The 144179-nt window shown below is 42.4% G+C and overlaps 2 protein-coding genes, 1 long non-coding RNA gene and 1 pseudogene across 10 annotated transcripts; 2 read left to right on the top strand and 2 right to left on the bottom strand.

Moving 5' to 3' along the window:
- Positions 1 to 40263: 40263 nt before the first annotated feature.
- Nup42 (nucleoporin 42) lies at positions 40264 to 55253 on the bottom strand. Of its 2 annotated transcripts, XM_059257812.1 has the most exons (7): positions 55006 to 55253; positions 52661 to 52883; positions 51069 to 51163; positions 45503 to 45579; positions 44773 to 44859; positions 42027 to 42111; positions 40264 to 41148 (listed from the first exon to the last, which is right to left on the bottom strand). In XM_059257812.1, the coding sequence occupies exons 1-7, from the start codon at positions 55136 to 55138 to the stop codon at positions 40583 to 40585; spliced, it is 1266 nt and encodes a 421-aa protein (XP_059113795.1). In that variant the 5' UTR covers positions 55139 to 55253; the 3' UTR covers positions 40264 to 40582. The 2 variants fall into 2 exon arrangements, with proteins under 2 accessions (XP_059113795.1, XP_059113796.1); XM_059257813.1 differs by lacking the exons at positions 45503 to 45579; positions 52661 to 52883; positions 55006 to 55253.
- A 4451-nt stretch (positions 55254 to 59704) lies between these two features.
- Positions 59705 to 114023, bottom strand: Klhl7 (kelch like family member 7). Of its 6 annotated transcripts, none has more exons than XM_059257806.1 (12): positions 113358 to 113513; positions 109044 to 109112; positions 97315 to 97417; positions 96374 to 96467; positions 96037 to 96161; positions 88802 to 88977; positions 85205 to 85379; positions 83305 to 83447; positions 70315 to 70555; positions 66862 to 67063; positions 61821 to 61918; positions 59705 to 61055 (listed from the first exon to the last, which is right to left on the bottom strand). In XM_059257806.1, the coding sequence occupies exons 2-12, from the start codon at positions 109089 to 109091 to the stop codon at positions 60772 to 60774; spliced, it is 1689 nt and encodes a 562-aa protein (XP_059113789.1). In that variant the 5' UTR covers positions 109092 to 109112; positions 113358 to 113513; the 3' UTR covers positions 59705 to 60771. The 6 variants fall into 6 exon arrangements, with proteins under 6 accessions (XP_059113789.1, XP_059113791.1, XP_059113788.1 ...); XM_059257808.1 differs by lacking the exon at positions 109044 to 109112 and adding an exon at positions 104799 to 104948; XM_059257805.1 differs by lacking the exons at positions 109044 to 109112; positions 113358 to 113513 and adding an exon at positions 113673 to 114023.
- Positions 87711 to 120383, top strand: LOC131906935 (uncharacterized). Of its 2 annotated transcripts, none has more exons than XR_009378242.1 (4): positions 87711 to 87797; positions 118036 to 118129; positions 118836 to 118977; positions 120295 to 120383. It is a non-coding gene; the product is annotated as an uncharacterized LOC131906935 (long non-coding RNA). The 2 variants fall into 2 exon arrangements; XR_009378241.1 differs by lacking the exon at positions 87711 to 87797 and adding an exon at positions 113567 to 113939.
- On the top strand, positions 98291 to 99635 carry LOC131906934 (peptidyl-prolyl cis-trans isomerase FKBP3-like; annotated as a pseudogene).
- Positions 120384 to 144179: the final 23796 nt, after the last annotated feature.

Raw genomic sequence — 144179 nt, 5'->3', positions numbered from 1 at the left:
CCAGCAAGGGTTTTGCTAAGCTTGAGGGAACACAGGAGAGTCAGGCTCCTGGCCAGCAGGAAGCATCAGCCAGGTGAAGAAGTGTGTCGGATGCTCTGATTGAACATGTGAGGGTTCGAGAGGAAGCATGGCGGGAGGGGCTACAGGCCCATCTGCTTAACACAAATGAAGTGAAAGCCACAGAAATTAAAACTCCCCTAGCTACATTTTATTTTATTTTATTTTATTTTATTTTTTTTTTGGTTTTTCGAGACAGGGTTTCTCTGTGTAGCTTTGCTCCTCTCCTGGAACTCACTTGGTAGCCCAGGCTGGCCTCGAACTCACAGAGATCCACCTGGCTCTGCCTCCCGAGTGCTGGGATTAAAGGCGTGCGCCACCACCGCCCGGCATCCCTAGCTACATTTTAAAATGAAGCTGTCGGGGCTGGAGAGATGGCTCAGCAGTAAGAGCACTGGCTGCTCTTCCAAAGGACCCAGGTTCAATTCCCAGCACCTGCATGGCAGCTCATAGTTGTCTGTAACTCTAGTTCCAGGGGATCTGACACCCTCATACAGACACATGTGCAGGCAAAACATCAATGCACATAAAAATAAATGGAAACAAACAAACATGAAGCTGTTGCAATGGTTTCATTAATGAGATATTCTTTTAGTCCATGTGAAGCCTTTGCTAACTAACCAGTGTGTGTTTTACAGCATGCATCCATATAGACCTGCACACTGAGAACTCAAAAGCCGTGTGTTTCAGAGACCATTCTCTTGGACTGCAGTTCTGGAGGGACACAGGGGGCTTTCTGAGGTGTGGCGGCCTGAGATGCTCAGAGAAAGTTATGGGAAGCTGATCCCAGAGGTGTGTTAAGGACAGAGGGAGTGCAGTTGAGTGTGGCCTGCTCACAAGAGAAGCCAGCTAGGTTCCTGTGGAAAGAGAGTGTCCCCAATGGATGTTTTCGTGACATCTGGCGCTTTCTCCCCCTCTGACTTCTCAGGAGTGGATATTTAAAAAGAGGTAACAGAGGCCAAGTTCCCATCACACATAATTGACTTAATGACCACTCCCACACTCGACCGCCTGTCTCCAGCACTCTTCAAAGTGGAAATGAATCTTGCAAAACTCAGTTGTAAAGCTTTTGATCTTAACTAGTCATTAGTGTCTTGCTCAAGATAATGTTTCAGTGTCAGCTGGGAGGTAACAGTCTCTCAGGCAAGGGACTTTGGGGTGCAGAGCCCCTGCCTACAACTTTGTTCTGAAACAACCTCAAACACACACAAGAGTTACAAAGCTAACACAAGAACACATGTACCCTTCGCTCAGACTTACCAATTTTAATACTTCATCATATTTGCGTACCTAATTTACACACACACACACACACACACACTTTTTAATGAACTGTAAGTTGCAGACATTATTCTCCTTTGCCCTCATCTTCAGCTGATGTTTCTGAGGTGGAGGATGTTCTTGATGTTAGCACAGTTCAGTTGGCAAAATTGGGATTGTAACTTCAATACAGTAATCTGATATTTCTAATCATCTTAATAACATACTGAGCAATTTTGCCCTTCCCCTGTCTCAGTCGGGATCATATCCGGGGTCACGGATCGGATTTAGTTATGTCATGTTTATCCCTTGAACCTGGAATATTGACAGCTCAGTCCTTTGTTTCATGACGTCACCACTGGTAAGGACTAGCTTTTGCAGCGTGGCTCCTCACCTTGGAGGGGCCTGATGCTGGTATCAGGTACACTGGGGGCAGGGATACCACATGTGTGACTTCACTCCTTTGTAGTGCACGGCACATCTCAGTAGCCTTTGTATTCTTTTTGTTCAATCAATTAAAGATGATGGGATTTATTTATTCTTTAACTCAGGGTCTCATGTATCTCAGGCTGGTCTTGAACTCACTACATAGCTAGTAGTGAAGTGTTTGCTCCCTTTGCCAGGTTTTATTCAGTGCTGGAGATCACACCCAGGGCTTCCTGTAAGCGAAAAAATACATATGGCACAGGGCAAGACACAGGACCTGGGACATTCTTGTTATTGTTGACTGATAAAGTCTGGGAGACTAACTGTCAATAAGGAGGGACATCCTAACTCTTGTTCATACAATATATTCACGCTTTGTGACAATAAAAACTAGCAAGCTTGTTCTGATTTCAGCATATATAGGGGACTCTGAAAAATGTTTAAAGCGTGATTTTATGGGGGGATGCTTACAAAGTGTAATGAAACATACTTTAGTTCACATACAGAATAGCACACCCTTCCTTGTTATAGCAGGTCGGTTTCTATAAAAGACTACCACCTGGAAGTGTTCCACCCTACCCTCTACTGTCCACATTTTTTAGTTCACTAGGTTGGGACAATAACTGCCTTGTATACGTATTTACTTTCTTTTTTATAGTCTTGTGCACATAAAGATGACAGGCCTTTAGAACTAATTGGCATTTTCCCAGGAATCCTTTACAGGATGGAAATAGGATGGGAGTTTGCTCAAGGCTTTTTAGGTTTCAGCTGTATGTGGACATGGAGGTAAAGAAATCCACTTGGCTGGAGTGTGCTCAGCTGGGTGGACTGAACCCAGGTGGGGCTGCAGAGTGAAGGCTTCTGAGCAGAGTGGGAAGCTGGGTCTCGCCTCTGCACCTCGGATCCTGCCGGATTTTTGCCTGGAACCCATCCATGCTGCCTCACTTCTCTGCCTCTCCACCCCTTCTCCACAGATGGAAAGTCTAGTCAGATCCCTGTGCGAGGCCATGGGTGTGCTAGTACATGTGAGCATGAGAGCATGAGAATGAGTGTGTATGTGTATAGCTTCTTTTCCCCGACAGGTTCACCAACATCTAAGAAATGGCCTCTGGAGTGAATTCTGAGAGTGATCACAAACTTCCCCACTGAAGGAGACAGGACTGTCCACAGCAGAATCCCTGGCCTCCAAAGAGCCTCGATGGTTCTCTCGGGCTGTTAACTCTCTCCGGGAACTACTAAGTGAGTGTGATCACCACTTCCACATGGCTACGTTCTTAAAGGTAGAGCCACTGGTTCTTGGAGAGAAAAAACAAACAGAAAACCCCCTTTCACATCCCATAGCTCTAGAAGGGCTTCCTATGACAGCACTTATACTTATTTTTTTTTTTTTGACTTTTTGAGACAGGGTTTCTATGTGTAGTTTTGGTGCCTGTCCTGGATCTCATTCTATAGATTAAGCTGGCCTCAAATTCACAGAGATCCACATGGCTCTGCCTCCCAAGTGCTGGGATTAAAGGCGTTCGCCACTACCACCTGGCATATTTAATGTTTAGTATATTCTTAAAATAGTGATGTATTTCTTTTTAATTTTTAAAGGTTTGATCAGGGTCTACTATTATGCAAATAGGGTTTATAACAAAATAAGGGATTTATAAATTAAAAAAAAAATTACTCCAGCGTGAAAGGGGAGATTTTGAAAGCCAAGCAAAGGGTTTTAAGATTGCAGAGTGGCCAGAATTAGCACAGAAGCCTGTGCGGCCTCACAGTATCGGCTCAAAATACACTTAACTCTTAGATTGAGACTCTAGAAAAAGACACTGTAGTTGGCTGGTTGGTACAGGGGTGGACTGTGATTGGCACAGCACTGGACAGCTAGCACACATGCCTGCCGACCTGACTATTAACCCTTGGTTTTAAACCTGTAAGATTCCTTCCTAGAACACTACGGTCTTTTCCAAGCCTGTTGTTATGCCCATAGCCAGACCATATCTTACAAAGTCTGTAACTCAGATACTTCTGCACAGTCAGCATGGACTTTGCTCGCTCGGCAGAAATCGGCTCCTTCTTCGTCAGTCAGGTGTGGTCGAAAACACAGATTTATGAGCTTTCTGAAGCTTATCTTCCTATTTGCTGTTCATTTTAAAATATAGCCAGGCCATTGAACAAGAGTTTTACATCCTATCCCCATGTGGATGGTAAGTGCTCCTCTGAAACTGAAGGGTTTAGATCCTTCCCAGAAGGTGTGAGGGTTCTCCTCCCACCCAGCCTGGTGGAGCCCAGTGAGGGCTTGAGAGGCAGAGTGCACAGTGATAACGGCACACTCTGTAAGAGGACAGCTTCGGCCCACATCCTGCTTCTGCCTCACACTGACACTGTGATATTGGGCAAGGTAGACATTTCTGGGCCTCACTTTTCTCGATTGTGAGATGGGAGAACATGCATACATAGACATCAATATTGTGTTAGTTTGAATGTGATTGACCCCCATAATCTCATAGGGAGTGGCACAATTAGGAGGTGTGGCTTTGCTGGAGTGGGTATGGCCTTGTTGGAGGAAGTCTGTCACTGTGGGGGTGGGCTTTGAGGTTTACTATGCTCAGGATACTGCCAAGTGTCTCAGTCAACTTCCTGCTGCCTGTCCATCAAGATGTAAGGACTCTCAGTTTCAGCACCATGTCTGCCTGCACGCTGCCATGCTCCTCACCATGATGATAATGGACTGAACCTCTGAAACTGTAATCGAGTTCCCTCAATTAAATGTTTTCTTTGTAAGAGTTGCTGTAGTCATGGTGTCTCTTCACAGCAATAAAAACCCTAACTAAGATAGAAATTGGTACCGGGGACTGGGATATTATTGTGATAGGTCTGACCATGTGCTTGTTTGGAGGAATTTGGACTTTAGTGCCTTAGGTTTGGAAAGCAGTGGAATGCTTTAAGCACTGCTTAATGGGCCATCCTAGTAGCAGCACGGAAGACAGTGGTGTTAAGAGTTATTTGAGGCACTGGAGACATGGCTCAGAAGTTAAGAGCAGTGGCTGCTCTTCTAGAGGTCCTGAGTTCAATTCCTAGCAACCACATGGTGACTTACAACTATCTAAAATGAGATCTAGTGCCCTCTTTTGGCATGCAGACATAATGCAGACAGAACACTGTGTACACAATAAATAAATAAATCTTGAAAAAAGAAAGAGTTATTTGAACTATGGGAGGCTCACTCAAGAGGTTTCATAGGAGAAGAATTTTAGTATGTTGCCTAAAGATCATTCCTGTGATATTTTGGTGAAGTGAGTGGATGCCCTTTGCCCTTGCCCAAAGAGTCTGCCTGAAGCTAAAATGAAGAGGTTTGGATTAATTATGTTGACAGAGGAAATCTCAAAACAGTCTAGTACAGACTGTCATGTGGTTTTCAGTGGTAATTATAATGAAGATTTATAATGAAAAGGAGCAAGTTGAGCAGGGTAAATTACAAAATGAAAATTTGAGGAGAAAAAGAGCATCAGGAAGTAGAATGGATTTAAGTCCTGTGTTCAAGGAGATGAACAGATTAAGAAATGGAATAAAGGGAGTGGTGACCTCAGGGCAAGATCCCACCCAGCTAAATTTCTAACTTGTGGAAAGAAACTAAAGAAAAGCTTAGAGCCAGTGTGGTGGGGCACACCTTTAATCCCAGCAGTGGGAAGGCAGAGCCTAGCAGATCTCTGAGTTTGAGGCTAGCCTGGTCCACAGAGCAAGTTCCAGAACAGCCAAGCTTAGGCAGTGATGGAACCCATCAAAAACAGAAAGTTGGTGAAGATGTAACAGAATGAGGGGTCCATGTGCCAGCCCCGGTGAGCAGAAGAACTTGGCAGTTTCAGCCAAGTGGTTCTGGGTTTAGAGTTAAGGACAGAAGAAAGAAGAGCTGCTAACAGGGAGTGGAACCAGCCCAAGAGGGAGAAGTGTGTTGCAGTCAACAAAGCTGAAGAGTGTTTCGACATCAGACATGGAGATGCAGAGTTTGCAGAGTGCCCAGCTGGTTTTCAGTCTTGCTTTGGTCCAGTATTTCCTCCCTCTGCTCCCTTCCCTGTGTTTTGGAATGGTAATGTATATCCTGTGCCATTATATGTTGGAAGGATGTGATCTGCTTTTTGATTTTGATGTTTATAGGGGATTACAGTTAAGATATTGCATGAATCTCAGGAGAGACTTTGGACTTTTAAACATTGTTGAGACTGTGATAGACTGTGGAGACTTTTGAAGTCAGACTATATGCATTTTCAATCATGATATTGTTACAAGCTTATGGGGGCCAGGGAGTGGAATGTGGTAGTTTGAATGTAATTGGCCCCTATAATCTCATAGGGAGTGGCACAATTAGGAGGTGTGGCTTTGCTGGAGTGGGTATGGCCTTGTTGGAGGAAGTCTGTCACTGTGGGGGTGGGCCTTGAGGTTTGCTATGCTCAGGATATTGTCAAGTATCTCAGTCAACTTCCTGCTGCCAGTCCATCAAGATGTAGGGACTCTCAGCTCCAGCACCATGTCTGCCTGCACGCTGCCATGCTCCTCACCATGATGATAATGGACTGAACCTCTGAACTGTAAGCGAGCCTCCTCAATTAAATGTTTCCCTTAAAAGGGTTGCCATGGTCATGGTGTCTCTTCACAGCAATAAAAACCCTAACTAAGACAAATATGTTCTAGTGTTATCCTGATAACTACATGAGTTCAGCTGTGAAAAAAAAAATATCCAGGTAGTCTTTAATCAGAAAGGCCACATTCTCAAATCTGCTACTACAAGCATTTTCAAAGCTATTCCTATTGGCCCTGTGGTTTTATGTAGTGGATTTTGGAAACTGACTCTTGATGAAGAGTTCAACACATGTGAACTGTGTAGCTGCAGAATTGGTGGGGCATATTTCCCTTCTTTACGATTTACCAAATATGAGATTTAGCACACTGCTCGCAGGCATGTCTTAGGCAATTGTTTTACTTGTTTGAAGAGAAGCCTTTGTGAATGGCCTGGTGGAATCAGCTGGAGAGAACACAGGCCTGGGATGGCATTGTGCTAACCACATCATGTGACTGTTTTTGTGCAGCTTACTCATACTTTTCTATAATAAAGTTTATTGTCTGACTGAAGCGGAGCATGCCCATTCCAATATCTGAATTTCTGGGAGAAGTTTGTATAAACTAAGAGTTAATGGCAGAAACCAACGCTTAAACTTCAACAAATTGGACACATTTTGGTCACCCTTTTCTGATCAGGGAGCATGTACAAAGCCAGGGCTATATATTTGACTCGTCAAGACAATTTTCCTCTTTGAAAACTAATGTTTTATTTGCTTTCTGAATGTGCATCACTGCTCATGATGGCCCCCATTGCATCCAGGTTCATGTACAGGGGGGCTGTATGGGTTGAGTATTCACATCTAGGTCTGAAAAGTGGTGGAGGTGGGAGTGGGGTGTTGTGGGGACGTAGTCCACCAAAGTCATGGGTAGAAGTGTACTTAGCTAGAGCCCCAGCAATACAAATTTTGAGGGGTGTATGAACCATATTGAATCAAAACTCTGTCCTCACGAAGTGGGGATTCCGGGACTTCTAATGTTCACAGTCACACTGCTTGCCTCGCTAGCTTGAGTGCGTCTTCCTGGGCTCATCTACCGAGGCTGGCCTACACGGGTTCATACATAGGCCATGGAGCATGTGAGCGAGGAGCATCAAAGGAGCCATCTGTTGGTGCATCCCATGGGCTCTGACTCACCAGGGCCAGGGTCACATGCCCAGTTCTGGCTCTGGGACTCGCTGGAACCTGTGTGTTCACGCCCCCAGCTTTTTCTTTTATGTTCTCTGTGTACCTTGGCTATAAATCATTATGATACTTCAATTTGATTGCTTCTGTAATTCTGATGGTCCTGACAAGCCTATGTCTGTGGGAGCTTTGACCATGCAAGGTCCATGTGATGCTGTCCAACTCTGACCTTGCATCACCTGAGTCTGTCCATATGGAGTTCAGACCATGGAACACTAGTAGTCACCAGCAAAGGCCAAGCAGGGTTAACAGAAATCCACCCCCCCACCCCCACAGCTGGCTTGTGTGCTTCAGGGTTTGAAAATCACCTGAAATTATTTGGAAAAGTTGTTTTATTCTCTTTTAAAATGAAGTACTTATCTTAGGAAAAGCTGAAATTAATCTGTAGATTCCTTCTGTCTACAAGGCAATACAAATTGCTGGATTTTCTTTCTTTCTTTCTCTCTTTCTTTCTTTCTTTCTTTCTTTCTTTTTTTAAATTATTTGTTTTGTGTTTTTAAAGGCAAGATCTTGCTGTGTGCCTGGAACTCATTATGAGGTCCAGGCAGGACCTGAACTCATGGCAATCTACTTGCCTCAACCTCTTGGTGTTGGACTTACACCACCAGGCCCAGCTTGAGGTTGCTTTTTCTTTCTTTCTTTCTTTCTTTCTTTCTTTCTTTCTTTCTTTCTTTCTTTCTTTCTTTCTTTCTTTCTCTGTTTCTCTATTTCTTTCTTTCTTTTTTTTTCTTTGGGGCAGGGTCTTGAGGGCTGGAGAGATGGCTCAATGGTTAAGAGCACAGAGCACTGGCTGCTCTTCCAGAGGTCCTGAGTTCAATTCACAACAACTACATGGTGATTCACAACCATCCGTAATGAGATTTGGTGCCCTCTTCTGGCCTGCAGGGATACATGCAGACAGAACACTGTATACATAATAAATAAATAAATAAATAAATCTGTGAGAGAGAGAGAGAGAGAGAGAGAGAGAGAGAGAGAGAGAGAGAGAGAGAGAGAGAGAGAGTCTTCCCCATAGCCCAGCCTGGCCTTGAACTCATAGCAATCCATATGCCTTAGCTTTCTGAGTATTAGGATTACAGGCATGTGGCCTGACTCAACGGTTCTTTTCTAAGATGAAGACTTGGTCTGCATGGTGAGTTCCAGGCCAGCCAGGGCTAACGTGAGACTGCTTCAAATCAACAGTAACAAAATTGTGGGGAGCCAATGACGTTCTGAGTGAATGTGTATTGTTGACGTGGGTACAGCCATGCCAAGGACCCCAGTGCCTCAGCCATGAGAGTGGCCAAGCGCTGCCTGGGGGAGGCCCAGGTAGACAGGAAAGCCTTCCTCTGGTCTAAGTACAAGTGCTGAGGGTGGATGGACCTTTAGCTAACACCAGTGTATGCAGAAACTATCAACCACAGCATCCTCCTCTTTTCTGAGACTAGCCAACACCTTCTCCTTGTTCTGGACATCATGTGCTGAATTTCCTGGTGTCCTCCATCAGAGTGGGCACAGCCCACCCAACCCCAGCTTTTCTGTATGTGTGTCTGTTGTTCCTTCTGTGTCCATCATTCTTCATTCCTGCACTGCTTCGATCAGGTGTCCAGGACCAAGCCCTGCAGGACACGACAAGCAGTACACTGTATAGCACTGTAAATGTGTGAGCTGGTAAGCGGCCATCTATTATCAGTTATTATGTACTGTATGCAACTGACGGTACAGTTGGCACGTCCATGCCAGAATCAGTGACATGCTGTACTGTGATGTCATGTCAGCTATTGATCATCTTGAGCTCCGTTATAATACGTTTTTAAATTATGCCTTGTAGGGCTGGAGAGATGGCTCAGTGGTTAAGAGCACTGGCTGTTCTTCCAGAGGTCCTGAGTTCAATTCCCAGCAACCACATGATGGCTCACAACCATCTGTAATGAGATCTGGTGCCCTCTTGTGGCCTGCAGGTATATATGCAGATAGAACACTGTATACATAATAAATAAATAAATATTAAAAATAATTATGCCTTGTACATGCTAGCTCTACTACTTGGCTATATCCTCAGCTCAGCTCCATCATAACCTAATGGGATTACCTTCTATGTGTCTGTCCTTGACCCCAACGTCACTACGCAGCATGTGCCTGCATACTGTGTCAAGTTCTTTTCCCATGTTGCTGACAGCTTTCTGTCTTTGAAAGTACTCACATGAGGGAATGATTTAAGGAGCTGTGGCTGCCATCTTGAATGCATGAGGGCACAGGTAGTGCTGGGGTTGCAGTCAATGGTAGAACACTTGCCTAGAATGCATGTGGCCCTGGGTTCAACCACCTGTACTGAAAAAAGAAAAAGAAAAAGAGGTAACGACTGTGGTGAGGGGGCTTGTCTGACATTACTGACTAAAATCAATGCACAGACTTTCTTGTGAGAATTCAAAATTCTTGCCATAGGCATCCTATTACTTGAGACCCCAAAATAGAAATAAGTAATATGAACAGCATTGATAACATGAAAGATAGGTAACTACGCTCCATGGACATGCAGTTGAGTTCAGAGGTTGTAAGGGACATTCTTCCATACAATAGTGAAGACAGTGAATATTTTGGCCTTGTAGACAGTGTGGCCTCCATCCTGACCACTCACTGCACAGCCACCAAGAGCATGGACATGAGTGAATGTGCCTGGGTCCAGGAAAACCGTATGTACAGACACTGAAGTTGTACTTTATGAAATGTTCCTGTGTCACTAAGTATTTTTAATTGTTTGGGGGTTGCTCAATCAATTAATTAAGGAAAAGCTGTGCTAAAATATGCAGCAGGCTGGATTTAGCTCATGGCCGTAGTCTGCTGACTTGTCCTGTGCAAAGGAGGAGCCTAGAAAAGAAAAGAAAAAGAAATGAAACTCCCTCTCGCACACACAGGAAGGGAAGACTAGGGAACAGGCAGTTTTTAAAGTTTTTTCTTCATTTGTGTCCTTCTGAAAGACAAGCCTGAGGCAGTTGAAGAGGGCTGACCAGGAGAGGAGAGAGGCCTGGGAAACCGATTTGAATGGAAGAAACGTGAGTAATGGAATGTTTACGCTTCTTAAGTTCCGCCTAAGAACTTCTTCCCAGGTCACTCAGTAGCTGAGGCTGGCCTTGAACCCCTGATTTCCTGCCTCCACTTCCAAAGTGCTGGGATGACAGGAAGGCAGTACTAAGCATGGCTCACAGTTTGGCCTTTAACTGACCTAGACTTCCCTTTGTGTGTAGCGTTAGGTGGGTTTTTCATTTCATGAGAGGGTGTGTCCATTACCGGGGTCGGGGGTGATGGGACCTGAGACTGCACACCACAGGGATCCAGGCAGAAGGTAAAGGATGGATGCTCGGAAAAACCAGGCTGGAATTGAACCAGAAGAGTCTTCCACATTGGCTAGCCAAAAGGTGCTCTGCAGGTTCCTGGGGGAGAAAAGTCATCAAGGGTTCCCAACTGCGCACACCAGGTAAGACGGACCGCTGGTGCAATGGCGGAGAAAGTGTTTGCGGGTTACCAATGGCATCCCGGTTGAATTTGAGGTCCGCCTCACAGGAGGGAATGTATCCTGATGCTGTAAACCTGACCGGAAAACCTATGGCTGGGAGGTCACAGGGCCTTGGGGAGCGGGTACTACTGGTGTTTTGCTCAATGACTAGATAGGCAAGCACTCAGGACTGGGGTTTGAATCTCTGCTGTCTGCGTCCAGAACTTGCTTTTGGACCCTGCTACCATGCAGAGGGTTTGGGGAGGTGTTAGCTGTACCTGCTGAAGCTAGGGCACCTCCTGCAGTTTATGCCATTTGTATTTCAAATAGGAACCAAAGTCCAGTCTTCTTGTTGTTGTTGTTGTTGTTAAATATTCAGTTTTACTGGGGACAATACATGGGCTTGGGCCTTAAATTCTTGGATTTCAGTGCGGTCTCATGCACGCTAGGCAAGGCTAGCTCCAACTCTAGACCTTAAGTCTTTTTAAGGGAAACTGTCCTCGCAGTTCAACCACGCCAGTGGCTACTTTTAGTCAAAAGGAGGAGGCCATGTCCCTTGCTGGTGGCACTGAATGAGCTGTGAGTGGTTCCACAAACAAACAGCAAGAGTACCAGGAGCAAGCCCCCAAACACAGTGACAGGGGTCCATTTGGACAAAGGCGCAGGCACAAGTTAAAGGTCCCCGCAACTTTTCATCTCTAATTACACAATTTGTAGTTCAGTCAGTGGAAACGAGGCTGGCATGTCTTTCCGAGTCTTGAAAAGACTTGCACCAAGCTGATCCAACGGCGCCAGAGAGCGGACCGAAAGGAAGAGGAAGGCGAATGAGACATGCCAATGGACTGTTTCAAAAGGAAAGTTAAAGGTTTCCCCGTTCAGCCTCTCCAGTGTTAAACTGATCTTTCAGGCCAGCATTTTGGAGTCGGTTCAAGTTAAGGAAAAAGGGCCGCATTCTTTATTAGCTAGCAGTAACAAGCACATTCTTAGTAGGTCTGATGCTGGCTGGAGACCACAGCAAGCATCGGAATCGTGAACAGGGCTACACTCATTCAACTGATTTGTGCTGTTTACTGATGTTCAAAAATAAAGACCCCATTGATCCAAGTTCTCAGCCCCCGCGTCCTTTCATCAAGTATGTACCATTGGCATGGTACACAAGGTCTCAGAAAGGGAGGCCCTTTAAAAGGATCGTAAAGGAAGTGGACTTGGCTGTCAGGAACACACCGGAGCCTGTGAAAAGAACACTGGGTGTCTGTGGGGTTGGGCTGGGGCCCCAGCTGTCAGATGGGGCCTGGCTGAACACGTGGTGTGTGGCAAAAGAGCAGAGTTTCTGGGAAGGAATTAAGGGCTGACCGACATGGCAGAGGAGAGCTGAAATGGTGGAGAGCCAGCTAGGCCTGGCACCAGGAGGGTGCAGCAGGCACCTGAAAGGCATTCCTGCTCGAATGAGGGCCACTGTGCCGCAACATATCACCCCCACAACCCCTGAGGGCTCAGCCAGACCTGAGAGGAGGCTGCTGCTCTGTTGGCTCATGCCCATTGCTCAACACACAGATTGCCATTCAAAGGTTTACTCCAACTTTTAAGAGATTATAAAACTATGCTTAACAGGCACGTATTTCAGAAAGATGGCTGCCAGAAGAAATACTTGTAGATAAGATGAAGCAACAATCAGGAAGTAGCAGAGAGGATGTGAAGGAGACAGGTTTAAAGACTTGAGTCCTCTCTTCCTGCTGTGGAACAATCCTTTTCTACACTATGAATACATATTACTCTCTCATTGGTTAATAAAAAGCTGACAGGCCGGTAGCTGGTCAGGAAGTTAGGTGGGAAAGCCAAATGGAGAATGATGGGAAAGAGGGTGGAGTCATGAGAGACACCAGCCAGCTGCTGGAGGAAGCAAGACATGCTAGAGGACAGGTAAAGCCATGAGCCATGTGGCAATACATAGATTAATAGAAATGGATTAATTTAAATGTAAGAGCTAGTTAGTAACAAGCCTGAACTACTGGCTAAGCATTTATAACTCATATTTAGCCTTTGAGTCAGTTATTTGGGACCAGGAGGGACAGGAAACATCTGTCTACATCTTCCTTGCTGCTACTACACAGACACAGAGACACCACACACACACACACTCACACACCACACACACAGATACACACACAGACACAAAGACACCTCACACACACACACATGCACACACACAGACACACACTGATACACACATATATACAAACACACATATACACACACAATTTAATAATCACTACATCTTTTCTCTGCTTCTCCCCATTCAACTGACACTGCATATTCTCACAGAGCGCCAGATGAGCTGATGAGCCCTTGAGCCCTGATGGTGAAGGTCAGAGAGAATGAGTGTGGCCATACTGGACAATTTGTCACCAATGCTACTTTCAATTCTGACAGAGTAGACGTTTTTGGCATCAGCGACCCCTTAAATTGTAACTGGTATTACATTTCAATGAAGATATTCTAAAGAGACCCTTGCATCTCTCAATCTATCAGACTACTGAAATAGACTTCAGAAGAAAGGAGAACTTCCTTAAGAATCTCATGCTGGGAGGAGAGGACATCAGCCAGCAGGTGTGTGTGTGTGTGTGTGTGTGTGTGTGTGTGTGTGTGTGTGTGTGTGTGCTTATCTTCCAGGAAGAGATTTCACACAGTTCTAACAACCTTACAGGATAGGACTGAAGCCCAGACAATGGTGGGTGTGTGACCTCACTGTGACCAGGACAGCTCAGCTGTGGACATCCTCGACTTTCTAATTAAACGTCAGTCTCACTTCAGGACCCAAGATGACCTGAGGGGCTCGTTGGATCTCTGTCCTTCTTCCCAGTGGGGCCATATTGAATAAATCTCTGCATTATTTTTCTGCTTTCCACATTTACTTAGACTCTTTTTATTGGCTCATTGAAGATGGTTGGCTGGACCTGACGGGCACTGGTTGTGATAACACACTGACCTCTGTTTGAGTTCAGTCCACTGTGTCTGTTGTGGATCTGACCTACTACCTGGAGAAAGCTGCTGATTATGATGACATGAAGAAGGTAGTGAGGTGGGCACCAGAGGACCCATAAAAGATCATCCGGGTCTTCACTGAGGACCAGACTGTCTCCCGTGACTTTAGCAGTGACCTTGGGCTGCCATTGACCTCCACAACTACTTTGTCAAGCTCAGTTCCTGATACGACAGTGAATCTGGCTAGAGAAGCAGGTGGGGGTGGGGCAGCTCACGGTCCACAAGGGCCCAGGGAATAAGAAGTCCTGGACCATTCTGCCCAAAAAGAGCTTAGAGGAAGACAGGTCCTTGACCACTGGAAGCTCCTTGCCCAACTCAGCCCAAACTAAAAAAAAAAAAAAAAAAAAAAAAAAAAAAAAATCTAATAATTTCTTCACTATTATTTTAAAACAAACCCCTGATGCTTCTTGAATGCTTTAGTGTGAGTCACTAAGGAACACACTCATAACTCTAAATTGGAAGTTAAAAGTTAATACTTAGTGTGTTTCATACTCAGCCCACAGATCACTATCATGATCTCCACGATTGTATTCATTAATCTTGTATAGCTGTCCCCAAAATACCTGATAGAAACAACCCAGGGGAGGAATGGCTTATTTTGCTCACAGCTCCAGAGATGTCAGCCCACAGGCCTTGGCCTCATTGATTTTGGGTGCATCACAGCTGGGGGGGGGGCATGTGGAGGAGGCTGTTCACTTCATGGCAGACAGGAAGCAAAGAAGTAGGTAGGAGCCAGATATAGACTTCAGAATAGCATCTCCCATGACCCCCTTCCTCCCAGGAAGACCTCATCTGAGGTTTCCAGCATCTCCTAAGATAACACCATCAGTTGGAAACCAAGCATGCACCTGTGAGCCCACATTCAAACCATAACAGTGAGTGTGGGGGTAGCACAGCTTGAATTGACATAGTCTGTGGTAAGATGTCAGCTGGGTAGCATTCCTTTCTAGATCCCAGGCTTGTCTTCCAAGCTCATGTGGTTGTTAGCCGAACTCAGTTTCTTGCAGTCATGTGACAGGTTCCTCATTTCTTGGTGGCCAGCCACTTTGCAACCCCAGGCCTAGAGTATGCATGCTGGATATACCCTCTTCCCCATTTGCCTGTGAAAGCATTTTAATGAGGGTTTCTGCTCACCACTCCGTTTGACACCTCCTGTCAAGGCCACCATGACCTCACAGACCATTCTCAGCTTTTGCATGTTTCATGTGACAGGTGATAACAATAGAGATGTGTTACCTATCATCTTACGGCAGTCTTGGAGGCCAGAAGTCTGAGACCATGGCTCTGGCACAGCCATGTTCCCAAGGGCTATGGGAATAACTCTTCTTTTTCTTCCAGTTCCCCGTGGCTACTGGCAACCCTCAGTGTTTCTTGATCTGGAGCCCTGTGATCTCTGCCTTTGTCTTCACAGGGCCACCCTTCCTGTGTGTCTGTGACCAAATTTCCATATTCTTATAATGAATGACCCCTGTTCTGCACGGAGAATGATCTATGATAGCTGTACTTTTGATTTCAAATGAGTGAGTTGTTAGGCATATAGCAAGCAAAAAGTACAAGGAGAAATAACGAGCAACAGAGAGGGAAGTTCACAGAATCAGGCACTTAACTGAATAAAAAAAAAGAAGTAAGAAGGAAAGGAAGGGGCAGGACATGTCTGTTCCTAGGTCATGGAGGAGAAAGTTTATTGTAGATATGTGGGAGAGCATAGTCAGAGACAGGGACCTCTGGAAGAGTCCAGAGTGACAGGACCAGACTGAGCTGGGCCATGTGAGGAGGGGAAGGGGAAGGGATAGCAGAGAGCAGGGGAACCAGGTGTGGCCACCAGGAGGCCAAAGGTATGAAAGGGGTAGGTAACCAAAATGTCTGGGTTACATAGGGAAGGGCCTCTGGGGGAAGGGCAGCCCAGGCCCTGGGCTGGAGAACTCAGGGTAGAGGGCGGGCATGCCAGTCTACCTGGTAACAGGTAGGCACTGAGGGATGCTGGGAGAACCTGGTGGCCAGGCCCACTTTGATATGTTAAATAGGCACCTCAGCCATGTGTCCCAGGTTTGAAATTTAACAACCACAACCACAGGAACAGCTGTGGTAGGCTGACAGAGAGAATAAGCTAAAGCAAAGTACCAAGTAGCAAGCAGCAGCCAGAGGGCATCCTCAGGTCGGCATTTACATACCCCGCAGAGAGGACCAGGGGGGTCCTTTCCGACACAGTCACAAAGCTGCTGGAGTTCTTGATGGAGAGAATTCAGGACAGAGCATCCTCCCCGGAAGAGCTCCTGCCTTCTCACACTCTCCACACGCTTTTATACCACGGGATAGAAAGTTACCTCCGCTGGACATGGTTCACCTTCTAGCTGCTCCAAGGGCATAGTGGTTTTGGATGCCCTTAGCTGTTTACTCTCTCTCCTTTTCTCTTACAGAGCCAGGGGGCCAGCCTACACCAGGACAAGGAGTCTTGGGCAAACACTTGAAATACACATTTTAGAGTCTGAGACGAGAAGACTTTACTTGGTTTCAGAATCCATTCTGAATAAGCACAAATAGCACATGACAATTTACCAATATAATTTATATTACAACCCGAGTTATTAGATTCAGAGGCCACACTAGTCCAACGTGACCTCTTCCTCTTCGTCTCCTTCTCCTTCTTCCTTTTGAGATAAGGTCTCACTTTACAGTCCAAATTAGCCTGAAATTTTCTATGTGCCTGTAACTTGAGGCAATCCCGCCTAAGCATCCTGAGTTCTGAGATGACAGGTACAGGGCCACTATGCCCAGCTCAAAATCACTTCCTCTCGACTCACTTACTTCTGTACAGACCACATTACCAAAAAAGCCAAAGCTGCAGACTTCTGGTAAGCACGCATTTCTTGGGTCCCCATCAAACCCAGTCGAGATAGTGTGTTAATCACATTTATGTCACTGTGACAAAATTCATATGAAACCAGGTTTTATTTTAGCTCATAGTTTAAAACGTTTTAGTTGCTGGTCATCTGGCTCCTTGCCTTAAAGGTGTGTGGCAAAAACATCGTGGTGGAAGAACACAACAGACAAAGATTGTCCACCTCACAGAGAGCACAGACAGACAGACCGACAGATGGACCATGACCAGATAAATCCTTCAAAGATCAATTTACTCCTACCTGGCCCCACCATCCAAGTCTCCACCACTTCTCAATGATGCCATCAAGTTATGATTCCCCTGATGGAGTAAGAGCCCACATCTCTACATGACCAAATCTACAAGCTAGGGGGAAAGTCTTTTGAAGAATTGTAGCTGGAGAATTTTTCTCCAGCTCCCGCCACCAAGTCCCGCCAGTCCCAGAAGATACAGCGCCCCCCTCCAGCAGGAAGTAGTAAGAGAAACTACGCCCAAATTCCCAAATATACCAAGCTGGCTTTAAAGATGGAATTGGCTCACTCCCCCTCTAAACCCAGACATATTGCTCAAAAAAAAAAAAAAAAACGGTTAAGAGATTCTTGTGTCCCAAATCAGAAGAGCCCTCTGGTGTGGGACAGAGAAAAAACAATATTTTTATTTAAATCAGGTTGATTATAAATACAATCTCTTTCTAAAACAAAAAGGGGGATAGTTTAGATATGATAGGATGAAAGGGTAGATTAATGAACCTACTTTTAAAGAGTAACAACTTGTTTAAAATGTTTTACATTGCTATAGATTTTAGTTTATTGATACAAATTTAAACTTAATTTTGTTATACTGTATATATATTTCTATTCTTGTTTGAGGTATTATATTTATGTAACTCATTTAAAATTGTAATGGATAATTAAAAAATAGATTAATAATTAGTCATCTATGATAATATTTGTAGCCATGTTAGTTAAGTCTTCTAGGTATACATAGATATATTTCAGATAGATAGATAGTCTTCAAACACTTCAAAGACCTACAGAATATGGCATTTAAAATGTTTTAAAAGTTTAGACTTTTTGGACAATGAGACATGTCTGCTCCTGACAGCACCGATTTACTTCAGAGAGGAGGATGGGCATCGAAGATACTCCATATGGAGTTTATCTTCACCTTGACAAAAATAGCCATTTGGGCAAGAAACTGTTCTTGCCTGGACTGCTTGATCAACTGGACATGCAGGACCCATAGAAAGGTGACCACTGAACTTTGCTTGACAAAATGGTCCTTCAGGTTCCTGCTTTGCAGAGAAAACTGCCAGACATTCTACAAGACACAGAAAAAAGTGAATAAGAGACTCTAGGCCTGTGGGCTGAAGACAGATGCCCCAACTTTACAAGAGAACTTTGAATGACTGTCCAGGCTGCCAGCTGTCTCTGTCTACCCTACAAGACTCCTAAAAGTTGCTTATATCCTTCTCCATTTCTCAGGTAATAGTATATCCTTCTGAGGTCTTTGATATGGTTAAAGACTAGATACTTACAATTTTCCTTAGTTATAATAAAAGATAAGTTAGATATAAAACCTTAAACTTACAAATATAAGATAGATAGTATCTCTTCTTTAATATTGTAACTGTAATTCTTGCTTGATAATTGTTTTGTTATATGTAATTTTACTATGTTAAAGTTAAAACCTTCCTTTTTAAGAAAAGAAAAGGGGAAGTGCTGTGGGATGGTCTGTATGTCAAGTGTGTTGCTGATTGGTCAGTAAATAAATCACTGATTGGCCATTGGCTAGGCAGGAAGTATAGGCGGGACAAGGAGAAGAATTCTGGGAAGTGGAAGGCTGAGAGAGGGAGACACTGCCAGCCGCCATCAGGACAAGGAAGATGTAAGGTACCAGTAAGCCATGAGCCATGTGGCAAAGTAAAGATTAATAGAAATGGGCTAAATATAAGAGTAAGAGCTAGACAATAACAGGCCTGAGCTAATGGCCAAGCAGTTTAAATAATGTAAGAGTCTGTGTGTTTATTTTATAAATGGGCTCTGGGACTGGCGGGACTTGGTGGCGGGAGCTGGAGAGAAATTCTCCAGCTACAAAGAATACTTCATATTCAAACTATTAGTAACATCTGGTATCACCTAGAAAAGGGGATACCACCACACTTGCTTCTGCCGGTCTTGCTGGGCTTGGGAACACCAGCACAGCAGTGATGTTTCCTACCTCCCTGGACTCTACAACCTCTTTCCAAGCTACAGACACCAAACTCTACCCTCTCCTCTGGCTGACACATGCTTCTCTCCCTCTCAGCCCCAAGCAGTCACAGGGAAGAATCTCAGACTGGTCAAAAGTCCTGCCCAAGAATCAGCCACCGCCACAGACCTAACAGCATGTGTGCGTAACCAGTGACAAGGGAGCCCAAGTCTGCTTATGTGGGCTGCCGAGGGACCCCTTCTCGGTGTGAGGGGCTGGGAAGCTCATGCTCCTTGGGTATTTTTGACAGAGGAGATGGGAAGGTGGCATTTACTCCCACCCCTCAACAAATTATTTCGAAGGCCAGCATTTCCTAAGGGCCCCGAGATGCCCTGCAGCAAAAAGCAAACCCTGCACCTACTTGTGAGTTGTGGCAAGCTTTGAGAGAGCATCTCTGGGACTCACTCCCTCTCCTTCCCTGACTCACGTCTCCTGCTCCTCTTGCTTCCCTGGGACTGTCCATCTTGATAAGACTAGAATGTGTAAGCTTTTGCCTCAAGCCCTTGCTAGACAGGATGCAACTCCTCAGATAGTGTATCAGAATGTGTGTGGATGTACGGATATGAAAAAGGAAAAACCACCCTAAATTGGGCTAATTGAGAACCACTGCCCAGCTTAAAACAACCCTTTGGACCCCAAAGCAATACTGTTACCTGTGGGCCATTTGTCTACAGAAAAGAAGGGTTCCTGAGCTATACAGACAAGCTTTCCCTCCCACAGAAAGCTTGTCTGGGTAGCTCAGGAACTGATCCTTGTTTCTCTCGAAAATTTCACTGAAGACTATTTTACATACAATAAATATGATATATGTTAAATCCATCTGAAGTACACAAGTGGATGCATTCTGATAAGTGTATATACTCATCAAACTACAATCACAACAAAGAGTGCTTCCATCCTCTGAAAAATTCCCATGTCCTTTTGCAGGTCTACTTCTCTGACACTGAGTCCCAGGACCACTGATCTCTTCCTGTCTTTAGATTAGTTTGCATTTATACAAATGATCTCATGGCATGTGAACACGGCTGCATCTGTGCAAAGAACTCGTAGTGTGTGAACATGCTTGTGCCTGGCTTCTTGCATCCATCCTCTTGTCGTGTGTATTACTAGTTTGTTCTTTCATGTTGAGGGCATCAATAGAATTTTTATTTGCATGCTGATCTCCCAACTTTGGCTATTATAGTTAAATCTGTAGCAAACATTTGCAGATAGCCTCTGAAGGGACATGCATGGTCTTTTTTTTTCTTAATACCCAGCAGTATCCGGATGGTTGGATCTTATATTAAGTGCACATGTCACTTTAGAAGGAAGCAGCAAACTGTTTTCACAAAGCATTTGCATTTCTGAAAGCCATGCAGAGACTTTCAGTTACTTCCCATCTCTGTGGACACTCAGTGTTGTCAAGTTAAAATTTTAACCATTCTCATGGGTATAGGAATGATACAGCACTGTGGCTTTAAGTTTCATTTCCTGATAGGCAAGTGATACTGGAATATATTCCTGTACTTACTGGGCATTTTTGTATATCCTTTTGTGTCTGTTTAGAACATTTGGTCTTACACAGTTTATTGTGAGGAGTTAATAATGAGCTATGTTGAAAGTTTTCAACTCAAGTATTAGAATCCTTTATAGTTATGAATTATTAAAAACAATGATTTTTTTTCTTGAGACAGGGTCTTACGTATCCCAGACTGATCTTGAACTCTGTGTAGCTGAGGATGATCTTGAATTTTGAATCTTTCTGCCTTGAGCATTGGGATCATAGTTGTATACCACCAATTCTGTATTTGGTGCTGAGGACTGAATTCAGAACTTCGTGCATGCTGAGCAGACCCTCTAAAACTGAGTTATACCCCCAGCCTTGGGTTAAAACTGGGTTATTTGGGGCTCCTGAGATGGCTGAGAGGGTAAAGGTACATGCCTTGAAAGCCTGGAGACCTGACTTGATCCCTGGAAGCCACATACAGATGGAAGGGGAACCAGCTCTGAAAAACTCTCTCCAACCTCCTGGTGTGTGCCATGACATGGGGACATGTGAGTGCTCACACATGCATCACACACACACACACACACACACACACACACACACACACATGCACACACACACATACTTAAATTTAATCTTTTAGAAATTAGGTTATTTGGCCTTTTATTGACTTGCAAGGGTATTTTATGTGTTGTGATTATTTTCTTTCATTTTCTGACTTGACTTTTTATTTTTTTAAAAATATATTTCAAAGGATAAATATTAAAATGTTGATAAAGTAAAAAGTATCACCTTACCACAAAAAACCCATGCTTTCTGGCTATTGTTGTTCTACCTTGGAAATCTTTACCACTATCAAGTCAGAAAGATTTTCACCTATATTTTCTCCTAGGAATTTTAACAGCAATTTAGCTTTCGATTTGGGTCTGTGCAGGTCTATGGTTCATTCAGAGGCAACTTCTATGTAATGAAGGAAAACTTTACATATGGATGAACAACCCCATTATAACAAGTGTCTCAAACACAAAATGTCCCAAATGACAGTCATTCCAGTTCTCCAGACTTTAATCAGCCACATAATCCCTTGCTGAGTCCTATCCCATTTACCATTAACATGTGCAGAATGGTGTGTGCTATAGCATGGATGGGCTTTGAAACTATCATGGCTACATATCCCATGATCCAACACACATGAAGTGTCCAGAATACACAGAGCCATATAGATAGAAGTAGGATCATTGCTGGGGAGGTTGGGGTGATTGCTAATGGTTGTAGGATTTCTCTTCAGATTAACAATTGTGTTCTAAAACTGATCGTAGCAGTGGTTGTATAACTGTGAATGTAATTTTAAATAAGCAAAATTGAACAAGTTAGTGATTGTACTTTATATAAATTCTATACCAATAAAACTATTAGAAAATCCAGCCAGTTCTTAGCACCACACCCTCCTGTCACTCAGAGGCCAGTGGAGGAGTCCAGCTTTCTTCAACATACTCTGTTAGGTTGTGGGGACATGTGCCCCTTTTCCTGCAGGAAATTTCTGTGGGAATTCACCCTGAAAAACTCAAATAATCAAACTGTCTATTTCCAGTCCTCAGGAAGGACCACACTTGAAGGTCATTTCGGAGATCTGGCTTGTTTGTTCTTATAACAATAAGAACTAGATATTCTTATAGTTCTTATAAACTAGATAGCTTGTTTGTTCTTATAACAATAAGAACTAGATATAACAATAAGATATAGATAGGACTGGAATAAAAAAGTAACTTGGGGGGCTGGAGAGATGGCTCAGAGGTTAAGATCACCGACTGCTCTTCCAGAGGTCCTGAGTTCAATTCCCAGCAACCACATGGTGGCTCACAACCATCTGTAATGAGATCTGGTGCCCTCTTCTGGCCTGCAGACATATGTGCAGGCAGAATACTGTATACATAATAAATAAATAAATCTTTAAAAAAAAAAAGTAACTTGGGAAAAGACAGCAGCATCTAGTTTGTTCAACACTCACGTCCTCTATAGAGTGCGGGCATTCTCGGTTTCCAACTCTGGGGTCAGCATGAGCAGGTAGAAGTGGCCTTTTCCGCCTGGGTCCCCTTAGTTTTCATTTGTTGTTTTCATGACGTGTCGATTCTATGAAGGGTGAGAGCGTCTTTTGAAATGAGTGATTCGTGGGGTCCCACTCTTAAAAAGGATCAATGGTTGGCTTAAGGTTTGGATGTATGCAGCTCAGAATCCTCGGATTTTGAACAAGGGAGTTTCATTTTACATTGAACTTGACAAGCGAAGCAGCCAGTCCTGATCATGACTGCAGCTCAGCACCTTAAACCAGGGGCTGTGGGCAGGAAGTACCTGTTTTCCTGACCCCTTGCTGCTGAGGAGGGCAGAGCAGCTGACTGGTTACACCTATGGTGGTGTGGCTAACAGTGAGATTCACTGGAATCCACCTGGAGTTAAGATAAACAGCTGAGATGCGTCCCTGATGGGCAGAATCTTAGTTTCCTACAGAGTGATTGCTGATGTGCACCGTGGCCTGAAGTCTCCACCTTAGGAGATTGTATGACGTAGGTCGGGGAAGTCACTGCTACACCACAGGGAAATCGCTAAGGACTTCCTTAACATTATTATAGGTCCAAGAGAAACGTCTCAGCCGGACACGGTGGCATATGCCTGTAATCACAGCACTTAGGGGGCTGGAGGATTGTGTGTTCAAGGCCAGCCTGGGCTACACCTTGTCTTAAGACCTTGTTTCAAATAAAATAAGCAAGGGGCTTGGCGAGAAGGTTTGGTGTTTAGGAACACAAACTGCTTTTTCCCAGAGAACCGGAGTTCAGGTCCAGCATTCATAATGAGTAGCTCACACCATCCTAGATTTCCAGCTCCATGAGTTTATCTGCACTCATGTTCACATTGCCCTCTCTCCCACTTACACACTTAATTAAAAATGAAAACAAACAGAAACCTGAGGACCAACTCTGCCACCGCCAGCAACAAACATAAAGCGTACACAGAACACACTTTGGGGTATAATTCTCAGCCTCAGCTTCCTGGCATAGTTCCTGTTTCTCCTTTCCCTGTCTTCCGTCCTCTGCTCTAAATCCTCTAAATCTGTATCTTACTGTAATGCTTTGTTTTTTTGTTTATTTGAAATAGGGTCTCGCTATGTAGCTCTGGCTGTCCTGGAGCTCACTCTGTAGACCAGGCTGGCCTCGAACTCACAGAAATCCGCCTGCCTCTGCCTCCCAAGAGCTGAGATTAAAGATGTGTGCTGCTACACCCAGCCATATTGCAGTTTTGTAAGTCATTTCATGCCCCTTTTAGAAAATAATCATGTTAATAAATTGTAATGACTAAATAAAGCCCTGCAAGATTGAGCACGCTCTTCTAATAAAACAGAAAGATGGTTCAGAATCGACTCCCTTAATCAGTATTGCTGACACAAGAGTGACAGGGAAGCTCTGTGGAGTCATGGGACTTCTTTGTCTGTGCATGAGCCTGGTGTGGCAATGCCTCCAGGCCAGACGGCCCTGTGACACCACGTCAGCTTCCCAGGGCTCTGCACAGGAAACACTGCCATGCTCTTCCCCTTCTCAAAAGCATCTCAAATCCAAATCAGTTCACTAGCCACGGGTCAGATGAATTCCCAGTGACCTTTTCTGATACCCAAATGTGGCACTATGAGGCTCTCAGGTAAGTTCCTCCTGTTGCCTCAGCCTGGCCTCAGCTCAGCAAGAAACGGAGCCCAGAAAGCCTGCACTAAGTTACCACCTTGTTGTGCCACGGCTCATGCTTTAACATGGAGCAGGAGAGAGGATGGCCGAGGAACAAGAGCACGGAGCTTCACGTGGATGAAGACACGGTGTCGAGGCAGCAAGAGAAAGCAGGGCCTCTTCAAGTTCAGTTACCACCGTGTAGTTCCACCACATCTGTACAATTTATTAGAGTTTCTTACTCGATATTTATCTTTGTATCTACTAGCCACACTTAAAAAAATCCATTTACTCATTTTGTGTGTGTGTGTATGTGTGTGTGTGTAGGTCAGAGGACAACTTTCGGGAGTCAGTTCATTCTTCCCACCATGTGGGTCTTGAGGATCAAGCTCAGATTGTGGGGCTAGGCATCAGGGTCTTTACTTACTGAAGCATCCCACCAACCCCATTAGTTATATATATTTACATTTTTATTACTATTTTATGTATGTGGATGTTTTGCCTAATGTATGTTTGTGCACCATGTGTGTGCTCACTGCCCGAGGAAGCCAGAAAAGGGAATCAGATCCCTTGGAACTGGACTTATAGATGACTGTAAGCTGCCATGTGGGTGCTGAGACTTGAACCCAGGTCCAGTGCCTTTAACTGCTGAGCCGTCTCTCCAGCCCCCACTAGCTATACTTTAATTACATCCTAAGCAACATTATCCATGAAATCAGGAATTTGATACGCTAGTTGTGATTTTTCTAATCTAACATAAAATATCTTGTCTACTAGTATAAAAATGGGTCCCGAGGCTTCTGAGGTCTCCTCATGTATTGCTTGTGGTAGATGTGCTCACTCTAGACCACTGGGAAGAAGCGGGGGCCCTCGATCTTCAGCACTTCCTAGAGAGCTGTTGGCTAGAGCAGGATTCCAAGAGCCAGAGAAACAGTGCTTTTGAAAAGTCTGTTATAGACCAAGACATAATTGAATGCCATGAGTGTTAAGCGACAAAACACATAAATAATCCACAAATCCATGTATGTCAATTCCCTCTTCTTGACTAAGCAATGAGAGTGGGCCAGGCTGGTTTTTCTTCTGCTTCAAATATTAATAATTTACTTAGAAAATCCGCATTAAAGATTTTTAAAAAAGATTTATTGTAAACTCTGTGTGTGTGTGTGTGTGTGTGTGTGTGTGTGTGTGTGTGCGTGTCTGTGTGTCTGTGTGTTGGGGGGAATATGTGCACATGAGTGCAGGAGCCCTAGGAAGTCAGAGGTTGGATTGGAGCTAGAGTTACAGGTGGTTTGAGCCACTTGATGTTTGTGCTGGGTTCTCTGCAGGAGTGTGGGCTCTTAACTGCTGAGCCATTTCTCCAGGCTCAGCTATTTTCTTTTTCTTCCTTTTCTTTCTTTCTTTCTTTCTTTCTTTCTTTCTTTCTTTCTTTCTTTCTTTCCTTCCTTCCTTCCTTCCTTCCTTCCTTCCTTCCTTCCTTTCCTTCCTTCCTTCCTTCCTTCCTTCCTTCCTTCCTTCCTTCCTTTCTTTCTTTCTTTCTTTCTTTCTCTTTCTTTCTTTCTTCTCTCTCTCTCTCTCTCTCTCTCTCTCTCTCTCTCTCTCTCTCTCTCTCCAGTGTTTCTCTATGTATCTGCCCTGGCTGTCTTGGAACTCGGTTTGTAGACCAGGCTGGCCTCGAACTTACAGAGATCCATCTGCCTCTGCCTCCCCAGTGATGGGATTAAAGGTGCATGCCACCACCAGCTGGCCAGCAGTTTGTTTTTAAGTTGGAGTTTTTCCTTTAGAGCACCTCTCTTCTAAATGTCATGAGTAAATGGGAATCAGATCTCCATGCTGGGATAAAGCACTAGTTTCAGGACATAACAAATGTATGCAGATTAGTGTTCATACACATGGACACTAATCACAGACTTGGAACTTGGACACCATTTTCATTTCCCATGGTACCTCTCTTCAGCTAAAACAGCCTTTAAAAACAAGTATGTCTGAGAATGCTGGCGGCAGTGCAGGGCTTGTGAAGCTCACTGGAAACAACGCTGCTGGTTAAACTTGTTCATTATTGATGAGGAGCTCTCGTTCAGTCAGTTTGCGCTGTGGCAGTAAAAGAAGGTGTTCAAGCCGGGCGGTGGTGGCACACGCCTTTAATCCCAGCACTCGGGAGGCAGAGCCAGGCGGATCTCTGTGAGTTCGAGGCCAGCCTGGTCTACAGAGCGAGTCCCAGGAAAGGCGCAAAGCTACACGGAGAAACCCTGTCTCGGGGAAAAAAAAAAAAAAGAAGAAGGTGTTCAAAACAAAACCCGGCAAACATGGCCCGAGGGAAACTGCCTTCCACATGGCCCCAGAACTTTCCCTAGGAGCCAGAAGAGTTGAAAGTACAGTGGGTGAGTGTGGCAGGGTGGGGTGGGAGTGGGGGCTTGGTGGGAAGAGAGATGATGGGGGGGACTTCTCTTGTAGGAAATGGAGCTGGGAATTGGACATGATGGCATTTAGCAGGGCACAACGGGGGATATGAAGGCAAGAGAGACAGACAAATTGGAGTTTGTGCCCTCCCCACCCTCTGCCCCAATCCCCAGAACAAAACAAGCCTTTTAGCAGCAACTCAGCAGAGATGGGAAGTCCAGCCAAGGTTCAACATGCGGGATGATGTGAAAGGTCAGAAATGAACTGGCCTTGAGAGTTTTGTAAAATGATGATGATGATGATGATGATGATGATGATGGTGAAGAGGAGGAGGAGAAAAGAAGAAATCAGAAGGTATCTGAAGCAGAAAGACACATGGCATTTTTCTAAGATATACTCTGGTAAATCAGCTAAGTAGGAAGCCACGGTTTCAGTGTGTCTACAGATCATAACACAGGTACAGGGCACTATGGGACAATCAGGACCATTTGTCATAGAGTTGAGGCACTAGGACAAAGCTGAGAAGCCAGGGTCTGGACTGGGGACTAGATCTTGGCTCTTTGGGGGACAGACATTAGAAGGTTACAAAAGCCTTCCCCCACCCCCATCAAAGAAAGAGAGGCTAAATTACAAAAGGTTCATACGGCGGGGTGGGACACTCTGCAGCCGTTAAAAAGACCGAGGTAGATCATGAATTATATTGGATTTAGTCAGGTCAGCCGAAAGGCACCGGTCTGCACCGTGTGAGGGCTTCACTGAAGGGCTTCTTGCAAGGCCTGAGGTGGGGAAACGGTAAGGCAAGGCTATTCTAGCTTGGGTCATAGGCAGTCCTTAGGAAATAGCAAAGAAAGAAAATCAGACACTTCAAGTTTCCCTTCCTTCCTTTTTTTCTTTCTTTTTGCCACAGTATCTTGTGAAGGACTGAGTGCAGTGGCCCAAGCATAAAGTTTCAGCGCTTTAGAAACTGAGGCAGGCGACCCCGAGTTCCAGATCAGCCTGGTGGTGAGACCTTGGCTCACAAAACAAAAACCCATGATCACCACCAACGACAAACTTTGTGAACTGTCGTGGTGGAACTGTGGCTGAAGTAGAATTGACTAGGAGAGGGGGACCCTACCTCAGGTGACCAAGATGAATTACAAGGCCAGTGGAGCTTTCTGAGAAACGCGGAGTTTTGTGTTTTGATTTGGAGGACACATCAAGCTGCCTCCTGTGAACACGGGATTACATCTGCAGAGCAGAGGACAGTAAAGAGAAAGTCCGTCCAGAAGCTGCAGCCTCGGGCTCTCTCCCCCTCTGCACAGTGGTCACAGGAACCCAACAGTGTGACATGATGGAGGGCGGTGTGACACACAGTTCCTTAAAAATGCAAAAAATCACAACTCAGCAGTCATGCGCTTGATGAGGCCGGTGAAGAAAGAACTGAGTGTGTCTGAGTGTGTGGTCCAAAACGTGCACTCTGAAATTCTGTTTGTAAATTGGTACAAAGCCTCCCTACTATAAAAAAAAAAGGAGAGGTTAAATTATGCCGGGTTCATACAGTGGGATGGGACACTCTGCAGCCATAGATTATTATATTATATTATATCATATTATATTCTATCATTATATTATATCCCAGGTAGATCATTATGTTGGATTTAGTAAAGTCAGCAGAAAGGCACCGGCCTGTGCCGGGTGAGGGCTTCACTGAAGGGCTTCTTGCAAGGCCCAAGTGGAGATAGGTTGAGGGAAGCCCCTACAGATGCCATTCATTGGAAGAACCAGAGTGCTTCCTACGAGCTGGCAATGGCCTCTTTTTGAATGGCCCCACTTCAACTGAACTGTCTCCTGTCTTTGATGAGGTGTTTGTCTGCTCTCCCTCCAAGAATGAAGTGGGAAGCAATAAAAGAAAACCATGTGGGGGAGTGTCTTTGGCCATGGGGGAATAACCATTTAAACAGGGAAGTAAGGACTCAGACTCTCTGTGGCAACTGGATGCCAACTGAGAGAGGTTGGTCGTGTTCCCAGCTGAGAACAGTCCTTTGTAGAGTGTGCAGGTCACTGGCAAGGGAATGCAGGTCACTTCCAGTTAGATGGTTACTGATTGTGCTGGTAGCTGCCCAGGAGCCCAGGAGCCTGGGTCCTCATGACAGCTACCCTGCTCTTACCTATCTATTGCCTGGCCTCTCCCTTGCAACATACCCAAACTGAGAAGCTGTCCACACCCGAGACCCTGCCATGGTTCCCCACTACCTGCCCACACAACAGGACCCCACACCTCATGTTGGGGCATGCTTGCCCACCTGCCACTGTATGCTGATGCCACAGCAGCTCACTGGGCTACTCCTTGTGTGGGCAGGATGCCTTCTTACTAACCCAAACAAGTCCTTTGCTCTTCGTTCTCCCATCTTGGCTCTCAACAGTGTCTATGTGGAAAGAAAACCCCTCTGGTTTCTCTCTTGCTCAATGCTTGGTTCAAAGCTTACACATGCCCCAACGTAGTTCTGGGCACCCCAGGCTCCAAGTGAGCTGGCAGTTTCGAAGCATTCAAGATATTATTGCCATTGCTTTTGATCTTTAATAACATGCCTGTGATATCCTTCTATATTCTCACTGGAAAAGCACACTCTTGGAAAGCAGGTAGGAGCTTTTGGTCTCTGCACTTTGAGCGGATGAAGAGGCTTCTAAGGCTTCTCTGGAGAAGGACACCATTTCCTTCTGTTTCTTGTGCTCCAGGTCATTTTGAGGTGGATAGTGTCCAGTAAATGGCTTGTAATATGTTCATAAAGTTGTTGAACTACGACGCCAAGAGCTCTCCCTTTTAATTATGTACTTGTCTGTATTGTTTAAAATCATTATTGCATGGGCTGGAGAGGTATGTTAAAAAGCACTCACGCTCATGCAGATGACCTGGGTTTAGTTCCCAGCATTCACAAGGGGCAGCTCAGAACCTCCTGTAACTGAAGTTACAGGAGATCTGATGCTCTCTTCTGGCCTCCTTGGGCACTGCACACTCATGGTGCACATACAGACAAGTGCAGACATACACACACACACACACACACACACACACACACACAAATAAGAATAAAATAGAAACAAAAATAAGAATACAATCATTACTATAGACCTACATTATTAAATAAATATGCAGAGAGCTAGGTCCAATCAAACTTGATTTTGTTGGAACAATTAAAATATAATTGCCAGGGGAAAAATGCAGGGTAGGCAGTCAAAAGTGAATTTCAGATAAAAGACAAATACTTTGCTAGGTTAAAAGTGCCCTGAACATTGGACAGAACTAAAAACTGTCCATTGTTATCCTAGATGCACTTTGAACCCTGTCTTCTATTTGGCTAAATGATGTAACATGAGTGTGGGGTGCGAGAAATGGCTGGATTTGATGGGCTGCATGCTGCATGGAGACGTCCCAGTGATCCCCCATTATTTTGTACAGTTAATGTGTTTATTGAAAAGCGTCTCACGAACGGCCTTGGTGAGAATGGACTGGTCACAGTCACCCGACTTCTGAGAGTTTACTGGGGAGAAGAGGACACCTTCACAGCAGACCTACAGACAAATGTTCACAGAGGCCTGGGGAGATAGCTTGGTGGGGAGAAGTGTTTTCCTCGCAAGGACAAGGACTTTTAAGTTCAAGCTCCATAACTCATGGGAAAATGCCAGGCTTGCTGGAACCCCAGTGCTGAGGAGGTAGTGACAGGAGCCTCCCTGAGGCTCTTTGGGCTCTCCAGCCTACATACTGAGCTTCAGGCCAATGAGAGACTTTGTGTTGCCAAAATCCTTCCCTTGGCAAACAATACTTACCTCTCTCCCAAGGTTCCAACACTATAGTTCATGGAGAAAGGGGAACCACTGTTTATTAGGCTTACTAACAGCAATGGATGAGGGGTTGACACTCGGGAGAATGGGTGACTTTAGTCACCCTGGAAGGTCTACTGGGTGCAGACACGACGGCTTCCTCATGGCTGCATGAACGGAACCCCTTCCCCACCTCTAACATCTATCCCCTCCCAGAGAACCTGAGGCTACCTGCAATTAGGGAAGACTTGCATTCAACTGGTTGGGAGGAGTGGTTAGATACTCAGGTGAGGGTCCCACGACCCTCCCCACCAGGAGGAAAGGTCAAAGGTCAACAAGCCCAGCTGAAGCGATCTTTAGTGAGCAGGCTCAGCTGGACTTTGAAGATGGCTGCAGTTGTCCTTGGAGCACAGTCCTTTATTGGAGGACAATACCTTGTCTCAAAGGAGGTAGACAGGTTTACTGAGGACAACACTTGAGACGCTGGTCTCCACCCACACACCCAAGCACACATGTGCACTTACAACATACATGAACATGCACTCTCCCTCACACACTCAAAAAAGTAGGAAGAGTGTGTCAGCAAATGAATGAATGGGTGAAACTGTGCTATCCAAATATAGGAATACTACTCGACAACACAAACGCAGACTGACGGTACTTGTAATAGCGAGTTCGAATCCCGAGTGTACACTGAGGGAAAGAAGGTGGACAGGAAAAGAGGGCTTCTCCACAAGCAACAGATCAACAGCGTGAGGCAGGCCAGTTCCGCACGAACGCTGGGGGCTGCTGGCAAAGGGTGAGAGAGAGCTTTCTGAGGTGAAGGCACCGTTCTCTTTCTTGTGTGTGTTCACACAGGCCTGTGCAGTTGTCAGAATGCACAGAGCCCACTAGAAAGAGGCGCGTTTCATTGCATGAGGATTAAATACTGCAACAATAGCAATTCATGAGAAGCAACACTGTACACCAGCAGCGTGAATTCTCAGCATGTGTTTAGGGCTAGGGCGGCACGTTCTCAGTTTGGCAAAGAAGCTGACGATCACCAGACCAGGGCTGCGTAGTTTTGTTCTTATGGTGCTAGCATTTGGGTTATTTCTTCTAATAAAGACATGTCTCTTTCCCCATCTTTTAGATGCAGTCATATTTGTCTAGGGTTGATTGTTTTATTGTCTGAATCCCACACAGTCTATGTGACAGATGGTTATTCCTTAAGAACAAGGAAAAGCCACTTTCAATGGGAACTCTCCTTTCAGCCAACAAATTAATTATCTCCTTAGGCCAGGATTTTTGCCAGGTTGTGGTCAGATATAGTGGGGATGCCCAGGAGGCTGACCATTGAGCATTCAGGGGAGGGGATAGGTCAGACATTATATAAATGCTCAAACATACCAATATCATGAATGTAAAAGACACACACATGTGTAAAGAAACTTGGACTGCACTTGGACTGCCTCTCTTGGTGTGTGCTCCCCTCCCCCCCACCAAGGATGCTCTATGGTCACTCGGTTCTGGCCTCTTGACCAGGTGGAGTTTAAGGCAACTCCTAGCCACAGCCACAGCCAAATTCTAGGACTGGCACCATCTTAGCAAATGTTCCAGTGGCATTTTCCAAAGTCACATCCTATAAAGCTGCAAGACCACTGGTCCCCAGCCCCAGCACTGAGATCCACGTCTAAGTGGGAAGCAGTCAGAGGGGGTCATAGTGAGGGCAAAAGGAGAGAAGAACCAGGAGGGCACTGAAGGGACCGGGGAGAACACAGGAGCTGCCGTGAAGAGGGGGTTCCTTTTCACACTGATGTCTGTATCTGTGTATTAGAAAATGCTGAAACCCAGGGCTGGGCAGATGGCTTAGAGGCGGACAGCACTGGTTTCTCTTGCAGAGGATGGGTCCCCAGCACTCACATGGTGGCTCACAACCATCCACAACTCTAGTACCAAGGGATCTGATTCCCTCTTCTGACTTCTGAGGCCATGAGGCATGCACAAGGTGCACATCCATACATGCAGAAAGAACACTCATACACATAAGATAAAAAATAAAAAAACATGCATAAACTTGGAAACAATCCATTGTCTATCCAAAAATGAGTAGCTAAATAAAAGTGTAGTCAATCCATAAAATGTACAACCAATGGAAAAAGTAGCAAGCCGTTAACAGAGGAACATAGGTGACCTTTAAAACAGCTACTCCAGGGCCTGGAGCTATGGCTCAGCTCTTCCTGAGGACCCATGTCCAACCCCCAATAATCACATGGTAGCTCATTACTATCTGCACCTCCAGTCCTCTGGATCTGATGCCTTCTAGTCTCCAACAGCACTATATGCACATACTGCACGGCCATCACACAGGCAAAACACCCCCACACAAAAACTAATTTAAAAATGGAGGTTGAGTGATGGTGCGGCAGTTAAGAACACTTGTTGGCCTTGCAGGGGGTAAGGATCAATTCCCAGTCCTCATGTGGTGGCACTCCATCTGTAACTCCAGTTCCAGGGGTCCGTGATGCCCTCTTCTGACCTCCATGGGCACCAAGCACACGTCACACATACACATGTGGTGCAAAAATACAAATGTATGTACATATGTGAGACACATAAATACAGTTAGGTAAAACATACATAATAAAAAATTAAAAACACCAGTGACTCCATGTGAAGGCATGAAAAACATGCTGTGTCCTGACACTGGAGTTCTGGGAAAAGCAGCCCCATCTCTATGTCAGAAGTGGTCAGCAGCTGCCCAGGCTGCAGAAGGGATTGTTGGCTGCAGGGCTCCTGTGGACACGCTGGGGACGGAGCTATACTGGCTCTGGTGGTGGTTTCACTGTGTTTAAGAGAAGTGTAGCCCTGAAAGAAGCAGAATGAGGGTACGCTCTGGACAATGAGGTCTGCACTGGTCTCTTCCTGGAAGGAGATTCTGCAGCCTGAGTGAACACTTTGTGGAAGGCTTGGAAAGAGGGACTACTGCTGACCGGTGTTAGCAGCATGCAAGTTTGGATATGGGGATGTTTCTCAAAGAGGAGACGGTGGGGCCGGGTGAACACTGCATTTGGAACAGGAGGTGGGTGTCAAGACTGTGAGTGGAACTTTGTGTCAAGAGGGTTGCTAGTGTGGAGGAATCGGAGTCAAAGATAAAGTCTCAGAGGGGATAAAGAGCAGGTATTGACGGCTGTGGTCTCTACCCTGGACAAAGAAGTACATGAGGCCAGAGATAGCAGAATCCCTCTGGTGGCCTTTCTCCCCGTCCTGAGTTTCCCTCTCCCTGTGGCAGCTTATTTGGGTCTCAGCTTTGGACAGTCAGAAGCTCTGTGGCCACTTAGAAAGCTGGAGTTCTGGAAGTCAAGCCCTGCCGCTGTTTCCCTACCACTGAGCCGCCTGAGGTGGTATTTCTCCCTATGAAGTTTCCGCTCCCTGGCCTGTCTTGTGAAATCCATCTCCGGGCCAGTGCTGGGCTTGTAGGTCCAGTAGTATCAAACACTACAAAACTGGTCGCAGAACAGAGAGGCAACCTTAGGGCGCTGGCAATGCTTTCCACAGCGCTCTTCCGACTGCGCTTCTCTAGCTCTGATGCGCCCAGGGCAGCATCCGTGTAGGGCTGGCTGGCTGCAGTGGTCCTCATCCGGTGCCTTGGGGAGGTGTCAGCTTCAGCAGCTTAAGGAAAGGCAGACGGGAGGGAGAGAAGGGGAGAGGACAGAGGGGAAGAGAGAAAGAGAGACAGAGACATAGAACACAAGCACCCTTTTTCCCTTTCTCCTCACACCCTACCCCCATCCCCACCTTAGTTTATTCTCTGAAAATGCCCTTAAGTATACCCAGAGGGGCTTGCTCTTTCTCTCTCCTCTCTCTCTCTCTCTCTCTCTCTCTCTCTCTCTCTCTCTCTCTCTCTCTCCCCCCTCCCTCTCCCTCTCTTCCCCCTCCCTTTTTTTTTTTTTTTTTTTTTTTTTGAGACAGGGTTTCTCTGGCTGTCCTGGAACTCACTCTGTAGACCAGGCTGGCCTCGAACTCACAGAGACCTGCCTGCCTCTGCCTCCCGAGTACAGGGATTAAAGGCGTGTGCCACCACCACCAGGCTTCTAGGTGTCTTTCAGTAACATTAACCATCATACTGGGGACTCCTTGAAAGAGTCTAAAAAGAAACATGTGGGAGGCTTGGCGGCACACTCCTTTGAATCTAGCACACTTGGGAGACAGAGGCAAACAGATCTCTGAGTGTGAGGCCAGCCTCTACATAATGAGTTCCAGGGCAGCAAGAGCTACAGTGAGGCTTTGTGTCAAAAAATAAACAATTAACGAAAAATAAACACGGCGGATCACACCCTGTACCTTAAAAGAGACGTGGCGAATCAAGCCCTGCACTAGCTGCTTCCACCACAGCTGACTGGATACCCGAGAGAAACAATTTAGGGGGCTGTCTGGCTCCTGGTTTCAGCTCATGGCAGAAAGCACACCATAGAAAGCGCCATCCACACCATGGCAGTCAACAAGCTCAGGCCCTCCTCCACTGACTACTTCCTCCAGCTAGTCCTACTGCCTCAAGTTCCCACAACCTCCTACAACAACATCGCCATCTGGGACCTAGAATTCCAAGACAGGAGCCTATAGGGGACGTTCCTGCTGAGCCCGTAACAACCCCTCCACCCTTATGGTTCTTTTTGCTGAATATTAATTACAGCAAAGCCATCAGCACCTGCTCTGCTCTAGTAAAAGCAGCTTGCTTTTTCAAGACCTATATTGTGGGGAAGCAGGGGCACTTACTAAGATGTACTAAAACGTGTCACTCACAATTTCCTACTCAGCATTTTCAGTTATTCTCACAATGGTGTAAGGACCTATGCTCTAGAATCTGCTACTTTAGTATTGTCGACCCATAACTAGGGGTATGGCTAAATCAGTCAGCAATGGGCAATAGCCATATATATCTGTGTTACTAACATGAAACGTTCTTCAAGATGTTTGCAAATAAGAAGATACAAAAGAGTATGACACCATTGCTCACTATTATAGTTATTAGCTTGTGTGTATAAGAAGTAACATTGGAGTGATGTGTGTATGGTTGTTTGAATGAGACGGCCCTCAGTAGGCTCATGATGTTTTAATGCTTGGGTCCCAGTTAGTGGACCTGTTAGAAGGATTAGGAGGGGTGGCCTTGTCGGAGGAAGTGTTTCACTGTAGATGAACTCTGAGGTTTCAAAAGCCCAGGCCAACCTCAAGCTCATTACCTGCCCCCCCCCCCCGCCCCCGCCCCGCCTATGGGTCAGGATGCATGCAGCTCTCAGCTACTTCTCTAGCAGCACCCCTGCCTGTCGCCATGCTCTCCGGCATACTGATAATGGACTAATCCTCTGAAACTGCAAGCCAGCCCCAATTAAATGCTTTCTTATTGAGTTGCTGTGGCCATGGTGTCTCTTCACAGCAACAGAACAGTAACTAACACAGTGCCGCAGACGGGTCAGGCTGTCTGGGCATTGTGGCACCTGCTTCAGCCTCAACACTTGGGAGGTCCAAGGATTGCAGGTTCAAAGCCAGCATGAGACACAGTGAGATTTTATCTCAAAACAAAATGAAACATTGAAGACGTTAGCCAGGAGGGTAGGGGACTTCACTTTCCTGTGAGTTTCTGCCTGTCAGCTTCTCTATAAGGACCCAGTGTTATTTTCTTCAATAATGGAATTTGGAGCATAAATTTTTGTGCTGGACACCTTATATTAATGTTTCAAATTTAACCTTCCCATTAACCATGGGCATGGATGTTATTGCCTCTATGGATAAGACTTAGAAGATAGCTCACTCCATCTCACCCGGCTGGTTTAAGGACAAAATAAAGATGACTCACCTCAAACCCAGTCTTCACAGGCACACTGTCCCTTTGCTTAGGTGCACTGCTGAGATGTGGAGTAGTTAAGTGGTCCAGCACTGGCCTCCACCCAGCATCACAACAAACACACGCTCCAGCTGGCTGTGTGAGGTCCCTGCCCCCATGACTCCACGGAGTCTTTGGCACTCTCATGCTCTCTTTCAGTGTCTTTGTGTGGACAGGCAGGACTCCTCGGCCCTCATCTGAGAGCAAGAAAAGAGGACGGAGCTTTGGGAGGGGAGTGAAGAGTTCCGTACCTCCTGAGAGCACTTCCTTCACCTTGCATCTCAGGCCACTGGGCTTCACTAATCACAGTGTCCTGCTGACGTGAACACTCCTAAGGGAAAACTGCAGAAGCGCATCCCAAAGGCAATGCATGTGCAGAAAACACTGACAAAAAGAGGAAGTATTCATAACTCAGGAGCCACCACCGGGGTGGTGACAGGGAAGGTTCTAGGCCAGGTGTCAGATCCAGTCCAGCCTCTTGTTAGTTGGCATTTAACATCTCCAGATCTTGGTATTTGCATTTAGAAAACTCAGATCATGGTTTTCTAAATGCAAATACCAAGATCATAGGCAAGATGAAATTAGCCCATATATGTAATAGGACACTGAAGCTTGCGCCAGCATTAACTTCTAGTCCCGCCTCATATATATATATATATGAGATGGAGATATATATATCCTCCAAACTGGATCACACAGTACACGATAGTTAATAGAAAACCAATTATTTTGTTCTTATAGGTCACTTGAAAAGGTTAAATATATTCCATTACATGAACTACCACAATTAACCACTGATGTTTTAAACAGGACTGTCACTCTTGTGTGTAGTTAAATCATGTGCCTTTTAAAGAGTTTACTCTGAGGCCAGGCTGCCCTGGAACTACGACCTCAAGCTCAAGACAATCCTTTGCTTCCTGGGTGCCTTTTAAATTGGTATTTTTTTTTTTCTTTTTGGTGGCCAGCTGTCTTGTGTGCTAAGAACTACTGAGGTCCATCAGCCCTTATAGAGCTCACTGGAGGCCCTGCTCACCCTCTCCTAATCAGTTCTCCGGTCACAGCTGATCTGCAATTCCACCACCACTTGCTCTGGCCTGGGGGAGGAAATCTGGAAGCAGCTGTGAAGGCAGTGGGCTGTTTGGGGGACTTTAGTTGCTCCGATCCCTAGAACTGCTTCTGGCTGACAGATAACCACACGTGTGGCACAAGCCCTTGCTTGTGTCTCTCAAGGGGTCAGTTAGATCAGCTGCCTCTAGCCTGTCCATGACTTGAGTCTAGGACCGCTTAAGTCTTCTGCCTCCTGACACCAGTGCCCGTGCACATGTATACAGTTTGGTTCTACTCTGTGGGCTTCGCTGCTTTTAGTTTTAGTTGTTGTTGTTGTTGTTTTTTAATTTATTTATTTATTAGGTATACAGCATGTATGACTGCAGGCCAGAAGAGGGCACCAGATCTCATTACAGATGGTTGTGAGCCACCATGTGGTTGCTGGGAATTGAACTCAGGACCTCTGGAAGAGCAATCAGTGCTCTTAACCTCTGAGCCATCTCTCCAGCCCCTAGTTCTTGTTTTTTAAAGTAACTCATAGCCCCCCCCCCCTTTTTTTTTGACAGCTTTGCACTATTTGATAATTTGGAGTCCCATTAAAAATACATATTTTTGGTGTGTGCAGGAGCACAGAAACACACTGGCAATGAAAACAAACTCACAAGTCAAACATTTGAAGTAGCCAAAATGCAGCTTGAGAGGCTTGTTTCCCAAACTTGCCTAGGGGATCTCCTGGCATACTCAGTATATTCCCAATCCCAGGCCAATGGAAAGGCCCCATGGTCTGCATATATTATCCGGTCTGCATATACAGACCTAAAGTAACCCAGTGTTTTTCACGTTTATGTATGTGCACGTTGTTTTCATATGTGCAGGTGTGTATGCATGGGTATGCACATGCATGCGGAGACCAGAGGACCACTTCTGGTGCTGCTCCTCAGGAGTCACCTACCTTGTTTTCTAAATGGGGTAGCTTACTGGCCTGGAGTTCACCAGGTAGGCTGGGCTGGAGGACAGGAGCGTCTCCCTAGCTCTAGCATTACAAATGAGCACTACTATGCCCAGCAGGTATATATTATGATCTGACATGCTTGAGACGAATGGAGTCCTCTGTGTGTATCCTTAGAGCCTTGAAGACACTGAGTTACCTGGAACCTAAGGGAGCCAGTGGCCAACTGTTAGGTTTAGATGCACCCTCCCATTCCTATGTGACCGTACTAAGGTGGGCCCTTAGGTGACTAAGTCGTTAGGACAGACCCCGAATGGGTGGGTTGGGAACCCTTACAGAAGGCCTTGAGAGAACGGGTTCACTCTTGTGTAAGGACACAGCCTTCATCATTTTGCTGTTTTTCCCTCTGCCACCTTGGAAGGACAGACCAGGTGCTCAGCAGACACGTAAATTATACTTTGGATTTCCAGTATATGGAGCTCGTGAGGTATAAATTTCTGTTTTTTATAAATATTTCAGGCAACAGGAATGACTAAGCATTCATCTATAGTAGGTCTCATTTGAGGCCCTAAGGTTCATGGGGCAGAATTCTTAGATTCTATTTTGTTGGAAGACATAGATCAAAGGAGGAACAATTTATATTCTACTTACCAATTACCAAGGACAGTTCTAAACATCAAACATTAAAAACAAATCCTGAGTATGGATTTGGTTTCACATGCTAAGGCCCCTGAACAGTTAAGATGGGAATCACATTGTTTAAAGTGGATCAGAATTTGGATCCTCTGGGAACTGAATTCTTAGCATGTACGCATGAATATTTGGAGTGCTCATCTTTCATTAGGCAAGACATTTACTTTTGTTTCTTGGTCTGAGATATGGATGTGTATGTTTGTGCACAGATATGTGTGGTGGCCAAAGGTCGGGGTTGGGTGTCTTCCCTGTCATTCTCCACCCTTAGTTTTTTAAAGGATTTCTAGGAATCACTGATCCAACTAGAAAGGTTGGTCAGCAAGTTCTGGGCATCCACCTGTCTCTGCCCTTCCAGTGTTGGGGTGACAGACTCATGCACTGCCATCCCTAATTGCTGGGTATCCAAACTCAGGTCCTCACACACATGCAGCAATTCCTTTACCCATTCAGCTCTCTCCTCAGCACCTTCCTTGTTCTTTTTTTTTTTCCTCCCATGTTAAAAAGCAGGAGTTGGGACCAGAGAGATGGGCCAGAGGTTAGGAGCACTGACTGTTATTCCAGAGGACCAGGGTTCAATTCCTAGTACCTATATGGTGGCTCACAATCTGTAACTCCAGTTCCAGGGAATCTGACACCCTCCATGAGTATCAGGCATGCAAGTGGTACACAGACATACATGCAGGCAAAACACCCACACATAATTTAAAAAAGTCAGAGCTGGGGGATGTAGCTCAGTGACACGCACAAGACACTGTACCTGGGTTTGATCTCCAGCATCCACTCTCCACACCCCTATTAAAGGGATGGGTAATGAATTGGAACAGAATGAGAAAATTATTCAGTACCCTGTATTTTTTAGTTCCATTCATAATTACAGTATAAAAGATTTCCCTTGCTTATTAAGTTTTTGGGCTGTACTTTATTTAGCTAGGTTTTCAAAAAATGTTAACCTTTAAATCCCTCAAATTATTAAAACCTTACATTGCTCATATATATATGAGGAATAGAGTTTACTCTTGAATATGTGGCATGTTTTGCTGACTCAGAAAAGTATAATTCTGTAAGTTTTAATTTTACAAAGCCTGAACCACCATTTAAATAATTCTCACAAATTCCTCCATTATGGAGCCTCGAAGAACTTACTTCAACAAATGCTTGGGAAAGGCAGGTCAGGGAGGGTTGTATTATTATATCATTCAAGACAATCTTGAAAGCCGTATTTCGGGATGGAGTGTGGCTTAGGTAGAACCTGCCTGCATGTGTGAGGGTCCAGTAATCCCAAGCACTGCGAAAACATTCCTTGAAAAACCATTTAGATCTTTTCTTTGAGGGTCTCACACAGACCTGGCTGATCCATACTCTGTGCAGTCCAAGCTGGCCCTTCTCTCAACGGCATCCCTTCTCTCAACCTCCCAAACTACTGGCATACGCCACATGCCTGGGTAAGTCGTTCCGGATTGGACACCGCCCTTTATATAGTCAGAAGCTCCACGGGTGGTGGCTTCAGTGGGATTTTCCCCAGAGTAAATCTCTGGGACTGAAACTGTTCCAGCTCCTCTTTTGTCAGCTGATCCCTGGGGGTGAACAGTACATTGTTTGTGGCAGAGACCGGGAGGGAGGATGATAGGCTGCTACCTCCAAACGTGTCATTAGAAGGTTTGGCAAATACAGTCTGAGACTGTGAGCCAGGACTACCAAAACCAGCCACAGATCCGCCACTTCCGAAGGCAGGGGCCATTGCAGGGCCGAAAGGACTCACTGCCAAGGAAGATGGAAACCCTGAAAACCCAGGTGATCCAAAACTAGAAGTGTCAGGGCTCTTGAACGAAAACGAAGCAGCAGACGTGGCTTCAGGTTTCCCAAATCCAAAGGCTGGAGCAGAGGAAGTGATGGCAGAACCAGCAGAGGGCCCGGTCCCAAAGGCTGGGTGATTTCCAAACACGGGCGCGCTTCCAGAAGGGGCAGTGGCAAATCCAGAGCTTGTTTTAAAACTAAAGTTCTGAACACTATTGCTGCTACTGTTATCCACTGGGAAACCTACAAAAACAGATTACAGTCAGAAAATGTGGCCTCATTCCTCCTTTCTCTTATTTCAGACTCGTGTAGATACTGAAGAGTTTAGGGGCAAATGAGAACAAGGTTAGAGCAAACCCTCTGAACCCCACGGGCCTAACAGTTCTGCTACCGTGATTCACCCATGAGCCCTTTCGGCTTGCCATGCTTTCCACCAGAGCTGCTACACGACAGCTGTCTGATGACAAAGTCCCCAAAGGCACAGGGGTAGACTCCTACCAGATTCCGAGGCAGAGTCTTGTTAGGAAGGCCAGGCTGGCCCTGAACTTTGTTTTGTGAGACAGGGTTTCTCTGTGTAGTCCTGGCTGTCTTGGAACTCGCGTCTATAGAGCAGGCTAGCCTCGAACTCACAGAGATCTACCTGCCTCTGCCTCTTGAGCACTGGGATTAAAGATGGGTGCCACCAGCAACCACGGCCTTGAACTTTGATTTTTCACTTCAGCCTCTGAATGCTAGAACTATATGTATATCATCATGTCAGTTCCCTATGAAGCTGAGAAAATATTCCTAAAAAGTTCTTCTAGAGCTGGGCACAGTGGTTTACATCTGTAATCCCAGTTCTCAGGGGACAGAGACAGCCTGGTTTACATAGTGAGTTCCAGGCCAGGGCTACAGAGTGAGACCTTGTCTCAAAAACAGAAGTACTTCTTTCTACAAGCTGAGCCACAGTACAACCCCCTCTGACCTGCCTTTCCCAAGCATTTGTTGAAGTAAGTTCTTCAAGGCTCCATAATGGAGGAATTTGTGAGAATTATTTAAAAAGGTGATTCAGACTTTGTAAAGTTGAAACCTCTGAAATCTCACTTTTGTGAGTCACCAAAACATACCATACTCTCTCTTACCTGATGACGCAAATGTCCCTGCTTGCTTGCTTCCAAATCCAAATGCAGGCGCTGCTTGAGTGGCTCCATCCTTTACATCAGAGAGCTTTACAAAATACAAATAATACAGCACTTGATGAACAGTTCTCATGGACTGTTGGATACACTACATTTAAAACATGTACTACTCAAAAGTGCATTTAAATATCTAGCATACAAAATGCCCATAATGTGTTCATGAAAAGGAAAGGGTATAATACTCTATAGAACGCACAACCAACTAACATGGACTTTTATAGAAAAATGTATAGAAGTGAGCCATTATCATCTCTGGATGAGGAATGATTTTAATTTTGCACTTGTTAAATTGATAAAAACAATACATATTACCACCAGAAAAGCATTTTTAAAAATCAAGATACATTGTATCCATATGTAAAAATTTCAAGAATAAAATCACATTTTTAAAAAAGTACACTTCAGTGTTCATAAAGTTAAACCTCCATCTGTGAGGCACTCTAGATAGAGGTCAAAAGGCTGTCAAAAGCATGCCCAGTCTACTCAAATGCTTCAACTCAAGTGAGGTCACATGCTATAAAAAGCTCACTACTAAAACCCAGTCGATGCCCTTTAAGGAACCTTTCATTGACTCCTTCCCTTGAAGACTTTTTTTTTTTTGGTTTTTCAAGACAGGGTTTCTCTGTGTAGTTTTGGTGCCTGTCCTGGATCTCGCTTTGTACACTAGGCTGGCCTCGAACTCAGAGATCTGCCTGGCTCTGCCTCCCGAGTGCTGGGATTAAAGACGTGTGCCACTGATGCTAGACTTTTTTTGGAGACAGGGTCTCACTACATAGACCAGGCCTTGAGCTCATAGATATCCAGCTGTCTCTACCTAAGTGCTGGGACGAAAGCTGTATACCACCACACCTGGCCCCAAGACCTCTTAATCAAACCAAGCCGATTGAGCTTCTTTCCCTTGGCAGCATCTTACACTACCTTATCATGTTCACACAGAGCAGTGGTTCTCAGTCTTCCTAATGCTGTGACCCTTTAATATATGTTGTGGTGACCCCCAACCATGGAATTATTTCTGTTGTTATACTTCACAACTGTACTTTTGCTACTGTTATGAATTGTAATGTAAATATCTGATCTACAGAATATCTGATATGCAACCTCTGTGAAAGGGTCATTTGACTCCAAAGGGGACATGACCCACAGGTTGAGAACCACTGACATAGATGGTACATGTTTGACATATTTTAATGAATCCTGACACACTTATAACCAGCACAATCAAAATTCAGAACATTACTATTAACCTTAGGAGCTCCCTATACTCTTCCCAGGCAGATAACAACCCTTTCTCGACTTCTGGTCCCACACAATTGCTCATCTGCTTATCACTACAGACAAGCTGTGCTCTCTTCCATAGTTTCATAAGACAGATTCATACAGGTTTTTTTGTTCTTCCCTTGCTTCTCTTTCTTGGAGTAATAGTCACCAACAGGTAAAGAAGTAAATGGCTAGACAAACTGAAGTCTATCCATACTCATGATAAAAGAATGAACTATGATGATGTGTGCTCAGCCAGCCCAAGATGGGTTGCCTCAGATCAGCAGCAGAGGGACCCTTTCAACATTCATCCCAGAGGATCAAACAGTTCCTTAGACTCAGTTATTACTGTTCTATGAGCTCATCAACGGTGATGGGGTCACTTCTCAGCTGGGGTCAGAATACGCCTAAACAACCGCACTAAATTCAAATGGCATTATACAACAGCAAGGCAACATACACACATCTTTAAATACTTGAATTGGTACTATTTCCCAGTTTTTAAAGTTAGTCCTACCCCCGTTAAAAACCTTATGCTAAAATAGTTTTTACTTTTATTGATTTACTTTGAGACAAGTCCTCTATAAGCAGACCTAGCTGTCTTGGACTTCAGTGTGTAGATCAGGTTGTCATCGAACTCCCAGAGATCTGCCTGCCTCTGTCTCCCTAGTGCTGGAACTAAAAGAGTGTGCTACCATGTTTAACTAAAATTGTTTTTAAAAAGAATATTGTCCATACTTTTCTGAGAAACAAATAAGATCTAGGGCTTTAACTATAAATGATCACATGCAGAGTTAGTTCTCCACAGAGATTTTACCTTTCAAAATGAAGCTTCTCTGCAAAAAGCACTAGGGGAACTGGAGAGATGGCTCAGAGGTTAAGAGCACTGACTGTTCTTCAAGAGGACCTGGGTTTGATTCCCAGCACCTACATGACAGTTCTCAATGGTCTTTAACTCCAGTTCTGGGGATCTGACACCCTCTTCTGACCTCCATGGGACCAGGTACGTATGTAGTGCACAGATACACATGCAGGCAAAACATTCATATACATAAAATAATAAAAATTAAAAAGTAAATTAAAAATAAAAAAAGTAATAGAACCAGTGCACACCTCTAACCCAGCACTTGAGGTAGGGGGAGGGGAATCTCTAAGAGTTTGAGGCCAATGTGGTCTACACACTGAGATCATCCAGCCACATGAGACCCTGTCTCAAGAAATAAACAAAAGCAATAAAAAGCTAGGCATGGTGGAGAATGTCTATACTCTCAGCAAGGAGGAGGCTGAGACAGATGGTTCTGAGTTCAAGACCAGCCTGGACTACATGGCAAGTTGCAGGACATCCTGGTCTAATTAGTGAGCTCTTGTCTCACAAAACACCACAAAAGCAATAGATGAAATACTTCTTTGAAGAAAATTCTTCAACACTCACCAGAGTTCCTTTGGTTGACATATTTAGATTTTTCAGTTCATTTATCCTATTCCTCCATTGACTTACTAGCTGTTGAACAGAATTTAGCTGAAGAGAGAAGACAAAAAACAACTCAGTATTGAATACTTAGCCCTGCTCCTGTTTGCCAGAGTTACTCCAGCTCTAGCTGCCTCTCTCTGTTCACTAACTCCCTGGCTCTCATGGGTGCCCACCTGGCAGTGCAGGAATGATGCTGTCTGGACGGAGGGGAGTGATGTGTACTAGCATAGCTCTGGCTGTAGACAACAGAAACGATCATTTCCTTCAGATACCCAACTTATGCTCCTGTCCCACCCATTCAGACCTTTCTTTTGAATGTCTGGTATTCAAAAGTGTTAATCTATTTAGCAGAACTGCTATTTATGTCACTTTGTTTTTCTAGTAAAAATCATGGGATCTGCACCTAACAGAAGCAATAATATTTTTCAAAAGACAGATAGTTTGAGTTCTAGGACTGGTTGATGGGTAATTTATAATAAAAAATAATATCCCTAATTGCTATAGTACATCATTATCAGTTTAGATAACTAAACAATTTCAAAGAGTCTAAAAAAAATAAAAAAGGCATTGTTCTTCAAAAAATTAACAGCCCTCACCAAATGTGCCCAAACACAAGCAAGCCACCACAAACACAAAACCAGTAACTGACAGCCAAGTGCTACTGAGGTAGAGGAATAGGAAACAAACTTACATAGCTCTGTAAGTTATTGCTGGTTAAGAAGTTATGGTATTCAAGCCTCAACTCTTCTGGTGAAATGTCTGTGAAACCTGAAGTGAGGAATCAGTTGGAATTTAAACAGTAGGTATTGCTGATTCTGGTAGTAGGGCTGGCGTGTAGACAAGAAAATGTGCTAATGCTGGTTATCCGAAAAACTTCAAGGTCATATTCAAAGCCCAGATACTAATGCTTAAATTATTAAATTAGAAGAAAATACAGCTATTTCATCTTTGAATGAAGAAGAATTCTGTAAAGATAAACGGTGAAAGGAAAATGGAAGATCTGACTACATATACATTCAAACTCTAGTCTAAAAAATGCTGTTAAGTCTATAATAAACAGATTTAAAAGGAAAATGATAAATCAGGAAGACCACAATTGCATACACAAGAGTTAACGTCTTTAATACAGAAGTACTATTCATAAGTCAGTACAGAATATGGCAAAGACAGAAAGTACAAGCAGTTCACTAGAACTTCAAAAGGCTGGTAAATAAAATTTACAAATGTAACTTAGTGATATAATGCTCTCCTTACAGACTGACAAACATAAGAACCGATGATCATTACTGTTACTCTGTGTGTGGTAATGGATGCTGTTCTGAACATGCTAAGGAATGTTCTGGGGCAAACTGTCCATAAGCAATGTTCACAGACTCTGACCTACAATTCTAGGATTTAACTTCAGATACCTAAAGTTATGCATGTATGCAGACAAAGGACGCTACACAAAAGGATGCTTGTTCTCGTACTTTCATTGATAAATTAAATGTAGAATACCAGGGGTTAGGAAATAAAGCTCAGTGGCAGAATGTTTGCCTGGCATGTATGAGATCTTGGGGTCAGGCTGAAAAAAAGCAAGCACAAAGAAAACAAAACTGGATGATGATCACTTTATACAGATAGAGAGAAATATATAAATACATAAACAATGTGGAGTATGGATGTTTTGCCTGCATGAATATATGTGCACCACGTGTGTGCCCAGTGTCAGATCCTCTGGAACTGGAGTTACAGACAGTTGTGGGCCACCATTTGGATGCTAGAAATTGATCCCAGGTCCTCTGGAAGATCAGATACTGCTCTTAATATGCATATATTTTAAACAAAATACCAAAAAAGTTTCCGTTTCTCTATTATACTTAGCAATTTTTACTGTCCATAGCAATGACTGTACCTTTCAGCACTGAGAAGACTAAGAAAGGAAATGTTCCTATTTTCTACAGACTTCCTTGGAACCCAGCTACCTTTAGTTTACTCCAGTGGCACCAACAGTCCAGGGCAAAAAACATTTAGGAATCACACTAGATTTGTTTTTCTGTACCTAAAATATCAAAATTTGGTTCAAAACAGAACTCATATTTGACCAATTTTGTCTCCACTGCCAACAGCTCTAATTCATCACAGCAATCACTTCCTAACTTGCCTCCCTGCCTCTCAACCTGCTCCTGATCCCAATAGCTCATTTTCCCTCCTGTACCACTGAGTGAGCTTTTTTAAATCAGCCTACATCCTTCTGCTTAAGCGCTTCATATCTGTACACCCAATGTAATTAGACTCATACCATGCGGACCTTGGCTATTGCCCTGGCTTTATGCTATATCATTTCTGTGAGTTTCTTTCCTCAGTGATTTGAGCTCATGGCTCTGACCCCGAGGCCTTTGCACTAGCTATCGTAATTGCTAGGAATGGTTTCCCCAATCTTCTATAACAGATACCTTCTCTTTACTCAGGGCTTAGCTCTAACAGTGTTACATAGGAATGTACAACAACTCTCCTTCAAGAACACTGTCCATCTCAATTACTCTGTATTCTTTCAAGGTGTGATCAACCAGAGTTTCTTATCTGAATTACAGAACACAGAAAATTACTTGAATAACTATTTTCTCAGGTTTTGGAAGGGTGGTGTCAACTTGACACTCTTGGGAAGAGCCTCAATTGAGGATGGGCCTGTGAGAATGTCTGTGGGGCATTTTCTTAATTACTAATTGATTCATGAGGGCTGAGGGCCCAGCTCATATGGGTAATGCCATTGTAGATATAACCAACCTTATTAAATAAGAAACACAGAACCAATGCAAAGAAGAAAACCAAGAGGTCAGAGCTAAGAGCTAAACCTTACCCTTTCTCCTGCGGTGGTCCTACCTCTCCGAACCAGAGCTACCCCTGTGTTAAAGTCTTTATATAGAGTTCCTGTTCTGCCTTCTCATTGGTTGTAAACCCAACCACATGACCACCTCGTCACGGCCTGCCTGTAAAGGCCTCCAGGTTTTCTATGATTGGTATTGAAATTAAAGGCATGTGTATCCAATACTGGCTGTATCCCTGAACACACAGAGACTTACCTAGCTCTGCCTACCAAGTGCTGGGATTACAAGCGTACGCCACCACTGCCCGGCTTTCCTATGGCTTGCTAATAGCTCTGACCCCCAGGCAACTTTATTTATTAACATACAAATAACATTTTAATACAAATAAAATATCACCATATGCCAGCCCTAGGCAGTTAGACCTGGGCTGTGTGAAAAAGTTAGCTGAGCAAGCCTGGGGAAGCAAGCCAGTGAACAGTGTTTCTCCGTGGTTTCTGCTACAAGCTCTACTTGCCTTTAGTTCCTGTCCTGGCTTCCCTCAGTGATAGACTATTAACCTGTAAGCCAGACAAAACCTTTCTTCTCCAAGTTGCTTTAGGGTCATGGTGTTTATCACAACAACAGAAAAGCAAACAAGGACATGGTACAAAAGAAATATTCTAGCTACAGAGGCAAAATTAGCTCTTCATAATGAACCATGCATATATCCACATACATTTATTTTCCAAAACAAAAAAATAAGATTAGTGAGATGAACAGCAAATCTGTCTACAGATCTTATTAACATTTGGCTTAACAAACTGCTAGATTTTCTAAACAAAATATTATTTTTAATTATGCGTATGTATGTGCATCTGTTCTGGAGTAGTGACGTGTACGTGCAATGTCTGTAGAAGTCAGAATGCAGCACTGTATTCTGTCCTGGAGCCAGTTACAGGACAGTTGTGAGCCAGCCAACACAGGCGCTGGAAACTGAACTCACATGTTCCACGAGAGCAGTACACACTCTTAAATGCTGAATGGCATCTCGCCAGCCCGGACTACTGGATTCCTGCATGTGCTTCGGCATGTTTCTGCACTCACTCCACTGTAGTGTGGTTGTTGTGCAAGAACTGCATGCCACAGATACGTCACTGGGAAGAGAAGTCAATGGCCTTTCGAGAAAAATATGGATATTCTTAATGCACCAATACTGGAAAAGTGGAGTGGAGGGGTTTTTTGTTTGTTTGTTTTTTTTCGAGACAAGATTTCACTATGTAGCTCTAGCTGTCTTGGAACTCACTATGTAGACCAGGCTGGCCTTGAACTCACAGAGACTTGCTTGCCCCTGTCTCTCAAAGTTCTGGAATTTTTTTTTTTTTTTTTTTAACTTCAACCATTTGAAAAGCATACCAGATGTATTTTAGAAGCAACTGCATTTAGAAAATTCCACATTGAGAAAAGATGTCTGGATACAACAGAAACACACACGCACACATCTATCCAGTGATGCAGTATAGACATACTTGTCTGGTTCCTCATGCACACCTCACAGAACTGCACTCTTTCATGATACCATTGCCACTTGGTTAACATGAGATTTAAGGTTTCAACTGACCACACCTGGATTCATTCAATCGGAAACAAATAAAAAAATGGAGGAAAAAACAGGCAAAAAATCAAACTAGAAACACTTCCTAAGTGGGAGGTTTTTAAAGGTCAGTTAAAATGCAAACTCAAAAGCTAATCAACTTTTTGTGTTGTTGTGTTATAATTCATTAGTTTATCTTGGACTCAGAATAGATTTCAGTCAGCATGATTCTGTAACATAACACTTCAGTCTTGAAGAATATGAGTTAAGATGTCCTACAGAATTTCCATACATTGACACACAGCATTCTAGAACACCTAAAGAAAAATACCAAATCAACCCTAAAATCCTTACATATTAATGTGTCCTATTCTAGAAGAGACTTTGAGTATCGAGAAGCTACTGTGTCTGTGTGATAGAAAGGTTTTTCGTGACTCTAACTTTTCCTAGAAACTTTCAGTTTTATTATCAGCAGTAACCCTGCCACCCTCCCACCCCTCCCCTGCCCCTTGAGGTGATACAGGTTTATCTCATTCACTGTTCAGAAAACACCTGCCAGGGCTAAGTCTGAATAACCACAGCTGTTATTCTCTCTAATAAAGTCTGCCTGTGGCCAAGTCACACGATAACCCAAGTGCTCTCCCTCAAAGTCAACTTCACACGCGGGTACAGGGCAAAAGCACAGTTTATATGTACCTCCCATTTTGTCTGAGACAATATTTAAAATGCATATTCAACGGCTAAGAGTTTTCAAAAGTTAGTAATTTTATTTCATCAGATAGGGATAACTTTCCCCCCTCGTAAAGTTAGAATGACATCCCAGACTCTTCTGTACATGACTGCAATAGTCTACCAGCAGTTTGCTGCTTCTGCCTCAGCCGATGTTAAATCCGTCAGTTTTACTCAACAACGCTTTTGTACTGACAGTACAGATTTCAACACTGAAAGTGGACATCAGTATCTTAGTATTATTCGGAAAACTTTTATGAACATATATAGTTCCTACAGACATGTCAGGGACAGGATGCTAGATTTAGCTAACAAAAATCTGAGATGTCTAGGTAAACTGAAATATAAGGGGGGTAGGACAAATCAAACTCAGTAATTAATATTTAAATGAATAAAAAAGTAATTAGGTGAGAACGAGGCGAGGGGTGAGGTACAGTGGCATTCCTAGAATTCTGGGACACTAACCTCAAGGGCTCCTGCCTGTGCCATGTCTGCTGTTTCCTCAAGAGGATAAAGACTCAGCGTCTCCCAGAGCAGGCTTGGAAAAACTCAGCAGCCTAAGTTTCAGAGAGGCTGTAGGGATCACATTCTAAAGGAACACCACCCCTGTAGTTCCTCATCTTCAAACAGGAGAGTCTTATAGGCTTTATGAAAACTAAGTATTCTTGGAAGCGACTAAAGAATAATGGAACCAGGCCCCAAAGGCTGTAATGGCGGCAGCTTGTGACCCTGCTGGCTGCTGAGGTAGCTAGGAGCTTCTGCGGTTTTGATAGAGCAGAACGTCTTCCTCGACTGACTGAACTGGAATTGTGGTGGGTCCTGATTTTACTATTCTTTCTTGAAAATAACACAACTGAAAAGAACTACACTCTCCACTCTCAGTCTCTGAATGATGAAGTTCAGTTGGAATACTTGAAACAAAGACCAAATTCTAGCTATTCCTAAGTTTGGAGTAAATACATTTAGCATGGTCTTAGTTTTAGAAAGAACTTTAGAATCTATTTTATATACACATACATATGCAAGTACAGGCTGGGTCCATAGCCTAGTGGGAGGGCTTTGCCTAGCATGTATGAAGGCCTGGGTTCAGTCCTCAGCACTGAACAAAAACCAACCAACCAACAATCCAACCAAACATGTTCCCCAGTTACCTGAGATGTTAGGTTTCTTTTTCACTGGTGAGTAAACAGAAAACATCCACTGCCCTGATGATTCCCAAATCTCTACATCTTTAACAATTCCTTCCCTGGAAACAAAGAGAAAGAAAATGAAAATAAATAAAAATGGAAGAGTAATGGATATTTTCATTTGCTTGTTAAAATTTGTTATTTATGAAGTTGAATATTAAAAATTAAAATTCTAGTAAATAAATATATACATTAACATATTTTTCATTCTATTTTTTATACCAGAAGCTCACAGAAATACAAATTACAACCTGAGTGTGGTGGACACAGCTGTAATTCCAGCACCTGGATGGCTGAGGAGGCTTTGAGGCCTGGTAGGTAAGACAGCGAGTTTAAGGCCAATCTGGGCTGCAACATCAACAACTTGTTTCCAGAAACAGCAAACACCTTCTATTTTGTAGTTACAAATAATCTAGAATAATTAATAGTGTAGGCTTTCTAATTCACAGAAAGACTAATCAATATATTTAGGAATTATCTAAAATATAATATTTTTTTAAAGAACTAAATACAATACACAATATCAGAAATACAATATTTTTTAAAGAACTAAATACAATACCACAATTGTTAACTGGGAACAACAAAAAGTACTACTATCAGTTTTGGAGAAGCATTAAAACTTAAGAGTGGGTTATAGGACTTCAGAAATATTTTACTTATTTTTTCTACTTTGCAATACAGGAAACAGGTTCATGCACTTTAAAAATATATTTTTAAAAATAATTCATTTATTTTTAATTTTATGTGCTTCAGTGTTTTGCCTGCCATGTATGTCTGTGCGAAGGTGTCAGATCCCCTGGAACTAGAGTCACAGACAGTTGTGAGCTGCCATGTGGGTGCTGGGAATTGAACCCAGGTTCTCTGGAAGAGCAGCCAGTGCTCTTAACCTGTGAGCCACCCACCTCTCCAGTCTCCAGGTCCATGCATTTAACAATTAATCTGAAACAAAGCTGCGGATACAGTCGGCTCTAAATTAAAGTTTCTTTCCATCTACCCTGTGACCATTAGTAACCAATAGGTATCACAAAGAATAGATATTACACTCAGAATCACAATAAACAGAACTTTGCCTTCTTTACACACACACACACACACACACACACACACACACACACACACACACACTTAAAAATTTAGCTTCAATCGTCATTTCAAAAACCAACAGCTGGGCACACACCTTTAATCCTAGCACTCTGGAGGCAGATAATGAGATCTCTGTGAGTTCCAAGCCAGCCAAGGTGACGAAGGGAGACCCTGTCTTAAAATAAAACAACCCCTGCTCGCCACCAAAAAACCCCATAGAAATCCACTGTTTATGGAACTTCAAATAGGGTAACTGAAATAGAAGTTTTACAAAGAAAAATAAGTGTTCTTACCAGTAATCTTCAGGATCACAGCTGTTCTGACCTTGTAAACAGGACCAGCCTTTGAAATGTGCTAATACAGTTTTGCTTACTCTGGTTTTCAGTATTATTCTTTTTCAAAGAAAACACTAAGTGCTCCTGGAAAAACCAAGCAATTGGGTGGTGACTTTCTACAAAACTTTAACTTACAGAAGTTTCTTTTCATCCTTCTGCTCATCAGAGACAGGTGACGCAAAAGGGTTTTGAGATGACCCAAAGCCTCGGCTGGTGGAAGCGCCAGAGTCAAAGGAGCCGAATACTGGTTTGTCTTGATCTCTGCTGCCACCCCATGGTGTAGACTTGGAGAAGCTGGATGGCTGGATGAGGCTGGAGTACCTCTGGCTGGTGGCATTCCACCCGCGCCTGTTGCTTCCTAAAATAACCAAGAAAAAGAATCGTGAAATTGGTAACTTTTTCAAATCTTGGAAATCTCCATTACATTTTATCTTATTATTTCTAGAAATTATATAAACGCTAATAAAGTGCTATTTTCTACTGTTTTTAAATGAGAATCCCTTTACGATTTACAGCTTTTCACATGTTAAAACAAATCACATGTTCTAATTGCATTGAAAAAAATGAGGTCAAGGCCAGGTGTGTTGGTGTACGACTTTAATCACAGCACTGTGGAAGCAGAGACAGGCAGATCTCTGTGAGTTCTAGACCAGCCAGGACTACATAGTGAGGCCTTATCTCAAACAAACAAAACAAAATCCCCAAAACCAAACCAACCAGCCACCACCAACAACAAAAATGACATCAATGGACTGGAGAGATGGCTCAGCAGTTAAGAGCACTGGCTGCTTTTCCAGAGGACTTGGACTCATTTCCCAGCACCCACATGGCAGCTCACAGCTGTAACTCAAGTTCCAGGGGATCCAACATTCTCAGAGATATACATGTAGGCAAAATACCAATGCACATAAAATAAAAACTTTAAAAGATGAGATCAAGAGGATTAGAAGTCCATAGGAAAATAGAGATACATTGCTGAGTTCAGCTTTTATAAGCCTATTAACCTGCCTATGAACAGAAGATACAAGTCCCAAGCTTCTTTAGTGAAGAGCCTTTGCTTAGGATGCTCAAGGCCCCTGGTTTGTCCTAGCACTGGGTGTATGTTTGGGAAAAGCTGTGTTTCCATTAATTTGCTTCTTCACAGACAATGGATGAAAGAGAACAATGAATACACTGGTCAGTAAAAAGGACTAAACTTCACCATCTGTCCTTAACAGTTATTTAAGGACCATTTGTCTCAGTCTTCCCTCTGTGGATGCAATACTTACATACTTACCTTTCATATGGAGGTTACAGAGCTCACTAATATGTGGATAAAGTACAGGGCAGATTTCTAACACTTCATAAATATAAAAAATGAGTCAATAGGACTTCTTTCTGGATTTCATATTGTTTTTAATTTTATCACTTCGTAGTTGAGGCTAGGATGAAGGTAATTATCTTATGATTGATTTGGAAAATATGTCATTTAACATATACTAAAAACGTAACGATAGGTGTACCTGTATTCTAAACTACTTCATAAATCCAAAGAGAAATAGAAAATGGAAGAGACAGCTGAACCACGTTTCTGAAGTAGGAATTAATGGCATTTTGTTTTGAAGTTCCAAATCTTTTGTGTGTGTGTGTGTGTGTGTGTGTGTGTGTGTGTGTGTATGGGGGGGGGGAAATCACACAGCATAGAAATGAATTTCCTTTATGCTGCACTAGATGGCCCTAGTTTTGGCCTTGAAACTCCAAAGCATTCTTTTTCTTTCTTTTCATCCTAAAGTTTTATTTGTATTTTTCATCCAATTATCTATCTACCGAACGTTTACTTTCAAATTACTACACTTAAAGTAGGTTTCCAGAGACGACAAACATTACTCTCAGTAGTCCCTGGGAACACACCAGGATTTATCAGAATGTGAGTCCTAACTTTTGGAGTATTTCACTAATCAACTGTAGATGGATGACACACTCTGTCTCCTCCACGAAGGGAGTTGAAACATGAAGCCACCATGCAACACAGGGGATTGGATAAGCCTCAAAGACGAAGGAAAGAGAAGCAGCTAGTGATAAACGTCAAAAACTAAGATCCAAAACTAAGAAAATAAAATATATCACTCTGACTTTTAAAACCTTGTGTTGTACGGAAGGTTTAATGCCTGGCCCCTGAATACTCTTTCCTCAAAACCTGTAAGGTTCTTAGCCCAGCGTCCCACCCTACTAACTAAAGCCCAAATTTTAAGAGCATGCGATCAAGGACAAGGAAAAGTAGGGCAGTAAGTCTGGACGGACCCACGCGAATTCTCCCAACCACTGCCATTCACCAACAAAGTGGTTTTGATAAAATACACGAATTTAAAAACGCAGTGTTTGGTACGAGCACCCAGGTCCAAAGCCCTGTCCCTGCCTGATCGGCCGAAACGACTACCCTAACTGGGGTGGGGTGAGCGTCCGCATCTGGGGACCCTGGCTCGCGGCTCCGGGAGCGTCACCTGAGGGCGGCGGCGGCTGCTGCTGTGGTGGCGGCTGCCGGGCCACGCCCGCGCCCCGGGTGCCAGGGTGCTCGTTCCAGCAGCGGTCTCCGAAGCGGCACCGGCCTTGAAGGAAAAACTGGCAAATGGTCATCGTAGCGCCGTCCCAGCAACGCGGTCTTCAAGTCAGCAGGGACGGCCAGTTTTCAACCGAAGCCCCGTCGCCGATGTGACGTCATCCCCCGCGCCCAGAGGTTCTGTGACCCGTCCCCCATGCGGTGAGAGGCGTGGGCTTTAGCCAATAGGATTTGAGAAGAGCAGACCTGCCTACTCACGTGTAAAGAGGTCCTGAGAAAGCGAGGTGTTGAAAAGGGCCTCGGGCGTTGGACCTGGGGACCGGACCGAATCTAGAGGGTACCTGATATAGCAGATAACCACCAAGGCTCTAGTTGGGTGTAGTTTGCGAGGCTCAGTCGTTCGTTACATTTATTTAGCCAAAAAAAAAAGTAAAAACGGGCTCATAAAAAGAACGACTCAGAGAAAGCCAGCTGTAACCAGCAAATGGATGCACTGTACGCGAAAAGTATAATAGCTTCTTAGTTGATACTGTCTGTCTGCACACTGAGAAATCTTGTTCGTAAAATTTCACGTAAATATTGCCTTTTGAAATTTTATCAAGAATAATGAAAATTGTCTGGAAAACTGACACAGAAGCAGCCCACTTTTTTTTTTTTTCTTAGATGCACAGCTTCAAATAAGGGTTTTCTGAAAACAGTCCATTTCTCCTCTTCTACTATTATTCCTCCTCTTCTTCCTTTTCTTTTCTTTCTTTTTTTTCTTTTCTTTTCTTTCTTTCTTTCTTCTTCTTCTTCCTTTTCTTTTCTCTTTTTTCTTTTTCTTTTCTTTCTTTCTTTTTCTTCTTCTTCTTCTTCTTCTTCTTCTTCTTCTTCTTTTTTTTTTTTTTTTTTTTAGATACAATCATACTATGTAGCCCTGGCTGGCCTTGAACCCACAAAGACCTACCTATCTGCTCCCCAAGTGCTAGGATCAAATACACCTGGCACATTCCATATATTAACTTGCAGTTCTCAAACAAGACCCTGTATCAGTATAAAATAAGTATACTATATAAAAGCAAAATGAAAGTGCTCCTGGAAATCAAAATTGGATAGTGGGAACAATTTAGGAGTTGAAGACAGTTCAGGGTCTCCTAAGACTTAAAGCACATCTTCAGTCTCATTTTACATCTTGTCCGGGCAGTGGTGGCGCACGCCTTTAATCCCAGCACTTGGGAGGCAGAGACAGGCGGATCTCTGTGAGTTCAAGGCCAGCCTGGGCTACAGAGTGAGTCCAGGAAAGGCGCAAAGCTACACAGAGAAACCCTGTCTCGAAAAAGAAAAAACAAAAAAAACAAAAAACAAACAAAAACATCTTGGTTATGCCAGAGGATGGGAAGATGTCAAGCAAAATTCTAGTTAGTAAGTATAACACTTTTGATGGTTAATATTGTCAAGCTGATTACATTTAGAATCACCACAGACACGTCTCTCTGCATTTTGAGGTGTTAGATTTAGAATCCCCATAGATACACACCTCTGGACATGTCTGTGAGGATGCTTCCAGGAAGGTTTAACTGGACAGAAGACACCCTGAGTGTGGGCTGCACCATTTATGGAGAGGGGTCACACATCATATAAAAGGGCAAATTCGAGTTGAGCATCCATTGCTGCTTCCAGACTGCAATGCAATGTGAACAGCTGCCTTGTGTTCTTGCTGAAATCCCTTCCAGGCCACCATGGACCCTTAAACTGTGAGCCAGAAGCAACCCACTTCCTGAGGTTGCTTTTGCCAGGTTTTGTCTCAGTAATAGGAAGAGTATGAGCACATTCTACACAGCTCTCTATGTAGTTGTAACCCAGGCTGGTCTCAAAGTTAGTCATCCTCCTGCTTCAGCATGCCAAGGTGTGAGCTACCACACCTGCTTCAAACTACTTTTTTATCCCCCCCTCACTAAATTAGTTTGTTATGTTATAAAAAGGAGGAAAACTAGGAAGATCAAAGTGAAATTTTAAACATCTTTGGAGGAAACAAGGTATTCAAAAGGATCGATTAAGCGTTAGATGCTGCAACCAGTGAAATGCCCTTTCATATTCCCAGTTTCCTGAGGCTTAGTGAGAACTGGTTTGGTGTCAAATTGGATGGAGTAAATTGGATTTTTTTTAAGTCTTTGGTATAGGTTAAGATTCTCAGTCTTAAGTTTTTTTTTTCCCTAAATATCTCCTTTCCCTTGGTAAACACAGTAAGCTTTTTCCCCTAATGCACACAAGCAAAAAAACGAATATAGGATTAGTTGAATAACTGTTTATTAAGTGGCACATCTTATTTTGATATGGGCATATTAAAATAGTTAACGACTCAAAAGTTTTCATGACATTATAATGTCATTTAAAAACCTAGACCACAAAGCCACAATTCCTGTTTATAGTATGTAGTAATTTTTGGCTACTAAACATTCATACTCAAATTGTGATTTTCAAAATTTAATCTTGTATTATCAAAATAGGCCACTTCCAAGGACAGAACATCAACAGACCCAGTATCAACTGAAATGAAAGCAGAGCACATTACAGGAAAGGAATTTTGAAAAAAGTAATGAAATATACTTTTTATACAAAGTAATTTGTACACAACATAGTAAATTTTGAATCCAGTTTACTTTTACCCATTATCCTGGCTTTGAGAATTGTGTATAACAGTTCTGGTGGGGAGGCAATTCTTAATGGGATCATGACATAGACTACTAGGGGTAAAGCTGTGGTGATATTTTGTATAAGCTCTAACAAATAAAGCTTGCCTAAAGATCAGAGGGCAAAGCTAGGCACTAGTTAGCCATACAGGTCAGGCAGTGGTAGCACACACTTTTAATTCCAGAACTCAGGAGACAGAGACAGATGGATCTCTGTGAGTTCAAGGCCACCCTGGGCTACACAAAATTGATCCTGTCTAAAAGAGAAACAGAGCCAGGCAGTGGTGGCACACACCTTTGATCCCAGCACTTGGGATCTCATGCCTTTAATCCTAGCACTAGGGAGGTGGAGACAGGAAGTGATATGGCTGGGTGGAAAGAGGAATATAAGGTGGGAGGAGACAGGAGCTGAGAGCCCTTTCAGTCTGAGGATTCGGTAGAGGTAAGAACTCTTGTGGATGGCTGCTCTGCTTCTCTGATCTTTTTACCCCTTAATATCTGACTCTGGGTTTTTATTAATAAGACCTATTAGGATTCATGCTACATCAAACTTGATATAATGTGTTCTAGTTAACACAGCCCCAAAAGAACAGCTAGTATATTTAAAATATTTTAAGCAGTGCTCCATATTCTATATTTGTCATCAGAAAATTTAGCCACATTAAAAATGTTTTATGTTTACCTTGCATGTATGTACTCACGTGGTTCACTCTATGTGCCTGGTACTTGAGGCTAGACAGAGGACATCAGATCTCCTGGAACTAGAGTTATAGATGGTTGTGAGCCTCCGAGTGGATGCAAAGGACCACACCTGGGTCCTTCTGCAAGAGCATCAAGTGCCATCTCTCCAGCTCCAACTAGCCACATTTTTATATAGAGTGCAAAGTTAAAAATCCTACATAAAAATGTTCCAACAATCAAATCTGGAGGTGGAGGTTGCCTAAGGCTGGAGTTTCTAAGGGTGTACTGGGTGCTCCTCACAAAACTCATGTCTACCTAGAACTCTAGAATGTTTTCACTTTAGAAAGAGAATCTTTGCAGATGCAATGGTGTAAGATAAAGTATCAGAACCCATCTGATGTGTTGGTACATCTCCTTAAAGTCTTAGCAGTTGGGAAGCAGAGGCAGGTGGATATCTTGTTTCCAGGCCAGCTGGAGATGGCTCCAAGGTTAAGGGCACTGGCTGCTATTGTAGAGGACCTGCGTTCAATTCCCAGTACCCACATGGTAGCTCACAACTGTCTATAACTCCAGTTTCAGGGGATCTGACCCCCGTTTCTGACCTCTGTGGGCACTAGGCACACACACGGTGTAATATATACAGACAGACAAAACGTTCATACACGTAAGTAAAAAAAGTAACAGAGCCCAACTGATTGCTGTGTTTATAAAAGAACTATGTGAAGAAACTTACACAAGAGGAAAAAATGGCCATGAGAAGTCCAAGGTAGAAGACTGTGCAATGCAGTTATAGGCTAACAAGTACATGCCAGGGACTACTGGCAACCAGCAGCAGAGAGGAGAGGGTATGGTGGTTTTGCCCAATCCTCCAAAAGTCAGATTTGGAACACCTGGGCTCCTAAACAGTGACAATACATTTGTTTTCAGCCATTAAGTATGTGGTAGTTTGTAGCAGTCTAGAAAGCTAACACATGGGAAACAGAGGGAGTGATTACTAGTACATACAGAGTTTCTTTTGGAGGGGTGATGAAAACATTTCAAAACTCTGAGGATTGCACACACTGAATATAGTAGAAGCCACTAAAATGGTACAGTTTAAATAGATGAATTTTATGCCTATGGATTACATCTCAATAGAGCTGTCTGTACATAAAAACTCAACAGATAAATCTCATATTTTTCAACTTCATTTTTAATTTAAACATTTTAGTCTATTATAATCTCCATATAGAGAAAAATTAAAAATAGAAACACTTTCACAAATTTTAAAAACATTAACGAACACACTTAGAATGAATAAACAGAGAAAATCTATTTTAAGTTAAAAATATTTAATATCAGATAAAAACATTGATGATTGACAGTTTTACATGGCACATTTCATACACAGTCAAAGGGTAAAACACTGGGAAAAATTAATAAGTGGTTTGGTAATTTGTTGTCCACATAAAAGAAATAAACAGTGACATATATTTAACGCCAATTATAAAACTTTTAGAGAAAACTCAGTTATCTCTGACATGTTTTGCTAGGAGAAAGAAAAAACAGTATGTTTTAAAATCCACACAATACTGGGCTACAGTTTTCAATACTTTTCTAGTGATCTAGAATTTCTTAAACAGCTTTTCTTCTGTTGCAGGTTAACCACTCTTATTCTGATTGGCTCTCACAGTAAGGACTGAGGGTACAGAGCACTTTTTACATTGCTGAGTAAAACCATATAAATTAATGATGCGTGCTAAGCTTAATATTTTACATGAAAATATGAAATATTTCATTTATTCCACTGAATATATTTCATGAATAATTGGGTATGGTGTTCAATCTCCAAATCTGTGAAGTTTTGTGAGAAAATATGTATGCCTTGAGCTGCTCTTGCTTACTTTAAAATGGAATAGTTTGGCACTAAATGAGATAAATGAAGACAAGCAAAATACATAATACTAGATACAGTTACCTTCTCTGTAATTATAATCCATACTACCACTTAGTTCTTGACCAAACAAACAACAGACCTAACTACACAGCACTTACACAATATGAAAATAGAGTCTAAAGCTAAAGTCTGGGCTACTTCTCTGATGAGCATGCCCCACTCGGCCAGAATCAGTTATATATTTGAAATTCGTATTTTCAAGAATGCTTATAACTTTTCAAGTTTTCTGGCTGATAGGTTCTTGGTTATATGGCCAGCTAAAATATGGTCTGTGAATTAAGTAAGGAAATCCAGATAAAATAAACTTATTTTATTGGAATCTTACTTATCAAAATATCAGACCAGAACTTCATAACCAAACTACTGGAACAAACCATGGGTGGCCAAATTTCTGTCTCAGATGAGTGGGGAGTCTACTCATCATTCATGTTTCAAGGGTCTCCTCATTTGCTCCACAAGTATCAACAACACAAATTAGACAACTTGTGACTGGGAAAGCACGCACTTTGGAATTGGCAATCCATTTGTCTGTCTCAGTATTATACTCCAGGATGTGTCCTAATCTACCTACACCTTGAAAACCTGCCAGCACATAGATGATAGAGCCAACTGCTGCACATTTCACTGTTACACCCCTCCATGGCATGGGCGACACCATCTTCCATTCATTTGATTTTATATCGTAATATTCCACATTGTCCAGACCACCTTCAAAAGAAAATAGGAGAACTCTATCAATGATTCTTGTATCTCTTTATAGTTTTTTAAATTTTACATTTAATTTCAAAATAAAATTGTAAAACACATAGGATATAAGAGCTTTATAATCATTACCCACATATCCACTACCTAAATACTTATTCTTAAAATAAATTGATAATTTTTCAGAATCATTTTTTTCCTACAAAGTTAAAGGTTAAAAAAACAAAAACATTTCCTACAAATGTTCTATCCTGGAAAAGGAAACAAAAAAGTACCAGCAATTTACTTTGATTATAATTTATTCCAAATGTTCTTCTATCTTTTAGCAATTTATGGAGAGTACCAAAGAAATTATTTCTTTGCTTTACTTAACACGTAGATAAGCTAATAAAATGAAGTACCATCTTTAGATTTAGTTTTATTAGCATTACTTAAGAAAATGAAAAGGCCAAACAAAGAGTAAGGAGACTCTCATGCAGTGTTTAGAATGTTGAAAAGCTAGTAAATATTTTTTTTTTTTTTAAACATTCACATTTTTCAGCTGCTCAGTACTCCTTAGGCAGATGTGAAAGCATCCCTGTGGGCATATAGAAAGGCACAAGCCTGTCTGAGGTAGTCACAATGACAGCTTGACATTTCATAACATATGCTAATGTTAAGACATAGTGAGTGCTCTGTATTGCAAATGATTCAATTTCACGAAACGCTCCCATAATTTAAGAAATTATTAGTAAACCCAGGGGAGTTGAAGTGTAAGTTAACATCACATACCTAAACCATTCTGGCCACCGACAGCAAATATCTTGTCCTTTACAAACACCAGTCCATGATTCTTCCTGGGCTCAATCATTGAACACAGCTCAGTCCATCTGCGGGGAAAAAAGTTTTTAGTGTGCTTATTTACAAGAAATACAGCGATTCCAATGGGGCAGGCCTGTTATCCTAAACATGCTCATTGACTACCATATTTCATACATATATACTCCTAAGATGTCTCGAAGGCTAGAAAACACTCATGTGGTTTTGGATAATGTTTTTATAGGTGAGGTAAACTGGGGACTTTAAGCAGAAGGAAACAATTTATGTGTCTTTTGAAGAAATCCATTTCCCAATTTCCAATAATTTTTGAAATGGCAACAAGAGCAAAGAGGAAGAATATAAAGCTTCAATTATCTCCCTTTTTTTCTTTTTGAGACAGGGCCTCTCTCTGTAGCCAGACAACGAGAACCCGTACATAGGTAATGCTGGCTGTGAGTTTGTGATGCTCCTCCTGCCTCTGCCTCTCAGAGGCCAGGATTATAGGCCTGAGCCACCATGCTCAGCTACATGTGCTTCTAAATTAGTATTTCTGCTTAAGTAAAACAAAACCGCATAATAAACCTCATACAATGAATTAATTAGTATTTTGAGGGGTTTGAGATAGAGTTTTGCTATCTAGCCCTGGGTGACCTGAAACTTGCTCATGTAGCCCAGGCTGGACTTAAACTCTCAGTAATCTTCCTGCTCCAGTTGCCCCCAAAATTCAAATTATAGGCTTGTGTGTTTATTATTTACATGTCATTGTTGTTGTTATTTTACTATTTTATTTTAGAGACAAAGGCTCACTGTGCAGCTCAGGCTTGCCTCAAACTGAGATCTACCTACTTCATGCTCCCAGATTGCTGGATTATAGGTGTGTGTCACCACCATGCTGTCACATATAAATGTACAGTGAGAACTTTAGGTAGTCTGGTACACACACATACACACACAGACACACAGACACACAGACACACACACACACACACACACAGAGAGAGAGAGAGAGAGAGAGAGAGACAGAGAGAGAGAGACAGAGACAGAGACAGAGACAGAGAGACAGAGAGAGAGCGCAAGCGCACGCGCATGAGCGCCATTTGCCAGTCTGAGTAACTTAGTACCACATAACCACTACTCAGTGAAACTAAAAACACCAATGCAGACACTGTGTTGAAGTATACTAACATGGTAGCATTATTATACACATAACTAACACAGACCACGGAGGTGGCTACTTCTGATAGTTGTTTCTTCTGTGTACACTTGCATAGCTAACACTCGTGACTCTGAGGGTGCTAATGGTACATAGGCTTGTGGTCTTTTAACGGCTAACACCATAAGACTTCAAACAACAGAAAACTTGGCATAAATACTTTTTAAGATGGTTATTTTAAACTTTTAAAAAACTGAATTAATTTTATGACATATTCAAGGTCTATCATCAACTAAAATATTAACAATTTTTCTGTTGTCTTGCATTTATGTTTTTTGTTTTGCTTAAAAATGGTTTCTCAGCCGGGCGGTGGTGGCGCACGCCTTTAATCCCAGCACTCGGGAGGCAGAGCCAGGCGGATCTCTGTGAGTTCGAGGCCAGCCTGGGCTACCAAGTGAGTTCTAGGAAAGGCACAAAGCTACACAGAGAAACCCTGTCTCGAAAAACCAAAAAAAAAAAAAAAAAAAAAATGGTTTCTCAGCCATAAACCACTACGGAGGCCATAATGGCCCTGTTTTTCAAGAAACACACACACACACACACACACACACACACACACACACACACACACGTGTGTGTGTGTGCTTATCCAGGTGAAATGACAAGCTTGCAGCTTGGAAACAGAAACAGTAAGCACAGGTCCTTCACTGCCACTCCACATTGTAAGCTGCCACTGTGTATTATGAAAAGTATTTGGGCTGGAAAATTCAGATAGTGTACATGTAAAGTGTGCATTCTACTTTTCAGAGAGTGTAGAAGGTAGTGCAGATAGTGTACATGTAAAGTGTAGTGTACATGTAAAGTGTGCATTCTACTTTTCAGATAGTGTAGAAGGTAGTGCAGATAGTGTACATGTAAGTGTAGCGTACATGTAAAGTGTAGCGTACATGTAAAGTTTAGCATACATGTAAAGTGTAGTGTACATGTAAAGTGTGCACTTTACTTTTCAGTTTCCAACCTGGAGCTTCAGTGTTTAGTTTTTCTTTTTAGGTTTATTATTTTATTATATCTGTGTGTTTTGCCTGCATGTATGTCTGTACACCACATTTGTGCCTAGTGCCCAAGGTCAGAAGAGGGTACTGGATCCCTTGGATCTTGAGATACAGATGGCTGTGAGCCACCATGGGGGAGAGGGGAGGCTGGGGACTGAACCCGGATCCTCTGGAAGAGCACTTGGGTGTTCTTAAACACTGAGCCATCTTTGTTCACTAAACAAACCCAGATAATATTTTATTTATGAAAATTAAAGAATACTGAACAGAATGTTGAGAATACAAATTTAAAACACAAGTCCAATATAACAAAAGAGATGCTAAATCTTCCAAGTTTTTACATATTCTCAAAACTGAATATTCAATTAGTTTAAAAAAATACTGAGATTACAGATTTCCTTTTCTTTGTATTTATTTTTAAAACTTGTGTCTGGGTAGGGCCTGTGTGCATATAAATGCAGAGGCCAGAGCTGTCTTCCTTTATAACTCTTTGCCTTATCTGTCTTGAAAGAGGGTCTCTCACTGGTCAGTCAGTCAATCAGCTCTTGGGATCAACCTATGTGGTAGTTTGAAAGAAAATGGTTCCCTAAAGGGAGTAGCACTATTAGGAGGTGTGGCTTTGTGGAGTAGATGTGGTCTTGTTGGAGGAAGTGTGTCACTGTAGAGGTGGACTTTGAGGTCTCATATGTGTCCAAGATACCGTCCAGTGTCTCAGACCACTTCCTGTTACCTGTAAGATGTAGGACTCTCAACTACTTCTTCAGCACCACATCTGCCTGCATGCCTTCATGCTCCCCTTCATGATCATAATGGACTGAACCTCTGAACTGTAAGCGAGTCACCCCAATTAAATGTTTCCTTTATCAGAGTTGCTGTGGTCATGGTGTCTCTTCACAGCAATAGAAACCCTAACGAAGACAACCTGTCTCTGTAACCTCTACACTGTTGGGTTACAGGTACAGGAAGCCACACCTGGCTTTTTACCTGGATGCTGGGCCATCACCCCAGTCCCACAAATTCTTTCATTAATTGTTTCCTTCCTGCTGTAAATAAGAGTATAGTGGCTTAGCACTGATCTTGCTTGAATAAAGACCTGAATAAAGATTTAGAAGTCTAGAATATATACAATTATAGGTTGTGTTTTGTGGTGGCTTGAATGAAAATGGTCCCCATAGGCCCATAGAGACTATTAGGCACTATTAGGAGGTATGGCCTTGTTGGAGGAAATAGGTCACTGGCTTTGAGGTCTCAGATGCTCAAACCAAGCCCAGTGTCATTCTCTCTTTCTGCTGCCTGTTGATCCAAACGTAGAATTCTCAGCTACCTTTCCAGCATCATGTCCACCTGCACGCCGCTATGCTTCCTGTCATGATAATGGTCTAAACCTCTAAACTGTAAGCCAGCCCCAATTAAATGTTTCTTTATAAGAGTTGACATGCTCATGGTATCTCTTCACAGCAATAGAAACACTAACTAAGACACATTTTATAATTTTTTTTTTTCTTTTTCAGAGCTGAGAACCAAACCCAGGGCCTTGCGCTTCCTAGGCAAGTGTTCTACCACTGAGCTAAATCCCCAACCAAATGTCGTGTTTTGGAATTGAAAGCAATAGCACAAAAAGACCAGTTTCCCAATTAGAGTGCTATAACATATTTTGAGCACTGAACTTATAGGAGGTAAGGTAGTAGCCTGTAAAGGGGGGAGGACACCCCCTTGACTGTGGTTAGGACAAAGTGGAGTGGAGAGTCAGCTCAAGTGGTGGATGAGAGGACAAGGACACAGGACCCCAGCATGGCCTGGAACAAGTACAGGCTTGAAAAGCATCAGACTGCAATTCATTTGAGCCCAAGAGATTTCTTTAGTAAAAAATAAATTTCAAGACAAGTGGCTTTGGTGCTAGTTCTTGGTGAAGAGTTGAACAAAAAAATGAGAATAAAAAACTGCAACTGCCCTTTTATTTGGGAAAGTGGTATCATGTTTCTTTAAATCATTTAAAAATAAAAAGCACAAAAAGATCAATTACATTTTATAATGAAAAATTTCCCTCCTTTCCCGCCCCCCCCCCCAGACAAGGACTCTTGTTATACCCCAGTCTGGCTTCAAACTCATGGCCATTCTCCTGCCTCAGTCTTCTTAGTGCTAGATGTATAGGTATGCACTACCACACCCAGCTCAGCATTTTGCCTTTCAAAAAAGTTATTTGCTTCCTATATGATTTAATGTTAGTTTTATTAAGAAATACTAATTCAGATGTACTTTGAGAGCTATGAACCTCAAGTCACACCTAGGAGAATGCTTAATGCCAGGAACCAATTTGTAATATTGCTACTTAAGGACAAAATTATTTAATTCTAAGTTTTCTCTCCTTCTCCTCTACCTGTATGAGTCTGATGGACCAATCAGGTGTATCACATTCATATTTACTGAACAAGCAAGTCCAGAAAGAGAGGGGCTCCCATGTACAACAAAGTCAAGTTATTTCCTAAGGTCTCAGGCTATTCAAGTGTATGTATATTCTTTTTTTTTTTTTTTTGGTTTTTCAAGAAAGGGTTTCTTTGTGAAGCTTTGGAACCTGTCCTTGAGCTCACTCTATAGTCCAGGTTGGTGTCGAACTCACAGAGATCTGCCTGCCTCTGCCTCCCGAGTGCTGGGATTAAAGGCATTGCCACCATGCCCAGCTTCAAGTGTATATATATTCTTAAAACGAGAATTAAATTTCTGTTGGGTTCCTTCTACCTTTTGGCATCTTCATCCAGTGAGCTTATGGAATACAGTAACACTGACAGACTCATTTAAAATCGATACATACGTTTCTGTGGCAGGATCATAGACTTCACAGGAACTAAGCACTCTCCCAGAAACATTGTTTCCCAGGCTTCCACCACAGACATAGATGAGGCCATTGGCCTCCACCATCCCATGGCTGCAGCGCTGAGTCAGCATGCTGGGCTTCGTGTGCCAACTTTCAGTTCTTGTATCATAGCACTCAAATAAATATAGAGCTGAGTTTCCTGTAAAAGAAAAGGACTCAGAGTAAGAGGCTGAGGACTGTGAATGTGAGGCCAGCCTGGGGGACATAGTGGGACCCTGTTTCAACACCGTCCCTGGAAAAGAAAGGGTCCTACCACCATCTAGTCATACTTGGCTTGGTGTGGGGGGCCTGCAGTGAAATAACCATAGAGCTAAATGAAGAAAGGGAAGAACTTAGGTTTGTAGAGATCATTTTTCTACTTGCTACAATAATTTAAGAAGACTTCGTGATATTGTATAGACCTTGGAAAACATTAAAACAAAAGGATCTGTTGGACAGATTTATTAATTAAATTTTAGGAAAAGAAATTGATTTCAAAAGAACAAAAGAACCATTATATAAAAAGAACCATTATATAGTCTTCAAAGCCAGTTGTGCATGATTAGAATTATTAAGTTTCAAATGTAAAGTTTTTTAATTAATTTATTTTTATTTTTGTTCATTGGTGTTTTGCCTTAATGTATATCTGTGTGAGGGTGTTAGATCCCCTGAAATTAGAGTTATAGACAGGTGTGAGCAGCCATGTGGGTGCTGGGAATTGAACCCAGGTCCTCTGGAAGAGTAGCTAGTGCTCTTAACTGCTGAGCCATCTCTCCAGCCTTCAAATGTAAAGGTTTAAAACATAGCTACACTTCTTAAAATATGAAGATCTGGAAAACTAAGGTAAATCTAAACCTTAAAATATAAAAATTACTACATGACAATATTCTAAGACTTACTTAGTATTCTATAATTGCTACTGCCCTATTAACAAAACTATGTGCAGATGAGTACTGAAGTCATCCTGGTCCCTACTTGAGTACAGCATCAAGGTATCAAGGTGTATTTCTGTCTCCTACACTAATTATGCATTTTAAGAGCAAAACACATATTCACTGTTTTACAACCTTTACAAACTATAGGAGCTCAGTAAGAATTTTATAAATAATCCCATTAAAGAATAAGTGCCTTTTGTCCTTTCTAATAAAAATAAAAAGGACCTTGGAATTTTATTTCTTTTCTTTTTGAGACAGGGTCCCACTATGTAACCTTGGATGTCCTGGACCTTGATATGCAGGCCAGGCTGTTTCGAGTTTACAGAAATATGCCTGCCTCTGCCTCAGTGCTATGATTAAAGGTGTGAAGGAGGTAAAAACTTAGAGCAAAAAGACAAAAAACAAAAAAATTTATAACAGATAAGATGCTAACCCAAAGTAAAATATTTTCTGAGCTAATACAAAGGTCATCAAAGAAAAATAAAGAGCCTTTTAAAATGTACGCCTTAGGGGCTGGAGAGATGGCTCAGTGGTTAAGAGCTCTGACTGCTTTTTCGGAGGTCCTGAGTTCAGTTCCTAGCAACCACATGGTGGCTTACAACCATCCATAACAAGATCTGGTGCCCTCTTGTGGTTTGCAGGGACACATGCAGGCAGAATAATGTATACATAAATATGTTTAAAAAAAAGTATGCCTTATGTTTACTTGTCTTTACTTAGAAGTCCACTATGTAAGTAATTACTGGAAAAGAGAAAAGCATAAGAAATCTATTATATTCTAGTCTATTAATCGATAAAATCTATTAATCCTAGGCTATACCTAGAATATTTCACTTAGAAAAAATACTGACCCTAAAAAAACGATCAATTAGACAGGTATTTATACTTATACCCATACTTTACTCTGATCCATAAACACAAACATTTACAGCAGGTCTTGGGGATGTAACTTAGTTGGTAGAGAACTGTCCTACTAAGCACAAAGTCCTAGGTTTGATACTCTGCACTGCATACCAGTGGTTGTGGTGGTATTGTGTTCCCCAAAATATTGTGCACACTAATAAACTTATCTGGGGTCAGAGACAGAACAGCCACTAGATACAAAAGCTAAAAATGGTGGCACTCACACCTTTAATCCTAGCACCAGAGGTAGAAATCCCTCTGGATCTCTGTGAGTTCAAGGCCACATTGGAAATGGCCAGGCATGGTGACACATGCCTTTAATCCCAAGAAGTGAGCCTTTAATCCCAGAGAGTGGTGGTAGAAAGCAGAAAAGATATATAAGGCGTGAAGACCAGAAACAAGCAGCATTTGGCTGGTTAAGCTTTAAGGCTTCTAGCAGCACAGTTCAGCTGAGAGCCATTCGGATATGAGGACACAGAGGCTTCCAGTCTGAGAAAACAAGATCAGCTGAGAAGTTGGCCAGGTGAGGTTAGCTGTGGCTTGTTCTGTCTCTCTGACCATCCAGCATTTCATCCCAATAACTGGCCCCGGGTTTGATTTTATTAATAAGACTCTCTAAGATTCATGCTACATGTGGTCATGGTGGCACAAGCTTGTCATCACAGCATTTGGGAGGTGGAGTTGGAAGATCAGAAGTTCAAGATCATCCTCAGCTATATAGTAAGTGGGAAGGTAGCCTGGGTACATGAGACCCAATCTCCAAACCAACCAACCAACCAACCAACCAACCAACCAACCAGCTCCTTACATTTTTTTTTTTAAAGCAAATGAAAACAATTATTCTTGAGCTGAGGGTATAGTGGTTCATGTATGTGATCCCAGCACTCAGACAGCTGAGGCAGGCAGATGATGAGTTCAAGACCACCTGTGGCTATGAAGACTCTAACTCAAAAAGTAGAAAGGAGAAAAAAAGAGCATTCATTCTTATGATACAAAGGAAACAAAGATAATACAGATTACAAGTAACATATTCTTACTGGATCATTGATTAAGTCAAACTCTCAAAGCTTCAAAAGAAATAACATTACCCATCCCCAAATAACTAATCTACAAGTACAATTAAAATACTGTCAATTAGCATTTCATCATAATTAAAAGAGGGCAATTCATCTGGAAAGATGGGATTATAATGTTTTGTTAGTATGTGTGTCTGTGAATATGCATGCAGGTGCTTACAGAGACCAAAAGTATTGGATGCCCTTCAGAGCTGGAGTTACATGTGGTTGTAAGCCCAACTGATGTGGCTACCGGGCATTGAACTCATGTCCTCTGGAACAGCAGTATGTGCCTTTAATTATTGCACCATCTCTCAAGCCCCAGAATGCTGGCACTCCTGTCAATAATTTGAAGGATTAAGGTAAGCATACAAGGAAATAGACTCTAAAATGTTAATAGACATGTATTTAAATTACCAAAGTATCTGGACAAATCTTCCTAATTTTTGAAAAATACAAATGCCAAGATACTTGGATTAAAATACTTCCGTTAAACAAAAATATCAACAGGGTCTTACCTACTTCTGAACCTCCGGATGTATAAATTTTGCCTTCTGCAGCACAGGCAGCAAGGCTGTCTCGAGGTGTTGGAGGGCCCAGTTTGGAATACCAGCTATCCTTCACGACATTGTAGCAATCCATTCGCTTTATGGGGAAAAGCTGAGAACCACCCAAAATGTATACAACATTGTCCCAAAACACACAAGCTGCATCTCTTCGTTTTTCAAAGGGGCAGCGAATGTCTGTCCAGCTGTAATCCTGAAACAAGACAGGACAGGAAGCTTTCAGAAACAGAAACTGGAAACGACAAAGCACAGATAAAGATAACACAAAGAGCATGGGTGAGTTTACTTACTAGACTGCACATATACAATATCTGCCTTGAGACTATCACCCAGCTTAAACTGAGTGATTTCTTTAAAATGTTGATTAGCTGAGGCAGAGGGCAAGAGGAACGGACATAACTGGATGTTCCATGGGTTTGAAATAAACATATCTGGATAGATCACTACTACCCTGTCTCCTAGTCCCTTTCACTGAAGTTTGAAGATTATAACGCTAAAATATGAAAAAAATCATTATTTTTAAAAAATACTTATTTTTACTCTTTTTAATTATGTATATGTGTTTGTGTCTATACGTAGGTATGTGCATACTGAGTGCAGACTCTTTAGACAATTATTATGTGCTTCATGTAGCTGTTCTCTGCATGATTACAAGTACCAATCAGTTCCTTAAAGTCTGAGCACAGTGCCAATCTGCTTCCCATGTGCCTTTCTTCTTTTCTCTCTCCCCTCTCTCTCTTCTCTCCCTCCCTCCCTCTCTCTCCCTCTCTCTCCCTCCCTCTCCCTCTCCTCTCCTCTCCTCTCCTCTCCTCTCCTCCCCTCTCCTCCCCTCCCCTCCCCTCCCCTCCCCTCCCCTCCCCTCCCCTCCCCTTCTCTCTCTCTCTCTCTCTCTCTCTCTCTCTCTCTCTCTCTCTCTCTCTCTCTCTCTCTCTGAGACAGGGCTTCTCTGTACAGCCATGACTGTCCTGGAATTTGATCTGTAACCAGGCTGGCCTTGAACTCAAAGAGATCCAGAAGTCTCTGCCTCCTGCATGCTGGTATTAAAGATGTGCATGACCACTACCAGGTGAAAGATGCCTTTTTTGTTTTTGTTTTTCGTATGTGCTTTTTCTTTTAGTTTATTATTATTACTCTGGCTATAACAGAAGAATAATCAGCTTGAAATTTATTTAATTATTATATATAAAACAAACTTACCCACCAACAAGTAGATTTCAGATATGAGCAATAATTGTTGTATGAAAATTTACCTTACACTCAAGTTTCATGATTTCAAGAAACAACAGTGATGCAACTGATAACATAAGGAGAGACAGAAGACCGAAAGCGGGAGAAGCTAACACGTCACTTAGTATGAAGAGTACAGTATCCACTTCGGCAGACCCAGCAGAAGGGTAAACATGCATTGTAAGTTTCTATTCACATCAAAACTACTTTTTTCCCCAAGACAAGGTTTCTCTGTAGCTTTGCGCCTTTCCTAGAATTCACTCTGTAGACCAGGCTGACCTCGAACTCAGAATTCCACCTGTCTCTGCCTCCCAAGTGCTGGGATTAAAGGCGTGAGTTAAAGGCGTGTGCCATCACCACCTGGCCAAAACTATGTTTTTAAAGTGAAAGGAGATTGAAGGTGGTATCCTGAATAAAATTTTGGTATCATTTTTGACTCTAGATTCTCAATTTCACTGTAATAAAGTCTTACTGGAAGATGGCAACATGTTCCAGTGTGTACTGTCCACATCTGCTTTCATTCAACTGGCGGCTGCAACAGAAACTATATGGCCCACAATACCTGAAGTATCTACTGTTTGTCCCTTTAGCAGGTCTTCTCCTGATCCAGGTAACTATCTCTAGTCAGTATTCACCCTTTCCCACCTAGTGCTAACTTACAGGATGGTTTATTTTTCCTTTTTAGCATATATCAAATGTAGAAAACAATGGGTTTCATTGTGCTATCTTCACACATGCTTATCATGTTCTTGATTATATTTATGTCTTCATTACTCTGTCTTCTTTTCCCACATCCTTTGGGTCCTTCTTTTCTTCTAATTTTATATCATTAAAAAAAGAAAAGTCTACATATGAGAAAGCACACAATACTTATCCAAGCCTGGTTTATTGTTTCTGTTTTGTGGCATCCAAGGATGCTTCTACCCACCTACCATGTATGTGCATGGGGAATGTCCCCAAAGGTATATATAGCATATGGCACTTTGTTTCTGCTGCTTTCCAAAATAGCTGAAAATGATCAGGACCAGGCACAAATCCATTCAATTCCCAATGTCACTGAGCAAAGCACTGTGTGTGAATGTTACCGCTGAGGTCTCTATAAGAATATCAAACTGATATTTATATCTTATTAGCATCTGTTGTGCCAGATGTTCATTAGATTAGAACATACCCTAAGAATAGAAGGCTGATCTCCTAGGAAAGAAAGTGCATTTGCAGGTACTTTTAACTCTTAGTGATAAACATTGTTTTTTAAATAAGGAAAACAGAGCATTAATTACTCAGGTTTTTAATCCTTAAATTAGGATCTTTTTCTCCTTGGGTTACTTGGTGGCATATCTATTGGTAGGCAAACACAACTACAAGATAAACATAACATCATTTTGAATCTTTAGTCTTATCCAATGGACACAGAAAGCCTAGGGATAAATACTTTTACTTATTCATTAGAGAAAACTGTATACTGCAGAAGAAAAGTAATTACCATACATTCTATAGGGAGTAGTTCTTTAAAGGTAATCTAAATTATTCTCATATATTGTACAAATCCACTGAGCAGAAAAATACAACTTAATAAACTACATTAACTCAATCTCAGGTTTCACCATGACTCCACACAATTTACTGAAAGCTGTGTGGGAAATTCTCTGTAATTTACCTTTCTTTACCTTACTTTATCTTTCTATGATCTTCAATTAAATTTAGTCTGAAAAGACTGGCCAACTTACTCTTTTAAATTATCTCCAACACCTGGTGTTCTTCAAATTAAAATTAACTGCCCAGGGACTAGTGAGATTGGCCTAGTGGTTAAGAGCACATACTTCTCTTGCAAAGGACCCAAGTTAGTTTCCCAGCACCAATGTTGGGTGGATCACAGCTGCTTATAACTTCAGCTCCAGGGGATCTGTGATGACTATTCTTGGTTGTCAACTTGACCACATTTGGAATTAACTGAAACCCAAGTGGCTAGATATACCTGTGAGAAGCTTTCCTTTTTGTTTAAGACAGGGTTCTCTGTGCAACAGTCCTGGCACTCACCAGGCTGGCCTCGAACTCACTGAGATCTGCCTGGCTCTGCCTCCCAAATGCTGGGATTAAAGGCACGTGCCACCACCATCCAGCTGAGGAATTTTTCTTAAATAATTTGAAGTGGAAAGACCCACTTTTAATCCAAGTCTTTTGAGGTTGGAAGATCCACCTTTTATCTAGGCCACACCTTCTGCTGGCAGACTATATACCAGGCATGGACCAAGGAAACTTGCTCTCTTTGTCTGCTTGCTCTTGCTGGCTCCTTTGTTCCTTCACTGGTAGTAGAGCCCACTTCTTCAGGATTCTGGCATATACTGAAGACTAGCTGAGACATCCAGCCTCACGGACTGAACAAGTACTGGATTCTGTTGGACTCGCTGGACCACAGCATGAAAGCCATTCTAGTAGATTCCCCCCCCCCACACACACACACTCGTTCTCAGTTCTGTGCCTCTAGAGCAGTGGTTTTCAACCTGTGGGGCGCGACTTCTTTGGGAGCTGAACAACCCTTTCACAGGGGTCTCCTAAGACCACCAGAAAACACAGACATTTACATTACAATTCACAACAGTAGCAAAATTACAGTTATGAAGGAGCAACAAAAATAATTTGAGTTGGGGGGTCACCACAACATGAGGAACTGTATATTAAAGGGTTGCAGCATTAGGAAGGTTGAGAACCACTGCTCTAGAAAACCCTGACTAACACAGATTTTGGTACCAGAAGTGGGGTAACCCTAATACAGTATCTGACACCCTCTTTTGACCTCTGTGGGGACTCATGTGAACCCTTATGCCCACCCACCCACATGCTCATACTCCTAATTAAAACTAAATCTTAACATGTGTCTCAGGGTCTTCCTACATTCCAAATTTAAGAATGAAAATAACTTCAGAGGTAGCAAGATAATTCAGAGGGTAAAGATGCCTGTCAAAGTTGAATTCAATTCAATTGAACCTGAGTTCAATCCTGGAGACCTATAATTTATGCTGTTTCTTAAAAAACCTCAAGTTTTCTTAGTTTTTGAACCAAGACCTTGCTATGTTGTAGAGTTACATCTCAAACTCTTGGTCTCAAGTAGGACTACAGGCACATAATACCTTGTCTGGCTCTTGTTCTCTTTAACATACTTAATGATAGTTAATTTTAAACTCAATTATTACTGCATATGTCAGACACTATGTTTAATAACCATTAGCTATATACAATACTGTAATGGTTACCATCTTTTAGGAGGGTAGCCAAAATGTCCTTTGTAAACATTTCTACTAAGAATGCAAAATCCGCCGGGCGGTGGTGGCGCACGCCTTTAATCCCAGCACTCGGGAGGCAGAGCCAGGCGGATCTCTGTGAGTTCGAGGCCAGCCTGGACTACCAAGTGAGTCCCAGGAAAGGCGCAAAGCTACACAGAGAAACCCTGTCTCAAAAAAACAAAAAACAAAAAACAAAAAACAAAACAAAAAAAAAAAAAGAATGCAAAATCCTCATTTCAGCTACCATTTAGTGCCTTACAGTTCAGCTTATTTAAAAAGGCCTGATTGAAGCCTGTGCTGGTGGAGGTGGTGCATGCCTTTAATGCAGGGAAAGGGGCCAGCTAAAGAAGCCCACCCTGACCCTGGAGCCCAAAACCAGTGAAAGAAACACAGCCAGATCTGGGACCCGAGCCAGAGAAAGAAACACTCTATCCCTGAACCCAGAACCAAAGAAACATTTCCTGACTCTGAAACCACTGCCAAAGAAACACTCTGTCCCTAGAATCAGAGCCAGTGAAAGAAATATGCCCTGGCCTTAGAATTAGAGCCAAAAAGCTAAGAAAGGCCAGTGAAAGAAACACAATTTGGCTCTGAAATCAGGGCCATCTCTGCTCCTAACCCACGAAACTAACCAATCTCTGAGCAGAAAAAAATAACCAATCCCTGGACAGAAAATCTTCCCCTGGAAAATCTCCATCCCTAAGAAATCCTATATAAACCACCTTCCTGTTCAATTGTCAGCTGTTCTTTCCCACCCGGTAGAGGCAGCCACTCTCCTGGACTTCTCCTTGTGGTGATATTGTGTTCCCCAAATTTTGTGCACCCTAATAAAATTATCTGGGGTCAGAGAACAGAACAGCTACTAGAGACAGAGGCCAGAAAATGGTGGCACACACACCTTTAATCCTAGCATTCTGAGTTCAAAGCCACACTGGAAACAGCCAGGCGTGGCGACTCACACCTTTAATCCCTGGAAGTGATGGCAGAAAGCAGAAAGGTATATAAGGCGTGAAAACCAGGAACTAGAGCTGGTTAAGCTTTCAGGCTTTCGAGAAGCAGTTCAGCTGAGATCCATTTGGATAAGGACTCAGAGGCTTCCAGTCTGAGAAAACAGGATCAGCTGAGGAACTGGAAAGGTGAGGTAGCTGTGGCTTGTTCTGCTTCTCTGATCTTCCAGCATTCACCCCAATAACTGGCCTCAGGTTTGATTTTATTAATAAGACCTTCTAACAATTCATTCTACACCTCCTTCCCAAATAAATCTTTCTCAAAAGAGTCTTGGGTGTAAAGATCTTCATTCACCAGCGCAGAGAGGAAGACCCTTGCTCAGACGTCACTGATTCCCTTCTTCTGGATCCTGACCATGCAGAAGTCCAGACGGAGAGCTAAGCACTCCATTCCCACCCTCTCCAGCCACTCCAGATGGCTACAGCCCCTAAGGCACCACCACACAGATCCATTCTTATTCTTTAGTTCTTCCCACTTACAGCCTTTATCACATTCCTGAAGTTTTGACTTTCTCCAACTCTCTGTATGATCTATCAATTTACCATAATTAAATGTTGGCCATGACAGACAATGAATTTGTATCCTAATTTTGTCACTGGACATAGCCTTGAGGGAACACTCAGATCAGATCAGGCTTGTCTATGAGGAATGTCTTGATGGAGGCTGGCCTAGCCTCCTGTGGGTGTCGTCATTCCCTGGGCATGTCGTGTCCCAGGCGGAATGAAGAGCTGAAGTACAAGTCAGCAGTTTCCTTCCATGGTTTCGAGTTCCTGCTTGAATGCCTGCCTTGACTTTCCTCACTGATAGACTCATCTGTAAGCAGAAACACTTTCCTTCCCTAAATTCTTCTTGGTCATAGTCTCTTACCACAGCAACAGAAAAGAAACTAGACCATCAGGTTAGTCACATTTTCACTGACAAGTTTCTTAAAGGTGCAGTTACAACACAAAGCAATTCATTTCTGAAGGAAAGAATTTTAGGTACTAGACCAAGGTGGGATGGAGGATATGAGCTAAAGTCCATGACGCTACAATCAGTGTGTTAGAAAGATAACTAAAGGAAACAGAGGAGGACTGGCAAGATGGCTCAGCTGGTTAAGGTGCTTGTTGCTGAATTTAATGACCTGAATTTAGTTCCTGCATAAACTCACATGATGAGTTTATGTGAGTTCATGTTGGAACACACATAATGGAAAGAGAACCAAATCCCCGTAAGTTGTTCTCGGATCTCCCCATGCACATTATGGCATGTTCATGATCCCACCTCCACCTCACAAAATAAACAAAGACTCAAACTAATATAGCTAATTTTGTAAGGTCTTTAAGGCAGTGTTCCAATATCGTCTAAGAACATAAAGGTAATCAGTCTACTGAAAAGACTCAGGGAGAACATTTACGGTGAACAAGCCAAAGAGAATAGCTCATGACTGTGAGCTTCATACTGATAGCCGAGGAAGCCCATAGGTGCCATGATGATTCCTGTCACATTCCAGCAATGTCAGCTGTTGGGGCTCATAGCAAGAGTCTGGATCTATGTGGTCTTATGAAAGTCAGTTGTGGTGATATAGTGTACCCTAACAAAATTTGCCTGAAGATCAGAAAACAGGACAAGCCACTAGATTAAATATAGAAGCCAGGCCGTGGTGGCACACACCTTTAATCCTAGCACTTGGGAGGCAGAGATCCATCTGGATCCCTGTGAGTTCAAAGCCACCCTGGACTATATGAGATTGATTCAGTCTAGGAGAGAAACAGAGGCAGGCAGTGGTGGCACACACCTTTAATCCCAGTACTTGGGAATCACACACCTTTAATTCCAGCACTTGAGAATTTATGCCTCTGCTACTAGTATTTGGGAAGTACACACATCTTTAATCCCGGCACTAGGAAGGAAGTAATATGGCTGGGTGGAGAAAGGTATATAAGGCGTGGGGAGACAGGAACTAAAGCCTTTTTAGCTAGAGGCCCTTTTTGGCTGGAGCCTTTTGGCTGAGAACTCAGGGCCACTCATTCAGTCAGAGGACTTGTGGAGAGAGGATTCATGGAGTTGGTGAGGTGAGACGTGGCAGTGGCTTGTTCCTTTGTCTCTCTGATCCTTCAGCATTTACCCCAATATTTGGCTCTGGGATTTTTATTACAAGATATCTACTATTTGAGCAACAATCAGACTGTCTCTCATTTTGAGACACAGTTTCATTGTGTACCCTGGCTGGCCTGAAACTCAGAGCCCCACCTGCCTCTGCCTCTGCCTGCAGAGTGCTGGGATGAAAGACCTGCACCACCATGCCCGGCTCAAAAGTCTTAGTTTTAAAAAGGCAATGCCACTTTCCTTGAAGGTCTATTCTTTCAAAATCATACACAATATATAACTGTCAAGATTCCACTCTCACCATAGGGTAGAACTGTCTCCTTGCCTTCTTCAAGAGAAAAGGTGGCTATCATACTGTGAGATAAAAGTAGTGTGATAATCTTTAGTAAATAGTATTTCTAATGAGGAAATGTGCTCTGGGTTGAAGGTGAAACTTTTTAAAGGGCATGGGGGTGAGTTCATATTTAGATTTGACCCCATAAAACCAAGTACTCAAATTCCCTGTGAAAAGTCATACAGTGTTGTATTGGTTCATTCTTCCTCATACACTTGAGTCCTTACAACAGACCAGATACGAACCTCATACTCGGTCTGAGTGAGACTTTGTAATTCCAGCACTTGGGAAGTGGAGGCAGCTGGATCAAGGAGTTCAAGGTCAGTCTGGTCTATACAAGGTGCAGGGAGGGAAGGCTGAGACGGACCTCTGAATCCCACATGGCAGATGATTCACATGGTTTTCTACCTTTGTAACATATGAGCACAGGTCCTCTGCTGGATTTACCATTTATTTCCTGACAGAGAATATGCTAGATCCCTTCTTCTCTATGGTAAGTCTCCCTTTCCTTCAGCACATGAAAGGGGTTAAATGAAGATCTTCATAGAGTTCTAAGCCTTCAAGCCCTCCTTTCATTAGAAATCCAAATAAAATGGTCAATTAAGTCAACTTTTATTTAGGTATCAGTATCATAACACATGACCGTGCTACAGTTGAGTACACACACATAGAACACTGAATACAATGAAATCTTTCAGCAATCACTAAGCACTTGAAAGCTGAAAAGTAGGTACAAGATGGGAAAAGGGAGACGCTTTTTACAATTTTTACTCTCAGTTTTTTTGTCATCAAACAATACAAACATTTGCCTTCTGACACCAGTAATATCTAAGGAATATCAAAGAGGCTTATAGGGGAGCTGATGGATAACTCAATTAACAAGCACTGCTTAAAAATAGTCCTCTTAAAAAAATCGTTCTCTTTGTTACTTCTTATTAAACAGTTTATTATTTGACTAATGATATAATGTTCACTTGGGGCATCCCAAGTAAGTAATCAAAGTAATCACCTTATCTGTTTAATATTAGAAATAATTAGTACTAATCAATTTAAATACTAAAATATTTTAACAATAACAACTGGCCAAAGTTTTTCAAGATGAGTTTTTACAACATAAAAGACAGGACCTAGCTCTCTTTTCTTTTTTCTTGGTGCTCTCTCTCTCTCTCTCTTTTAAAGACAGGGTTTCTCTGTGTAGTTTTGGTGCCTGTCCTAGATCTTGCTCTGTAGCCCAGGCTGGCCTCAAACTCACAGAGATCCGCCTGCCTCTGTTTCCCAGTGCTGGGATTAAAGGCGTGTGCCACTGATACCTGGCTTGAGCTAGCTCTTTTAAGAGACACCATAAATACTGTAAGTAGATTCTAATAGTTCTTAGTTTCGGGAAATAAGAAGTAACAGATGGGATGACAATTTTTAACTAAGTAGGTAATTTCTCCATTATTTGAATTTTCAACACTAGCAATCTATAAAAATTTTGGTTGAGTACAAAAGAAGGCATTAAGAATGGGCCATTTTAAAGAACAAAGCAAGGCATCAAGGGAGAATTCTGGAGTTACAGTCTCAGTACCAGGGCTTTGCAGAATATCCATTTTTTGTCAACTGTCCAATAAAAAAACAACACCAAGGAAAGTGTTAGGTTCACAGGGTAAAGTGTCAGAGTTCTCCTCATTGTCTCATTCTAGCAATGATGTGCCTTGCCTCCCTAATGAATTCAAGATTCTTCTGGTCCATCAAATACACCAGAATAGTCCTTTATTTATTTATGTTTTAAAATGTTTTCTACCAGATTTTGGTTTGATTATTCTTTTTTCTTTTTTTCTTTCTTTATTTTATTATTTTTATTTTTTAAATTTTTATTTATTTATTTATTTATTTATTTGAGACAGGGTTTCTCTGTGTAATAGTCTTTGCTGTACTGAACCTCGCTTTGCAGACCAGGATGGCCTTGAACTCACTGACCTCTGCCCACCGCTGCCTCTCAAGTGCTGGGATTAAAGGTGTGTGCCCTCACCACCTGGCTTGATTATTTTTTTTTTACTGCCTAAATAAACACTACAGCTAGGCTTTAAGGGTACAACTATGATTATCACCTGAAAGCTGTAGCTTGTAAAAAGTATAATGTAAACTGCTGGTTTTCAGTTTATACTTGGGAAGGGTATTATTTTTCCTTTCTTCATGCAAAGGCTCCTAAAAATTTAAAAAACAAATTATCACTTAAATTTCAACAGGCCTATCCTCACCTGGTATGAAACAGGTATGCAGATGTGATTAACCTTTCAAACACACTAAAGAAATTGGGTTTATTGGCTTGTACTACATATATACAGGCCACGAATCTCATAGCGGCCATATGCAAGCCTGCATTTGGAGGCTGGAGGGATGGTTCAGAAGTAATTTCTGGGTGACAGCATCCCAGCAGGGACTAACAAATATAGGGAATGTGATCCTTTCCTTGGGGAGGTGTTTATGGTATTTGGCAGCAAAACACTCACTTTCTGGGTTATGACATTAAATGTTCTCAGGAGAAGCCCTGGAGGATTTCTCTACAAAACAGAGGAGGAACCAGCAATAATGGTAACTCCAATTATCAATGAAGCAGGGCCAGGTATGGTCTTCTTAACTGGACCAGATTGATATAAGCTGTAAATCTGGCATATAGCTAACATGCTGGCTAAGGCTAGCTACCTACTAGAGGGAATTTCTTGTCAACTGCCAGAGAAAATGATGTCATGATTTGACCTCCAGATTCTTTTGACTCTAAATCCACACCACAATATAAGCTGCAGGGAACATGGACCAACTCATCTTCACAAAGGTCGTCACAGACAATGTTGTTGATGCCCATGATGCTGAGCAGTTGTGGAGACCAAGACAGTAAAGAACCCTCCATTTCTTAGTAAAGACAGAAGATGAGCTAACTCATTTGGTTACTTTAATGGCCCTACTTGTCTATTGTCTCTATGGGTCTAGAACAGAGGTTGGAAAACAATGGCCAAAGGCCAAATCCAGTTTATCATTTTGTTTTTGTAAATAAAATTTTATGGACTAAAACTATGCCCATTTGTGTTTATATACTGTTTATCTTCTATAGCAACATAACTGAGTAGCTGTGGCAAAGAAAATATGGTCTGCAAAGGTGACAATATTTTCTCTGGTTTTTTTTTTTACAGAAGTCTGCCAACCCCCTGGTCTATAGTATGTTGGTATATGCAGGACAGATTAATGTCCTAGCTCCTCCTACATATTAGACAGGAGAGATCTGACTGTTCCTTTCAAACTCCAGAGAAGAAAACCCTCTAATAAGTGGAACAAGCTATGGTAGTATGACCCAGCAGCTCAGGCCACCCTGTGATTCTGGGGCAACAGACACTTCCTTTATAAGGCTTCAGGAATGTCCCAATAAGATCACAGTGCACATCTGGGATTATGGAGTAAATAAAGCAACTTTCTTTAAGTAGGTATCGGTCTTCTAAGCACATATAGCCTGGTTCACCAGTTTGTTCTAACAGACAGCAAATGTCTGACACAGGCCACCAACATATCATTAACCCACCCCCAATAGTTGTAATGGATCTAACCACAAAACTAAAATTCTGTTGTATAGAAACACAAGACTGGATTTATGGAGGCTTCAAATGAGGATTGTAGGTCTTAAGTGCCTGCAAGGCCAACACTTTAGTGACTGAGATAGCTGTTTATTTTAGGTACGGTGTGTGTGTGTGTGTGTGTGTGTGTGTGTGTGTATGCCAAAGGTCACTTTAAAAAAATCATTTTTGGGGCATTATTAATGGTTTACTAAAATGAACACAAACAAACAGAAAGAATGCAAGACTGCTGACAATAATAGGTGGCCCCAAACAACTGCATAAACAGTATCTTGTGTACAAAACTGCACCTATGCCTTCCCACTCCAGCCAGCCTAATGCATGCCCAGTGAGTGTGTATGAATGACCACAGTGCCACTGAGAGACTGCCGAAGTCAGTAGTCACAGAAGTTACAGTTGCCCAAGGCCAATGTAGCTGGCCGCTGCCACCTCAGCACCAGTGACCAATTCTAAAGTCTGATTTGTTACCACAATCTGAGGGAACCAGCATTTGGAAGGAGATAATGTTTGCTTTCCCAGGAATTGATACTTAATACAGATTCGAACTTGACATCTCTCTGCTTTTATAAATAACTTGTAGATCAACACTACATTATTACATGGATGTCTTGAAGGATCTACTTTACATAGAAAAAGGTATCAGACAAGTATCTTAATGCCAAGTACTAACCATCAACCGAAAAGGGGAGGGGACTTATAAAAGAAAGATATCATGTTATGCTTGGATTCAGCATGGGTTATGGATACCTTATTGCAAATTCTGGGAGTTATCATTTAGGACTTTGGTATTTGCTCTGTTCCAGCAATGCATGCAATATCAGAAAAATATTGTATTTCTCCATATCCAAACACACAGGACTAAGACACAAGGAGAAATATGATTGGGCCATCTCAAGGATGTAACAAAACACCTCCATATTTTTAAAACTTGTGTCCCTAGACCTATGACTCATAATCTGCTTCTCTAATTGGTATTAAATGTCCTGGAAAACAGACTAAAAGTGTTGTTTCTAGATAGTTGGATAAAGGTATCTATCTTTTTTCTTTGTGACTACATTTTTCCAAATTGTCTAGAATGACAATGCATTATAATTACTAAAGAAAGAAAACACATCTAGCCTAAGAAGCTGATTTTCACTGAAGATAATCATCTAATGAAAGCAGGGACATTAGAATCAGTGCATGGACTTGCTAACAAAGATTGAACTTTGTTTTTTCTGTAGTGGTTCTTTTTAAAGCACTCCAGAGCAGTTATAGGGCACATTTAAAATCTAATTCTCAATTTCCTTACCCTATAAAACAACAGTAACTAGGCAATCGATTTTTACTTACCATGAGATATGTTAGTCTCTATATGTGCTCAGTTCCTTCAAAATAAAAATCAGAAAAAATTAGTTACCTTTGGGTTAAAATATCTACAAGATTGTGGTTGGGAGCCTCCAAACAGAGCTATGCGGTAATCATGCTTCTTTCTTCTAGGCCGTGTGCCGCCTGCGAGTTCTTCTCGATCCTCAGGAGACAGCAGATGGTATCTCATTCCACCTGCACAAAATACACGGTAACTCTTCAAGAGCTTCAGGTACTACTAAGTCAATGCTTTGAAAAGTAAGGTAGGTGCTGGAGAGATGGCTCAGAAGTTAAGAGCATTGACTGTTCTTCCAGAGGACCTGAGTTCAATTTCCAGCAACCACATGGTGGCTCAAAACCTTCCATAATAATTATAAGTTCTGATGCCCTTTTCTGGTGTGCAGGCAAACACCCAGACAGAACATGATATAAATAATAAACCTTAAAAAAAAAAAAGTAGTCTTTTTTTTTTTAATCCCCCTGTAACTTAAAATTACTTTTCGATCCCTCTAGTGTTCTAGGAAGAAAGAAGACAGAGGCAGGATAAATGTCTAAGAATCCTCATCTTAATTAATTTACAATTCTCAGCAATCAATATTACTAAGACTATGTCACCCACTTACTACGTGCCAATGAATTAACGGGTTACTCAAGAGTAGTTGTTAAAATAATAATCACTGAACTCCAGATCTCTTAAACCCAGTAATCTCAGTCTTTTTTTTTCTCATGAAATAAGGTTTCACTATGTAACACAGGAAGCTGTCCTCTAACTAGTAAGCCTCTTGCCTCAGTTCCTTAATGCAGAGATAGATAACAAATGTGTACCACTACCATCAGCGCTCTGTTTTAACTGCATGTTAGAATCACATGAGAAATCTCTATTTCTACCTGGTTCCTACCACAGACCAGTTACAATCTCTGCTGTGGGCACCAGGGAGTTGGTGTTAAAGGCCCCTCTTACTTGTCATGCGAACGTGGTTCACACAGTAGCAGCTTCCTTAGAAATGCTGAACCCCACTACCTAAAAGCCACCACACTATCACCTTAGAAATGCTGAACCCCACTACCTAAAAGCTACCACACTATCACCTTAGAAATGCTGAACCCCACTACCTAAAAGGTACCACACCATCACCTTAGAAATGCTGAACCCCACTACCTAAAAGCTACCACACCATCACCTTAGAAATGCTGAACCCCACTACCTAAAAGCCACACCATCACCTGTGCACTGGACAATCTCAAGTTAACTCAGATGCACATAAAACTTTGAGAAGAGCTATCTTAGATCAAATGCAATGAGGATTCAAAACTATTATGGATCTTCCTTAATTTGGCCGAGTCACATAATCAAAAACTGTTTAAGATGTCATTTTAAATTAGTGTGGGGAAAATGGATTGTCTATTAATGTTAGATAGTACAGGAAAAATTGTATTTCCTACCTCATATTTTCTTCTCAACAAAAATTGAAATTTGAAAAAAATCTCATAAATGTTGGAAAGGAAAAGAGGAAAAGTAGGAAAATACTTATTACATAAAATAAAATTACAAAGCTATCCTCTTAGTAAGTTGAAGTCCAGCAACTTCACAAAAAAGTAGATACAGAACCTAGATACAGTTCACAAACAAAAACAAAAACATGCTTGACTAGTTACCACACTTCTTCATTCAGATTTGCTGAGATGGACACTACTTAATTAAATAAAAAGGAAACACTATGAACAAAGTACATGAAAGTTATTGTGAACAAATAAGAAAAGGCCCAAGGGGGAAAAAACTTCACTTTTTCACTATAATGGCTGAGGCTAATCCTTTTCAGGGGGCTGAGAACCCACACTAAGATGTCTTCAATGTTTTTCCCTGGCTAGTGAATCTGATCCACTGAATGGGATTTTAGTCCATGGGAGATGGCCATGTGATCCATATATAAATGGGTATGAAGGCAACTTACTTATCACCATTTTAAGGCATTCCGGATTGTCTTGAATAAGTGGTTCAGCTTGTACCGTTTTACTTAGGAAATTCTTCGATATAAGAGGAAACCTGACTTTAGCCAGGATATCAACCATAAATGGCTGGCGATTAGGCTCATCATATTTCAGCCACCTCACTGCAGCATCATAAACCTAAAGGGGGAAAAAGAACAGTAAAGTTCTGAGATAGCAGCAAATTCCAAACATCTATTTTCACTCTCACACTGAAAAGGGGACAATTATTCTCAGTATGTTGTCCAAATACTCATTTGCATTCCTCAACACCTGATTATACCTCCAAGACTTTACACACTGTGTTAGTGAGCCTTATAGGCAGTCTGTTTGCTACAACTAACTACTAATACACACAGTAATGGGAAGGATGTTAAAGTTGTGATTTAAAAAAAAAAAAAAGATTTAAGGGGTTGGAGAGATGGTTCAGCTGTTAAGAGCACGTACTGCTCTTCTAGAGGGCCTGAGTTTGGTTCTTAACACCCATGTCAGGCAAGTCACAATGGTCTCTAACTCCAGCTCCAACGGGTCCAATGCCTCTGGCTTTTAAGGGCATTTGCACACGAGTGCACATATCCACACACATATACATTAATTAAAAATAAAAATAAAATTCTGTAGAAGGACTTAATTTTACTTATGTCTATGAATGTATGTGTCTCCACATGTTGGTAGGTACTTATAGAGGCCAGAAGAGGTTATCACATTCTTTGCAGCTGGAGTTCTAGGCAGTTGTGACTAGGCAGTTGTGTTCTAGGCAGATGTGGTGCTGGGAACTGAACTCCATGGACAGAGCAGCAAGTGTTGTTAACCACTGAGCCATCTCTCCAGTCCCAAAATTTATGATGTGTTTTTTTAAAACAACAAACCACAGCTTCCTCTTCAGAAGCAGTCATTAGTCAGTGATAGCCCCAATACATGCTCAGGACCAGGAACACAGGTTTCCCAAGAGGGCTTCCATTGCAGGAGATTAAAAGAGTTATTTATTTTAACCTTGTATTTCTTTTTTTTTTTTTTTTTTTTTTTTTGGTTTTTCGAGACAGGGTTTCTCTGTGTAGCTTTGTGCCTTTCCTGGAACTCACTTGGTAGCCCAGGCTGGCCTCGAACTCACAGAGATCCGCCTGGCTCTGCCTCCCGAGTGCTGGGATTAAAGGCGTGCACCACCACGGCCCGGCAACCTTGTATTTCTACACTGTGAACTAACAGACTTACCCGCTTCTAAAAAAATTTAAGATATACAATTCTATATTTAATAAAATATAGGATATTTATGAGAATTGCTTTAAAAAATAATACTGTAGCATTCATTTAACTGCACTGAACAAGTTCAAGTTCATTAATATACTTTAACTTATAAATCATTAAATATCACCAACAACTTATTTCATATACATACTCATCTACTACACATATGTTTGAGCTAGTTAATAAACTGTGGGAACTAGAATTTTAAAGACAGGCTTTTTATTTTACAACATGTTTAGATTGCTTTTTGGTCTTTTGCTACGGTCAAGTGCATAACAGATTAGATATAGTATTCTCTGCACCCAATCACTTCAGTATAAAGCATCTGTCATAACCAATGAGTTAATATTCCTATATTAATACCGTAGTTTTTCTATTTCTCTAGTGTTTATCTAGTATGACTTTCCTTCCCATTACTCCATTAAGGAGACCACATTATATTAAGTCAATAAATCACCTAAGGATTTTTTAGGCAGACTGTGGGAGCTTCTGACTTGCCTTCTTTCTGAATTCTGGTCAGGTAAACGGTCCTCTGTTTCAGTTTGTTGGATGCTTGTTCATTAGCCTAGCATGCTTTTGGGGAGGGTGACCACAATCATTGTCTTGGGTTTCTGTTGCTTGATAAAACACCATGACCAAAGCAACTTGAGGAGGAAAGGATTTATTTTAGCTTTATCTCTCAGGTCACACTCCATCACTAAGGGAAGTCGGGATAGGAATTCAAGGCAGGAATCTGGAAGCCAGAGACTGAAGCAGAGGCCATGGGGAACACTCTGCTTATTGGCTTGTTCCTCCTGGCTTGCTGGACTCTCCCGTATTAATCATTAATCAAGAAAATGTCCCACAGACTTGCCTACAGGCCAGTCTTTTTTTTTTTTTAAAGATTTTTTAAAATTATTTATTATGTATGACTTCTTTATCTGCATGTACAACTTTATGCCAGAAGAGGGCATCAGATCTCACTAGAGATGGCTGTGAGCCACTATGTGGTTGCTGGGAGTTGAACTCAGGACCTCTGGAAGAGCAAGCAGTGCTCTTAACCATTGAGCTATCTCTCCAGCCCCTGGCCACTCTTATAAGGACATTTTCTCAAAATTTAAAATTCCCTCTTTCCAGATGTGTCTAGGTTTGTGTCAAGTTGACAAAACCCAACCAAACCAGTGATAATTAGCTTTTTTATGACATCAAGTGAGCATGTACTCAGTATGACATCACTGACGACCACCAGCTGGCAGTATCTGTCAGGTTTTCCAGTATAAAGTCATGTTTTCTTCACCTGCATACAAGCCAGTTAATTTTGATGAGAGAACTGATGTGAGTTTTTTTCCTTAAAATAATTTATTTATTTGTATTTTATGTGCACTGGTGTTTTGTCTGCATGTATGTTTGTGGTGTTAAGGGTGTCAGATCCCCTGGAACAGGAGTTACAGACAGTTGTGAGCTGTCACGAGGGTGCTGGGAATCGAACCCAGGTCCTCTGGAAGAGCAGCCAGTGTGCTTAACCACTGAGCCACCTCTCCAGGCCTGAGAACTGAAATTTTTATCTTCCTTTTGTTTCTTTTCTTTTTCTTTTTAATCTACATTTGTTAGAGTGTAAGGTCACATTACTCTGGTTTCAACATCTTGGGCTCAATTCACTCTTCTACTTTAGCCTCCTAGGTAACTGAACTTTAGGCACACTGCTGTGCCTGACATATAGAACTGTGAGTCTATTAAAGTTACACAACCTGCTCCTAACTACCTTTGATGAATTTACACACCTGACACTTAAACTGATGGTTCTAGAAAACGGAATGTAAATCAAGTCATGCTGGGCTAAAATCAAGGCCAGAAGGGCTACCTGGAGGCCCCATATGACAAATTATTTCTTGACCACTTCTAGTCTCTTATCAACCATATATGTACTGTGGACCTCCTCCACCTCCAAAGCAGCAATGACTGGTCAAGTCTTTTGTACACTGTACCCTCTTCCACAATTAAGGACCCTTATTATCATAGTTATATACATAATTATAATTATAACCTACCCATCCTCTCATCCTCATCTTGGACACATGCTCTAAGTTCACTACTCTTTTGGGGGAGGCACTGCTGTGTCTAACATGGTACCCAATAGTTTTATCTCTACCATGCAGTCTGTAGTTCAAATAGTCTTGACTTTTCCAATGAAAACAACTTTGTGATAATGTGTTTATTATAAAGAACACATTCTCTCCTAATACAAGACTTTTTGTTGTCATATATTAAAACATCATGTAGAAGGAATTGATAAAGAATTTTCTACCAAGAAACACCTAAGAAGACAATATAGTAGCTACCTGATCCTCTGCTCTCACAGTCAGAGTGTCCTGGCTGAGAAGCTGAGTTACTCGCTTGACATCAAGTTGTAGAAATTCGTCAGTTTTGTAAACTTCAGTAAAATGCTGATGAATGAAGTCATCTGCTGTTGCTTTCAGTTCAGGACAGTCCAGACACTCGGCAAGCACACTTATACCTAAACACAGAGAGAAAAGAAAAACAGAAGACACTGCTTTTAGAAAAACATGTATTACCCTGGAACTTAAGAAGAAAATGCAGGAAAATCTCAAATTATGGGCTAGTTTAGACTACAGAGTAATAATCTTGATTTTAAAAAAAAGTGCTATGTGTTTTAGGGGGATGCAGGGAGGAGACAAAGCAAGGCTTGAGGAAAATTTAAGTAGATCTCATGAATCTTGTTCCAATAATTTGTCTATTTTTGTGGCAATATGAGATTGTCTTATGCTTGACAGTAATAAGACAGTATCAGTTTTTCCAAACTTCTCTTAAGCATTGTTAAACACTTCCTTTTACAAATAAACTTAAAACTAAATATCACATCTTACTTAAAAATGAGATGATTTTTGTTAGGATTGCACTGAACTTTTGGATTGTTTTGGGGGGACAGCTGCAACACAGAGGAAGAGGTCCATATAAGAACTAGACATTGGGCGAGGAGATGGTTCATCAGATAAAAGGACTTGCCACCAAGCCTGACATCCCTGGGACCCATGTACAGGAAAGGAGTCAACTCCCACAGTTGTCTCCTGATACTGGGCACATTAATCCACAATACATGCAACTGAAAAAACAACTTGACATTTCAATTTATTCCACTCTAAATTACTTATGATATTCATCTTTTCTTACATCCTTTTTTAATACTTTACCAATAAAAATATATATTTTCCTCTCATAAGTTTTGTATATTTTCCAGGGGCTGGAAAAATGGCTCAGTGGTTAAGAACACTGGCTGCCCTTCCAGAGGTCCTGAGTTCAATTCCCAGCACCCATATGGCAGTTCACAACTGTCTGTAATGGGGATCTGATTCCCTCTTCCTGTGTGCATGAAGACAGGTCATTCATATAAAATAAATATTAAAAAATAAGTTTTGCATATTTTCAATTTAGCCTTTTCCCAATTATTCTACTTTTGTTTTGGAGGGAATTTCTTATGTTCTCTATAAGGAGACAAAGTACTGTCCACAGGCCAAATCTAGTCAGTCCTTAATCTGTTTGTGTGCCACCTTGCTAGGGTTACTGTTTTTACGTTTCATGTCTAAATGCTTAAAGGAGGAGGAGGAGGGGGAGGGGGAGGGGGAGGAGGAGGGGGAGGGGGAGGAGAGTAGAAGTAGTAGTGGGCAGGGGAGGCAGGGAAGAAGAGAAGGGGGAAGTGGGGAAAGACAAATGCTAAGAAAGCCTAAAATATTTACTATCTATTCCTTCACAGAAAGAGTTTGGCAAACTCTTAGATTATTTTGATGTTTGAATTTGCAAATAAATGCCTTTCTAAATATTAACCAAGTACCTCTCCCCCAGTTTCAATTTCATGTCACTTATTACCATGTTATGGGATGATTTCTGTTGTTTTGTTTTTATAGCCCTGGTGGCTTGGAATTTGCCAGGCTGTCTTAACTCACAGAAATCTGCCTGCCTCTGCCTCCCAAGCACCAGGATTAAAGGCGTGCACCACCACGTCTGGCCAATATAGTTTTGATGCTCTCATATTTATACCGTAACTCATCACTACCAACCAATTTGTCAGGGTAGCTGGTATCTTTCATCTCCTTTGTAAAAATGCACTGACTTGATGCCACAGCATTCTGAACACTCATGGCAAAAAAGCATGCTACTTTTATATAGATTTGCTTGCACCAGTGAGATGACTAGATTTGGCCCGTGGTTTATGATTTATGTTTTTACTGATTTGTAAATGAGGTCTCAATATGTTATCCAGATTTGCCTTAAACTCACAATCCTTTTGTCTCAGCCTCTTGAGTGCTAGAATTACAGGCACGTGCCACCATAACCAGTTAAAACTTTCATTTTCTTAAACATCACAAATAGTTACTGACAGCACAGAAGTGCCTTCATCACCTATTGTTATGTTTAGATTTTAGCTTGTTAGTAATCTTTGAGAATTCTAGACAGTGAAAGAGAAGGATGGAATTTTTGAATATATCCTCTATTACTAATAAACTTCAGAGGGTAGTTTTAGGTTTATACTCAAACTGAAAATAGAGTTCCCTTAAACTTCCTGTCACCACAAACATTAATTAATCTTCACCAGCATTATCATTATTTTTTAAAAAAATAATTTTATGTGTGTGTTTTGCCTGCATTATGTCTGGGCACTATGTGCATGCAGTGTCCACAAAAGCCAAAAGAGGGTGTCAGACCTTTGGAACTAAAGAGTGTTGTACTCTAATAAAATTTGCCTGAAGATCAGAAGACAGAGCCAGCCACTAGATTAAACACAGAGGTCAGGCAGTGGTGGCACACACCTTTAATCCTAGCACTCGGGAGGCAGAGGCAGAGATCCGGATTTCTGTGAGTTCAAGGTCACACTGGGCTACACAAGATTAATCCAGTCTTTTAAAAGAGAACCAGAGCCAGGCAGTGGCTTTACACCTTTAATTTCCAGCACTTGGGATCACACATCTTTAATCCCAGCACTAGGAAGATTGAGACAGGAAGTGATATGGCTGGGCAGAGAAAGGAATATAAGGCCGGAGGAGACAGGAACTTGCTCTCTTTCATGCTGAGGAGTTGGTGAGGTAAGAGGTGGTGGCTGTGGCTTGCTCTGCTTCTCTGATCTTTCAGCTTTCACCCTGATATCTGGCTCTGGGTTTTTATTATAAAACCATTTAGGATTCGTGCAACAAGAGTTACAGACAGTTGTGAGCCTTCATGTGGGCGCTGAGAAACTGAATCTAGGTCTTTTGCAAGAGTAAAAAGTACCTTTAACCACTGAGCTATCTCTCCAACCCCCATTATTATCATCTTCAATTGGAGAAGGGAAGACTTTTTAGAAAAATACATTCATTGCTGGATTTGAAATGGTTTTAGCACTAAAAACAATACTGGTTCTAAGTGCAGCTAAAGTTGTATGCACATCTATTTATACACATATACTTGTTCTTTGTTCAAAGTTGGCATTATGGGAATCCTATTTCTGGGAAGCTTCTACTCTTTTTTATTGATCTGAAATTTAAATAATAAAAATGAATCTCAACTTTCTGTGTGTACTAGCACTAACTCAAAGACATCACACCGGGACCTCCCCAGCCATGTGAGGTGACTGGTTTCAGGCTCTCTGCTTCTGAAGACAGCTTGGTCTTGCCTTTTGCTTTCCTAGACACAGTGCCACTCTTGAAGCTGTTCTTTGAGCTTTCCTTCTTAACAGACTTTGAAAGGCTTTCTTACCTCTTTGAGCAGGACACTTAAACCAAGAAAGATAAAAATACATTTTTCTAAAAAATGCTTTGGTTATATTCCAAAGATTCTGATTTATTGTGTTTATCACTTTTAATAGCCTGTAATTTGGTTTTTAATACTTCTGAAGGAACAGGCCTTTCTAGAGCTAATTTCTTGCCATACTGCACTGTTGTTGGGGGTTAGGCCCTACGCTTCTTTCCTTTCAGGAGCTCTGGATTTTCCGTTGCTGGTCACTAGTACTTGTAAACACTCAGAGGGAATAAACTTGTACTCATTCTCTGATCACAGAATCTAGAATCTAGCTAAACAAGTTTGTTACTCAAATTCTACTTCTTCTAAGCCTGACATTTGAGGTATGGGCAATTTCATGAGTTATGTATCATAGCCTCTCAAATTCCCTTTCTGTTTAAAACAACTAAAGTCATCTTATTTTGCTGGACATGGTAGCCCATGCATTCCAGCCCTCAGGAGGCAGAGGCAGGTGAATTTCTGTATGTTTGAGACCAGCTCTGGTGTACACACTGAGTTCCCAGGCCAGCCAAGGCTACAGCCCCTGTCTCACAAAACAAAACAGCTCATTTTGCCACCACTAAAAATTCTAACCAGGATATTCTTAGTGATGAAGCTAGTACTCTCCTGATCCAATAGTCTCTCAAGAATTGGAGACTACGTTTTCAAACACAGAAGTCATTTTGTGGGACACTTCATACTCAACCATGATATGATAGAAATAGTAGTTTGTTTGTTTCGGTAACCTATCACTTATCTCTAAAAACTTACACATTAGATGTTAATTTTTGGGTGGTAAATTCATATAACAAAATCTACCACCAGTCACGTTTAGTATACTCATGTCATCCTGGCACGATTATTATCTAGCTCCAGAGCATTTTCATCACCTCAAATCTAAGCTCTTGATTTTTAAAGATAAAAAATATCACTAGGATATAGCTAAGGAATATCTTAGTTCATGAGTCAGCCTTTGTACTCAGCCTGAAATTGTCTTTAAAGTCCAAATGATTTTTCCTTTGCAGTTCACTGACTTTTATGCTTCTTTTATCTGCTCCTGGAGCTCCTGCTTCACATTAGTGCCCTGTTTCTTCCTCTACGGGCTCTTTCATCTTTCAGTAATGGCTTCCTTTCATTTGTAGTATTGTAAAATGGATAGTTTCCCAATTGATCTTTAGTGTGAATTTTACAGGGCATCTACTTTACAATTTGATTAAATGTGAAGATTGGAAAACCATAGGGCTTTTGCCCCTTCAAACATCTTTTCTGTATTTTTTTTTTCCTGAGACAGGGTTTCTCTGTATAGCCCTGGCTGTAGACCAGGCTGGCCTCAAACTCACAGAGATCCACCTGGCTCTGCCTCCCAAGTGCTGGGATTAAAGGAGTACACCACCACTGCCTGGCCTTTTCTGTTTTTATTATTATTATTATTATTATTATTATTATTATTATTATTATTTTGGGTTTTCAAGACAGAATTTCTCTGTATAGCCATTCCTGTCCTAGAACTCACTCTCTAGACCAGGGTGGCCTTGAACTCACGGAGATCCACCTGCCTTTGCCTCCTAAGTGCTGGGATTCAAGGTGCATCATGCCGCCGCCGCCGCCACCACCACCACCACCACCCGCCTTATCTATTTTTAATTTTCTTTCTATTTCTTGCCCCTGGGAGCTATTCATTTTGGCTGTTTAGTGTGATTTTTCTGTCTCTCAAACTACTAGGTTTCCTTGAACTTTGTATGATTTTGTTTTGTTTTGTTATTTTGAGACCAGGTCTCACTATAAAGCCCTGGCTAGCCTGGACTAGCTGTATACACCAAGCTGGTCTTGAATCTGCCTCTGCTCTCTCAGTATTGGATTGTAGGTGTGCATCATCATGTCTGGTTGTGTTTTGCCCAATTCAATCAGTTACCATGGGTTCCCTCAGCACCTGTATAAGAGTGGCAAGATATATTTTGAGCAGAAGAGAAGCAAAGGAAATCTTGGGCAGGAGTTCTCTAATGGGCTGGCAGTGACAGTTATGCTCAGATCCACACAGAAAGCAGGCAGAAGCAGGTCCTCTCATCCTACCTTCACCAAGTTACTGAGGGACTGTAAATGGCTCAGAGCCACTGTCTGCCTCTGTCCCCTTTTTTGAGACAAGGTCTCATTCTGTAGCCCAGGCTGGCCTTGAAATAGGGGCAATCCTCCCACTTCAGCTATCATGCCTAGTTGAAGTCACTGTCTTTGTCCCAGGCTTAGGCTCAGAATCAGGCTCCTTTCTAGGCCACTGGGGTATCCTTTCTCTCTTAGCTTTGTTAACTTCCACACCCCCCTAAAAAGAAGTAAAAAGCTAGATAGATAGAGCTATTAACTATATATAGTCCAGAGGATGCCTGGTACACAGGTGGATAACAGGCAGTATTTATTTCCTAATATAGGGTCTTACCATGTTGACCTATGGCTAACAAAGAAATTCCATCACTATGTTTACTCCATAGCTACTTGTCCCACTCCATCAAATGCAGTTCCTTTTCTGGATACCAGACCAGTCTCATCTTTATTCCTCTGTCTGACCTTTATTCTTTTCTGCAATTATCCTGTTTCCTTTCTGACAGCCTTCCAAGTTTTTTCCTCCCTAGGCTCACAGTATGTGTGCTGGAAGGAGTACAAAGTGCCCTAGGTAGGAAGCATAGCAAAAATTGGGACAGAAGAGGTCCGAGCATCCCCAGAAGCCCTCTGCCCAGCCTTCATTTCCTGTCCTCAGCATCCCTCCATCCTTCCTTCGAGTCAGAGATCTGAGTGTTGACTAGGTTCCAGGCCCCTCGATTCTACTTTTTCTCCATGTTGTCCTGGATCTCCAGCCTTCTCTTTTCCTAAAGCCTATGAATTACAGTATGGGTAGGAAAATGTAACTACAAAGAGCTGAGTACTTGCTCGCTGCCAGTAAGGATCATCTCACCTTAATTTATGACTTCTCTATTTCCTACTGCAAAACATACTGGTCAATGGAGAGACAGCACGGTGTACTAAACAAGCATCAGCTTACTCAAACTCCATTTCCAGTTCACTCAGAGTGACTATTTGACTTCAGGAAGTTAAAAATACGACCTCAGTTTTCTTAGCACATTATGAGCCCTATAAGAAAAATGTTCATGTTTTTCATATAAAACTACCACAAATAAATAGCATCCTTGTTGCTTGTCTTTGATGAATGAAAGCCATTATAAAAGTCATATTACTACTGGATGTGGTGGTGCACAGCTTTGATCTCGGCACCCGGGAGGCAGAAGCAGGTGGATCTCTCTGAGTTTGAGACCAGCCTAGTCTACAAAGCGAGTTCCAGGACAGTCAGAGCTGTTACAAAGAGAAACCATGTCTTGAAAAACAAAACAAAAAGACAAACAAACAACCATGTTACATTTTAGAAAATAGTGACACAGTATTTATTGAGCTTATTGCTACCCAGGCTAGTATGTGCTTCTTTATAAGTTCCTTTAAAATTTTATTACTAAAAATGTTTCAATGGGGGCTAGAAAGATGGCTCAGCAGGTAAGAGCACTGGCTGCTCTTCTGGAGGACAGGAGGAGGGGGGTCAATTCCCAACACTCACGTGGCAGCTCATAACTGTCTGTAACTCCAGTTCCAGGGAACCCGACACCCTCATGCAGGCAAAACACCAATGCACATAAATTAAAAAAAAAAATGTTTCAATGGATGGTATCTTTAAGGTTAAATGAAGATTCTTACCAATACTTTTTTTTTCTTTATTTAAATACACAATGAGGACTTTTTTGAAAAAAGGATCCAGGAATCTGGTATTTCTTACCAAGACAATTTGAAGCATCAACTTGTTCCTTCAAAAAATCAACACACATTTTCTTCACTGGTTCAATCTGGTACTGATTTGCTGCATCTAACAGAGACTGGACATTGTTGCTATTCACAGAAATCCTGTAAGTTAAAGGGAATATTAATTTCACACAATTTAATTACTTAAATATTACTGTAGAATATACTCTCCTATGGCATATGATCCCTCCAACTCCTCCATTACAGTTTTTTGTTCTAAGGAATCAGAAGCAAACCATTTTGTTACAACACTGCTTTTCTGTGTGTGGCAGACCCAGTTTACTTCCCAAACAGAACGGTTCTTCTGAACTCACCTGGCCGTGTAAGCGAATTCCACCAGCTGTTCAATAATGTCAGGCTCAGCGTCTTTGAGTTCTACTTCAAAGGACTTGGATTCAAGCATGTTAGCTGAAAGAAGAGCAGAAAGCAGCGCCACCACAGGTTAACTGAGGAACTGACCCGCTCCAGGTTCTGTGAATACAGAGGGCCCTGGGACAGAGATCTCTGGAGGGAAGCACATGCAAAGGAACCCTCCATGTTAGCAGCACCCCTTGAATTCACCTAAGAGCTTCCTCAAGTGCAAAGAGGAAGACATCCTTCAGGGTCACTCTCCCCTGTTTCCCTCCAAATCCTCAGAGGTAGGGAGGACACCAAAGACAAACCTGAGGCAGATATGTTATTTCACTTGACTAAGATCACAGGACAAGAGACAGGTGTCATGATGGACGCCTGTAATCTCAGCACTTGGCAGGCAGAGAGAAGAGATCACTCAAGGTTCCAGACCCGCCCTGGCTACATGGCAAGCTGCTGTCTCAATATCAATAAACAAGCCTCAGAAACCAATACTAAAGAGTGTAATCAGGCCTAGGTTTCAGGTTCTTTCCACTACAGTGTGCCACATTTTCTCCCCTTCTCCCTCCTTCCCCTCCAGCCCTTTCGAGGCACAAACTTGCTAGATATAATGCCAAGAGCTGCATCTGTTACCCTGTCTATCTACCTCAGGTGAAGAAAACAAACTCTGGACATTCAGGCAGAAACTACCTTTACCATCAAAGACACTGGACCCTTAGGGCTAATGAAAGAACACTCACCCTTTGATCAGCATCACATCTGACCACTTTCATTCTCTTTATTGTTCTATAGCCTTAAGTTCTAAAGAGCTTTAACAACTAGAAAAGATATTTGTATTTAGACTCTACCCAGTTCTCACAGGAAAGACAAGCCCCAGACAACAGGTTCATCTGGAGATACTCACTTGTGAACATCAGGTTAAAGAAGTGGCTTGCTGCAGCGAGGACCACACGGTGCGCAGGTATCTTCCTCTCCTGGACCATGAGGATCACATCACACAATGTTCTCTAGTGGAAGAGAAAAGCACAGAGAAAGGAACTCACTGGCTTGGCTCAACAACATTAAGTCTCACAAAGCAGGAACTGACCAAATGCTGTAATGCCTCTGTCTATTTTCTCCTAAAATCCTTCTTTCCACACACACTTCTAGACTCACAGAGTTGCTGTCAGATAGTATCAAAACTTGGTACTATACCCCGAACAGTCAAGAGGAAAATAAATTAGTGTATCTATCATTAAAGACAATTTCCCCTGAGCTACGGGTGATGGCCTACAGCTGTTGAGAGGCTGAACCTAACAACTTTGAGGCCAGTCTGGGCTGCAAAGGGGGATCCTATCTAGCTTTCACCCTCAAAAGAAAATAGTCTACCAATCCTTCAGGGAAGCCACAACTTTTTTCCTAGTATAAATTCTAAGGCCTTATTGTGAGCTTTCTTCAGGGGAGGAGAATTAAATGATACGATGGCATACTCAAATCATATTTCTTAAACACTGTAGTCTATTTTGATTTCACCAATGATTGTAAAATCCAGAGTGTATGGCACATTAACCATAAAGTAGCTGTCACAGTTCTGATGGGAAACAGAAAGGATTCGGAACACAGAGTGGATGAACTGACTGCTCTGAAGTAATCTTTCCTTAAACAGCTCTTCTCCCAAGCACCCTGCTGGCAGAAGCTGGAGAGCAGCCATTTCTAAATGCTAGGGTGCTAGAAGTGGGCCTACAATAACTTAAATTGCTGGAAAGAAAAAGAAAGGAATACTGAAAAAATGTCAAGGGTTGTCATCTTATAGATGACCTTTAAAGAAAAAATCTTAGGGGAGTATCAAATAATATATTCACAATGAAGCTAAAGATATTATATAGTGAGCTGACAGAAAATGTGGTGGCTACCATTTGCAGCCAATGTCCTAACCACTGGGAGTATGAGGCAAGCAACACATTCTGAGTTTTTGTTTTTATTTTTTAAGTTTTAAATTGTATGTGTATGGGTGTTTACTTGCAAGTATGTCTGTGCACCACATGACACCTGAGAGGTTCAGATGAGGGTGTCAATTCCCTGGGATTGGGATGACTTTGAGATGCCATTTGGGTACTGGGAATTGAACCTGGTCTTCTGCTGAGCCATCTTTCCAGCCCAATATTGAGTGTTTTTTAAATCTTGTTACAGATCTATAATAGTTTAGTAGCTTAGCAGATACAGTTTTTGCAAATTTTAAATATTTTACTAAATGACACGTATTTTACTACCATAGTTTTGGAGGACTTGACATTTCCTACTATGTGTTTAGTTTGCTAGTATTTTGTGTGTGTGTATATATGCCTGCAGGCATGTGTGGAATGCCTGTGCAGACAAGAGGCCAGAGAAAGTTAACAGGTGTCTTTCTTCTTTACTTTCCATCTAATTTTTTGAGTCAGTCTCTCAGTGAACCTAAAGCTTGCTGTTTTCATCAGGCTGGCTAACCAGTGAGCTCTTAGGACTGACTCTCTCTACCCTCTGCTGGGGTGACAAGACACATTTGGCCAAGCCTGGCTTTTCTGTGGGTGCTAGAAATTTGAAATCAGGGAAAATGGCAGAGGTGGTTCCACAGAGGGCATGGACTGTGGCGCTGTTGAGCAGGGAACAGCTGCCCAAGAAGGATATCATCTGCAGGATCACAATTCAGATTCATTTCTTGCAGAGCATAAACTATTAGGAAACACTGAAAATGTAACTAAGATGGCTAAGAGGACCACTTGGTACAGTTCATAGCCATCTTTTTACAGTAAGCATTTCAAAGATACTGAAAGAGAAGCAAAGTGTCAGTGCAAATGAAAGCTGTGGAGCCTCATGACAACAAACTCAAAGACATTAAGTCTAAAGGGACTCTGGATAAGGATCTACCAACAGATACAACATCTGCTGTAAAATGGAGATGAAATCAACTTTCTCAAAAGGGCGGTGCTGCACACTGCTAGTTTATAGGAGCACTATAGGATGGGGCTGGGTTTGATATTAATATTCAACAAGTTCAAAGAAGAAAAATGCCAAGCCTGTAAGTTTCCCAGATGGAATAAGAAAGACTATTAGAGGAAGGCATGAAGCACTGCTGACCATGGGGAGGGGAGAAAAGCTCAGATGGAGACCAAGACAGGATGGAATCATGGGGAGAAAGAAAGGGCAGCCGGATGCCAAAGTCCACCAAATGCAAACCTTGCTTTTTTGAAATGAAATTAGACACTGAGCAGTGCTTCATATTGTTGTAAATTATTATTTGAAGATGTGTTACATTTGTTTATCCTGTAGAACATTTGCTTAATGGTACAAAGATGTGTTGTACTTTTTTATGTTGCATTTGTTTAACTCCGTGAAGCTGTGTTACTTTGCCTGTCTAAAACACCTGATGGTCTAATAAAGAGCTGAATGGCCAATAGTGAGGCAGGAGAAAGAATAGGTGGGGCTGGCAGGCGCGAGTATATATAGAGGGAGAAATCTGGGAGGCAATAAAGAGAAAGAGCAAGAGAACAAGGAGAGGAAGACTTCAGGGGCCAGTCACCCAGCTACACAGCAAAACACGGAGTAAGAAGGAAAGAAAAGGTGTACAGGAATAGAGAAAGATAAAAGCCCCAAGGCTAAAGTAGGATAATTTAAATTAAGAAAACCTGGCAAGAAATAAGCCAAGCTAAGGCCAGGCATTTATAATTAAGAATAAGCCTCTGTGTGATTTATTTGAGAGCTGGGTGGTGGGCCCCCCAAAAGAGCAGAAACAACCAACAATATCATATCTAATGACATCAGCAACAACAAAAACTTGGCCTTCAAACTAAAATTACAGATCTTGTTAGTGTTAGAAGGTATGGCGGTTTGAATGAGGATGCTCACCATAGCTTATACTTGAATGTTTGTTTCCCAGTTAGTGAGTGTTTAGGAAGGATTAGGAGGTGTGTCCTTGTTGGAGAAGGTGTGTCACTGGGGTGGGCTTTGAGGTTTCAAAAGCCCACCCCAGGCCCAGGCTCCCTCTTCTCTGCCCCTTGACTGTGGAAGAGGACTGTAAGCTCTCAGCTACTACTCCAGTGCCATGTCTGCCTGTCACCATGTTCCCTGACATGACGATCATGGACTAACCCTCTGAAACTGCAAGCAAGCCCCTAATTACTGCTTTCTTTATAAGCTGCCTTGGTTATGATGTCTCTTCACAGACACAGAACAGTGGCTAAGACACAAGGGAAAGTAAAAACTGAAGGAGTTAAAACTTGTTTACTTGATCTCAAGTGCCAAGAAATATAATCCCCTATAAATCTCTTGAAATCTCAAATGTTTTATTAGAATGCAGAATACTAAGAATTGCTTGTGTTTTTTGTTGTTGTTTTGTTTTTTTCTTTCTACCTCGTATTGTAAACTAAAAGGCTTTTAAAAAAGTTTGACTTGGGGGCTGGAGATGCTTCAGTGGTTAAGAACACTTGCTGCTCCTACAGAGAACCCAAGTTCAGTTGCTAGTATTTAACTTTAGGATGCTCACAACCTCTTGTAACCCTTGTAAGCAAATAAACTTCCATTTTATAAATTACAGAGTTTATGGTAGTGTTTTACCACAGCAGGAAGCAGACTAAAAATAGTGACTGAGATTAAATTCTCACTAATACAATTTCTATAAGGCTTAGTTTATTCTTTCATAGTTATTCCAACATTTCATCTGGCCTATGCTATCTTCAGCTGTGATATGGGTTATGCTTGTCAAAATAAATTGCTGCCTTAGTTACTGTTCTATTGCTGTGAAGAGACACTATGACCAAGGCAACTTAAAGAAGAAAGCATTTATTGGGAGCTTGCCTACAGTTTCAGAGGATTACTCTTTTAGTTCTTTATTAACATGACAGCAGTCAGGCACGGGGTTGAGAACTTACATCCTGATCCACAGGCAGACAGACATACAGAGAGATGGGGCCTGGTGTGGGCTTTTAAACCTTCAAAGCCCACCCCCATTGACACACCTCCTCCAACACACCCCATTCCAACAAAGCCATACTTCTTAATCCTTTCCAAATACTTCCAGTAACTGGGGACCCCAACATTCAAACATATGAGTCTATGGGGACTTCTTTCAAACATTACACTCCCTGGCCCTAACAGGCCTGTAGCCATATCATAATACAAAATGCATTCAGTCAATCTTCAAAAATCCTCATAGTCTTTCAATCTTAACACGGCTTACTTAGGCCAGGCGGTGGTGGCGCACGCCTTAAATCCCAGCACTCGGGAGGCAGAGGCAGGCGGATCTTTGTGAGTTTGAGGTCAGCCTGGTCTACAGAGCGAGATCCAGGAAAGGCGCAAAACTACACAGAGAAACCCTGTCTCAAAAAACCAAAAAAAGAAAAAAAAAAAAAGAACAACAATAACACTGCTTAAAAGTCCAAAATCTCTTCTGAGCCTCAAGGCAATCTCTCAATTGTAACCCCCAGTAAAATAAAGCAGAGCACACACTTCCAATACACAATGGCACAGAATATACACCACAATTTCACAAGGGAAGAAAGGGGGCAAAGGAAGAAACACTGGATCAAAGCAAGATGGAAACCAGAAGGGCAAACTTCCGAAAATCCTGTGTCTCTAAGTCTAATGCCAAAGGGTTTAGTAGATGCCTTTCCCCTTCCAACTTTGCTGACTGTAGCACACTTCTCTCTTTGGGTTCGTTCCACATCCTGCCTCAGCTCTACTTAGCACGTATCCCATTCCTCTGGCATCTTCAACAGCTTGCTAGGTGTCTCCACCATCGGGTTTCATCTTCAGGGCTTCATACAACAGCCTCTCTGGGTCTCCATGCAGGGGCTCTCCTGGCACCTGCCCAGCCTCAGCAGCTGTCTTTAACTGCAGAGGAAGAAGGTTCCACAACCGTTTCCTGTATGGTCCTTGGAAATCCAGAACCAGGTGGCCAGAGCTGCTAAGTTCTTCTGCTTGCTAGGGCCAGAACTTGTCCCCCCCCCCCCCCCCCCTTGACTTTTATTTACATAAGATTTAACTTGTTGACGGCTTCTAGGCTGAGGAAATCCCTCAGGCTTGTTTCAGTCACAGGTTGCAGGGTTAACTGGGGAGTGGGGGGGGGGGGCTCACTTTCAGGGTACGACTCCCTTTATTCCATTTTGAATCCAGCCTTTCTTTAAACTTCAAACCTGGAGCACAAGACTTGGTTCCAATATTATACTTGCTGGTGCTCTTTTTCTCCTCAAATTGCTCATTTTGTATTTTTCTTGCCCAGTTTGCTCCTTTCATTTTTAGATCTGAATAAGATTGATTACTAGTAACTATGTGACAGTCGATAGTAATCTGCTTTGAAATGTCCTCTGCCATGACATTAATCCAAAACTCTTCAATTTGGCCTCTGGCAAATTTTAAGGACAATAACAAAAAACAGTCACATTCTTTGCCAAAATATCACAAGAATGGCCATTTGCTAATATTCATCTCCCCCTGAAACATCTTGAGCAGGGCCTGCACAGTCCACACTGCCCTCAGGATTACTGTTGTCCATGCTCTTACAAAGATGGCCTATTAAGCCCTACTTAAATCAGTCAATCATTTTTCTAGTCCAAAGTACCAGTCTTGCATATTCCTCCAAACAACAGCATGGTCAGGCCTATCACAGCAATATACCACTCCTTGGTACCAACTTCTGTCTTAGATAGTGTTCTGTGGCTGTGAAGAGACACCACAACCAAGGAAACTCATACAAGAAAATATTTAACTGGGGGCTTGCTTACAGCTTCAGAGGGTTAGTCCATTATCATCATGGGGGGTGGGTGAGGGTGGAAGCAGGCAAACAGGGATTGTGCTGGAGAAGTAGCTGAGAGCTATATTCTGATCCATAGACAGCATGCATGAGAGAGAGGTTCAGATTACAGACCTTTTGATCCTCCGCATTTCTTCTTGTGAATGACAAGAAAGCAAGGTGCTCCTAATTCCTCAGGTTAACCACCATTTCTCAGAATTATGTTGGTAGAGTGACAGTACTTTTACAGAGCTAAAAGCTAGGTCGTAAAGACACTAAACTAAAAGTGACTACAATATTTACAGAAAAATGGCAAGTGCACAAAGAAACAGAATCTTGTAAGAATAAATAATAAGAGGGCCTTGATGCAATCTAGGGCACTCAAGGAGCGAGTGGCATTTAAGGGAAGAAAAGAAACATGAGAGAGAAAGGAGGTAAAGTGTGTTTCAGGTATGTTAGGTTCTGAACACAGGTACCTTGTCTTAGTCAGGGTTTCTATGGCTGTGATGAAACACCATGACCAATAAGCAAGTTGGGGAGGACAGGGTTTATTTGGCTTACACTTCTATATCATTGTTCATCATGGAAGGAAGTTGGGGCAGGAACTCAAACAGGGAAGGAACCTGGAGGCAGGAGCTGATGTAGAGGCCATGAAGGGATGCTGCTTACTGTCTTCTCAATCTGCTTTCTTTCTTCCCATCTGGACCAGGGATGGAACCACCCACAGTGGACTGAGCCCTCCCCCATCATTAATTAAGAAAATGCCCTACAGGCCCACCTACAACCCGATCTTATAGAAACATTTTAATTGAGGTCCCCACCTTCAGATGACCTTTGCTTGTGTGAAAGTGGACATAAAGCTATCAGCACATACCTGAAGGACAAAAGCTAAAAGAACGGGGATGTATGACTGGAAAAGAAGGGTGAGACCAGACAAAAACAAGGCTTTGAGGCCAGCTAAAGGTAAATCTTCACTAGTCATTTATACGTGTCCAAAGAACCTTCAGAAACACTGCTAACCACCATACAATCGACTTCACCCTTCAGCTTCACTTTCCTCCTCTTCCATTTAGCAGAAGATCTCACTGCTTCTTTTTCAGAAAACAAGACTGGGTACCACCCCGAGTCTTCTGATTCCAAACACAGCTATCCTTCACTCTTTCTCAGTAGGAAGAAGAGTTGCCAGGCCTTTGAGACTAACCACGTTTACTTCGTTATCCTATCCGGAATTACCAATTCCCGATTCTCTCTCATACAGTCAACTCTTATTTTTATTAGTATCGTTTCCTTTAGTTTGGTTTTTGTTTCATCACAAGAGGGTTTCAATGAGTTATGCAGCTCAAGCTAGCCCTTAATTTATGAGCATCCTGAATGTTGGGATCACAGGCATGAGCCACCATATACAGTTTGCAATTGTTTTTAAACAGATTGACTTCCCTCCCATTTAAACAAAGCTAAGCAACCTTCACTTGACTCTTGTACTTTCTTCAGGATTTCTCAAGACCAGCTGTTTTAATTTTCTCATATCTTACTCACGACAGCTTACACTAATCTGATTCCCATCTGTTCCTCCATCAAAATAACTATCAAAATATTGAGTCAACAAACTTGTGTGGCTATATCCAATCTGCTTTAATTCTACTCACCTTCTGGCTTTTCATTGGCTTTAAAACTTGAGGTCCTTCTTTTGAAACAATTTAATCCCTGATTTTTCAAAATTCTTATTTTTCTCTTCTCTTCTGGACATTGCTTTTTCATGTTCTTAATGGCTCACTCCCTAAACTTCATCCTAGATTCTTAAGTTGCCAAATGAAGCATCAATGAAGAAGTTATCTTCCGTAGCAGGTAACTGCTATAAATTCACACTTCTAAGCTACAACCAACCATCAGTTGAAGGCAACTGATCATCCTATTGACAAACCAAATGGAACATATCTGAAGATACAAATTATAACCCTTGCTCCAATATTTTGACTCTCATCTAGTTATACATTCCAGAATGTTAAAAGTCACTTTGTATTGAACCCCCACTAAGCTTCCAATCAACTACCAACAGCAACAAAACAACTAACATTTACTTAGATGTCTGGTCCTATTTTAAGTTATCTTAATTTGGTTATCATAACCACACATGAAAGTCATCAGACCTAGGTTTTGTGGATTTTACCTTTTTTAAAAATACTACCTTGTCTTCATTGATACTATTACTGCTGTGGCTAGCAGTTCAGTCCAAAGAATCATCAGAGCTCACTGGACACAACTTCTTCCTATTCAGTCTAACAGTAACCACTCTGAGATCTCTTTTAATTCACATCTTTTAATTTCATTCACATAAAGAAAAAGATCATAGGCTGGGTGGTGGTGGCACACACCTTAATCCCAGCACTCAGGAGGCAGAGGCAGGTGGATCTCTGTAAGTTCCAGGCCAGCCTGGTCTACAGGGTGACTTCCAGGATAGCCAAGGCTGTTAACAGAAAAACCTAGTCTCAAAAAACCATAATAAATCAACAAATGAAAAACTTTTTCAAAAGAAAAAGAGGTTTTAAGAAAGAGCAAATTCTGACTCAGGAAGAAGCAGCACACAAGAAGGCCCTGGCTACTTCATCCACTTCATCCTGCACAGTGTTCACTCCTCCTGTTTTGTGTTCCAGTCAAACTGGACTTTAACCAATGCCCTGCGCTTGCCGTTTTAAAGTAAAGTAGGTCTCCAGCATAAGCATGTTGTTTCTGGTCCATGAGAGGTTCTCTCCTCTGCCTGGGAAACACTCTTATGTTAGTTCTCCATTGCCATTGCTTAGAGAAACTTTCCTGATGGTCAATACACTATCTCCTCCTCCTCCTCCTCCTCCTCCTCCTCCTCCTCCTCCTCCTCCTCCTCCTCCTCCTCCTTCTTCTCCATAATACCCCCACTATTGCAGTTTTACATTTATCTGTGTAGCTCTTAACTAATCAATGTCTCACTCTCCTAACTGACTGTAAACTGCACAGGAAAAGGGCCGTCAGGCTTTGCTGACTATTGTAATCCTAGCAGTATTTCTGTACATAGTAGGCTCTCAGGAAATAGCCATGGAGATGAACGAGTTAGCGAGTCACACTGCAACAGGACAGCATGAATTGAGAGTATAAAAACGGCAGTGAACTCACTCCACTTTGACGTACAACAATAAAAAGAGAGGTATCTGGAGGGGAAGGGTAAATGTTTGCTGCATGATTAAAAAATGAGAAGTTAAAACATGTATAAATGTTGACAGCAAGAAGCCAACAGAATAAGAGGAGTTAAAGACGCTGAACAAAGATGGACCATGAATCTAACTTTTCAGAAGTCAAAGCCTCAAATGTAAAACCGACCTTACATGGTATTATGGCTTAGACAGCAAGTTTACCTCCAAAAGGTCCATGTATGCAAGGCCTGGTAAATGGCACCACTATTTTAGGAGATTAGCTAAAAATTTTAGAAATAAGGCCAAGGTAGAATTAGGCCACTGAAGGCAGGTCCTCTTTTGGGGTAGGGAGTGAGGGATAATCTTGTCCTTGGTCCCTTGGTCTGTGTCCTGTCTATAATAAGGTGAAACGCCACAATCAGTCATGGACTGAACCCTATCAAGGCCAGATCGCAAGTAAATCTTTCCTTCGTGAAGTTGCTGTTTAGGTATTTTGTCACAGCTATGAAAACAAAACCAGCAACACCGAACACTAGTACGAGAAGTGGAATAAGTGCTTAACTAACCTGACCATATAGGGTCCAGAAACCTTTGGAACTAGTACATAAAAAATCCAGAAGAGATTGGAGATGTGGGCTGGAGAAGCCCTAGGATGTTGTAATGCTTAATTTTCATAGAAGCTCAAAGGACAGAATGCCAATAGAAATGCAGAGGCTAGCCGGGCGGCGGTGGTGGCACAGGCCTTTAATCCCAGCACTTGGGAGACAGAGGCAGGCGGATCTCTCTGAATTATGGCCAGCCTGGTCTACAGAGTGAATTCCAGGACAGGCTCCAAAGCTACACAAAAAAACCCTGCCTCGACACCCGCCCCCTCCCCCCAAAAAAACCAAAAATGCAGAGGCTAAGGATGAGAACAAAGATTCTGTGTTACCATACGGCAAAGATGTTGTCTATATTTTGTTCATGCCCTGAATCCTCCTAGAAACCTGAATTTAATCTAGCAGAGGAAGTTTCAAGGTAGCCCAGTATTCAGAATGTGGGGCAGGGAGGCAGGCTACTTTAACCAGCTTTACAGTAAAAATGAAGCAGAAAGACTTGCAATCTGGTCAGAAAAGCCTGTATAAAGTTGAGGCCAAGGAGGCATGGTTTCTGCAAAGTTAGAGAAGTTAAGAGGCCTTACCCTCTCTGAGGAGTGGAGGGGAGAGGGGAGAGGAGAGGAGAGCAGGAGGAGCGGAGGGAGGGAGAACTGCGGTTGGTATGTAAATTGAAAAAAAAAAACCCTAAAATAAAAAAATAAGCAACCAAGGACTGCATCAGGACAACAGAAAAGATGCCTTGAGAGTTTCTTAAGAATTGGCCAGACTCCAGCCATTTCAGGCTCACAGGTATGAATGTATTAAATTCATTTTAAGACATTCTCTTAAGAAAGAGCACCTCCAAGACACCCTTCCCACAGGCTGCCTAGAAAGTTGTTTTCCCCGAGATTCATTTCAATGTGCTTAATCACCCAGGGAGTCATGATAGCCATAGTCTAAGGTGCCTGGTTACTGCTCCAGCTGGTGGCAGAACCTAGTGCTGTTAGGATGCTGGCTTTACAGGCAAGATGCGACAGATCTGTGGAACCCATGAGGATACAACCTATGAGGATGAAGGTGCAATGATTCAGGTTCAGTTGATAAGTCTGGTAGGTTCCCTCTCCTTGTCCCCCTGCTGCTTTTACCAGGACTTTGACCCTGCCTGAGTGTCACTTGACAGGTCTGTTATTTATTAAATCCCCATAGACAGACCCTCTCTCCACCCACTGTGCAACCTGAACTCAGTCCCAGTACCAACCCTACCCACGGTGCTGGCAGTTAAGTCCCCCTGATTCTACCCACCCCCACCCATGGCACCTGCACCAGTACCTTCCCGGAGCAACTACTCACATGACCAAGGCTATCTAATTCTCACTTAGGCTTTGTATTTCTCTCACAGAACTCAACAAGAGGTTAACATAAGCTTTTAAATGTTAACTGTTCTTGAATTCATTTCATAGGGAAAAAATGAAAACTATACTGATACTCAAGACATGCACCTCAAAATATTAAGAAACAAACGTTACTAATATCCATCTGTTCCTAACATAAAGAAGGTACAGCAACTACATATGAATAACAGTTATTATGATCCAGACTTGTAGAGTCTTCTCATTCTACCAGTTAATAAAATTAATCCAAACAAAAGGTTAGAGAAATCAATCAAGTGGCAATCTAATGAAATAAGGTGCCACGATCACTCAGTAGAAGAGCCAAAATAAACACCAACACCACCAAGCTGTCAGAAATATAAATTTGGTGCAATCATGTTGGAGATTTGAGAGCTATGCATCAAAATCAAGTATGTTATGCTCTCTATAACTCAGTAACTCCCTCCTTGGCATTTCCCAATACAAACACAGACATATAGACACCATAAGACAAAAATGTTCAAAACAGTATTCTTTTTTAAAATGTTTTTACTTATTCTTGAGAATATTATACAATATGTTTTTGATGTTACTCTTCCCCCTAATTCCTCCCAGATCCTCCCTCTCTCTCTCCCTCCCTCTCCAGCTTCATGTTCTCTAAAAGTTTTAGAACAAAATTTTTTTTTCTTTATTTTTTTGTAACAGGGCCTCACTTCATAGCCTTTGCCAGCCTAGGGTTTACTATGTAGACCAGGATGACCCAAAATTCATATAGATCTGCTTGCCTCTGTCTCTGCCTCCTGAGTGCTAGGATTAAAGATGTGGGCTGCCATGTTCCACCAGCAGCATTATTCCTAAAAACACCAAAGCAGAAATAACTCAAGAGTGCATAATAACACACCAGTAGATCATGATACATTTGATAAAGAAATACCATATTCCAAAACAAATGAGCTAGTAGTAAATACTAAAACACAGACAAACCCACTAAGGTTGGTTTTAAGAAACTGAGGCATGGTGCTGGGTGCTCAGTGAGGTACAGTGCTTACTCAGCATGTACAAGGCCCTGAGTTTAAGCCCCAGCAATGCAGATTTTAAAAAAAAAAAAAAAGGGAAACAAAATAAACCCAAGTATACATTATGTAATGTTTATTTATAAAAATTCAATAATTTTAAACAAAATAATTTTTATTTATAAAAAACTGGTAAGAAAATGGCAGTTATCATGGGGGAAAATGATTGAGAAGGCACAAGAAACCTTTCTTTATACTGGTCACATTTCAGTTCTATTAATAGCAATCTATTCACTTTATAATTACCAAGTTTCAGATTTATAAATCTTACACTTTATCACAAAGTTTACTTTAAAAACAATGGGTAAGAAATGACCAGATAATGGAGGAAAAGGCACAAAAAAACTAAGACTGTTGGCTCTGCATAGTGCTACTGTGGTGATACATTGTGGACCCCCTAATAACTTGCCTGAGGATCAGAGGACAGAGCCAGCCACTACATTAGACATAGAGGTCAGGCGTGGTGGCACACACCTTTAATCCCAGGAAGTAATATGGCAGGGCAGAGAAAGGCGTGAGGAAACAGGAACTCACTTTCTTTAGGCTGAGGATTTCATCGAGTTCCTCAGGCAAGTTTATTAAGGTACACAATATATCACCACATGCTACTTCTATGGTTTGTCTGTAGTAAAACTAATGTTAAAACTTACATACACTGGCAGTCAAAAATGGAACAAAGGTGGGGCCTTTCAGAGGTAACTAGACAATAAGGACTCCATCCTCACGAAAACAATGTGGTTCCTATGAGTGACTTGGGGGCTAGAGAGATGGCTCAGTAGTTAAGAGCACATATTGCTCTTGCAGGACTTGAGTTTGGTTCTTAGCTCACAAATGCCTGTAGCTTCAGGACCGGGACATCTGATACCTCTGAAGGCACCTGCACTCATGTGCACTATCTTTCACAAAAGGGTAACTTAACTCTCTGGACAGATGGTTATGAAGTATGCCTGCCACTTCCCCTCACTCTCAGTTGTTCTTTCATAGCGTGCTTGTGTCTGTACAAAGCTGATTCGTTTCTGGTCTTCAGGGGACAGTGTGTGCTCCCCATCAGAAATTGAACAGATATTGGTAATGTCTTGGACCTCCAGAATTGGAAACTACATAATCCTGTCTTCTTCCTAAATTACTACTCTTTGGGTATTTTCTTATAGCAAGAAAATGGACTCATACAGCATTACATCAAAGAAATTACCTAAATTGTGCTACCTAAATCTACATAGAACAAATTAGTAGTAGAGTAGGAACTGGAATTGAGATATACTAATCTCAGAGTGTTCTGAAATCCTTGAAAGAAAGTTTCTGGGTGAAATGACAAGAGGGTCCTTGTCATTCAAGCACTCATAATCCTCATCTGCAATGTAATGAGGTTTAAAAGGAAACAAAATATAACACAAACTTGAGATTTAACATATTTACCAAAGAACAGTAATACTTATAAAACTGGTCCTCAAGCAAATGTTCCTTTTCTGGCTTCTGCTTCAGCCTATCCCCATCAACTGTCCTTGTCAGTCATTCTTAGTTAAATCTTTCTGTGCTATGAGCAATACCATACACATAACCAACTATAAAATGAAAGTATGTATCTTAAAAAAAATTGTGGTGGTATGAATGAAAATGGCCCCATAGTCTCATAGGGAGTGGCACTATTAGGAGGTGTGGCCTTATTGGAGGAAGTGTCACTGGGATGGGCTTTCAGGTTTCAAGTGCTCAAGCCAGGCCCAGGGTCACTCTCTCTTCCTGCTGTCTGTAGATCCAGATGTATAACTCTCAGCTCCTTCTCCAGCACAATGTCTGCCTGTGTGGTGCCATGCTTCCTGAATGACTGTAATGGGCTAACCTCTGAAACTGTAAGTCAGCCCCAATTAAATGTTTTTTTTCTTTATAAGAGTTGCTGTGGTCATGGTGTCTCATCACAGCAATAAATCCCTAAGACAGAAGTTGGTACCAGGGACTAGGGTATTGCTGTATTAGAGCTGACCATGCTTTTGTTTGGAGGAATGTGGACTTTGGGACTTGGGACTAGGAAAGCAGCTGAATGGTTTCAGTGGGGCTTAATGAGCCACACCGGTAGGAGCATGGGAGACAGTGGTGCTGAGGGTGATTACAACTATGGAGGCCCAGTTCAAGAGGTTTCAGAGACCATTAGTATGTGGCCTAGAGACCACTGTGATATTTTGTAGAAGAATGTGGCTGCTTTCTGCCCTTGTCCAAAAAGTCTGCCTGAGGCTTAACTGAAAAGTTATTAACAGCTTTGGCAGAGATTTCAAACAGCCTAGCATTGAGTGTGTTGTGTGGTTATTAGTGGCCAGTTTTATGCAGATTTATAATGAAAAGGAGGAAGCTGAGCAAGTTAAACTACAAAATGCACAGTTTGAGGAGAAAAGGGACACCAAGAACTGTGATGGTCCTTGTGCTTCAAGGAGATAAAAAGTTAAAAGAAAAGCAAGGTCCTAAATGGAATAAAGAAGGTAGTGATGACCTCAGGGCAAAACTCCACCCAACTAAGCTTCCAACCTGTGGAAAGGAATCAGAGAAAAGTGAAAAGGAATTGGTGGTATATACCTTTAATCTCAGCACTCAGGAGGCAGATGCAGGCAGATCTCTCAGTTCAAGGCCAGCCTGGTCTACAGAGATAGTTCCAGGGCAGCCAAGCTTACACAGTGAAGGAAACCATGGAAAACAAAAACCTGATGAAAAATGTATTTGAACAAGGGGACCATGTTCCAGCCCCAGGAAGTATCAGAACTTGGCATGGAACCCTAAATAAGACAAAGATACAGAAATCCATTAAGGTGATTAAAATGCTACAGAGGAGTCTATAATAGCTCAACAAAACTAAACAACAATGTAAATCAATACAAAATGATACTAGGCATCTTTTAAAAGTGCAGGAATCCACCAAGGTGATAAAAATGCTAGAGGAGTCTGAAATACACCCAAGTCAACGATAAAGAAAAAGCAGGCACACAGGTTGGGTGCTCAATCAAGTATCCATATTACTCTTTGTATTCAGTAGCATAACCTTGATTTTTCAGTAATTCTAACTTGGTAACTGTATTTCTGTATTTTAACAACAAAATAAACAGACGTCAGCAGTCTAAAGCTTGAACCAATTTTAAAATCAAAGAGCTAAACATACAGGCTCAAGCAATCTTCTCAAGTTTAACGTCTGATGTTGCAGCCTATCTATTTAAGGAATGAGGTAATGCTTTACAAAGCTGCGGTCCATGGACGACAAGGCTTGGGGGAGTGGGAGTAAAGAGAATGAGTTCAAACAAGTGTAAGCACCACTGAGCTCGATTTAATCACCACTACAAGCACACATCAAAGACACCTGCAATCTCAGATCATCAATACTGTAAACCACAAGAAGGCTACAAGAAAATCAGACGAATGTGAAGAGATACACGCTAAACAGTGAATTCAGCCATTTGCAGCTACTTCAGCAAAGGCCAGGAATGAGCTACGCATTCGAGAACATAGTATCTGCCGCACCAGAGCACTGCCAGAGCACTGCGCCAGCTGGTGAACAAAGACAAGATTGCAGCGCCCAGCGTTGGCTTAAAGAAATCAGGAGTTGGTATCTTCCTAAATAGACCTTAAATTCTTCTGCTCTGCATACTCTCAGCAAAAGCGCCAGAAAGGCGAATGAGGTTTTTCAGTCACTCAAGCTTACGTTGTGCTTTGTCCTCCTGAAAAACAGAATCGGGAGTCAACAAACTGAAACGTTCCCTACAACCTCCATGTGTGTTCTCTACCAAGTAAAGCTCACGGAACCAAAAAGCAACCATAAGCGGCGTTCCCATGCTTACCGGTCTATCAGAGGTCATAATCTAATGAATAAATAAAAATCTGCCCACCGCCGCCGCCGTTAAAACGTGCTTTTCCTAAGCCACCTTTCGACGACGTGCCGCAGTTGCACGAATACGCCACATATCAAAGACAGAACAAAGAGATACTCTAGGTAACAGCGGCGCCTAGGGCCCTTAGAAAACGGTTATTTGCCGGGATCTGTTTTTTTTTTACCCTAAATTAGCAGGGATGGGAGGATTTTGTCGAGTAGTGCCACCTGGTTAACAACGGAGGCGGGGCGGGAAGCCTCCCTCTGCGGGCTTCGGGATCTTACCGCACCGTAACCGCCCGCACTCCGAATGCTCGGGGCTTCACAGAGAACTGGAGCAGACCGGTTACACAACGGCCCCGGGAGGCCCACCGCCCGCCCGCCCGCCCGCCAGGAGTCCACGCAGAGTGGGCCTCGGAAGCCCCGTGGCAGAGCAGGCCTGCAGCCAAGGCCACAGGCCCGACCGCCCCGCCCCGCCCGCGGCCCCGCGCAGCCCGCACCTGCTTTCTCATGTTGTTCATGACGCCCATGAAACCCGCGAGCAGCTTGGCTTCTTCCCGAGCTGCAAGCTTCTTCTCGGTCTTCTTCTTGCTCTTCTCCACGCCAGAGGTGGCCATCCTCCTCTTGCCCTGCGCGGCTTCGCGGCGAGGGTGTGCCCGCCAGACGCGTCGTCCGGGAGCACGGCGTTGGCGGCGGATCGCCGAGGACCGCCGGACCGCCGAGGGAGGACGGAGCTCCTCGGAGAATAGCCGACCAGGCGAAGGCAGGTCCGCCACGGTTGCAAGTGAAGGGAACCCTGCAATCGCAAGCATGCGCACTGGGCACGGAGGCAGGGAGGGGAAGGGCGGGGCGAGACTGGATGCGAAGACGCGGAGGGGTGCGAGGGGCGGTGGTGAGGCCTGTGCGTCACAGCTGGGCAAGGCTCCCAGCAATCGGCTGTGTCGTGCAGAGTGGTGGGTGTTGCCGCTTTTTCCTCTGGCCACTGAGTGGCGGTTGCCTCGGCCTGATCCAAGGTCACATGTACCTTTCTTCTGCCAAAGGCAGAGTCCCCAGGTTTTAGATGTCGTGATGATCTATTTTGGATGATTGTGTGATAGAACATGCTAAAAATGCCTGCTCGTGGTGTAAGCTCCTCGAAAACAGTTCTTCACTGCAGCGTCGAGTGTGGCGTATTGTAGGCGCTCAGTAACTGCTGATTAAAGAAATCATTTTGCAAGGCAAAAGCTCATTAATCCCGAGCACAAGAACTGCGTGTTTGGGATTCAGAAGCAAGAACACAGCTCTGTGCATGTTTCCTTAGCATGATACGCCTGCCTGTTCAGTAGGCTGTTTTACCCTCATTAAAACAGAAATCAGGCAGGACGGTGGTGGCACATGCCCTTAATCACAGCACTTGGGAGGCCAAGGCAGGTGGATCTCTGTGAGAAATCCTGTCTCTTAAACAAAAACAACAAACAAAAAAACCAGAGAGCAAGTGTCGGTTTCAGAAGGCTTCAATTAGGCTTCCTAGGGAGTTCTACTGGAACAGAGTTCAATCCTAGAACTCATGGAAACGTGTTTCATAACTAGAGTTTTTATTTTGCTGTTTAGGAATATACAGGATTGTCTGAAATTGCTATTTCTAATAATGGAAACGTTCTACATAACCTCTCTGTTTTCTACCTAGATGTATAAGGGACTAGATGTAAGTGTTGGAGCTCAGATGGAAAGGCATCCAGGCAGTAGGGAGCCAAGGAATACCGCAGTCACTGTAAGCGTGATAGTTTACAGCTCTGCTCCAGGAGAAGGTTTCCCCAGTATAAGTGTAACAGCTCTGCTCCGGCAGGGGAGGGTTTCCCCAGAGAAATTGTTACACTTCTGTTCTGGAGAAGTGTCACAGCTCTAGTCAGTCCCGGGGAGTGTAACGGGGAGTGTAACGGCTCTATCCAGCTGGGGGAAAGTTTCTGCTGCAGTCCGGCTTCTGTGAAAAATTTTAACATCTGGGCTCAGGTCCCATGAAAACGGCACACCTCACAAAAAACCTCACTCAAGAGATTTATTGGGAAGGAAAAATCAGGAGAGTGACTGACTCTAGGGTGAGAAGCAGCAGCACACTGGCCAGGGTACAGAGCTTATATATAAGGTTTGGGGGGAGTTTTCCAGGGTGACTTGGGACTGGTAGATTTTTGTAGTCTGAATCTGGGGCAAGCTCAGGTATTTGTGGGATTTCAAGCCCTGGTCCTAGGGTCAGGGTGTTTTTCCTCTGCCCAGGTCTCAGGTCTAGCCAGGGGCAGGGTGTTTTTTCCTTGGCCCTTTTTACCCTACACTAGACAGAGAAGTTTTATGTAAAATGAACTAGACTGTTGTTCAGTCATGAACAATAACTGCTTAAAAGAAAATTAAATAAATTATTCTAAGCTGTATGGGAGCAGCTATGACCTAAAAACAGGGAGTCAACTTATCCTGGATAACATGTTCCACTATAAAAGAGATTATATAAATGAACAAAGGAAAGTAAAAAAATCAAGGCATTTACCAAACGCACTGGTGGGAGCATTGGGTAGGTGGACTACAGCACAATGGGAAAATCCCTTGTGTAGGTTTTAGACTTCCTTTTTTAAACGAGCTCGCTGCCACACACTTTATGTGTAGGAGTGTTTGTTGGATTCTGTGTGTCATTTGAGTGCATTGCCCATTACCATGGCTAGAAGAGAGCATCTGGTGCTCTAGGACTGAAGTTACAGAGGGTGGGAGCCTCTGCTTAGGTTCTGGGAATTGAATCCAAGTCCTCTAGAGGAGCAGCCAGTTCTCCTAAGCATTAAGCCATCTCTCCAGCCCCCTTTCACCATTCATTTTAAAGAATTTGTTATTATTTAAAATAATTTTTAAATTTAAATATACTCATCCAACTTTAAGTTCTTTCTCAAAAAAAAAAAAAAACCAAAACAGAAAATCCAATACTATAACAACAAAACCCCCAAAACCAAGAAAGCAAAATAAAACAATACCCAAAAAGCAATGCAAACCCCACCTGTAACCAAATAAAAGCACCGCACACACAACTGTGGAGTCCATTGTATGTTGGTTAACTACTCCTGAACACGAGACCTGCACTGGAGTGACTGATATATCTAGTGTCACTCCATTGGAAAAAAACAAACTTTTCCTCTCCCAGCAAGTATAAATGACATTCAGTTCTTAACCTTTACCCTACTGGCTCAATTTCCATTCTTTCATTCATTCATTTAAAAAAAAAAACAAAATAAAATAAGATAAAAAAGACCATCACATCCAAGTTGGACAGGACAAACCAACAGAAGGAAAGAACCCATGATAAGGCACAAGAGTTGGAGACCCACTTGTTGGGCACACTCAGGAATCCCATAAAAACACTAAACTGGAAGCCGTAATATGTACACCGAGAACCTGGTGCAGACTCAGGCAGGTCCGGTGCATGCTGCTTCAGTCAGTCTCTGAATTCGTATGAGCTTTGCTCAGATTGATTTAGAGGGCTTTGCTTTCTTGGTGTCCTCCATCCCCTCTGGCGCTCTCTCTCTCTCTCTCTCTCTCTCTCTCTCTCTCTCTCTCTCTCTCTCTTTTTTCCTACTTCCTCCTTTACAGAGTTCTCTGAGCTCTGAGGACAGGGATTTCATTTAGGGCTGAGTGTTCCAAGCCTCACTCTCTACATGGTATCTAGCTGTGGGTCTCTATATTAGTTCCCATCTGATGCAGAAGGAAGCTTCTCTGATGATGGCTGAGCAAGGCACTGATCTATGGGTATAGCAGGATGTCGTTAGGAGTCATTTCGTCCCTACACTTTTTTCTTTCTTTTTTAAGACTAGTATTATTTGGTTGGTAACTCCCACAAGTTTTGTGCCACCCTTGCCCTAGCATGTCTTGCAGGCAGGACACCATTGTAGATCAAAGGGTTTGTGGCTGGTTTGGTTTTTATGTTTCTCTTTTGGTAGCATGCAGAGTGCCTTCCTGTACCAAAGACACTAGAACATAGGGATGAAGGCTTTCCGTTGGCACCAGCTAGACATCTCCATGTTCAATGAGGTGTGTAGGTGTCGTCTTCAGCAATGGGACCTTGCCGTCAGTTTGTGGAGAGCAGCCTACAGTCTTAGCAACAGCCTGGGTTGATTGGGGATTCCAATGGGGCCCCTTTCACCAACAAATCAATTAGATAGAACCCAATCCTGTTCCTGGAAACTTAATTTGGTGACAAGAGATGACCAACTGGAACCCTGTCTCCCCCACTATTTGGTGGTTTCTTTGAGATCACCTTTACAGATGTATATATTTTAGGAAGTTTCGGCTTTCTTAACCTTTGGAAGGTGGAAGTCAGAGGTTTGCTAAGCTTCCGTTCTGAGAAGTGTATCTATCTACTAGTTATGAGAACGTTAGATCAGAAACAAACATTGAGGTAAATGGCGACTAAAGGACCTAAACAAGCCCAAGATGATTTTGCCCCCCTGTACATCATTCCATCTCTCCACATTCAAATTATTCAAGTGAGCCAAGCAGTCTGCAGCATCTTTAATGTCGATGCTGCTTCTTCAAAGAAGTTTGGCGAGCACTATGAAGCATTATGCTTTCTCTGGATTAGTACAAGCCATAGAGTAATAGAGAACACAGCATGTGAGGATGTCTTTACATACCACAAAGATGTGCGTTCCTGTCTACATGATTGTTAAATTCAGAGGTTCTGTGATAGCTGTATATTTTAACTACTTGATAATTTGAGGATGTAAGAGTGGGGTTTTACTAAGCTGTCTGCATGTGGGTGATAGTTGGTCTGTTTGTGGCCCCTAGCAGTGGGACCAAAATCTGTCCCTGGCACATGAGCTGGCTTTTTGAAACCCATTCCCTATGATGATCTAGATGCCTCGCACATCCTTGATACAGCAGGGAGGAGCTTGGTCCTGAATCAACTTGGTATGTCATGCTTTGCTGAGGAGTGGATGGGGGTGAAGAGGTAAGAAAGGAGGAAGGGGGAAGAAATGGGATGAGAGGAGAGGGGTGAAACTGTGGTTAGTATGTAAAATAAAAAAATTAATAAATAAAAGGGTGGGGTTTTAGCAGTAGGAATTAATAAATTGAGATGAGGAAAAAAAATTATGTATTCTATTAGATGAAACAGAATGCTGGAGAATGAAAACCTAATTAATTCTAAGGCTTTGGAAACATCAAGGATGCATGATTCAAGGCAGAAGTAAAGGTGATATGATAGAGTGCTATTTCTAACAAGGCAGAAAGGAACAAGAAATAAAGCACACATGAATCCCTTCTCCCATCAAGGCCTGATTCTCAGAAGCTGTTCTTTACTTCTGTCTGTTCTGTAAAAATCTACTTTTGGGGCCAGCAAGATGTGTCAGTGGTTAGGGATGCTTACCACCAAGACAGATGATCTGAGTTTGATCCCTGAAACCTACTTGGTGGAAAAGAAACACACAGGCATGTACACTAATTGTAGCATCTATCTATCTATCTATCTATCTATCTATCTATCTATCTATCTATCTATCTATTAAAAATCAACTCACATCAACATTGGAAACACCTAAAACCTTCTTTCCTAAAAGTGACACCTAAAAGGATGTTTGCCAAAAATACTGATCATAAAAAATTTGGGTACAAGTTACTTTACTCAACACAGAAACTTTGGTCTATGTTTCTCTTAGGTCCTCTGAATTTCAGCTCTGGCCGACCCAAGGTCAATAAGATGTTCACAGCCTGCAATCCAGTAGACTCTACTGAGTAGAGGCTTAGAAAACAGCAAAAACAAAAACAAAACACTGGGCAATCAAGACGCTCACTTGTCAGGTACCCACATACCTTTAATAAATTCGTACAGAAGACCCTCTGTAAAGGGATTAAAGGTGATCATTATAGGTGACAACCTGCCATCTTCTGACTCACCAGCTTGAAATAAGGCTCTTTTTACATTACTCTTCCTTTCAACTCATTGCATTTTAGCAGTTGATATTGGAACAACTCTTTCACCTATTACAGACTTAAAACATGGAGGTTCATGGAGGGACCATAGATTTCAGAGTTCATATAGAACAAATATATAGCACAGACAGTAAGTGTTGTCTGCATACAAAATCAAGCATCCACAAATTTCTAGTTGTATAACATTGGAAAATTTAACTTTCCTCATGTCTTGGTCACCTTATCTGTTAACAGGTGGAACTTTGATATCAAACTGGCAAGAGGTTTTAAAAAATACTTAGATTGGTATCAGCACAAAGTGCTTAGTATTACTTTGTGGAGTGACTATTAATTAGAATTATTTAAGCAATAATTTCTCCAAATGTGTCCCCCAGAATTCTAATCTCATAAACCCTCCCCCCCCCCAGCATCCTTCTGGAGTTAACTCCCTGGGAACACACCAGCAGAACAAGTCCAGAAGGCTTCGCCCCTTCCTGCTTGTAGTTCTCACAGTAATAGTATAATGCAACATCTTGACACAGGGAAGTAATGTTTACAACAATCCTACTTATGTCTTCATGGCTCCCAGAACAGGGTGTCCTACAGGGCTTGATCCCCATGAGCCCAGCAGTACTAGGGCATAAACCCTAGAGCAGAGTGTTTTCATGGTCTCTCCACCATAGTGGCATGAGGCAGGAACAGATGAGATGCCATCTGCTTTCCCGAGCTTTGGAAGAGCCATGGCTCCTAGGCTTCTGTTTTGGCTGCCTGTCTGTGAGTAATAAATCTGCTTTGTCTGACCTTTTGCATGAATATTCTGTCTCACGGGATTTATGCAAATGACAGCCTTTGTAACAACTTCGGGAAGTACCCAAAAATAACTCTCTTGGACAAAATCCCACATAGGTTTATATTTCAGGTTTGGAGATTGGTGGTACCTATTGCTTGAACCTGTTTGACTTTGCTGCTTCTTGAAATGTCAGCTCAGTTGGTATCCATTTTTCCATTAATTATCCACTCCTGTATCCACTTGTGGTATGGATTGACAAAGCTGTGCTTGATTCTTGTGAGCCTTGACCTCTACCAGCCTCAGCTGTTGGATCAAGGTTGATCATCAAAGCAAGCCAACTGGCAACCTTAGGTATATGGCATTAAATTTTCTGTGGACTCTGGACAGAGGGATCTTGGTAATTTGCTGTTTTGCAGTTCGCCTAGGAATGGGACGAGGGGCTGGGCCACTCCTGTCTGGAGTTTGAATATAAAGAAGCACAGACAGCGATCTGCAGAGACTGCAGGTAGGAGAACAAAACAAAGCTGCAACCCCAGAAGAAGTCAGAGGAGACGTTAGGCAGTGGGTGGGATTCACTGTGAAGTAACTAAGCTTAGAATCTACTTTAAAGGTGGTAGGCCCAGCAATGTGTTCACATGATCATTTGGTTTTGTAAAATTATTAAAAGATTTTAATTATCATAGTTTGAACATTGTCTCATTCCACTGATTTCCTCTTTAACACACTTTTTACTTTCAGGGTATGTTGAAGTGGCCATGGGTATTTTGGGCAACTAAGGACCAATAAAGTGGAGAATTTTATTGCTGCCTGGTGGTCTATTTACAGAGTCCACATAATAAGCTCTTTTCAGCCCTCCTAATGTAGGAATCTCATTGGGACTATCCTTATGCCAACTGCCAACCTTGTCATGTATTCCAAAGATGTGGGTCTGGAGATCTTACCACAATGCCTTGCAGTACTCACTGGAGGAAACTTGAAACAAGTTTGGTTGGCTAAGCCAGAAGCTGTTGTGTGGCAAATTCTTCAAATCATAAATATGTAGAAACTACAAGTCAGAGATTTGGCACTCTAGTCTAGAGTGGAGGAAATAAAGTTGTCCTGCTTATATTTTAAAACACAGCACATGAGTCATAAGGATGACCTCAACTTCCAGAATGGCAGATCAGGGCCTCTGCGAAATCCTCCCTCCACAATACCAACAGGAACACTGGGAAATTGCCAAAATTACTCTTTAGAATGCTAGACATTAACTAAGGGTTATAGCCCCCTGTAAGAACAATGAAATGTGATAGTTCAACTTTGCCTGTTCCCAGATTGGAGGGAGCCTTAAAAACTAATGGCCCAACAGATATGGTAGCAGTGCCACCACCTGTTGAGAAGCCAGGGCAGGTTAAGAGCCCTGCTCCCCAGGCCCTACCAAAGCTAGATTTTGAAGAACATTCAGGATTAGACCTGCCTATTAGCTTGCCTAAAAATCTCCATTTCAGGGTTTGTCTTTAGTTGACCTAATTTCGAGCTTGCTTTACACAAATAACCCTGTCGGCAAGACATTTCATAAAAATAAGTGGCATTCTCTTTTGAACTGTTGGTCAGGTCTGTCTAGGAGACTCCCAAAACATACAGCCTATTGCTGTTCTCCTTGGCTACCCTCCTGTCCCAGAGGTGAAAGCTAAGTCACTATTGCTGAAGACACCAGGCACTACAGAAACACTACAGAAACAGGGCCCGGAGGCCCTTGAGCTGGGACTAGCCTGAATGCCCCATCCCTGAGGACTGGCATTCATTGAACCAGAAGGCACTAGGCAAACTCCCAAAAGAGGCAGGAGAGCAACACTCCCACCCAGCTATGACACCTCTGAACCACATCGATGACCAGCATGGCACAACAGTCCTATGGGTGCAGTAATGGCACACATACCTGGGTAGTAACCAACTGCTTTCTAATCGAACTTAGGACCTGCTCAACAAGAAGGATGCCATGCCTGGTAATGGAAACCTAGCTAACTACTCCTCAGCATGGTTATTGGAAGAGAGTCTGTAACCACTACTTACTAACTCAGCATGATACCTAACAATCTATAAACATTTGTCCTTTTCCATAGATAAGTGTAGTCTTAACCCTCATCAATGAAACTTCTCTTTACAACAAATGGAGACCACTACAGACCATAACCATTCAATATGCAGAGTTGTGGAGCCCAGTCCCAACGGATGCATCTACAAAACACTCCTGTACCTAAGGCTTCCACATTGTGGAAGATGGGGTTGAAAAATTGTAAGAGCTAGAGAATCAGGGACTTTTCTGTGAGATGGTGTCTCCTAGTAACATTAGAAGCTCTACCCATAAAATCTTCAAAACATGATTGCCCACATGTGAACTAAACAAGGATGATACCAGTGACCACACCAAAGTGGGCCTCAGCCTACACAAAGAACTACAGGCCACCTAGAAAGCTGGACATGGGAGAGAGGGTCCTCCCCAAGGAAGGGCACACCAATTGTTTGTCCAGTGTCCAACGGTCAGCCCTGAAAATGTATATACAAGTAATATTATATGGACTCAACAGGTTATATTTAGGAATATATATGTATATACAAATACGTATTTGTTTGCCATCAGAGAAAGAAAAAAATAAAGCCATAGTAAGTGTCTTAGTTAGGGTTTCTGTTGCTAAGATGAAACACCAAAAAGCAAGTTGGGGAGGAAAGGGTGTATTTAGTTTATACGTCAGCATTGCTGTTCATCATTGAAGGAAGTCAGAACAGGAACTCAAACAGGGCAGGATCCCAGAGGCAGGAGGTGATGCAGAGGCCATGAAGGGGTGCCACTTACTGGCATGACTTGCTCAGTCTGCTTTCTTATAGAACCCAGGACCAACAACCCATGGATGGCACCATCCACCATGGCCTGGGCCCTCGCCCATTGATCACTAAATGAGAAAATGCCTTACAGCTAGATCTCAAGGAGGCATTTCCTCAGCTGAGGCTCCTTCCTCTGATAACTCTAGCTTGTGTCAAATTGACACACAACCACCCAGTACGGTAAGCCTCCACTTCATACCCCTCAAATATTCCTGTGTTTGAAAGACTGATCACATCAGGTGTTGGTGAAGTTGTGGAAGAGCTCAGCTTGTATACTACAGTGGGAATGTGAAACAAATGCCTACCTTGGAAACAGTTGGCCATTGCTTAAAGTTGACTGTCGGCTTGCTATATGAACTGGCCATTCTTCTTCTAGATTTACCCTAGGGAAATGTAGACATAGTCCTAATGAAGACTGGTATGAAGATCATCAAACTTTAATTTAAAATAGCCTAAAGGGGCTGGAGAGATGGCTCACTGGTTAAGAGCGCTGACTGCTCTTCCAGAGGACTTGGGTTCAACTCCCAGCCCCCATATGGAATCTCACAACTGTCTGTAACTCTAGTTTCAGGGGACCTGAAGCTTCCCATGGCAAAACACTAATGCACGTTTAAAAAAAAAAAAAGAAAAGAAAAAGAAAAAAGAAAAAATAGCCTAAAATTGAAAGCAATTCAATGTCCCCCAGGTGAACGGGTTAAGAAAAATCATACATCCATACAATGGAAGGCGGGTTGAGCATCTTAACCTGGAAATCTAAAACTCAAGCTGCTGTAATATCCAGAACTCTTTGAGCACTAACATGACACCAGAAGGTCTATATTTGGAGTGTCCAACTTTTCGGCTTCTTTGGATCACATTGGATGAAAAAGAATTGTCTTGAGCTACACATAAAATACCTTGAAACCTTGTTTTTTTGTTTTGTTTTGTTTTGTTTTTGGTGTGTGTGTAAAGTTTTAAAATACTAAAATATTAAAATGTTTAAAAGATGGCATAAAATTGTCTTCAAGCTATGTGTACAAGGTATACAAAATGTAAATTAACTTTGTTTTTTACACTTGGGTCCTACACCTAACACACACCCATGAATATACACAGATATTCAGACTCTGAACTACTTCAAGTCCCAAGCATTTCAGACAAGGGATACTCAACTTATACCATGAAGAAATAGGAAAGAATTAATTACTGACACTTATGGCAAGTGAGTGAAGATGGAAATCATGACAGGAATACAGACAAACATAGCACCCATTCCATTTAAGTAAGGTTCTAGACAATGCAAACTCTTCTTTAACATTTGACAGAAAACAAATCAGTACAGTCTTGGGACACAGATTGTAGACAAGGACCGACAGGGAGGAAGGCTTACAACAGGAACACAAGGAAGGGTTTTGAGTGATGAATTCTGATAGTTTTGCCAATTTATAGCAAAAATAATCAAATCATACATTTCAAGTATATGTAGTTTATTGTCTGCCCATTATACTTCAACTAAGTTGTTAAAAATGAGGCCACGGTGACATTTGCATATATAAGACTTAACACTTCATTATTTGACCAACTTCGTACTTGTTTAAAAACTTGTTAGTTAAAAAGATTTAACTAACACAGTAAGCTGGTAACAAGCTTGGAGACATTGTAGTTAACATTAAATTTTTTTTTTCTTTTTTTGCTCGTTTTACTTATGTATTTATTTTGCAACAGGGTTTTATTATGTAGCCCAGGCTCCCCTCAAATTTGAAATTCTCCTGCTTAACTTCTTAATTGATGGGCTCATATGTGATGCAATTAACATTTTAATAAAATTTTAATTTTATTTTGTGTGTATGTGTGTTTTGCCTGCATGCATGTCTGTGTACTACTTGTGTGCCCAGTGCCTACAAAGGCCAGAAGAGGGTGTTGTATACCCTGGAACTAGAATTATAGAGGTTTGTGAGAGATACATGTGAGTTCTGGGAATCAAACTCTGGTCCTCTACAAAAAAAAAAAAAAAAAAAAAAAAAAAAAAAAAAGGCCAGTGCTCTTAACTACTGAGCCATCTCTCTGGCCCATGGTTAATTTTTCAAAAGGGTTTTATTGTTGTTTGTGTTTTAAATCTGTATTACCAGTGGAACCGTGGGCACAGGGAGACTATTAATACAAATAAGCAGAGAATGATTTTTTTGAGTATTACTTTAAAATCCTTAATGAAGTTGAACATCTTTCCGTACTTTTATTGGGTACTTGTGGTTTTCCTTTCTGTGGTGCCTGTTTGTCTTTGTCCATTTTCTTTTGGAACGTCTTCTTTCTTGGTTTGTGCATATTCTTTGTTGAGGCAGCTTTTAGTCAAATTGAGCGTGAGGTCATATGTATGTAAAATGTTCAGTAAATCATTGAAAATGCAGGATTGGGTCTCCAACGACAATAAACCAGATGAACAAAACCAAATTAGTGAATCCGAGTTAAAGGAATGAGCAGGATTGGTGGAGGCAAAGGAGGATTGAGTGACCTGGAAAAACATGTCCTCATGTGACCCCAACCAGCTACACTTGCTTTGACTCTCCACTTCAGTGTGTCAGACATGCCTGCAGGAAGTCAGGGCTTTTCCAGTAAACACAAGAATTCCCCGTTACTGATTCTTGTCCAAGTGTCTGTCCTACTCTAGTATTTTTTTTGCTCTTGGCAAACTCCGACTCAGTGTGCCCTCTTAAGGCTACAGGATTCCACAGAGCTGCCTCCACACTGGAAATCTGGAATGTGCTGCTGCTGCAGTTGACCAAGATTCCTGGTACGCTGCCTTCTGAAACCCAAGCAGGCTGAAGACTGCCATGATCAGTCTTGTCTAATGACTGTCCATACAGTTGCCACTATTGCTGAAACTGAGCCTCAGGGTTGCTGTCAAATAGAGCAAGACAAATCGCTGTGGCCTAAGTGGGGACGCCTGCCCTATTTCCTGCCACCATAGATATTTAAGGATGCTAAGCCAGGCTCTAGTTATTCCTCGTGTCCTCATGCTGTGTTCACATTCTCATATTTTTTAAATGTGATCTGCAAAATAGGATATTTTTAAACTTTTCTCTTACACAAGTTTGCTCCCCTCCCCCAATTCTATTAACTTAGATTCCACAAAACCTGAACCCATCCCTGATTCTAGGCAAAACTTCATGAGAAGTGTTTTGTTGGTGCTCTTGTTTTTCACTGTTATTTTAACTGTTAAGTGGCAGTGTGACATAACAGAATCAAACTGGTCTGATTTCGTGCTCGCTTCTACCTCTTAATATCTGTGCAATATAAGACTTGTGTGCTTGCTAGGTTTATGACAACTTGACACAAGTTAGAGTCATTTGGAAAGAAGGACTCTCAATTGAGAAAATGCATCCACAAGATTGGCCTATAGGCAAGTCTGGAATGTGTTTTCTTAATTAGTGATTGATGTTGATGATCAAAATGCTGTGCCTTATGGGTCTTATTGTCTTGTTAATTGTGAAGATAATGTACTTTAAAGGCATTCCCTATTTCCCAAGTTTCCTACATATCTATTAACTCTTACCTCTAAACTAGACCTAACCAAACAGACCTTAAACTTGAAAGAAGAAGAAGAAGCCGCAGTGGGCTTAGCTCTGAACTTAATTGATTCATTCAATAACTATGCACAATTTTTTCTCTTGTATATCTCAAATTTAAATATCTCAGAAAGAGGGGGAAGATTGTTTTGCTTTTCTTGTTTCTAAAGTTTCAGTCCAGGCAAACAAAACAAAACAAAAAACAAAACCTAGAACATGAACCTTCACAGTCATACATTTCCCCCATGACATTGAAAATGCAAGGGGTGAACATTCTTTCAAACAAGATACTGAACCATTATATCGGTGTTCCTATAATCCCAGCACGTGAACGTGGAGACAGGAAGATCAGGAATTCAAGGTCATCCTTGGCTCCATAGTGAGTTTGAGGTCAGTCGAGGCTACGTGAGACCCTGTCTCAAAAACAAAACCCAAAAGTCAAAGCAGCAGTGCTTAGACTATTCAGATACATCAGCTTACAGGGTCACATCCAGGAATGTAATAGCTTTTCCCCTCCAGTTGGCATACAAAAATATATTTACTCTTCTACCTTTATCTGATTCTTAAGCTGAAACAAAAACAGGGTAATTTAGTTACAACCTCATCCTCATCTGAAAAGATATGAGGTGTGTGTGTGTGTGTGTGTGTGTGTGTGTGTGTGTGTGTGTGTGTGTAAGAGAGAGAGAAAGGGGGTGGTTAGGGGCAAGCATGCACAAGTTCTAATGAAAAAAGACTCAGGAGTGAAAAGCAGTATCTCAGATATCCTCAAAAAATTGAAATCCAATGAAGTTAATACATTTCTTATAATTGCATAATTGGCCGATTGCCTGTGGGTCATACGCCAATTCACTTCAACCATAACTTGTGAAATTGAAATGCTATTTTAGTTTAAAAGGACAGCATGACAATGAATCATGCTACGAACTGATTTTAGTCCAAGGCATTTTGTTCTGCTTCACATTTGCTAAATGAAAGTAAATGTTGACTCTCTTCTCCTGAGTACTTAAAATAGACAGAGTGTCTCACAGCCACCTTGATTTAAGCGTATAAATATTTGTGCAAAACCTAGGTGGGGCAGAATGAGAAACTGAAAATGTAATCTCTTCTCCTTATATAAATTACCAAATGCTTTTCTGATTATTTTGCTTCATCATTTTATTAGCAACTTAGAGAAAAGAGCGAGTGTCTACTGCCATACACTACCTAGCACAGGGGCCCCTTGGAAGTAGATTACACAGAACAGCTGAGTACCCGGGGAATTCTGAGTGTACAAGATTTACCAGCTCTCGGATCCTTTCTGAAGTTGATGCCAGAAGTCCAGCAGGGAGAGTGCTCCAAGATTCAACTGAAGGGCATAGATTACTTCCTGAGGAAGACCTAATAGGGAATATTACTAGTTTCATTGTTCAGGTAAAGAAACAGGTTTTGAGAGATTAAACTCTTTGCCTTAGGACACAGAAAGTGGCAGACAAGGTTGGGGTTATATCTCTGTTGGATCCCAGCTCTGGCTTGGATCCCAGCACCATGTAGACTGGGTTTGAGAGAGCAGGACAAACTCCACTTTACAGAAAGACTCCATTTCAAACAGCACTCGGTCAGAAGCTAAACCTAGTTCCAGTAAAAACCTCAAAACAGCTCCAAGAGAAATCATAAACAGGGCCCTGGTCGAGGCAACCCCACCAGGGTGGGCTGGCCAATGAGTAATTTTGATAAACAACATCTCCTGGTCCCAGATGTCCTTGGACAACATCTGTTGTCCAAATGTCCTTCTGATCACCGTTGTTGTTGAAAATTCTTCTGAACCCCAACCGGTGAATTCAAAGATTACATACCCTCACCCAATCCTATGAAGCAAAGGCTTATACCACCTTGCTTGCAGTTTTTCTCTTTAAAAACCTCTCACTCTGAGAGCTCAGGGCTGTCCTTCACCCACTGTGTCGGAGTGTTGGACACAGACCAAGCTTATCATCAATAAATCCCTGTGTGTTTGCATCGGATATCGGCTGGGGGGGGGCTTGCAATGTGGGCACAACAGGTGTAGTGGTGCATGCCTGTAATTCCAGCATTTTGGGGGTGGTTAGCTATATACAGAGTCTGAGGTCAGCCTAGGTCAGAGACAGTCTCAGAGAGGCTGCGGTGGTGGTGGGGCGTATTCATGTTCATTGCTGTTCTAATCACAATAAAGTAAATGGATTCAGCCTAGATGTCCATCAACTGATGAGTGGATAGTGAAAATGTGGTGCATATGCACAATGGGATTTTATTCAGCTGTATAGGAAAACAAAATCATGAATGATATAACTCAGTCCCCAAATACAAACACCACATATTCTCTGTCAGTTTTAGATTTATTTTAATTTGGAGTGTCTGTGGAGGTCAGCAAACTAGAAAGGGCCCATGAGAGGGGAGAGGAGCCTTAAATTGAGGGGAAAGGATAGTAGAACTCAGGTAACAGGAAAGTAGAAGGGGGTTATTGGGAGTGGAAAGATTTAAATGATGATGGGGAAGAGGGAGGGTAAATCAAAATTAGGGATGTATGAGAAAGTCTTATGGAAATAAACTTCTTTGTAAGCTAATTAAAAATTCTAAATAAGAAAGGAGTTTGAATGGAGGCGTCCTGCATGGGTAGAAAATACTGTTCCCAGAAGCCATAAATTATGAAATGAAAATCCCAAACATTGGATGCCCTATTGATGAAGACATTATACATTTGGCTGCAAGACCTAGTGAAATCAAGCCTGCACTGACCTGGAAATGTCCCTTCTGTTGACTAGCTTTCATGGTTCTGGAAGATGTTATTTAGGCCACCTGGGGAGGAAGGTTCAATGGTCTTACTCATTAAGGAATCATGCATGCAACAACATGGACCTGCTAGGCAAGATCTGCCCACTGGTGCGATAGCAGCGTGACTGTTACCGGGCAGTGAAGGTAAACAACCACTTTCTGGTTGGATTTGAAGTCTGCTATAAAGGAGGGAATTTGTGCCTGATACTATACTGTAAGCCTGTGTCTGGAGAGGTCATAGGTCCCACTGCTACTGTTGTATTGCTAAATGGACAGGCTGTCAAAATGCTGTCTATATATGTGTGTTTATATCTATAGATTAGTGCTACTCAATGTTGATCAGAGAACCTTTTTTGCAATGGGAAGCACTCACTGGAGCAGTTCCCAATTTGTCAAAGTGCTAAGACTGTGGGGTACTCAGTACTAAATGAGACATTTCTATTAACTCCTCCCCACAAAGGCTCAGGGACCATCACGGAAGAGGTAGAAACTAGAGGGTGTGGAGGAGTTGCTGTGAAACCTGCCTTCTGAGTGTGCCATGATGGTGGCACTCTGAACTCACAGCAAGACCTGTACAAGATTGGGCCTGTCAACTAGCATGGACCAGGAACGGATGAAGCCCCACCCCTCACTGAGAAGCTATTGCAAGTTAATGGCTGCTGGGGTGGGGTGGGGGATCATCTTTCTTCAGTGGTGTAGACACTAGCACATGGTCTGTGCTTTAGTGTATAACTCCATACCCTGCTCATGCCAGCAACCAAAATCAACATTAAATGAGAAGAGCTATAGTGAAAGTAGGGATGGGGGGATGGGGGGGATGGGGGGGACTTGGGAAGAAGAAATCCAGAGAGAGTGGGAGGGGGTTGAGGGGGCAAAGATGATCAAAATATGCTGTGGATATTGCTCTGTATAAATAAAACACTGACTGGGCAGTAGCCAGACAGGAAGTATAGGCGGGACTAACAGAGAGGAGAATTGAGGGAACAGAAAGGCAGGAGGAGGGACCTGCCAGCCGCCGCCATGACAAGCAAGATGTAAGGTACAGGTAAGCCACGAGCCATGTGGCAACTTACAGATTAATAGAAATGGGTTAATTTAAGATATAAGAACAGTTAGCAAGAAGCCTGCTATGGCCATGCAGTTTGTAAGCAATATAAGCATCTGTGTATTTATTTTATAAGTGGGCTTGGCGGAACCCGGAGAGAAAACTCCAGCCACAAAAATACATTATATACATGAATATGTGAAATTGTCAAAGAGTAAATTAGAAGTATTTCTTTTTTCAAAAGAACTTGGAGTGGAAGCTAGGCATGAGGAAGCATGCCTCTAATCTTAGTACCCAGGAAGCCGAGATGAGGTTGTGAATTCAAAGCTGGCTGGGGTACATAATGAGATCCTATCTCAAAAAAAAAAAAAAGTTTTTTTTACAGTCACAGGAGGGAAATATACAGCATGCAATGTTTCAGTGTGTGTGTTGGCTGGGGGTAGGGGTGGGGATGGGGGAGGTCAGCAGGTAAACTGAGCCCAGAAGCCCACATCCCTACCCTATTATACTGACCCTGAATACAGAAGTAGGCTTTTCCTAGTAGTATCAAGTACCCATCTATGGTGTGAACCTGAGCAGGGCAGATCAGAGCCAGCCACCATTGCCTACCTTTTCAAGTATTGAAAGCTCAAGTCTTGTGGCTACCCAGGCACTTCTTAGCTGCTGCCATGATGATTCCCGCCCCCCAAACCCCCATAATAGAACTCGGAGGTCACCGAGTGCCAGAAAACCTGAAATTCCTTGAGTTCTCTCCATCCATGCCCACGTCCACTTATCCCTACTTTACTACTCTAATATGGTTAAACATCTTTGAAGAACTTCACCCAATGCTTTCTTCACCAGGCTCATGCTAGGAAACTGATGAATCTGAGAACCACTCAAAGAGGCCGAATCTTCCTTGAGAAAAGCAAGACCGTGAGACAGTGATTCTGGAACAGCTCCTCACTGAGTCAGTGACATGGGAACCACATCTGAGTGACTTCACCGAGCCACGTTACCTCTTACCTATGACCTGAATGATCATGTGAAATCCCTCAAGAATTGAGAACCATGTAGCAAACATGTCCCTGATCAGCCATGACAAAATATAAATCAGACAAGACACTCTGGGAGATGCCAGTCAGGAGAGCTGGGCTGCCGTCCTCTCCACAGTCACAGAGTGGCTTCTCTGGACACAAAAGCGGCACACAAATGTAGGGCCACTCTTACCTTTTCTATAAACTGTAGTAATACATCTACTCAAGTTCTGTGACTCAGGCCGGTAGCCCCTCTCAAATGGAAAGGCATGACAGTGTGTTGTTAGCCATCTCCCCAGGCCAGTGTTTCCACTTTCCTGGCCAACAAGGCAGGGAAGAATGTGCAGATGGTTCTCATAACTCTGCTGTGGCTAAGCTCTGACTTGACCCACGCAATGGAGGGACTCAGCAAGTGTGTTGGACTCACAGCTTCTGTCCATAGGAGGTATCTGATAGAGTGACTGTTGGTTCCCAGAGCACCCCTCTAACAGCCTGTATTATTTTCTCATTGCTCTCACAAAAACGCTTGCCAAAGGCAACCTAAAGAAGGCTTTCTTTCGGGTCTCAGTTTGAGACTACAGTTCGTCATGGAGGGAGGACATGCGGCGAAAGCGTGACTCGGCGGCTGGTGAAAACTTCCCAGCTGTCCAGAAGCTGAGGGGGATGAATGGTGGTACTCAGTCCGATTTCTTTTTTGTCTTCAGTCTATGACCCAAACCATGGGATAATGTCACCCATGTTTAGGGTGGGTCTTCCCTCTTCAAAGCCTTCCTAAAATCATACCTAGTGGTCTGTTTCCATGGAGATTTTAGATCCAGTCAACTTGACAGCCACACAGACTTCGTTCTTCTCACGTTCATTCACCTCGCCTTTCCACCTCCTCTGCCTCGAGGGGTCCTGACTTTAAAGGGCTGAGAATCAACCACCTGAAGACAGCGTCTGCCACTCCATGCCCTGGCGTCTTTTGCGACTGGCAACGAGAGTTGTCTGCCGTACAAGCTCTTTCCCCAACATTCTAAGAGAACAAGATTAAGCCTCACAGTTTGCTTCTCAAGCCATGGTTGGGGGGGGGGGAGGGCTGTAAATCCAGCTTGTGGTCGTCTGTCCTGCTAGCCAATCAGCTTGAAACAGTAAATGAAGAAACTACATTCTTCTGCCATTTCATTAATCAACTTCCTTGTCTCTGGCTCTTGCCCTCCACATTCCAGACAACTAAACCATCACCACCAGTCCCTGTAAACCATGTTCTACATGGTAATAAAACTGCAGCATCTTTGGGGCGAATTTCTCCACAGACTGTTCAGCATCACCTTATCAAATGCTTGAGGGTGACCTCTAGCTTTATAGCTACAGCACCATTTTGGCCTTTATCAGTTGTGGACTGGTAGTCACCTATACTTTGGAAACCTAGTTGGGTAAACCATGACTTCCAGGTTTCACCATGCTCCCCCCACCCCCCAACTCTCTTTCCAGAACTAATTTCTCCAAATTTCTCTTTGGAAAGAAGCTAGTATCTCACATACCACAACTGCTAAAACTGTACACAAAGTTGGAACAGGTGGGCTCCCAGAGTCTGATGGAGCATTCTACCTATGACTTTTAGGACCTGGAATGTGTGAAATCTATTTTGAGTGCTCGACCATACTTTTGGCTTGCCAGCTAACTCCGCATTATGTTTTGTTCAGGCAGAATGACCATTCCTTCTTTAGAAGTCTTTGCAACCAGTGTGAGTCAGAACTGTTTGTTGATCCAGGATAAACAGCAGTTTTGGTGGCATGGTCAAGGGGACTCTGTGTGTGGTCCTACCCCAGGACCTGGTACATAGTAGGTTTTCAGTAAATGAAATAAGCATATGAACTTCAATAAGTTATAAAATTTTTCTCACTGCTGGAGCTTTTCTAGCACTGGAATGTGACTGTTGGTGCAAAATATAGTTATCACTCTTAAAAGAAAACAAGATAGTTTACTCTGATCCAAACAAAACTGATCATGACCCAAGAAAATGAGTTTAGGCTACTCTGTGTAACATAATCCACTACAGACGTGGTTATATGACTTTTTTTGGTCACAGAACAAAATACGTCATAACTCAAGGCATTTGATTAATGCATTGTTGGGGAGTGCTAGGCAGGTTAAAGCAAAGTGTAGAAAATCCACCTAGAAGTTTTAGATGCTATTTGATGACATTTTAAACTTTTGGATTGGTAGAAGCTATTGGTTTGGTTTGCAGAGAATATATTTCTAAGATTTTACCTGAGAGTCAAGAGGATGTCAGGTCAGACACTGGGTTGGGCAATGAATGGCCACCAAGGAAACTAAAAGTAATCTAAGATAATCTGGATCTGGACTGCAACACTCTCACTCTTCACGGTCCACTCAGAGTTTTGAAGGAACACATTCTTTCTCTAAGTTTTGTCCTGTAAGGTGCCTCAAAACAGATGGAGATTTAAATATGTTCCTAAAGCTAGCCCACCTGTAGTTTTTGAAGGAACAATCGCTCTCTCTTCAGAGATAGTATTAACTGACCAGAGCACATTACCGCTCTGTACTCACTTGACATTGATTGCTACGCTTCAGACAGGTGCACAGGAAGTCATTGTCAAGGCTGAAATAGAAAGGCCTTAGTAACGGGCACTTGAGTATTCCTGTGGCCAGTGGTGTCTGCCTGGACTGAGTGTTCCCAGGTGCTTTGTGTGTGTGCAAAGAATTGAAGACGCACACATAAATAGAGCAGCGAGGGATTTTATTCAAGACAAAGTGGAAGTTCAGAGCACATGGGCTGTAAAGCCTTCAACTACCTGAGCTAGAGTGTTCAAGAACCCCTGTTTGTTGCTAGGGGTTTCCCTTTGTGAATCCCCGAGGAGTTGGGAGTGGAGCGTGGGTAGTTTTCTGTTTGATTGATAGGCTTGGGTATATAATCCTTTGTTCACTGGGCATATCCTTTGCCATGATGCATCTGATTTTAATCGTATGCATACCCAAAATGCATAGGCATAAGATGGTAAATAGATGAATTTCTCTTGACATTCACTCAGAGGACACAGTTTGCCTTACTGTGTATGCACCCCAAACCAGTCCAAGCTGGATTAGCACACTGCCCCTAGTTCCTAGATATGTTCCAGGATGCATTTGGCTACAAAAGAAGGGTTACTAAGGGGTTGCTATGGAGCTCTGGGTTGGAATGACCAGATTGCTTTGTTTAGAGAGGGATGTGCATGCGGCTCCAAGTAAGTGCAGCTCCCAGGTTGCTAAGTGCTTTGTTAGGAGGTGTGTGGGGGTGGGGGGTGGGGGGGGTGTGGGGGGGTGTGGGGGTGTGGGTGTTGATAGCTTGAGTATTTGTGTCTGGTTGAGAAACAATCTAGATATTTTAGAGATTGTGTGAGCTTGGTGCTCAGGCCACTGACTGTCCATGAGAGGAAGCCCTCTTGAGTGCCCTCTGGCTGTCTTACAGGGCCACTGGGAGAATGCCTGAGCCCTCTAACTCACATGTCCCTGTGTTAATGCTAATCAGAACATGCAGATCCAAAGATCTGGCATTAGTCATTGTTTTGTTCCCTGGGGAGGGCAGGATGTAATTTTGTGTCTACAAAAACTTCAGCTAAGGAGAGGAAAAAGAGAACTTTGGATATCTGATTTCTATTGTGGGAAAAGCCCACAGTGGGGAAAACTGTTTCTTGCTTTAAAGAAAGCCCTGGGGACTGGAATGATGAGCCCAGTGTCCTTCGAGGACCATGGAAGTCTCTGTCACTGACAAATGACAGTTAAAAATTAATGTTTTATGTCTCACATCAAACCAAAACTCTAGTGCAAACCCAGAAGACTGAAGATTATTTGAGATGGAACTTGGTTTTGCTTGCTTATGGTGCATACCTTGTTCCTATGCTGTGTCTGAAGTGATTTTTCCCCGAACGCATCTGTTTTCTGACCTTCCTCTTTCTGCTTATACAAACACACACACACACAGGGTTAGATCAAGAAAACGAATTAGAATCCAAACCCAAATTGTGTTTAGACTCCTCCCCAAACAAGCTTTCTTTTTGAATCTGGATCACTCCCCTCCTCCTCTGTTCACTAGGTGTAATATCTTTTGTCTGAACAATAAACAAAAAGTCTTAGAGGTGAGTGAAAGCCCAGATGATATGAAAGGTAGGGTGCAGCAATTTAATATGCTTGGGGAAACCAGCATGAATTCAAGCCTTTTAAGAGACATTCTCCAGCTCCATGATTTCTCAAGTGGCCCTGCAGCAAACTCATGCCCAGATCCATGCTGTGAAGCTTTTCTCCACTAGAAGGAGCCTTATGCCTTAGATAACAGCAATTTTCAAGATTCGAGACAGAAAAAACATTTTTTTAAATAGGTTAGGAAATAGTCTCTGACTTCTGCTATTAGTTAAATAAATTTAGAACCTCCTAAAATGAGGACCCCTTACCTTAATAACAAAAAATTATGTGTGCCACCACCCCCACACGACATGTATGTGGGAGTCAGAAAACAATAACCTCAGGTATCCGTCCTCACCTTCCACCCTGTTTGAGAAGAACATCTTGTTTGGTGCTCTGTGTGCCAGCCTCGCTGGCCCATGGGCTTCTGGGAATTCTCCTTTTTCCACCTCCCATCTCACAGGAAAAGCCATTGGATTGTAGATACATACTACTTTTAGTAGGTTCTGGGAATCAAACTCAGGTGCTCATGCTGTGTGAGGCAAACGTCTTACCCATTGAACTATTACTCAACCTCAGAAAATGAGGATTCTTTGACTGTGCGTTAGGGTGAGTACTGAAAGGGCAGTGGGACCAAATTAAAGGAGTTCCCATCGGCAACGTTTGGAAAGAGTGAAGTGACTGTGTTATTTAAGAGAAGGTTCCTGAAGAGTGAAGAGTTAAGCATAAAAATGTAAGACAAGAGAATGTGAAGAGCAATAGAGTTGTTGATTTTTTTTTTTTTACTTATAAATGTGAGCAGTTAGTAAATAAGACAGAAATTTCTTTCTAATTATATGTTTGGTTAAAGAACAAATTTAAGCTGGGCCTGGTGGTACATGCCTATAATCCCAGCACTCAGGAGGCAGTGAGTTCAAGGCCAGTCTGGTCTAAGCGAGTTGCAGAACAGCCAGAGCTACACAGAGAAACCCTGTTTTGAAAAGACAAACAAACAAACAAATGAATAATTTTTGAAAATATAACCATATGACTTTTTATGTAGGTATAAAATCAAAGTGAAAGGTTTTATTTAACTAATTAATGAAAAACAGTGATTTGTTAATAGTGACTTGTTAGAATTTTATCAAAGAACCACACACACACACACACACACACACACACACACACACACACACACACACACAGAGACAGAGACAGAGACACAGAGACACAGAGACAGACACAGAGAGAGAGAGAGACAGAGACAAGGAGAGATGGAGAGACACGAAGAAATGCTGAAATAAATTTACAAAGAGGTGCAAAATGTATCTGTCCAAAGGACAATAATCAATTGCATTCCATTGTTAATTTGTATTTCTACACAGAAGAATCCTTTGTAATATTATTAGTTCATTACAATTTAATCAAGTTGTAAAATATTTCATATAAAACCTGGAAAGGTGTACCAGACAAGACTGCCAATAATCTTAAGAATTTTAATTTTTTACATTTCCTTCCTTCCTTCCTTCCTTCCTTCCTTCCTTCCTTCCTTCTTTCCTTCCTTCCTTCCTTCCTCTCTTTCTTGTGTGTGTGTGGGGGGGGATGGCATAGCTCACATGAAGTCAGAGGACAACTTTCAGGAGTAAATTCTCTTCTTCTACCATGTGGGTTCTGGGGATCAAACTCAGGTTGCCCGGCTTGGTGGCAGGTGCCCTTATCTGCTCAGCTACCTTACTGGCCCAAGCTTTTCTTGAATTCGTATTCCCTCTTTTAGTTAAAATCTGGCAGAGCAGCACTGATGATGGATTAATTTTTCACCTTCATGTGTCTAGAGTTACCTAGTTGTTCTGGATACATCCAAGCTTGTATTAGAATCCTGGAGTCTAGGCAGTGTTCAACTCATGTGAGAAACTCACGGAGTCTGCTTATAGGGCAAAGGAATTTATAGGTGAGAAACTCACTGTACAGAACAGAATTGTCACAGGTTCTGAGATGCTGGAGCACAGTTTCATGTGGTTCCTGCCATCACAGTCAGTCCTACATCCAAGCCCACGAGGGAGAGAAGAGAGCTACGTAAGTGCATCTCAGGTCTTAGGGGTAGTTGAGAGGCCATGCCCCAGGGACATGTACTTCAAGGTCATAGGCAGGTAGAGCAGTTACTTGCTAGTCTCTTGGGCTGAGCGTCAGGGTCACAGAACAGATATCCACAACATTCAATTGAGCAACAAGAGCTGGCTGCTAATGAGGGAAACCCAGATGCCTAGTAGATTGAATCTTAGTCCCTGGGGTTAAATTGGTTCCAGTTGCTGGCTGTGTTACCAATGCTGCCTGTGGTTTCTTTGCTCTGCTGGGTGCAGGTAGCTCTTCAGTGCTGGCTGGCCTGGGTCTTTGAGTGGCAAAGACTTGTAGACTGGGATCCCAGACTCTCTCTCTCTCTCTCTCTCTCTCTCTCTCTCTCTCTCTCTCTCTCATTGGACGTCATTGTGGTATTGTGGAACAAAGTGCTTTAGTGCCCCCCTCCTCCCTGACCTCACTGCTCTTCCCAATCTCTTTTCCCCTTTCATACCTCACATGTCCTTTTGTCTACCTGCATTCTTCCTCATCATCTATTTTTACCACTTCCCAGTCTCTTCCATGCTTACACCCATTTATATATAAATTTTTATATATAAATGTGTGTGTGTGTGTGTGTGTGTGTGTGTGTGTGTGTGTGTGTGTGTGTATGTCTCTGTGTGTGTATTTTACAGTTTAGGATCCACGTATGAGACAGAGTATGTGTTTTTTGTCTTTCTAAATTTGGGTCATCTTGCTTAACATTTCCAGATCCAGCAAATTTCATTTTTCTTTGGAGCTGAAAAAAATGTTCATTTTGTTTATGAATCACGTTTTCATGATCTATTCCTTTGTTGACGGACATCTAGGCTGGTTCCATTTCCTCACTATTGTGAACAGAGCAGCAATGAACATGGACGAGCAAGTACCTCTACAGTAGAATATGGAAACCTTTGTTATATGCTGAGGGTGGGGTAGCTGAATCATACGGCAGTTCTGTTTTGAACTTTCTTTTATATCTCCACATTGATTACCATAATGGCTGTACTAGTTAGCACTCCCACCAGCAGTGAATAAGGGTTCCAATAATCTTTTTTCTATGTTTTTCACATTTTCCCCTTGACACTTTAATTATAAAATGTAGAAATAGCTTTATTTCTTTGTCTGTCTAGAAGAAGAAAAAACACATGGGGAAGAAACATCAGAAGTCGCTATTGTTCCAGGAAAGTGAGAAATTGATTGTCGTCACACGGGAACCATGAAGGAAAGAGAGAATTGACCACCCAGAGAAAATAGCCTTTCAACTCTGCCATGCAGTTTGTGGTTCAACAGCCATATGGTCAACAGCATTTGCTTGTTAGACATGCAGATTCTTAGGCCCTGTTCCAGCTCAGCTAAACCAGCATCTAGATCTTGCTAAGATTCTCGGGTAATGTACCTTAACTTTCTGCAAAGCCTTAATCTAGATGCTCTATTCACTGTAAAGGGATTCCTTAGGAACTGGAAGTCTCTCATCAGACCCTCAGACTAGAATATTCTGTCAAAGATGTCTGGTACTGCCAGATATGGAAAGCATGAAAGTATGAATCCTTTTGTTCAGAAAAACCATGTATCAAAAATTCAAGACTCGGAGCCAGTGAGATGGCGTAGTCAAAAGAAGTCCCTTGCCACCAAGCCTGAGTTCAGTTCCCAAGACCCACACTGTAGAAGAAGGAGAAAAGCCATTTCTGAAAGTTGTCCTCTCACTTCTATATATGTGCTCACAAACATACATAAAATTAAAAATTAAATAAATGTTAAAGATCAAGTCTATTTGAAAGGCATTTCGTTAAAAGCAAAAGTAAGTTTTAATTATAATAGGATTTCAATTTAATAACTAGTGGTTTAAAGTTAAATAATTTTGGACAGTGTGATCAGATTTCAAGTTCAATTGAAATTCAATCCTTTAACAGCCTGAGTCTTGCAGAACTGATAATCAATATAGTATTGGTGTATGCATTATCTCTATTATAATCTAAAATATTTACAAGAATGTGATATATTAAGTTGTGATTTTTAAGTAGTTAAAGAGTATAATTGTATTAGTTACTTTTTAAAAAATTAAACTTGCTTTTTGTTTATTCTTTGTGTCTTTCACATCAAACATCTTGATCCCATTCATTTCCAGTCCCTTCATATCGCCCTCTGCCCTTGCAACCTCCCCTGAAAATAAAATATAATAAAATTTAAGAGAAAAAAATCTTGTCATGGGACCGGGTGGTGGTGGTGCATGCCCTTAATCCCAGCACTCAGGAAGTAGAGCCAGGCAGATCTCTGTGAGTTTGAGGCCAGCCTGGTCTAGAGAGCAAGTTCCAGGACAGGCACCAAAACTACACAGAGAAACCCTGTCTCGGAAAAAAAAACAAACAAAAAAAAAAAACAAAAAAAACTTGTCATGGAAGCTGTAGTGTGACATAGTGAGTCACTAAGTAATCCCCTTTATCCATACATCTTTACATACAAGTGTTCATTGCAAAGAGTCATTGGTCGGGTTCGAGGCCTCTGGTTTCTGTACACTATGGATGCTGGGCCCTCCGTGGGACTCCTCTGGATATCCTGTTGTTGCCCTGTGTTGTGGAGATCCTGCAGCTTTGGGTCTGCAGGACCGGCCCCTTCATGTGTTCCAGCAGATCACAGATGGGGTGGATGTTGGAGTGAGCCAACTCATAACCCTGGTTCTGGGCCTGGGTAGTTGCAGGCTTGGTCAGCCTGCCAGCTCTCCCCCATCCTCACCACCAGGGTGAGCTCTCCAGAATTATTGCTCTAATTCAACCCTTGCAGCGATGAGCAAGGGGTGAGGCCAGTTCTCCCGCTTTCATGCCTTCAGGGTGGGCTCTCCCACACCTACACCTTCAGGGCCAGCCCTACTGTGTTGCCCAGGAGAGGCGCAGGGGCCACTCTCCCTAGTGCTGCAGCTGGTGAGGAGCAGTGACAGCTCTCCCACCTGCCACAGGTGCCAAGGGGTGAGGGTGAGGGTGAGAGCATCTTTTCATCTGCACCATATGGCAGGTGAGGGGCGGGGCCAGATCTCCCATGCTTACATTCTCTGGGCGGTTCACCCGCACCCCTGTCAATAGGACAGGCTCTACTGTGCTGCTCGGCACGGTACAGGGCCCACTTTCCTGAGTGCTGCAGCCGGTAAGGGGCAGGGTCAGCTCCCTTGCCCACCACAAGTGGCTGGAGCAAGTGGGGAAGGGCACCAGTTCACCCACGCCTCTGCCAACAGGGTCAGCTCTACTGTGCTGCACAGATGAAGAGCAGGGCCTGCTCTCCCGAGTGCTGCAGCTGGTAAGGGACAGGGCAGCTCTTCCACTCTGGTGACCTCAGAGCCAGCTCTCCCTCTTGCCTCTGGCATAGAGGGGTAGAGGAGGAGGAGGGCATCTCTTTCCCCACCTCCACTCTGCCATATGGCAGATGAGGGGCAGGGCCAGAGAGATCTCCCACGCTCATGTTCTCAGGGCTGGCTTGACTGTCCCCCATCATATCAGTTACCTTTTGCTGTGGCTAAAGGTGTGACAGAAACAACTAAGAGAGGGAAGACTTACTTGGCTCATGGTTTCAGAGAGTTCACTTCATGGTTGCTTGGCTAGTGTGCATGTGATGGGAGGTGGGAGTGTGTGGCACAGGAGAAGAGACTTCATAATGGAGGAGAGTAGGGTAACCATGCTACCCTTAAAAGGCATACCTCCTGAGATTTACTTTTGCCAGCACCATCCTGGCCTCCTAAGTTTCCATAACTTCCTAGAACAGTACCACCAGCTGGAGTCCAAATATTCACTATGTGACCTTGTGGGGACATTGCAAGTTCAAACTGCAGCATTCCACTCCTAATCTGCAGACTCAAGGCTATCCCATATTACAAACGTATTTAATTCAGCCCCAAGAACACCCAAATTCTTTTTATTTTTTTAGTGTCTTTTAACAAGATTTATTTATTTATTTATTTATTTATTTATTTATTTATTTATTTATTTATTTATGTGTGGCTGAGTGTATATATGTGTACTGTGTGTATGCAGGAGCCCTGAGAGGTCAGAAGAGGTATCAGATACCCTGGAACTAGAGATGGTAGCCATCATGTGAGTGCTAGGTGTTCAGTTGGAACCTCCAGCTCACTCCTGCAGTTCCTGCACAGTCTGAGAATTCCTGTCTCTCCAAACCACATCCACTCAGAGAATCTCCAAACAAAGGGAAGGCACCAAAAAGCCCAGTTCCACATTCTTGAGGCTACAACAGCTCCCCCCCTGAAGTTACCAGCAGCCCAAATCCTTGCCTAAAGTGTTCATCTTTTGACCATACTTGGCCACAAACCCAGCTTGTGGCGGACACGTCATCACCCCTTGTCTACAAGCTTTATAATCTCCCTGCTTTTGTTCAGGTGCTCAGCTTCTCTGGCCTTGATCTCTGGGACTGGAGAACCTGCCTGGGAGTTGCTTTACTCAAATAAACCTGTCGTTATACTTCTTTAATTCGGCTTGATCTGGCTTACTGTGTCATCCAAGAAACCTATTATCCAGGTACAGAAAACCTATTACTAGGAACTGAACCTGGGTCATTTGCAAGAGCACTTAGTGCTCTTAACCATTGAACCATCTCTCCAGTCACAAGAGTCTCCAGATTCTTATCAGTTCCAGCATTATTCAAAAGTCAGTCCAGCCAGGGTAGTGGTGGCGCACGCCTTTAATCCCAGGAGGCAGAGGCACATGGATCTCTGTGAGTTTGAGACCAGCCTGGTCTACAGAGGGAGTTAGTTCTAGGACCAGCCTGGTCTACAGAGGGAGTTAGTTCTAGGACAGTCGATGCTACACAGAGAACCCCTGTCTCAAAAAACCAAAAACAAACAAACAAAACCAAAAAAAGTCAGTCCAAAGACTCTAGGTAATAGCTTAACTATAAGCCTCTGTAAAATCAAAACAAAAGTTACATATTTCCAAGATACCATGGCACAGAATAAATAATTCCATTCTAAGGGGGAAGAATTGGAGGATAGAAAGGAATGATTGGACTAAAATCAAACCAAAACCTGACAGGACAAACATTAACTCCTCTAATTCCATGTGTAGCTTCTGGAGTGTGTGGTGGTATGATGTAAGCTCCAACAGCCTTGGACAGCCCTGCCTGCCCCTGCAGCCTTCCTAACTACAGCCTACAGGCCTGTCTCTTAGGCTGGTTTTGCTTGTCATCTGTGACTTTCCTTAACAGATGCTCCATGTTACCGGCATGTCTGAGTTCCTAGCCCTGACATTGGAACTTAATTTTCACGCTCATGTCTTCACGTATTGTCCCCTCAGGGATTCCTTACAGGGCATCTGACTGTCACACATGGCTTGCCCTCCCAGGCTTTCCCTTGATACGTAGTTCTGTAGAAGTACTCATGAATATAACTCTTATATTCTGCATGATTACAAAACCAGGATGCCAAGGGCAGCTCAAGCAGTGGCCAGGCTTTTGCACCATGGCTTCATTGACCTCTGAGTCCCTGGGAAGCTGGGCACAGACAAACTGATCATGAGAAGACTTCCCACCACTTCCATAATCTCCACAAATAGTGCCAGGAGCTGGGCAGCCAAGTGTTCAAGTGAGCCTGGGAGGGACGTTTCATATTAGAACCCTGATAATGACTAACTTTTCTCACTCAGGAGACTGAGGCAGGAAGACCTCTGCCTTGTAAATGGAGCTTTTTGTCCTGACCGCCTAGTTCCAAATAAATACACAGAGGCTTATATATTAATTACAGAATGCTCAGCCAATTTCTCAGGCTTATTACTAACTAGTTCTTACATTTAAATTAACCCATTTCTATGAATCTACGTATTACCACGTGGCTGTGGCTGTACTGGTCCTCTGGCATCTTGTTTTTGGGCAGCTGGCTCCCGACTCCAACCTCCTTCATCCTAGTGCTTAGTTTGATTATCCCGCCTAAGTTCCTGCCTGGCTACTGGCCAATCATGGTTTTATTAGCAAATGAGAGTAATACATCTTCAGTGTACGGAAGGGTCACCCCACAGCACGGCCTGGTTTTCTGAAACACTCTTTGGTTTGAGCCTCGGCAAATGTAGCGTGTCAGTGTACCAGCAGTGGCAGTTTTAAAAAGTCCAAGAGCTTCCTTCTTTGGTTTTTCTTAAGCATGCCTTTTAAAAAAGAGCTCAAAGTGGGCCTGGAGAGAGAGTGCTGTGGGCAAAAGTGCAGAGGTACACACCCACAATCCCAGAAACTTGCTGGGACTAAAGGTGTGTGCCACCACCGCCCAGCCCCACTACTCCTAATCTGTTGTTTTTCCTAAACTCTAGTCACACCTTCATTATCGCCTGAGTTAATATACTCACTAAATTTTTCTGCATTCTGATTTCTAAATTTGTGTATTACATAGTAGATAAGTTATTATTATTGTAGTATCACAACCTATTTTAGGTACTTTTTGTTGTTTGCTTTTCTTATGGAGAAAAATATCTTTTTTTAAAAAAAGGATTTATTTATTCATTATGTATACAGTGGTCTGCCTGCATATATGGCTGCAGGCCAGAAGAGGGCACCAGATCTCAGTACAGATGGTTGTGAGCCACCATGTGGTTGCTGGGTACTGATCTCAGGACCTCTGGAAGAGCAGCCAGTACTCTTAACCGCTGAGCCATCTCTCCAGCCCAGAGAAAAATATCTTTACTTGGCAAAAAAAAAAAATCTTGCTAAATAAACAAAGTATATTAGCTAGCTATTATTGCATGCATAAAAAAATCACCACAAACTTAGCAGCTGAAAGTAACATCCATCCATCATTATCTTACACTTCCTGTGGGTCAGGAGTCAGGCACAGCTTAGTTGGT

The sequence above is a fragment of the Peromyscus eremicus genome, chromosome 3 (genome assembly GCF_949786415.1).
Source record: "Peromyscus eremicus chromosome 3, PerEre_H2_v1, whole genome shotgun sequence".
Lineage (NCBI taxonomy): Eukaryota > Metazoa > Chordata > Mammalia > Rodentia > Cricetidae > Peromyscus > Peromyscus eremicus.
The sequence above is the reverse complement of the archived record's forward strand: the minus strand, read 5'-3'. Positions and strand labels throughout refer to the sequence as shown.

Coding starts and splice junctions, on each gene's coding strand:
- Nup42 (XM_059257812.1), bottom strand. CDS start 55,138: ATGACCATTTGCCAGTTTTTCCTTCAAGGCCGGTGCCGCTTCGGAGAC. Junction 52,884..55,005: donor GCAGCCGCCGCCGCCCTCAG/GTGACGCTCCCG, acceptor TGGTTATTTTAG/GAAGCAACAGGCGCGGGTGG. Junction 44,860..45,502: donor GCAATAACTTACAGAGCTAT/GTAAGTTTGTTT, acceptor TTCTCTCTTCAG/CTAAATTCTGTTCAACAGCT.
- Klhl7 (XM_059257805.1), bottom strand. CDS start 113,984: ATGCTTGCGATTGCAGGGTTCCCTTCACTTGCAACCGTGGCGGACCTG. Junction 96,468..97,314: donor CTTTAACCTGATGTTCACAA/GTGAGTATCTCC, acceptor CTCTTCTTTCAG/CTAACATGCTTGAATCCAAG. Junction 83,448..85,204: donor ATGCCTTAAAATGGTGATAA/GTAAGTTGCCTT, acceptor TATTTTGTGCAG/GTGGAATGAGATACCATCTG.